At 49.6% G+C, this 122987-nt stretch overlaps 7 protein-coding genes across 27 annotated transcripts; 5 read left to right on the top strand and 2 right to left on the bottom strand.

Moving 5' to 3' along the window:
• Positions 1-4340: 4340 nt before the first annotated feature.
• LIN7B (lin-7 homolog B, crumbs cell polarity complex component) lies at positions 4341-8939 on the top strand. The gene is made up of 6 exons (XM_032614853.1): positions 4341-5528; positions 5944-6062; positions 6339-6410; positions 7074-7283; positions 8322-8485; positions 8830-8939. Exons 1-6 carry the CDS (start codon positions 5492-5494, stop codon positions 8849-8851), a joined length of 624 nt encoding a protein of 207 aa, XP_032470744.1. The 5' UTR covers positions 4341-5491; the 3' UTR covers positions 8852-8939.
• A 1105-nt stretch (positions 8940-10044) lies between these two features.
• PPFIA3 (PTPRF interacting protein alpha 3) lies at positions 10045-31397 on the top strand. 7 transcript variants are annotated; one of them, XM_032614739.1, is made up of 29 exons: positions 10045-10189; positions 15059-15313; positions 15571-15672; positions 16046-16210; positions 16571-16645; positions 17118-17192; positions 17508-17729; positions 18752-18898; positions 18988-19122; positions 19529-19612; positions 19735-19866; positions 20314-20376; positions 20534-20613; positions 20904-21048; positions 21603-21790; positions 22815-23037; positions 23846-24024; positions 24146-24273; positions 24972-25065; positions 25403-25484; positions 26177-26377; positions 27016-27078; positions 28354-28529; positions 28948-29045; positions 29267-29442; positions 29530-29598; positions 29823-29994; positions 30401-30472; positions 30557-30690. In XM_032614739.1, exons 2-28 carry the CDS (start codon positions 15074-15076, stop codon positions 30457-30459), a joined length of 3573 nt encoding a protein of 1190 aa, XP_032470630.1. In that variant the 5' UTR covers positions 10045-10189; positions 15059-15073; the 3' UTR covers positions 30460-30472; positions 30557-30690. The 7 variants fall into 7 exon arrangements, with proteins under 7 accessions (XP_032470630.1, XP_032470633.1, XP_032470629.1 ...); XM_032614742.1 differs by adding an exon at positions 27256-27282 and having other exon boundaries at positions 23861-24024; positions 30401-30607; XM_032614738.1 differs by having other exon boundaries at positions 30401-30607.
• A 91-nt stretch (positions 31398-31488) lies between these two features.
• HRC (histidine rich calcium binding protein) lies at positions 31489-35035 on the bottom strand. Of its 2 annotated transcripts, XM_032613626.1 has the most exons (6): positions 33384-35035; positions 33235-33305; positions 32627-32695; positions 32314-32368; positions 31803-31839; positions 31489-31618 (listed from the first exon to the last, which is right to left on the bottom strand). In XM_032613626.1, the coding sequence occupies exons 1-6, from the start codon at positions 34858-34860 to the stop codon at positions 31582-31584; spliced, it is 1746 nt and encodes a 581-aa protein (XP_032469517.1). In that variant the 5' UTR covers positions 34861-35035; the 3' UTR covers positions 31489-31581. The 2 variants fall into 2 exon arrangements, with proteins under 2 accessions (XP_032469517.1, XP_032469516.1); XM_032613625.1 differs by lacking the exon at positions 32314-32368.
• A 1123-nt stretch (positions 35036-36158) lies between these two features.
• TRPM4 (transient receptor potential cation channel subfamily M member 4) lies at positions 36159-71373 on the top strand. 7 transcript variants are annotated; one of them, XM_032612165.1, is made up of 25 exons: positions 36159-36265; positions 36595-36662; positions 40835-41009; positions 41364-41544; positions 41736-41899; positions 42147-42330; positions 46836-46897; positions 47048-47233; positions 47574-47673; positions 50389-50501; positions 50872-51204; positions 51366-51500; positions 54415-54544; positions 54723-54868; positions 55949-56061; positions 56422-56499; positions 59941-60366; positions 65186-65318; positions 65478-65652; positions 65866-66043; positions 69664-69857; positions 70142-70274; positions 70485-70557; positions 70650-70755; positions 70995-71373. In XM_032612165.1, exons 1-25 carry the CDS (start codon positions 36263-36265, stop codon positions 70997-70999), a joined length of 3594 nt encoding a protein of 1197 aa, XP_032468056.1. In that variant the 5' UTR covers positions 36159-36262; the 3' UTR covers positions 71000-71373. The 7 variants fall into 7 exon arrangements, with proteins under 7 accessions (XP_032468056.1, XP_032468055.1, XP_032468057.1 ...); XM_032612164.1 differs by having other exon boundaries at positions 36160-36286; XM_032612167.1 differs by lacking the exons at positions 40835-41009; positions 41364-41544 and having other exon boundaries at positions 36203-36286.
• Positions 71374-91989: 20616 nt separating this feature from the next.
• On the top strand, positions 91990-97739 carry CD37 (CD37 molecule). Of its 4 annotated transcripts, none has more exons than XM_032612176.1 (9): positions 91990-92070; positions 92754-92895; positions 93002-93074; positions 94000-94124; positions 94247-94321; positions 94870-94974; positions 95633-95869; positions 96216-96299; positions 97357-97739. In XM_032612176.1, exons 2-9 carry the CDS (start codon positions 92827-92829, stop codon positions 97432-97434), a joined length of 846 nt encoding a protein of 281 aa, XP_032468067.1. In that variant the 5' UTR covers positions 91990-92070; positions 92754-92826; the 3' UTR covers positions 97435-97739. The 4 variants fall into 4 exon arrangements, with proteins under 4 accessions (XP_032468067.1, XP_032468064.1, XP_032468065.1 ...); XM_032612173.1 differs by lacking the exon at positions 91990-92070 and having other exon boundaries at positions 92699-92895; positions 97357-97424; positions 97526-97739; XM_032612174.1 differs by lacking the exons at positions 91990-92070; positions 97357-97739 and adding an exon at positions 96586-97348 and having other exon boundaries at positions 92699-92895.
• On the bottom strand, positions 97727-112196 carry TEAD2 (TEA domain transcription factor 2). The gene is given in 14 exon segments (XM_032612171.1): positions 97727-98536; positions 99078-99230; positions 99884-100045; positions 101700-101873; positions 104231-104379; positions 105435-105499; positions 107647-107693; positions 107695-107706; positions 107801-107908; positions 108127-108138; positions 109238-109300; positions 109761-109825; positions 110220-110457; positions 112127-112196. Coding segments are annotated over 13 exon segments (1356 nt in total). The 5' UTR covers positions 110452-110457; positions 112127-112196; the 3' UTR covers positions 97727-98422.
• A 60-nt stretch (positions 112197-112256) lies between these two features.
• DKKL1 (dickkopf like acrosomal protein 1) lies at positions 112257-117613 on the top strand. Of its 5 annotated transcripts, none has more exons than XM_032613555.1 (5): positions 112257-112329; positions 114003-114177; positions 114598-114744; positions 114866-114958; positions 117212-117613. In XM_032613555.1, exons 2-5 carry the CDS (start codon positions 114022-114024, stop codon positions 117521-117523), a joined length of 708 nt encoding a protein of 235 aa, XP_032469446.1. In that variant the 5' UTR covers positions 112257-112329; positions 114003-114021; the 3' UTR covers positions 117524-117613. The 5 variants fall into 5 exon arrangements, with proteins under 5 accessions (XP_032469446.1, XP_032469448.1, XP_032469445.1 ...); XM_032613554.1 differs by lacking the exon at positions 112257-112329 and adding an exon at positions 113557-113713; XM_032613553.1 differs by lacking the exon at positions 112257-112329 and adding an exon at positions 113557-113713 and having other exon boundaries at positions 114003-114210.
• The last annotated feature ends 5374 nt before the right edge of the window (positions 117614-122987 follow it).

Here is a 122987-nt window from a genome sequence, read left to right as displayed (position 1 = left end):
TGGAATGGGAGAAAATATCTGCAAATGATGTGACTGACAAGGGATTAATTTCCAAAATATACAAACAGCTCATACAGCTCAATATAAAAAATACAAACCCAGTCAAAAATGGGCAGAAGATCAAAATAGACATTTCTCCAAAGAAGACAGAGATGGCCAACAGACCCGTAAAGATGCTCAACATCACATTGCTAATTTAGAGAAATGCAAGTCAACCACAACGAGAGATCACCTCACACCAGTCAGAATGGCCATCACCAGAACTCTACAAATAAATGCTGGAGAGGGTGTGGAGCAAGGGGAAGCCTCCCACACTGTTGGTGGGAATGTAAATTGGTGAAGCCACTATGGAGAACTGTATGGAGGTTCCTTAAAAAACAAAATAGAGTCACCACATGATCCAGCAATCCCTGGGCATATATCTGGAGAAAACTCTAACTTGAAAAGACACATGTACCCCAATGTTCATAGGACTATTTACATAGCTGAGGGAATTCCTTGGCGGTCCAGTGGGTTTGATCCCTGGTTGGGGAGATCCTGCTTGCTGCATGTCAGGGAGCTAAGATCACACAAGCCTTGGGGCCAAAAAAAACAATAAAGACTTCAAAAATAGTCCATGTCAAAAAAAAAAAAGTCTATATATTCCATGGAATATTATTACTCAGCCATAAAAAAGGAAAGAAATAATGCCGTTTGCAGCAACACGGATGGACCTAGAGATTATCATACTAAGTGAAGTAAATCAGAAAGAGGAAGATAGATAGCATTATGATAACGCTTATATGTGGGATTTTAAAAAATGATACAAATGAACTTATGTACAAAACAAATAGACTCACAGACATAGAGAACTTTTCAATGGGGAAAGGGGGAGGGATAAATTAGGAATTCGGGATTAACAGATACTAGTATACAGAAAATAAACAACAAGGACCTACTGCATAACTCAGGGAACTATATTCAGTATCTTGTAATAACCTGTAAAGGAAGGACTTCCCCGGTGGCGCAGTGGTTAAGAAGCCACCTGCCAATGCAGGGGACACGGGTTCGAGCCCTGGTCTGGGAAGATCCCACATGCCGCGGAGCAACTAAAGGCTGTGCGCCACAACTGCTGAGCCTGTGCTCTAGAGCCCGCGAGCCACAACTACTGAGCCGGCGTGCCACAACTACCGAAGCCCACATGCCTAGAGCCCACATGCCTAGAGCCCGTGCTCCGCAGCAAGAGAGGCCACCGCAACGAGAAGCCCACGCACCGAAGCATAGCCCCTGCTCGCCACAACTAGAGAAAGCCCGGGCGCAGCAACAAAGACCCAACACAGCCAAATTAAGAAAAAAACCTATAATGGAAAATAATCTGAAAACGAATACATATATATGTACAACTGAATCACTTTGCTGCACATCTGAAACATTGTAATCAACTATACTTCAATTTAAAGAAAATATGCAAGAAGATTGGGTAGAGCAGAAAGTCCTCGCAGGGTCAGGACAGAAAACCGCATACGGTTCATGATGGCAGGTTCACCGTCTGCGTTTTTACTCCATGCTTCGTAATGATAGTAGAGGAGTAACAGAACGAGAGATTCCATGAGCAGCGGAGATGTCAACACATTTCTGGACTAAAGATGAAACAGGACGATGGTGAGAACACTTCAGTCTGCTGACCACTTGAGAAGGAAGCCATCCATCAGCCTTGCAGAACCCTACAGATGCTCAAGATTACAACTCCAGGTATAACAAGGGTAGAAGACTCAAGTAGGATTTGTACACAGAAAAATCGCCCTCTGTTTAAGCAGTCAGGATGCCTAGGAGCCGGGCATTTGCTGCCTAAGCAAATATAAGACTTACTTTTTTGTCTTTTATAAGTTTCTCAGCCTCAAGGCAAACTTGGTCTGATAAACCAGAGGCAGTCTGTCATGTAATCTGACTGACATACATCAGGATTCTAGCACGCTTTTTTTTTAAATATTTATTTATTTATTTTTGGCTGCGTTGGGTCTTCGTTGCTGTGAGCGGGCTTTCTCAAGTTGCCGAGAGCGGGGGCCACTCTTTCCTGCGGTGCGCGGGCTTCTCATTGTGTTGGCTTCTCTTGCTGCGGAGCACAGGCTCTAGCCACGCAGGCTTCAGCAACCATGGCTCGCGGGCTCTAGAGCGCAGGCTCAGTAGTTGTGGCCCACGGGCCCAGTTGCTCTGCGACATGTGGGATCCTCCTGGACTAGGGCTCGAACCCGTGTCCCCCACACTGGCGGCGGATTCTTAACCAACTGCGCCGCCAGGGAAGTCCTCTAGCATGCTTTTTAACTGCCTCAGTTTTTTTTGTTTGTTTTTGGTTTTGTTTTTTGCGGTACGCGGGCCTCTCACTGTTGTGGCCTCTCCTGTTGTGGAGCAGAGGCTCCGGACGCACAGGCTCAGCGGCCATGGCTCACGGGCCCAGCCGCTCCGCGGCATGTGGGATCTTCCCTGACTGGAGCATGAACCCGTGTCCCCTGCATCGGCAGGCGGACTCTCAACCACTGCGCCACCAGGGAAGCCCCATGCCTCAGTTTTTATAAGCATATAAGCAAAGATCCCAGACATTTGAAAAAATTCTGCCAAAAGGACCACAAGATAAATAGAGAAACTGGTCCGGGAGGAAACAATTTAGAGAATAAAAGAACTTAATACTTCTAGTGTATTTTCATGGATATCCCAGATGTTGAAACTAGACTTCTGGGCTTGGCTATGAAGAACAACCCATTTTGGACTAGCCTGGCACAGGCCAGTTATATAAAGACTGGACAAAACACATACAAGTAACTTGTGAAAGGCTTTGGGGAACAACCAATGTAGGTCACACCTGAGGGGAAAGGAAAGCATACAGAGGTGAACTTCATATTTACTCCTGCTTTTCCTTTCAGCACATGTGCCAGTTTAGTGTGGCAGAATAGACTCAGAAAGTGGTAGAAAACTCTCAGTGGTGGAATAAACTCAGAAAGTGGCAGTCTTTGACTTGGCAGAGTTCACGGAGGTTGGACCAGACACTTGAGACTTGAGGGTGAAATTCCCAGGTGGGCATTGAGCCCCAGAATGCACATGCAATCTTCCCTCCAGGCATCTGCCAACTCCTAAGGTGCTCGTTGTGGCGAGACCCCCAATGGTCTCATCGGAAAGCAATAACGGAGGCTAAGTTACTGAGGAGAGAGCTGAGCAGCCACGCAGTCCTGGGGGAGACAGGTTGAGGTTCAAAGCCTCCATGGTTTTTAGTACTGATGCGTATTAGCATCTATTCAAAGAGAAAAGCAGTAGACAATAGAAACAGATCCAGGGCTTCCCTGGTGGTGCAGTGGTTAAGAATCTGCCTGCCAATGCAGGGGACATGGGTTCAAGCCCTGGTCCGGGAAGATCCCACATGCCGCAGAGCAACTAAGCCCGTGCGCCACAACTACTGAGCCTGCGCTCTAGAGCCTGCGAGCCCCCAACTACTGATCCCGTGTGCCACAACTACTGAAGCCCGTGCGCCTAGAACCTGAGCTCTGGCAACAAGAGAAGCCACCGCAGTGAGAAGCCCGGGCACCACAACGAAGAGCAGCCCCTGCTCGCCGCAACTAGAGAAAGCCCACGCGCAGCAATGAAGACCCAATGCAGCCAAAAATAAATTAATAAATTAAAAAAAAAAAAGAAACAGACCCAGACTTGATTCCAGTGTTGGAATTATCAGAGACTGAAATAACTATGTTCCCAAAGGAAAAGATGGAGAATTTGAAGAGATCTTTAGGGGACTTCCCTGGTGGTCCACTGGGTAAGACCCCACACTCCCAGTGCAGGGGGCCCAGGTTCGATCCCTGGTCAGGGAACTAAAACCCGCGTGCCGCTACTAAGAGTCCGCATGCCACAACTAAGAAGCCAACAAAGATCCCACGTGCTGCAACTAAGACCTGGCAAAGCCAAAATCAATCAATATTTTCAAAAAAAATTTAAAAAGAGGTCTTTAAATTAAAAATTTTAAAGTTTAACAGGAATTGGTAAAAAATAATCGAATGGAAATTTTAGAACTGGAAAACAGCAACTGAAATTAACTAGTAGTTGCATTTGGTAGTTGATTAGATACTAGAAGTGCTAAGGGAAAAAAAGAGGAACTTTCCTTTTTTTTTTTTTTTTGCGGTACGCGGGCCTCTCACTATTGTGGCCTCTCCTGTTGCGGAGCACAGGCTCCCGACGCGCAGGCTCAGCGGCCATGGCTCACGGGCCTAGCCACTGCGCGGCACGCGGGATCTTCCCGGACCGGGGCACGAACCCGTGTCCCCTGCATCGGCAGGTGGACTCTCAAACACTGCGCCACCAGGGAAGCCCTTCTTCCTGAATTTTAAATGTACGAGTTTTGAGGACTCAATTCTAGGTTCTCTTCATTCTATATTCTCTTGCCTCCAGCTTTCTTGTCCATGCTTATGGCTTTATTTACCACCTTCGCCCAAATTCTCAAAACTGCTTGCAGGCCTTGGATACTGCACGGGCTCCTCAAAGTCAGAATATCCACTATCCCTCCGCCAGCATAGACCATCATAGCAAAAGGCCTCACAAGCACCTTAATATCCCCTTCTCCTCCACCTCCCAGTCCTCATATACAGTTAAGACACGTCCAAACATTTCTAAATCTGTCCACTTATTGTCCATGCCTCTGCGCTGGTCTAAGCCATCTTGGGGTTACTGGGATAGCCTCCTGATCTGCCCCATGCTTCCGCTCTTCCTCGCATCCAATCCAGTCTCCACACAGTGTCCACAGTAATCTTAAAATACACATTTGAAAAAAAAAATACACATTTGAATATCACATTTTACTCTTAGGAGTTACCATGAAGTCCAAGATCCTCAGCGTGAGTATGCCAACACACAAGGCTGTGCATCAGCTGTATCCTGCCAACTTTTCACCTTCATTATAAACCACTCCAATCCTTACGCTGTTATCCAGCCACGTGGGCTCTTTCTGTCCGGAAAGTGACCCACGCCCCACCTCTTGATGATCTTACCTCCAAGGGCTCTATGTCAGTGTCCTTCGTAGATCATCACCTCCCCACTCTCAATTCTGATCACAGCCATAGTTGCTTGTCTACCCTGCCCCCCCGCCCACCCATAGACTAAGCTCCGGGAGGGCAGTGGGCTTATCTGCCCTGCTCACCATCGTGTCCATGATCTTGGGCCCAGATGTTTAACATAGTTTGTCCAATGAATGTGGGAAAAAGGGACAGACAGGAGACAGGTGTGGCCAGCAGGACAGATGAGATGTCAGGCGGTGCAGACAGACAGCGGCTGCAGTAGGAGAGGTCACAAACCCAGCCAACAGACCGATGGGGTCTGAGGGCAGGGCAGCGAGACGCGAGCGGTTGCAGATGGGACGGTGCGCTCGCTGGGCCTCTCGCCTCCGCAGGGGGCGCTCGTCTCCGGGGCGTGGCCTCGCGCAGCCCCGCCCTCCTCGCCGGCGACCGCCAGGCGGGTGCCTCGCAGCGGCGGCGCCGACATGGCTGCTCTGGTGGAGCCACTGGGGCTGGAGCGGGGTAAGCGCGCCAGGGGCCCCTGCCCATCCCGCCCCGGCCTGCGTCCCGGAGCCCGGTCCCCTGCCCCTCCCCCGGCAAGGCCCGGGCGGGTGGGCGGGCCCGGCGGGTGGGCGGGGCGGGGCGCCGAGAGTTGGGCAGTCGGTGGGTGTGGGAGGGTCCGTGGGCGAGCGGGCCAGAGAGGGGGCGCCCGCTGCACACCCCTGCCTGGGTGTGTATGGGGATCCTGAGGACGCAGGGCGCCCGACTGGCCGCAGTCTCTGCCACGGGCGACTCTGCGGGTGTCCGACTGGGACTCTGCTGTCCTTCCCGGGGTCTGCGCTCGCCCTTACTTGGTCTCTGGCCGCATCTCTCCGTCCTTCTCTGCGTCTTCACGTCTCTGACACTTGTGTCTGTGCGCCCCGCCCCCGCTCCGCAGACGTGTCCCGGGCGGTGGAGCTCCTCGAGCGGCTCCAGCGCAGCGGGGAGCTGCCCCCGCAGAAGTTGCAGGCCCTCCAGCGAGTCCTGCAGAGCCGCTTCTGCTCTGCCATCCGGGAGGTGAGAGCAACGCGGCGCCGAGCCCAATCGGGCGGCCGTGATCCTCTTCCTGGTCGCCCCGAGCCCGGGGACTACGCCTCCCAGCAGCTACCGGGGCGGCCCTCCTTGGGTTGCCCGCGCTTCAACTCAGGGGTTCTTTGGGAGCTGTAGTTTCCGCGGCCTCCAGGTTGCGGGGGCGGGGCGGATCCTTGGGTGGGAGGGTCTGGGGGGCCTGGACTACTGAGTTGAAGGGAGGAGGGGTCTGGCGGCTCCTTGATGCTGCTGCGTCCTCACCAGGTGTATGAGCAACTCTATGACACGCTGGACATCACCGGCAGTGCTGAGATCCGGGCCCACGCCACAGCCAAGGTAGGCGCCCCCCAGCCCATTGCTCATGGTATCCACTGAGTCGCATGGTCTAGCTCAATATCTATCTAATGTCAGTCATTCATTCCTGTTTCCTCCTTCATGATTTTTGCCATATCTATGTACCACCCTTGCTATGATTTATTTATAATGTATTTTAAATAATCTCACATTTTTAGTTTGTGTCATATAAAGACATCTTTAGCAAAAAACAAAAAAAAAAAGACATTTTCAGCAACTACAAATGGAAACTAGTACCGAATGCCTGACTAGAAGATAACCAATGAAAACAGTGAACTAGCTTTAGTAAACACTGTAATCTTGTTAAACTACAGTTAGATGCTATTTCTTGCTGCTTGCTGGAGGCTCTCAGCTCTGTCCAGGCCTTGTTTCCCTCTGTTAAAAAGCGGTATTGACAAGTGTTGAGTATTCAAGATGCATGCACACCAAATGGAGACTTTCTCTTTGACAGTCTGAAGTGTCCAAAGTGACTAAAAGGGATGTACTGTCACTACGGAGTGATCTTGTGTTGAGTTCTGTGGCAGATGCCCCGTGCTTGAGGGAAGCTCTCTGGCCTAAATCCCTCTCCCTGACGCAGATCCTCCACCCTAGTCCGCATACGCATCGTGGAGGGGCCCTCACCTCCTGAGGCTTTCTCTCTCCCAGGCCACGGTGGCCGCCTTCACAGCCAGTGAGGGCCACGCACATCCCAGGGTAGTGGAACTACCCAAGACGGATGAGGGCCTGGGCTTCAACATCATGGGGGGCAAGGAGCAGAATTCGCCCATCTACATCTCCCGTGTCATCCCTGGAGGTGTGGCTGACCGCCACGGAGGCCTCAAGCGTGGGGATCAGCTGCTGTCAGTGAATGGTGTGGTGAGTGGGGATCTGAGGCAGGGCTGGCTGGGGTCACAGCTTGCCCAAGGTAGCACAGTCGCTGTTTTTCACATTCACTTAACACGCACTGAACACTGCCTCTGTGTCCGGCCCTGTGCTGGGCTTTGCTGCAGACCCTGAGAGTAATTGGCCACTGCTCCTACATTTGAGGAGTCCCTCTCTGGTGAGGGAGATAGACCCTGACTGAAACAGTCCTAAACCAAGGAGATAATGAGGAAGCACAAAGCACTGTGAGAGCCCAGACGTGGCAGCAGACCAGTGTAGATGAGGGGAGTTTTTGCAGATGAAGGAATATTTGAGTTGGGTTTTGAAGGATGAGTAGGAGCTGGTGGAGAAGGGTGTTACTGGCAGAGGGTGTTGTGGGTAGGGTCTGTGACTCTGCACTCCTACGAGGTGAAGAGAAAGGGCTCGGTTCTGATGAAGGACTGGGGCGTGCCGGTGATTAAAATCACTGTGCTTAGAGTAGATGGAGGCACGACTAGGTAGGTGGTTGGGGCCAATCATGCAGGGACTGAGTGCCAGCCTGAGAAGCTGGGACTTTGTCTCAAGCCTCCTGGGGACCCATGGGAGGGCTGTGAGTAGGGGAAGGATAGGCTCAACCTGGAGGCATAGAAAGACCCCTTTGGGACTCTATAGGGGATAGACTGAGGGAAGAGACTGGAGGCCAGAAGGCCAAGGAGGAGGCTAGGGTGAGGTCCAGTGGGGAGAGGATAAGGTCTGAGCTGGGGCCTGGTGGTGGGGAAAAAGAAGAGGGAGTCAGGGCAGGAGGGATGGGGCTGGGGATCATCGGGCTGCCGGGAGGGAGGGAATAAAGACGAGTCTGGAGGTCTAGCTCGGTGACTGAGGGCATATGGGGCTTGTCCCTGACATGGGGAACTTGGAAGGTTTGGGGGGAGGACTCTGAGCCAAGAGTGACTCTCTCATGAGTACTCTCTTCGCATCTTGGGGTTGGTACCAGGGTGGGGGCGGGGTGAGGGTGGTGGGCCCCAGGACCAGCTGTCTGCACCGCCCCTGCAGAGCGTTGAGGGTGAGCAGCATGAGAAGGCAGTGGAGTTGCTGAAGGCTGCCCAGGGCTCGGTGAAGCTGGTGGTGCGCTATACACCTCGAGTGCTGGAGGAGATGGAGGCCCGCTTTGAGAAGATGCGCTCTGCCCGGCGGCGCCAGCAACATCAGAGCTACTCGTGAGCCCTTTGCCACCACACCCCTGGGGCCCCCACTGCCTCGGGTATCCCCAGACTCCCAAACCAGGCCAATGATTTCTGAGGCCCTGATTGCCACCTCCAGCCCTGGCTCCTTTCCCTGGGATTCTGACCCTTGACCCAGGCTCTCACTCCAAGCCATTCTGACTAAATACCTTAGGGACTGTTAGCTCACTCCCATCCCAAGATCGGGAACCTACTCCCTCTGGAACCCTCAGCCCACTTCCCTGGGCTCTTGGCTCTGGAACCCCAGTCCTGGATCTCTCCCATGCCTCCCCCGGTCCCCTCCCCTGAGCTTGGCTCCCCTCTCTTCACCCTCCTTTTAGGTCCTTGGAGTCTCGAGGCTGAAACCACAGATCTGGACCCTAACCCTCACCCCCTCCCCTGTACAGTATTTATTGTCACCAGCTCCTTATTTAAAGATCTTTGACCCTCATTGAGTGTCTGTGTCTGTTCTGCATCCGGGGGTTAGAATGTCTGGAGATGTGAGAGAAGGAGAGAAGCAGAGGTCACTACCAGACCCTTTTCAGAGTCTGAGAGCGGAGCTTTGAGACTTTTCCCCAGGTCCGAAGGCAGAGGCTGGCCGGCTTCCTAGCGGCAAGTCTAGGTTGGAGGCTGGGACCCGGTCTGGGTCTGAGCGCTGGGTCAGAACTGAAGACAACTCCCCCTACCTTTCAGAGATTCTGAGGGCGGAGGCCAAGCCCCCTTCCTCCGTATCTGGTCTGACAGAGGAGGCCTGAAACGCGCAAAAGTCAGTGGGCGGCCTCTGTGTGGGCGGGGCGGAGCGAACCATTAGCCTAGCCCGCCGGGGGAGCCCTCCCGGCCGCGTAATCGTCTGAGTGGGAGGCGGGGGTGGAGGTGCCACGTGCAGTTCCCGAGGCGGGCGCAAGGGGTACAGAATAAGGTGCGCTAGCCGACCCGGCATCCACCCCACCTTCCAACCCGAGCGCGTGTCTCCGGGGACTGCCCCCGCCTTAAAATCCATTCTTTACTCCCACTCTCCTGTCCCGTGCGGCGCGAGGGCCGGCGCGCGCCACCGCCGGAATCCCGGGTCGCGACTCGCGTTCCACGCCGCGCGCCACTCGCTCCAGGTGACATCATCCCCCTGCCGGGCTCCGCCTCCCGCCCCAGCCGCCGCACGCCGCTTGCCTATTGGCAGTCTCACCTTGAGCCCCGCCTCCCGCTCTCCGCCCGTGAGACCCCTCCCAGGCAGTTCGGAGGTGGGGTTTAGCCGCCGGCCGGCGCAGACACCGCCTCCCATTGGCCACGCGGCCCCGTCTGTCAGTCTCCTGTTAAAGGGGCCACGACCGCCCCGGAGCTGGTTTGCTGGGCGGGGGGGGGGGCGGGAGGAGGGAGGAGGAATTTTTTGGCGGGGGAAGGTGGGATTTGGGGGGCGCTGGTGAGCACCCCTGGATCTGGCGGCTGCGGCCTCGCGGGGGGAGGCTGAACGGTGAAAGGGGCAGGGGGCTATTTTAGGGGGTAGAGGGCTGTGAGACCGTCAAGGGGAGGGGGGGTCCCCAGCGCCCAAGCCGGAGCAAGAGACGAGGAGCCCGCGCGAGCGGCGGAGACAGGGCTCCGGAGCCACAGATCCGGGCCCCGGCCGCCGCCAGGGGCCCCGCCCGGTCCCCCCACCCCACCCCACGTCCCTCCTGCAGCCCAGCTCCGCCCGCAGCCGCCGCGGACCAGGTAGGTAAGAGCCCAGCCCGGCCCGCCTGGCAGCGCCCATCCCGGGGACCCGTCGCCGAGCTTCCCCCGCCTCCCTGAGATCCTGGATTCCCTTCTTCATCCCCTGGGACCTCAGAGCCCAGATTTCACAGCCCGACCCCAGAGACTCAGGCGTGCCCCTCCCGGCTCTCAGAGTCCCCAACCGAACCCTGGAATCCCAGGCGTACTGCCGCCTTGCGCCTCCTCCGGGGCCCAGGAGCCTGGATTTCCCAGGTCAGCCCCAGGAAGCCCCTCTGGACCTAGATCCTCCTCCTCGGCCCAGTCCTGGGAGCTCCAGACACCGGCCGCAGCTGTGTCAGACTCCCCCAGCTAGGGCCGGCCGCCCCCCCCACCCCGTCGCGTCCGCATAGTCCCCCATTTGCGCACCCAGTCTGCCCATCTCCGGTCCGCCGGCTTGAACAGCCGGCCGAGTCCCTCAGTCCCGGCCGGCTCGGCGGCCGCCCTGGACACAGGCCCGCTCTGGAGCTGTCCATGGTCAACGTTCTCGGCAGCCTCGCGTCCCCCATCTCTTGCTGCTGCCGCCGGGGAGGCGGCGCCGGTGGCGCGGGGATCTCCCCCGTCGCGCCTTTGACCTGGGGATACCCAGGCCCTCCCCGACCTGGGCGCCCGGGCCTCAGGGTTCCACTGGCCAGGCTCTCAGCTCCACCCTCAACAACCCAGGTTTCGGAGACCCCAGCTTCTACTTGAGGAGTCAGGGCTTCTGAATGTTCCTGCCTGGTGCACCTTAGGGATCTTGGCATCTGGGGACCCAGATCCCACCGGGCTCTGGGAGCCCTGTCAGTCCTCACTTCCTCTGGCTAAAGGCCCCAGCTGGTAGCCCTCACCCCCTCAGGATCTAGGAATCCAGATTTCCAGCTTTTGCTCCCTTCAGAGACAGTTCAACAGCCCCTGTGCCCCTCAGACAAATATACCCATCCACCTGGCACCCCAGCATCTGCTCCCTTAGGGATTCAGGCGCCATGACTCTCTTCCTTTCAGGGACTCAGAATGCAATTCTTAATGCAATTCTCTGGCTTCTACCCACGCTGCCCCCTGGAGACCTAGATGCCTTGTCCCTGATCCTGCCTCCCCTCAGGGACCCAGGAGTTCAGACCCCACCTTCTATTCGGCCCACCAAAGCCATCTACCCCAGCCCTCCATCCAACAGGGACTCAGGCTCCAAACTTCCATCTCCTGGCTTTGGCCTCCACAGCGATTCAGGAGTCCAGTTCCCCAGCTCTGCCACCCACCACCCCAAGTATCTAGCCACTCAGCTGTTACTCTTTTGAACCCAAGTCCCTACAGCCTCACAATTGCCCATCAAATTGACATCTCTGGTGGCCTTGAAAAACCCCTGCTTCATCTCCGTATCATCTCAGGTTCTGGGCTCCCTGGGGTTTCCAACATTCTCCCCTGAGACCCAGCTTTTTGAGATGTTTCCAGCACTCCATCACGATTCTTTCATATCATGATGTCACATCCTTCGAGTACACTCTCAGACTGGTGAGCCAAACATACATCCCTTCCTCCAGATGTGTTCTATGGCCTAGGTTCATTCTGTGATCTAGAATTGTCTTCCACATTTCCATCTAAACATGCGCCCTGGCAATGCTTCGTGTTCTAGATTCTTCCTAAATCCTAGAACACTCCCAGTCAACATCTTCCTTTTTCACCCAAGGTACTGTTCTGAAGTCTAGGCTAGGTGCTAAATTCGAGGCATGACTTTCCCCAGGTAAATTCAAACATCTAGCTAATGCTCCCAAGCCAAATTCTGATCTCACCCTCCCCTTCGACAAGTTCCTTTTTTTTTTTTTCTTTGCTGCACCATGCTGCTTGCTGGATCCCCGACCTGGGATTGAACCCAGGCCCTCAGCAGTGAAAACGCAGAGTCCTAATCACTGGACCACCAGAGAATTACTGACATGTTCCAATTTTTAAGAAGCCAGTCCTTGCTTATTTTCTTCTAAAATTTCATTTTGGGTGTGTTCTAGGTTCTAGCTACATCCTTGGCATTGCTCTAGATTCCATTCTCTTCCCAGGGGCATTCTAAGGGCTAGAATATGTGTGTTCCGGGCTTCCCTGGTGACGCAGTGGTTGAGAGTCCGCCTGCCAATGCAGGGGACACGGGTTCGTGCCCCGGTCCGGGAGGATCCCACGTGCCGCGGAGCGGCTGGGACCGTGAGCCATGGCCATTGAGCCTGCGCGTCCAGAGCCTGTGCTCCACAACGGGAGAGACCACAACAGTGAGAGGCCCGCGTACCGCCAAAAAAAAAAAAAAAAAAAAAAAAATAGAATATGTGTGTTGCAGTTATGTGCTCTAGCCTTTCTCCAAACTGTGCTATCCATTCTAGAATGCACTTCCTATTTTTTTTAATTAAATTTAAAATTTTTATTTATTTATTTTGGCTGCACTGTGTGGCATGCAGGATCTTAGTTCCGTGACCAGGGATCGAACCCACATCCCCTGCAGTGGAAGTGCCAAGTCTTAACCACTGGACTGCCAGGGAAGTCCCTGCACTTCCCTATTTTAGATTCCATCCAATTCTACAGTCTTAAATCTCGAGGATTCCCACTGAAGTGTTGTACATTGCATCTTCCTTCCTCAGGTTCTATGTTCTCTGCTCATCCATTCCCATCTTCTCTGTCCATCTTTTCCCTGGTGTGACCTTGGCTTAGAACTTGTCCCCTGGTGGATTGGGGGCTTCCTCCATCTGCCACTTCACCATTCTAAACATGCTCTATGCTCTCTCCTCTTTTGGAGTCTTCAGCCTAGAAATGTCCTCATTTCTAGAACACACCACCCCCATCCCCACCCCCTTTGCCAGCTCAGTCCTTATGCCAGGAAATTCTCAATTGCCAAAATGCATCTTTCTGCATCTTCCCCCAGGCGATTCTAAGTTCCAGGCAAACTCCTTGCTATTTTCTAGGTTTTCCTTTGCCTCCAGGGCATGTTCTGAATTCTAGAGCATATATTCTGCCTTCTGAGTTCTAACATTATCTAGATGCATGAAAAAACCAAGCATGCGATCTCTGCTTTATTCTGTAAAGATAAAATATACCTTTATGCCTTCATCCCTGGTAGGTTCTGAGTTCTAGATTATGTCTCCTGACTTAGGTTTGTTATGTACTGCATTAGGTCTGTTCTTAGATATCATTACCCTCCCCTCTGTGTTTGGGGTTCTGGGGTGACCCAGACACTCTTTTAAGTTATTGGATTGCTCTTGGCTTGTTCAAAGTTCCAGACCTGGGCTCTAGAATATGCCCTTCTATTTGGCCCCATGTGTGGATCCTACCCCGAGCACATTGTAAATGTGGAAGTATATGGCCTTTCTGCACTCTGTACTGTGTCTTCTTGCACGTGGCCTTCTAGATTCTACACCCAGCCTAGCTGAATTTTGTTTCCTTCTCAGGGAATTGGAAGTTCTAGAACAGCCTCCCTAAAACATCCCTAATGGCATCTCATGAGTAGATTCTGGGTTTTAGATGCCATGTTGGGTTTTGGTCTAAGTCTGGCCTGCCCTCTTATAAACATTTTCTTGAATCTGACCTCTGAGTGTTGGGATTCAGATGTCTAGATTCCCAGATGCACCTCTTCAAAGACCCAAGGTTACAGGCACCCAGCTGCCTCCTCTCCCAGGTCCCGGGTCCCTCAGTCCCCTCCTGTCCTCCCAGGAGTCCAAGGCCCCAGTCCCAGGCTTAAGACATAGTGCGAATATTGGGTGGAGCTGGAAACTATCCACTCTGAGAACCGGTTATGCCTCTGCCTGAAGGGAGAGAAAGAAAGGAGAGAAGGAGTCAAAGTCCCTCCTGCTTTCGGCTCAGCTAGATGGACCCGTCCGACCTGATGTGTGTGGAAGGAGTGGCTCAGGAGACCTCCCTTCATCTCCACCCGCGGCTCAGGCACCTGGACCCCTGGGTCCTGGGGGCCTTGACTTCTGAGTTCTGAGGGGGCAGAAGTCTGAAGGCTGAGATTCCTGGGTCTAGGGTTGTTGGTTGAAAGCCCAGACTCTTGTGTCCTGGGAGGAAGTGGATGTGGTCTCTGATTCCTGGGACTGGGGAGGAGAAGGCTGGAGGCTCAGACTCCTCAGTCTGGGGGAAGGGAGGGATAGGGGACCTAGATTCCTGTGACCTGAGAGAAGAGGTAGCTGGATCTTAGACTCCTGTGTAGTGGGAGATGGCTAGCATTGTCCCCACCATTTTTGTTTTTCCCGACTGGAGTGGGTCTTTAGATTCTCCTGGAGCTAGATATCTAGATATCTGGGAAGTTGAAGGAGGCAGGAGTTGGGCTGAATAGCAGGTGAGGACCATCCCTGTGACATTATACAGGTGACTACGTACCAGTGACCTAATTCTGTGACCCCAGTTTTGTGGCCTTCTGAAGACATGGTCTCCTTCGCCTGGGCCTGAGTTTTCTAGCTCATGCAGTAGGTTGAAGGGGATTCTCAGCAGGGCCAGAATAGACAGTGATGGGCTGGGCCTGAGTCGCTTGAAGGGGCGGGGCTTGGACTGGAGGGGAGGGACCTGCAAACTTTCCACATTCACTCAGGCAATGGGGCACCCGGCTTCGGTCTCTCTGACTAGGCTGAGCCTAGATTTGCTGCCAGTGTCTGATGGAGTCTGACCTGTTTCTCCAAATGCTCTCACCCAGGTAGCCAGGCCTGGTTTCCTGGGAGCAATGGGTTTCCGTTTATCTTGTGCCATGATTGGAATGGATGAGCCTCAGTTTCTTCTGTGCAGTGCTTGGGTTGTCCTGCCTCAGTTTTCACTATGTAGTATCCCAGTGACCGTGCCTCAGTTTCGCTGCCTGTGCTTTAACGAAGCCCCTCTCGGTTCCCTGCCCCCTCCCTGTAGGCCAGCACCGCCGCCATGATGTGCGAGGTGATGCCCACCATCAGCGAGGATGGCCGGCGGGGTTCGGCGCTGGGCCCGGACGAGGCGGGCGGCGAACTGGAGCGCCTCATGGTCACGATGCTCACGGAGCGCGAGCGCCTGCTCGAGACGCTGCGCGAGGCGCAGGACGGACTGGCTACGGCGCAGTTGCGGCTGCGCGAGCTGGGCCACGAAAAGGACTCGCTGCAGCGCCAGCTCAGCATCGCGCTGCCCCAGGTCGGGGCGGGGCCGGGGCGGGGCCTGAGGGAGGCGGGGCCTGGACTCGCGGAGGCACAGGGAGGGCGGTCCGGAAGGGGCGGAACTTGGCACTTGGAAGGGGGAGTGGCTTGCCGGTGATGGGCGGGGCCTGAACCGCTTGAAGGGGCGGGACTTGGCAGAGATGGGTGGGGCCTCCAAACCTCCCAATCCTAAGGAATGAGGGAGATGGGGAAAGGGATTGATCTGATTGTCCGATCCTGCCCACACCTGGATAGGAGTTTGCGGCTCTGACGAAGGAGTTGAACTTGTGTCGGGAGCAGCTACTGGAACGGGAGGAAGAAATTGCGGAGCTGAAGGCAGAGCGGAACAATACTCGGGTGAGGGGTCTTGGGGCGGGACCTAAGTGTGGTGGGCGGGGCCTTGGGTGTTGCAGCCTGACCCATTTTTTCCCCTCTATTTCGCCTTCCTTTCTTCTCCCTGCTCCTACAATTTGGTGGGTCTCCTCTGGTCCCCTCCTTCCTTCATGTCCCCTCCCCTATCTCCATAATTGTTCTCGTTTCCTGTACCACTCCTTCCTTGACCTGCCCCCCACCTCTGTTATCCCTCTCTTTTCCTGACCTGTCTCTCTCCATACCACTTTGCTTGGCTCCACCTCTTCCATGCGTCCGCCCCACCTGTCTGAATCCTCTTCCTTCACTCTGCCTCTCTTCCCTTCACACTTTTCCTTGGTCCTGTGCCCTATCTCTGTAGCTTCTCCTAGAACACCTGGAGTGCCTGGTGTCCAGGCACGAGAGGTCACTGCGTATGACTGTGGTAAAGCGCCAGGCCCAGTCACCGGGAGGGGTCTCTTCTGAGGTGGAGGTACTCAAGGCTCTAAAATCCCTCTTCGAGCACCACAAGGCCCTGGATGAGAAGGTATGAGAATTGGAAGAGCCTGGTTGTAGAACAGAAACTCGTGGTTGGCTGGGGCTGTGTTGAACGGCAGAAATTCTGGCCGTGATTGGTTGGGGATGGCCCAAGTGGGAAGAATGTTGACTGTAATTGACTGAGACAGGCTATGCAGACTGGGACCTGAGTGGCTGATAATAGAAAAATGTAATAGGATGGGGGATACCAGCGGGTGAGGCTGCCTTGGTAGCTAGTTGGGGATGCACACATACTATAAATAGAGGAATGCTAATGTCACCCTATCAGGTCCATCCCAAAGGTGTTCTGCATCAACTGTCCTCCATCAGGTCTGATCTCCATCTCACACTGTCTTGCCCCCTTCCCCAGGTCCGGGAGCGGCTGCGAATGGCGCTGGAGCGGGTGGCAGTGCTAGAGGAAGAGTTGGAGCTGAGCAATCAGGAGGTGGGGGCGTGACCAAGAAGGAAGAGGGACTAATGAACTACCAATGGGGTGGAACTGATTGGGTGGGTCCTAGAATCTGTTGGGAGCAGGACTAGGGCAGAAGACCAATGGGGTAGGACTATAGAGAAAACCAGTGAGGTTCCTAAGGAGGAACTCATTGGGCAGGACTAAGCGGAGTACTGCCCTGTGACAGTGAGACTAAGGTGAGAACCAGGGCTGGGGCTAAGGGAAAGAACTGACAATGGTGGAAATGGCTGGGTGGGGAAAGTCAGGACACCTCCACAAGGAGGCTAAGGTTAAGAATAACGGTGGACTTCTTCTCTGGTGGGGGGCTAAGGAGACATATAATGACGGCACAGGGTCTAAGGGTAGACTGTGGGATAAGGGTGGCCCAGCAGGACCAGTGCCAGTGGGAAGTAGAAACAGGGTTTCTAGGACCTCCTTTGCCCTGATTTCCCTTTCCCATTGCCAGACTCTGAGCCTTCGAGAACAGCTGTCTAGGCGCCGGTCGGGGCTAGAGGAGACCGGCAAGGATGGGGATGGGCAGGTAAGAGGTGGAAGTCTTTCCTTCCGCTTGCTCTTCATTGGTCCTCCTCACTGTGATCCCACTCAGCCCCCTGACTTTGTGATGGTCCTTTTAATGTTTGGTATGATTCTCACTGACCCTAGGACATCTGAACGCCTCAGACTCTTACTGACTTTTGACCTCTGATTCAAGTCAGCTAGCTAACTTTTGTGACCTCCATGGCCCTTACTGATCTTTGATCCCCCCTCACCCCCATCAGTTTTCTCCTTGCATTCTCGATCTCTGTGTTCCCCACTCTGAGTTCTGTCCCTTCCTCCCTCACTGTCCCCATTCCAGACTCTTGCCAATGGCCTGGGTCCTGGCGGGGATTCGAACCGGCGCACGGCAGAGCTGGAGGAGGCCCTGGAGCGGCAGCGGGCGGAGGTGTGCCAGCTGCGGGAGCGCCTGGCGGTGTTGTGCCGCCAGATGAGCCAGCTGGAGGAGGAGCTGGGCACGGCCCACCGCGAGCTGGGTAAGGCCGAGGAAGCTAACGCCAAGCTCCAGCGCGACCTCAAGGAGGTGAGGCCGGAGCCCCTGGTGGGCTGCCCTCTGTCCCTTCCCTCCCCGCAACCCTTCCTGTCCCCCTTTGCCCATAGTCACAGAACTCACGAATCTGGATTCAGTCCACAAGCTATGTGGACTCTTCTCCTCTCTGAGTCTCAATTTCCTCACCTAATGGTATTTATGATCCTTGTCAGAGAGTTGGCACATGGCACATACTTGGTAGTCACCCAGTATCTGGTTGTAGTTATTATTGTTATCATTGGGAAATTCTCTTGCACCTCTTAACTGAACTCCTTTGTCTGCATTTCACCCCATTCTGGCTGAGGTTCCTTGACCTTAACTCCCACGCTGCGGGGACTGCTGTGAAATGTAGGGCATGGATTCTTGAAAGCATTGAATGAGAAAGAAGAGACAGCACTTTAGTTTTCATCATCCACTGGGGCTTTCACCTCGGATTTCAATTGTGGATGGCCCCAGGGCTTATTGGGAAGCGTGGTCCCACCACACCGGCTCCCAGGCAGGAGTCCTTCCCCCGTGAGACCCTGGAGCACCTTCTCTGGTTTTCTAAGCATGCGCTACCCTGGGGGCCCTTGGGAGATGCTGCCTCCCAGGTGGAAGGGACCTTTGTTTCCTATGAGACCCTAGGGCACTTGCTCTGTGATTCTAAACCTGAGTTGTGCCAGAAGTTGCTGAAAAATCTAAGGCCTGGATTTTTGAGGCTAGTGGGCTAAGAAAAGTGGAGACATTCCATCTCATGGATCTTAGGTCAACCATATGAGGAGGGTCTAAGCCAGTACTGACCCAGAAGTTTATGGGAGGGGCTGTACCGCCATTTTAACTATCAGGTGGCAGGGGATCTAATGTTGGCTATGCCTGGGAGCTCTCGGCAGGTGTGGTTCCACCATTCTGACACCCGGAGGGCAGGGGACTTCATTTCCCAGGATACCTTGGGGTGCCTGAACTGGGGTTCTAAGCCTAGGCTGCCCCCACGGCCTTCTGGGAGCTGTAGTCCACGCAGCCTTCTGTCACCTCTGCAGGCGCTGGCGCAGCGGGAGGATATGGAAGAGCGGATCACAACGCTAGAGAAGCGCTACCTGAGTGCCCAGCGAGAGGCCACGTCTCTGCACGACGCCAACGACAAGTTGGAAAACGAGCTGGCCAGCAAGGAGTCGCTGTACCGGCAGGTGGGAGCACGGCCGAGGAGGGGCGGTGGGGGCGAGGCCGTGGCTAGTTTCACCTAGCTCCTCCCTTCCCCCCTGTCTGTGTCCCCCAGAGTGAAGAGAAGAGCCGTCAGCTGGCCGAGTGGCTGGACGACGCTAAGCAGAAGCTGCAGCAGACGCTGCAGAAGGCGGAAACCTTGCCGGAGATAGAGGCACAGCTGGCCCAGCGAGTGGCGGCGCTCAACAAGGTGAAGGGAGGCCTGGGGCGGCGCCTTGAGTCTCTGGGGCAAAGGGGCGGGGCTTGGAGGAGGCAGGGCCTGAGTCTGGAGGGATAGGAGACCCACAGCCCGAATTCTGCTGGAAAGGGTAGGGCCTGGCGTCCAGGGAAGGGACGTGACTTGGGATGGTTGAAGGGCCTGGAGGTTTGGTGGGGGCTGGTGCTCTCTAGTTTGGACTGAACAGATGGGGAGAACATGAGAAGGGGACCGGGCTGGAGACTAGAGGAGAGGGCAGGGCTTGAATCACAACGGCAGGGTCTGGAGTCCTGTGGGGGAGGAGCCTGGGGCCTGGAAGCCAGCCTTGGAGGAGGTGGGGCCTGGAGGCTGACTGCATCCTAGTGGGACAAAGTCAGATGCCATGGGTTCCATCCTCTAGGCTGAGGAACGTCATGGGAATTTTGAGGAGCGGCTTCGGCAGCTGGAGGCCCAGTTGGAGGAGAAGAACCAGGAGCTGCAGCGGGTGAGGAGGCTTTGAGGCTTGGGGGATACGCCTGGGTGAGGGGGCTGTGCCGGGGGTCGGGAGCTCGGAGCAGGGACAACGCTCAGGGCTTGAGCGCCTCTGCTCTGTTCTCCTCTGGGCAGGCCCGGCAGCGGGAGAAGATGAACGATGACCACAATAAGCGGCTGTCCGAGACAGTGGACAAGCTGCTGAGTGAGTCCAACGAACGGCTGCAGCTGCACCTCAAGGAGCGCATGGGGGCGCTGGAAGAGAAGGTGGGCCCCAACCTAGGATTCCAATAAGCTGGAATCTTGGGGCCCCAGACCTTTCCCCAAACAGTTATCTGAGATCTCCCCAAATGTGGGCATCCTGAATTTGAAATTGATAGACTGCTCGATTGCTGGGACCACCACACTTTCACCTAGTTTAAACACCCTAGAGCTGAATTCTGGGGCACCCACAGCCTGAATTCTTGGCTTTTGCCCAAGCCTCTAACCCTATGGACCCTCACACTCTGAATCCGTGGAAATTTCACAGGACGCTGCATTTTGGGCTCCCAGGGACTCCCTGCCTTAGCAGCATCTTCGGCTCCACAACCCTCTCCCCATGCAGCTCACCATTCAAGCCCACCTCATTCCCCCTGGGGTCCCCTCAGGCCTGTCTCTGTTCACTGGAGGCTGCTTCCTGATTCCGCCCCCTCACTGCACCCCTGCCCCCCACAGAACTCACTAAGCGAGGAGATCGCCAACATGAAGAAGCTGCAGGATGAGCTGCTGCTCAACAAGGTAGGGAGGGGGCCGGGGGTGTGGGCCTTGGGTGAGGGCCAGAGAAATGGAGCAGGCATTGCTGGGGTTGGAATCAGCCTGGCTGGGAGGGGCTGATACTCAGTGGTGGGGGGAGGGGGCAGATTCTGACCTGACATCTCCAACCTCCTCCCCCCAGGAGCAGCTCTTGGCGGAGATGGAGCGGATGCAGATGGAGATTGACCAGCTGCGGGGGAGGCCACCATCCTCCTACTCCAGGTGACAGTCATCTTCCTGTCCCACCTCTGCCCATGGAGCCCCCTTGACCAAGCACATCCCTTCTGATACGAAGTCTCCCCCACCCCACTCCCTGTCCTCCTGAGATTTCCACTGGTCCCTTTTATTTTTGACCCCTGACTTCATGACCTCTGACTGCAGACCCTTTTTCCTGACCTTTGACTTCAGATCCCTCTCCCAATCCTATGACCCCAAGCCCTTCCCCATGACCACTAACCTCTGTTTCCTTTTCCTGACCCCTTGGTCTCTGACTGCCCTCTCTATGCCCACAGATCTCTCCCTGGCAGTGCTCTGGAGCTCCGTTACTCCCAGGCACCTACATTACCTTCTGGCGCCCACCTGGATCCCTATGGGGCTGGCAGTGGCCGGGCAAGCAAGAGGGGTCGCTGGTCAGGGGTCAAAGATGAGCCCTCTAAGGTCAGCAGCCACTTCTGGGGCCTGGACTGAGCAGGGCTCGGGAGGGCAGCAGTAGGAGGTGGAGCCCAACATGCAGGGCTCTGGGCGGGGACTGAGTTGAGAAGCAAGGTCTCCTGGACCCACACTGTCTCCTCTTCTTCTTCCGTCATCCCCACTTGCCCCGATGGCTCTTCACGTGGATGTCCTGCTGCCTGGTGAGAACTTTAGAGGAACGATGGGGTGGGAAGAGGGGTGGGTTTGGGGGGATGGTATGCAGGGTGTAGAATCCTAGAATGGATGGGGCCAAGTGAAGAAAGGAAGTGGGCTGGGTCAAAGGAAACAGTGGAATCAGGGGAGAGGGCAGAGTCATGGGTGGTCAAGAAGAAGGACCCACCAAGAGAGAAAGCTGGACTGGGAAAAGTGTGGGGGGCTGGGTCACATGGTGAGGGCAGTCAGTGTCAGGGGACATGGGCAGGGTTATAGAGGGTGGGCAAGGTCAGGATAGGTGAGGAAAGACCCAGCACCTACCTCGGCCCTTGTCCACCTGGCATCTCTCTGTCTCCACACAGAGATAGGAGTGGGAGCGGTCTACCCCTGCGGGGTCCATGCCACCTCCATTCCCTGGGGAGCTGGATGGCTCAGATGAGGAGGAGGCGGAGGGGATGTTTGGAGCTGAGTTGCTGTCTCCCAGTGGGCAGGCTGATGTACAGACACTGGCCATCATGCTTCAGGAGCAGCTGGAGGCCATCAACAAAGAGATCAAGTGAGCACTGGCCCAGTTCTTCCCCACCCTGCCTAAGCTTAGCCCAAGGCCCCTCTGGCTCTGGAGACTGATTTGCACACCTAAGCCCAACTCCTTTCCTAAACATCAAGGAATTCTGCCAGTCCAACACACTATCCAGGAATCCCTGAGGAGATACCAGGAAGTCTCCTACGTGCTATATATACATTACACACGCCCCGGCCGGTACTCACAATTTCCCAATATACCCAAGACTGCATCCCCAGATGCCAAAATTCACAATCCAACCCGTCAAGAATCCTCCATTACATCATGGCTTTCATGGCTTCACGCAACAATTACGCAGTGACTCCCAGTACCCTGCGAATCTCAACACAACACAAGGTCCCCCAGTCCAAAACACCTTGAGAACCTCAACTCTAGATAACAAGAATTTCTACCTAATATAACAACAATCCTCAATTTATTAAGAATCCCCCATCACATAAAGTATACCCTGATTCCTCAGAAATTGCCCTATTTAACAATTCTCTAATAAAACTAAAACACTTTCCATGGGCCCCAGCAAATGTATCAACATGACCATCATCTTCCACTCAAACTTTTTGTGACTTGAGACAGTGACTCTCACCAAATGTCTGGATGACCTTCCCAGATCCTAGGTTGACCTCAGAGTCCCTGATCTCACTCTGCTCTTATCATGAGCTTGCTTTTGCTGTCCTCCTTAGAACTTGACCTCTTGCCCATAGTAATCCACTTATGCTTTTCCATAACCACTTGTTTATTACCAGCGTAGTCCTGATGCAGATCCTGATCATCCTGTCATCCCTAATCTCTCCATGACCTACTGAGCCTATCATGATATCTTGACTCCCCTTGAACCTGTGAGGCCGTCAGGGATCCACCAAGACCCTCTAACTTCATTATCCCTTCCTCAGAATTATTTTTGCTCCGCCAAGCCTTCCTGGCCCATTGGGATCCCCCAACTCCCTCTCCTATTGTCTGCCTGAGTCCTCTCACCCCATCTCCCCCTTTTCCTCCTCAGGTTAATCCAAGAGGAGAAGGAGACAACAGAACAGAGGGCAGAAGAGCTGGAGAGCCGGGTGTCTGGCTCGGGCCTGGACTCACTGGGCCGCTACCGCAGTAGCTGCTCACTGCCCCCCTCCCTCACCACCTCTACCCTTGCCAGCCCCTCCCCTCCCAGCTCTGGCCACTCAACACCCCGTCTGGCACCCCCTAGCCCTGCCCGTGAGGGCACCGACAAAGCTGTGAGTATTCTTAAGTCTCCTCAGCTTGGTGGTGGTGGTGGGAGGTCATAAACAGGGCTCCCTAACAAAAAGCAACAATGACCAACACACCAGTGATTTTCAAAAGCAACCTTAGCTTTCCCTAAAAGTTCCAACTCAAAGGGCAAATGGGAGGCTGAGCCACTGGGTTCCTGAACCCTAACTTGTACTTCAGTCAGATGTGATCTACTTTTACCTGTTTTACACATTAAGTTTCTGCATAGGATTTTTATTTTTATTTTTTTACTTTTATTTTTTTTGGCCATGCCATGCAGCTTGAGGGATTTTAGTTCCCCCACCAGGGATCGAACCCTGGGCCCTGTCAGTGAGAGCACCAAGTCCTAACTACTGGATGGCCAGGGAATTCCCACTGCATAGGATTTTTAGAAAAATGTCTCTGTGACCAAATATACATTTGAGAACTACCATTAGATCCTCAGAATTGACCTTTTTTTTTTTTTTTTTAGAATTGACCTTTGAGGGAGGCACAATATCTATGTGCCCTATTTTATTGCCTTAAACTCAGATTTCCTGCTTTCAGAACCTGTAACTCATTAGCTTTCCTTGAGGCTGAGCAGATCCCACTCCTGACACCAGAAGCTAAGACAGTATAAATATGGGCTTATCAAGCTCCAGGGGGACTGCAGTTATTGCCTTTATATTTCTGCAACTCACCCGCACTTAATCTAGGCTATCTTTAGAAGTGGTTCCACAAATCAGGGGTATCCCAGACACCTCGTAGACATCCCAGCTAATGAGCCCCCAACATGACCCCTCTGATTCAATATAGCACCTCTGTCTCCAGAATCATGCCCCCAAGGAGGAAGCTGGGGCTCCACGAATGGAGGGACCAGCAATCCCAGGAGACACCCCACCTCCCACTCCTCGTTCTGCCCGCCTTGAGAGAATGACCCAGGCCTTGGCACTGCAGGCGGGATCCCTGGAAGATGGAGGGCCCTCACGGGGAAGGTCAGTAAGAATAAGGGATGGGACAGGGCGGGACTTGCTTGGGAGGAGGCGGTGGGAGTGGACAAAGACTTGGGATGAGAGGAGGCATCCCAGATGGGATCTATCTGTCCTGCTCACCCAGTGAGGGCACCCCAGATTCCCTGCACAAAGCTCCCAAGAAGAAGAGCATCAAGTCATCCATAGGCCGTCTCTTTGGCAAGAAGGAGAAGGGGCGAATGGGACCACCAGGTCGGGACAGCTCTTCTCTGGGTGAGTCCCCTGATTCCCTCTCTCCCTTCCTTTCTTCCTTCCTTCTTCTTCTTTACATATTCATTTGACATACAATCCTGTCTTCATTCATTTGGTAATTCATTTAGAACGCTGGAACCTTGGCAGAGGTAGAGGGGAGAAGGGACAAGGAAAGGGCACTCTGAGGCCTACCTGAGTGACTGGTGGGCAAATGAATTTGTTATGTTATTTACCTATTTTTTAAATAGAGAAAGAGGGAGGAGCATCCTAAAAGCAGGGCATCTGATGGGCTGGAGCCTGCTTGTCTGGTTTGTGAAATCCAAGTTAGTTAAATTTTCAGGAATTTTATGAGCTGCTTTGACATCACATTGGTAGCTTGAAATTGGTGGGATTATTTACACCATGGAAATTGGCATATGCTACAAATCAGGAAATACCTTCTCCTTCCCCAGGGAGCCAGTTGTTAAATATTTACCAGCACACCACTGCCAGCTTACCAAGGCCAGCCCAGTGAATCCAGCCCTATTTTGGGGATTTCTCCAATTCCTTGCCTAGGAGGTGACATTGGTCCCTGTCTGGTTTTATCACTCCCTCTGTGTGGCCGCATTTACTAATCCCTCTGGGCCTCTGCTTTCCTGGCATCCTTCTCAACCCCCCAGCATCAAAGATTCTGCCTCCCCTTTGAGACTCTCCAAATTTTGGCCCCTCCCTGCCTCCAGCTGGAACACCCTCAGACGAGACATTGGCCACTGACCCTCTGGGGCTAGCCAAGCTGACAGGCCCAGGAGACAAGGACCGAAGGAACAAGAGGAAGTGAGTGTGGGTGTGTGCTGTGGAGGCGGGGAGGGTTGGTCATAAGTGAGGAGAAAATTCTGGGAGGGGGTGTCCAAGATCCTGAACTTGCTTGCCTGGGAACTTGGGAACCCCTAGAGTTTTTCTTTTCTTTTTTTTCCCCTTTTCTCTTGATTAGTGTGGATCTGTTGTGGGGAGGGAAGGTGGATTACAAAGATTCACATGTCTTTTTTTTAGCCTTCTGCCATGTTTTTTACATTCATAAAAATTGCTTTGGTGGGGGGATGCGGTTGGTGAAGGGGGCCATGCAAGAGGGCTAGGTGTCTCTGTCCCTGCGATCTCCTGCCCTTCTCCCCAGGCATGAACTTCTGGAAGAGGCCTGCCGTCAGGGCCTGCCTTTTGCTGCCTGGGATGGGCCCACTGTGGTCTCCTGGCTAGAGGTACTGGGGCCCAGAAACGTCCTGACTCTTTATCCCCAACTGGTCTGAGAACCCCACCCTTAGGGCTGGCTGGGTCCACCTAGTACCATCCTCCTAACTCAGAGGTGGCGGTGGAGAGGAGTTGGTGGGGAGGAGGCCCTGGGAGGGGTCAGGCTTCTTGTAGATCTTCCTGTTACTCTTTTTCCTTCTCCCCTCACCCCTGTCCTTCTGGCCATGCCCACCTTGGTCCTGTTGTCTCTATCTCTTTGTGTCTTCCTATGTCTCTCTCTCTCTGTGTGTCTCTATTTCCCTGCCTCTCTCCCCATCTCTGTGTTTTTGTCATTCCCCGTATTTCTCCCCATGTCTATGTCTTTTGCTCCTTTCTTTCCCCATCTCTGCCTCTCATCTCTGTGTGTCTCTCCTCGTCTCTGTCTCTCCCCATCTCTCTCTTTCCCCTCTGACTCTGGTATTACCCTTCTATGGCTCTCCTCCATTGTTTTCCTGTGTCTCCCTCTGACCCTCACATCTCTTTGCCTTGCCCTCCTCACTGCTTTCTCATGTCTGTTTCTCGCCCATTTGCCTTTCCCCATCTCTCTGTCTCCCTGTCTCCCTTTCTTTCTGTTCCTCTCCCATTTCTCCCGTTTCTCCTCCCGTATGTCTCTGTCTCTCTGTCTCATTTTTTCCCCATTTCTCCCTTCCTCCCTCTGGTCCAGCTGTGGGTAGGCATGCCTGCGTGGTATGTGGCCGCCTGCCGGGCCAATGTCAAGAGTGGTGCCATCATGGCCAACTTGTCAGACACGGAGATCCAGCGCGAGATCGGCATCAGCAACCCACTGCACCGGCTCAAGCTGCGCCTCGCTATCCAGGAGATGGTCTCACTCACCTCACCCTCTGCTCCTGCCTCCTCCCGCACTGTGAGTGTCCAGGGGCCAATCCCAGCCCTTGCTGTCTCAGGGCCCCGCCTACTGTCCTCAGAGTAGCCAATCCTGGGCCCGCTCACTCCCGCTCTGTCTGATACACCCTGCTCCCCACAGTTTCTCACCTGGATTATCTCTTGAGAGTGGGGCTCCCTTCAGGTCCCTCTGCCTCCCCTCAGGCTGTTTTACACACTGCAGCCAGAGGGATCCCATCCCGGAGAAAAAGCCAAATTCATATGGTTCTCTACAGGGCCATTGATGAGGGGCCCCTACCCACCCCTCCCTTTTCTACTCTGCTTCTTGGCCCTTGCTGCTCCCTTTCCTAGGAGCACCCCTCCCTCTTTTTCCCCCAAGGCTGGCTCCTGCTCATCCTTGAAGTCTCAGCTCAAATGTCACCACCACCAAGAGGCCTCCCTAACTCAACAGCTAAACTAGTACCGGCCCCATCACCCCAACACATGAACACCTATTTTTTTTCCCATAGCACATACTGACTTCTAAAATTTTATCATTTTGTTCCATACAGAAAATTATGTGTTCCCATGCCTAATTCGGCTCCTCCAGGAGCACGACCCCCTTCCCCTCCCCTGTTCAGAAGCCCTCTCTCAACCTCTGTAACACCCCTCGCCCCTCAGTCCACAGGAAACGTGTGGATGACACATGAAGAGATGGAGTCCCTTACCGCGACGACCAAGCCTGTGAGTGCCCCCTGCCGGTGGCCTTGGGTGGCACTAAATTTCCTTCGGGAGGAGCGGCGGAGTTGGGGGGGGGGCAGATGAATCTGTAGCTGTCTGTCCGTCTGTTCGTCCCTCCCGCCCTCCTCCGCCTGCCCCTTAACCCACCCCTTCTCTCCCCTCTTCCCACTAACTGGTCAGGAGACCAAGGAGATCAGCTGGGAGCAGGTAGGGGGGGCGGGGCGGGCCGTGGGCGCATGAACAGGCTGTGCACGCTGCATGGACGCCCCTCCTTCTCCGAGCCCCGCCCCTCCCCTCACCGGAGCATTCCATCCTCACCGCGGGAGGGGGGCGCTGCGCGGAGCTCTGCTCTTGTCTGTGGCTTCGTGGGGGTCGGCGTAGAAGCCCGGCTATTCCACTGTTAGTGGTGCACGGATCATTCCATTATGCTGGGTTGCGGGGGCTCCAGGGGCAGTTTCATTGCTCTAACTAGAGGGAGGTGCTAAGCAGCTCTTTTACCTAGAAATGAGGGAAGTGGGATTGTTCCACTGTACTGGAGTGAAAAGGGAAAGCATTTGGGGCGGGGGGCGGCAGGTCAGGGTGAGAAGTTGGGGAGAAGGAGCTACATTTTGTTCTCAAGAGGGGAGCGGGATGACCTCACCTGAGACAGAGGAGCTATGTTGGGTCTTTGTTTCCCAGCAAAGGGGAAGGTATGGATTATTTCCTTATGCTAAGAGGAGTGAAGGATTTGGGGTTGATCCAGAATATTGTCCTGGGTCAGATATAGCTAGACTAGTATTTTGGGGACAGTGCAAGAGTGGTGGATCGATCCATTATCATTTGTTGGGGAGAGAGCTACATTGGAAAATCCGTTGTGCTGACTTGGGGGAGTAGTGATGTTGGACTGATCCATTGTTCTGAGTTGGGACAACTTTAGACTAGAGCTTCTTAAACTTTAATGTACAGTTCAGATAACCTGAGAATCTTGTGAGAATGCAAATTTTGATTCAGTAGCCTAGGGTCTGAGATTCTGCAATTCCAGCAAGTTCACAAGTGATGATAATGCTGTGGGTCCAAGGACCACACTTTGAGTAGACGAGGGTCTATGCTGTCATAATGAAGGAAAGGGAGACAATTTTGGATTGTCCATTGTCCTGAGCAGATTGGCCATTGTCCTGCTATAGGATGGAGAAAGAACAACCTCGGATCTGGGGGAGGGGGGTTGGACTGTACCCTTGCATACATACATGGGATGGGGTCAGAGGGCCTGACTCCTCCCCCACCTGCCCATGGCCCCAGATCCTGGCATATGGCGACATGAACCATGAATGGGTGGGGAACGACTGGCTGCCCAGCCTGGGGCTGCCCCAGTACCGCAGCTACTTCATGGAGTCGCTGGTGGATGCCCGAATGTTAGATCATCTTAACAAGAAGGAGCTCCGGGGCCAACTCAAGATGGTGGACAGCTTCCACAGGTGGGCGTCGCCTGGCCCGTGGGGGCAGTCCAAGGGGGTAAGCCCCACTTCTAGAGAGTCTTTGGCAAATAGGACCAGTGATGGGGAATTCCTTGGACTATCTTTGGTCCTCTAGCCCTGATTGTCAGGCAATCAAGACTCCTGTGCCCCTTCCACCCATAAGAAGGCCCACTAGGAAAAGCCCAAGTCCTGAGACAGCTTAGCTAGTTGACCCCATACCCCTTAAAGGTGGGCTAATAGGAACTGCTTTTTGAAAATATGGCAACTCCTGGGAAGGTCAGCAGTCAGTAGAACAGATCCAATGGAGCAATTCCCCAACCTCTGCCAGAAGACCACAGACAACGGGGAGAGCCCAATAGGAGTAGCAGTCATTGGGGTATGAGGGCTCATCTGTAACTCCACTATCTCTGCTACTCAGGGTGAGTCTGCATTACGGGATCATGTGCCTGAAACGACTCAACTATGACCGGAAGGACTTGGAGCGGAGGCGGGAAGAGAGTCAGACCCAGATCCGAGGTGAGTAGAAAAGGGTAAACGTCCAGCTGGGAGCCAGGTTGGAGGAGTTTGGAGCAGTGCTGGAGGAGGCATAAATAGGGGAGGGAAGGGAGGCCAGGGAAGAGGGGGTGGAGCCAGCATTGGGGCGTGGCCAGGAAGAGGAAGTGGGGATGGAGATATGGGGTAAATTGGAAGGGCCTGGCCGCGGGAGGGGAGCAGCTGAGGGTCCCTTCTGTCCCCAGACGTGATGGTGTGGTCCAATGAGCGGGTCATGGGTTGGGTGTCCGGGCTGGGCCTGAAGGAATTCGCCACGAACCTCACGGAGAGCGGGGTGCACGGGGCGCTGCTCGCCCTGGACGAGACCTTCGACTACTCTGACCTGGCCTTGCTCTTGCAGATCCCCACACAGAATGCACAGGTGAGCTGCCGCTAGGCCCTGGGCATACTGGGCATCCCCACCTCACAGATTGCACGCTGAAACCCCTCTCCCACCTCTCCTCCCCAGGCCCGGCAGCTCTTGGAGAAGGAATTCAGCAACCTCATCTCCTTGGGCACAGACAGGCGGCTGGATGAGGTGGGCGCAGCAGCAGCATAGGAGACTCCACTCCCAGCTGCACCTCTAGTCTGGGAGCTGAAGGGGTGGGGCTTGACTTTGCCAGCGAGTCGTGGTTGGAGGAGGTGCCAGAAAAGGGGCGGGGTTAAAGGAGGGAAGGACCCGGAGAGGGGTGGGGTCAAATGAAGGGGCGGAGTCGGAACGCGGCCCTAGTCCCTCACCGGCTGCCGGGCCCCTATACCTAGGACAGTGCCAAGTCCTTCAGCCGCTCCCCATCCTGGCGGAAGATGTTCCGAGAGAAGGACCTCCGAGGCGTAACGCCTGACTCAGCTGAAATGTTGCCCCCCAACTTTCGTTCGGCCGCAGCAGGGGCCCTGGGCTCGCCGGGGCTCCCTCTCCGCAAGCTGCAGCCGGAAGGTGGGCGGATCCCAAACGCGACAGCCTCTCCTCCCCTCCCTTTCCTCGTGGGTAGGAACCTCCCTCTTCAGGTTCTGAAATGGCCTGGTCCTTTCTCCCCCAACCTTGACAAATGGACCGCTCCTATAAGCCAACCTCCTCAACCCCACCACACCCCCTTTCCAGGGTGGGAAATGAACTCGTCCAGTGTCACCTGGGATACTTTGAAGGCATGCAAGGCTATGGGAAAGGGGGAGAAACCGGCTTGGATCTAGGCGGTCGTTGTCATCTCGGAAGGGGAAATCCAAGGGAGGACGCTTGGGGTTGAGGATCGGAGAAATACTGAGGGGGGAAGTGGGCGTGTGTCTGTGTGTGTGTGTGTGCGTGCGCGCTTTCCAGGCTGAACCGCTGCTCATTCTCCCTCCAGGCCAGACTTCTGGGAGTTCCCGGGCAGACGGCGTTTCTGTCCGGACCTATTCCTGCTAGTGTACGCCTCCAGGTGAGGACTGTACTGGGCGCTCTTGGGGTTCTGGGCGGCACAATGGATCTTCACAGCTGCACGCACTGCCTGGCGTCAATGCAGGTGACCTTACTCGGACGGAAGAACCTTTCAGAGGCTGGGCTGTTTCCCCTCCTGTCCAGAGTATGGTCTCGCCGGAGAGAGCTTGCTGGGGAGCTCACGCCACGGACTGGACCATCTGTACAGACAAGCGGGGAATGCCGGTCCCTGCCTCGCAAATGGACTGGGCCTGGACCAAACCACATGCACTGGACTGAGAGGGGGGAAGAAGAAAGCAGGAAGAAATCCCGCCCCAAACTTCCGCCTCTCTTTCCAATACTTTGTAATTTATTGATCAGTTTCCGATGGGAGATGGGTGCCCTTTCCCCGCGGGAAGGGGGCGGGGCTTCCCTCCCGGGCCGCATGCGGGGAGAGGCTGCCCCCTCCCCTTTCTTCCCAGTCGCGGGGCCCAAGTCGTCCTTCTTCGTCCGAAAGGAGGGGAGGGAGGACTCGCTGCTAAAAGCCTCGCCCTTTGTGCCACTCAGCCCTGCCCCGCGGCGTCCGGTCGCCGGTGCCTGGGGTCAGCCGCGGGCGGGGCTCCCTCTCTCTCCCCAGTGTCTCGTGTCCCCGAGGCCCCTCCGCCCCCCGTGCTGTGGCCGTGTCCGTGCCCCGGGGGGGGTAGGGGGTGCAGAACTGCGCTCCCCGTTCCGCTCCAGCTCCGGGGTTTGCATGGGAGAATCCTCTTTCCACGATGCCCCTGGGCGACGTGGCGTGGGGAGAGGAAAGACGGTGGGGAAGCCCTCGCCCCCGACTCTTGGTCGGCCTCCCTGCCCCAGGCGTCACTCAGTGATCACGGGTAAAGAGAACTGTTTCAAAAAGCTCCCGTGTTGACTGATTTATTTATCAGGACCTAGCAACCAACCACTTCGAGGAGTCCAGGCCCCTTCTCCCTCAGACCCAACCCGCATTCCCCGGTGCCCAGAGGATCCAGACCCCAGGCCTGACAATGAGGTTTCGGGGAGCACGTTTATTCAGAGAAATAAATATGGCCCGTGGAAAGGGGTTGGAGGGCCAGGGAGATGTATCTGCGCCGCAGCCGTGTGTCTGGGTTAGGGTTTCGGAGTTTCCAGCATGTCTGCCAGGGCTCTGGAGAGAAGGACGCAGAGGTTGGACAGCCGAAGTGTCTAAAGCTCACACCAGGGCGCTTAGAGATCGTCAACCTGCTCATTTCACCAAGGGGGGACTAGAGGCTCAGGGCTGTCCAATAATTCATAGCGGGACAGCACCTTTCTAAACGGGGCCCTTAAACATCCTCCCTCCACACACTTACTGGTACAGGGACGAGGAGAAATAGTCGACGTAGCTTCCTGTGGGAGAGAAGAGGCTTGAGGGGTACACCACGGGTGAAATTGGGGGCCACTTTTCAATCAGTGCAGGACCAGGACTAGCTCCGCCCCCTTTTCTGGATTCCTTCCCCCAAACTAATTCCTTCTACAGCGACTCCTCCCTTCCTCCTGGCTCTAAGTGTTCTAAGTGTTCCCATTCTCCAATAGCCCCACGCCCCGCCGCGTCCTTCGAATTCCACTTGCTTTGGCCCCAACCTCTTGGTTCTAGGCTAACCCCCTCAATCCGAACCTCTTAGGTTTTGGCACCTACCGCCAACCTCCCCTCTGCCCGGCCCCGCCCCTCCGTGCTCCTCCCGCTCTTCACAGAGTCCCAGCCTTGGCCACGCCTCCGCACATAGCCACGCCCACAACCTTCCAGCCTGCTCCTCAGGTTGGCTCCACCCACCAGGCCCCCGCCCCTTCATCAGGTTTCTTCTGGGCCCCACCCATGCTCACCCGGAGTGCAGACAGTTTCGCAGAGCAGCGGGCAGAGGTAGCAGAACTGGCAGTGCTGGGGGCGGGGGTGGGGAGAGAGAATGAGCGGTACGAGGTGGTCAGGGGCGGTGTTAGGATGGGGCGTGGGCCGTACTTGGGCAGGAGGCTAGCTAGGCGGAGGTTAAGGTCAGAGGCAGGATCGGGTTTGGAGTCAAGGCTGCATCAGGGGTAAGGGGTTAGGTCAGTTTGAGGGCAGATTTGGGGCTGGGGGTGCTCAGATGGTCCCGGGCTGTCGGGAAACCTGGTGGATCCTTGAGTCTGGGAGAAGTCTCACCTGGCACTGGTCGCAGTGCTCTCCCATGTTCTCCTCGTCACAGTGACAGTTCTCACATTCAGTGCATCGCTGGGGACCAGAGGAACCTGGTTAGGCAGGGAGGGACGTTTGGGAGCCACCCGCCAGTCCTCCACCCTGCCCACTGGACATATCCCCAACTTCTCAGCCTCATTACTTCTGACACTGAGCTCAGTATCTTCCTCCAACCTGCTTAACCTGCTTCCCACCCCCTCATTTCCCTATTGCAAGGCGCCCCGACGTCCCCTTGTCACTGTGGGCTGGACCTTTGGGTACTCTCTTCACCCCCTCTCTTCCTATTCTCCCCATAGCCTGTCAGTCTCCAGTCCTGTCCCACTTCCCTCGGTTCTGCCTTGAACCCTCCTCCCTGTCCCCACATCTGCAAGTGCAGCTCAAGCCTCACCCTCTCTTTCCTGGACCACTATCCCAGGCTCCTCCCCAGCCTCCTGGCCTCCAGTCTGTCCCCGACTTGGCCCCAGAAGTGTCTTTGTTTACTCGGGCCCGTTGCTCAGGGCCCTCCCAAGGCACACCAGAGCCCAGGAACAAACTCTAGGAACAGCTTGGTGGGTGGAGCTGGGTTGCGGACATACCTTGCAGAAGGAGCAGTAGCCACACAGGGACCCTGGCTGGTAGTTCCCATACTCCTGGGCATCCTGCTGATCTGTGGGGACAAGAAGGCAGCAGTGACCCAGGTTGACTCCGCTCCTCCCCACCCCCATCATCCAGTCAGATCACTTACCCATGTCCTCACCACTCTCCTCTTCACTGGAGGCACCTCCAGACACCTCCCTCCTGGCCAGTGGGTTGGGGATGATGGTGAAGGGGAGCTCATCCTCTTCCAGCCCCTCCTCCTCATCTTCTTCCTCCTGGTGGTCTTGGCTCAGTGGGACCCAAACCTCAGCCCTCTCTTCCCTCCTCTCCTCCTTCTCTTCTTCCTCCTCCTCTTCCTCCTCTTCTTCCTCCTCCTCCTGGCTCAGGCTGAGGCCATGACCTTCCTCCTTGTCTTCCTCGTCCTCCTGGTCCAGGCTGCCATGGTGGGTACCTTTTCCTCCCTCCTCTGAACCTTCATCATAATCTTCATGGGAGCTGTGATCCTCTTCCTTCTCTTCCTCTTCCTCCTCAGAATCACTCTCCCTTAAATGGCTTCTATCCTTTACCCCCATGTGTTCTGGGGACTGGTGGCTAGTCTCCTCTTTGATGGACCCTCTGTGGCCAGTTCCTTTATCTCTGTGGCTTTGCTGCCTGTGGCTGGGAGCCTGGTGGCCAAGCTTGGCAGAGGTGTCCTCATCTTCCTCCTTGGGGACTCCGCGGTGGTGATGGCCACGGACTGCTCTTTCATGTTCCTCTGGGAAGTCCTCCTCCTTAGTGCTCTTGTGGCCTTGGGGCTGGTGGCTTGCAACGTGGTGGCTGAACTTGACTGTGATCTCCTCCTCGTCGTCTCCAAGGCCATGGTGGGTATGTCTGGGAACCTGGTGCCAGTGTTCAGTGGACACATCCTCATCCTCATCTTCCTTGTCTCTGTGGCCTTGATGTCTGTGGCTGGGGCCGTGATGGTGGTGTTCATCTGAGACATCTTCATCCTCTTCCTTCCCGTGGTCTTGGTGTCTGTGGACCTGGTGTCCATACTCAGTGGAGACATCCTCCTCTTCCTCTTCTTCATCCTCCTCTTCTCCATGGCCTCGGTGTACATGCCTGACGATATGATGGTGATGCTCACTGGACACAACTTCGTCTTCGTCCTCATCTTGACGGCCATGGCTCCTGTGGCTGGGGAAGCGGTGCCCATACTCAGCTGCATCACCCTCCTCTTCACTCCCATGGCTTCTGTGCCCACGGGCCTGCTGAGCATGCTCTGTATGTTCCTCCTCATCCGAGGTGTTCTCGTCTCCCACCTTGTGGCCTTGGTACCTATGGTCTTGGGATTCTCTGGAGACATCTTCATCCTCTTCTCTGTGGTCTCCCTGGCCCCAGAAATGATGCCCACTCTCCGTGGAAACATCCTTGTTCTCATCTCCGTGGCCTCTATGGCTGTGCGTGGGGTGGCCAAACTTGCCCGATGCGTCCTCTGAGGGTCCCGAAGCTCCTGCATTGTCGTTCCAGTTGCTGGGCCCCAGCCCAGCCCCTCTCAGCTGCTGGGTCACGGCAGTGGGGAGAAGCAGGCTGGCCACTGCAGCCCAGAGGAGAAAAGTGTGCAGCCATGGCCCACGGTTGCCCATGGGGACAGACAGGCAGCAGAGCTTCTCCCAGGGCTGGCTCCCACTGTGGCTATGGCTACGTGGATGAATGTTGGGCTCCTTCTGTTTCTTTCTCCCTGTGTTGTTCCTTTGCTGTGTCTCTCTCGGCCTCTGTCCCCTGGCCCTCACAGCAAGGCCCTCTGAGGCAGTCTCCAGAGCCCCTTACCCTCCTCTCCGGCCCTCCCTCCCACTTCCCAGCCAATAGGGTCTCTCCCCTCCCCTCTCTGTGGCTAAATTTACTCTCAGCCCCGAGTTATTCTGGGTCAGTCCCCACCTGCCCCTCCCCTCCTGCTCCTCCCCCTCCCAGCTGGGGAGGGGGTGGATGAAGGGGTCTCTCCTTGGCCAGGAGAGGGGAGCCAAGGGATTTCTTTGGGTTGCCAACAAGTTCATGTTTGGCAGCTGCAAAGACAATGGCTAGATTTTTAGTAGGCCAATTTGGGGGGAGCCTGGGCCATGGGGGAGGGTAGCAGGAGGGATGTATCTGAGGGGAGAAATCCCTGCCAAGGAAGGACTGGGGGTTAGATTATGGGGAGTTTCTGGCCAGAATGGGCTACTTTGCTGAGAAGGTGGATGCCAATATGGAAGCCCTGGAATGGCGTGAAAGGAATTTTGCTCCAGCACACGTATCCATGACCTCCTGTCCCTGGAACTCAGATCTGGGGGCAGGGGATGGCGCCAGGCCAGGGCTATAAATACAGCGAGGGGGGGCAAGGGGCTCAGGTTACCCAGGAGGCCGCAGCTGTCCCTGTCAGAGAGTGGGCAGGAGACATGTGGCCCTGCCTGTCCGCATAGCAGTACCTCCCACTCCTCATCCTGTCACTGTCCCGCTCGCTCTTTGGGTTCCCATCCTTCTTTACGGGTCTCCCTCTCTCTGTCATTGTTTCTTCACCAGCTCTCTCTCAGGGTCCCTGTTGCCCCCCTCCTGAGGATTCTGTCCCCTTCTCCCTCTCACTCTGAGTGTCTGTCACCCATCTAAATCTTTCTCTCTCCCTCTTTGGGTCAATGTAGCGCCCCCCAATCTCTGTTCCCCCTTTCTGATTCTCTGCCCCCGCCTAAGTCTTAGTGTTTCCCGCCCCCCATCCCCCGACCTGGGTCAGTGTGCCCTCTCTCTCATCGCTGGCATTTCCTCTTTGCGTCTCTGTCCCCCTCTCCCTGGGTTCCTGTCCCCCTCTCCCTGGGTCCCTGCCCGCCTCTCTCTGGATCCTGTCCGACCCTGTGCCCCGCCTCCCGCTCTACGCTTCTCCGAGATTCCCCGCCCCCCAGACCTGGCCCCGCCCAAGGCTGGGCTGGGAAGTGGCGGATCCGGTTTGTTCAGGGCGCATCTAGAACCCGGTTTGGTGGATCGAATGCCGGGAGTCGGATAGGTTTCTGTGGCTGCGGCAGCATGGTGGGTGCAGAGAAGGAGCAGGTACAGCAGCCGGACCCAGGCCTGAGGGAACAGGGAGCTAGGGCCTGGCCTCCTGGTTTCCAGAGAGGAGGGTGCTTGAGACCCAGATTCTTGGGTCAGACAAAGGAAGGAGTTGCTGGGGGCCCGGACTCCAGGGTCCTTGGGGACGGATTGGTGAGGGGGTTGGGGGGTTCGAGTCTCCTGAGTCCGGGAGAGGAGGGCACTGGGGTCCCGGACTCCTGGATCTCCGGCTAGGGCGCGGGTGGGTCACTCCGTGACCCATAGGACCTAACTGGATCCACCCCACCACTCCTTGTTCCTGTCTCCAGAGCTGGATCCCCAAGATCTTCAAGAAGAAGACGTGCACGACTTTCATCGTTGACCCCACAGATGCGGGGTGAGGAGTTCGCCCCGGGGACAGACCCCAGAGTGTCCCGGGTCCGCTGACCCCGCCCACCGCAGACCTCGCCTTTCGGTTCCTTCCCTTCCCCAGTCAGAGCCGATACTCCCAAGGGCGTTCCCTGGTGGCTCTCTACCTCGGGGAGGGCTTGGGTCAGTCTGCAAACACTTCCAATTTCCTATCCTCCCCCTCAGGTTCGGTGTTCAAGACCCAGGGCTGGGTTCTGGTTTTTTCCTTCCCCGTGTCCCTTCTGTGTGTCTCTGCCTCCTGGTGTCACTTTCTCTTTCTTTCTTGGCTGTCTCTGTTTCATCCATTCACTTGTTCGTTCATTCCTCCAAGAAACTCTCACTCAGCACTTCCAAGGGGGCATTATTTTCAAGAGCACAGGCCCTGCCAGGGTTCAGATTTCAGCTGGGACACGTGCTGTGTGGCTTCGGGCAAATCATTTCACTTCTCTGGGCCTCATCTATCATCTGGGCATAAAAACAGGCTCTAGGGCTTCCCTGGTGGCGCAGTGGTTGAGAGTCCGCCTGCCGATGCAGGGGACACGGGTTCGTGCCCCTGTCCGGGAAGATCCCACATGCCGCGGAGCGGCTGGGCCCGTGAGCCATGGCCGCTGAGCCTGCGCATCCGGAGCCTGTGCTCCGCAACGGGAGAGGCCACAACAGGGAGAGGCCCGCGTACTGCAAAAAAAAAAACAAAACAAAAAAAAAAACAAAAAAACAGGCTCCATTTCCTGCGGATATTGTGAGAATTAAACAAGTTACTGCTTGTGATATTTCTGAAACAGTGCCCAGCACGTAGTAATCACTGGAAAATATGTCCATAGGAACCACCGGAAGGTAGCAATTACTAGCATGTGTAGGGCCTGCGCTTGTGCTGGGTGGCTGAGGGGTGGGCAGTGGCCACCATTAGGAGCTCCTGGCCTTCAGGGATGGTCTCTCAAGTGGGTTCTAGCTTTCTAGTGTCCTCAAGGCAATCTTTGGGGTATGGGAAATGTCAACGTTCCTAATTTAGTGTGTGTTTTATTATGACTATATTAGTGCAGGATGGCTTGAATTATGTATAAATAAACATATATATTATTTGGGGGTGAGTGCTCAAAAACTTTTACTGATGGAAAGGGCGGTCAAGGAAGTTTAGGAACCTCTGGTCTGGTGGGAGGAAGATGATTATAAGGCAAGGAGATGGGAGCTGCAAAGGACAAGCCACTGGGCCCATTGGGAGCCAAGAGGAGGCATCTGGTTAAGTCCGGGGAGGGGACACAGGGTGTCACCAATGGCTTCTGTAGGAGGAGGGACTAATGAGGTGACATTGGAAGGTGATAAAGTTGGAGTTTGACAGTTGAAGGTGGGTTGGATTCCAGGAGTGGGAACAAGAAGTATAAATTGCCCCCTTTTGACTATGTGGCTTGCAAAAGGGGCAGAGTTCAAGGTGCAGAGAGCATCTGAAAGAGGATATCAAGCAGGAGGGCAGGGCCAGTAGTCACACAGCCTCAAATGTCACCCCGAGGGGTTGGGACCGAGTCTTGGTGTTCCGGGGAGCCATGGGAGGGGCAGAGTCAGCTCTGGGTGTGGAAAGATGCCCTGAGGGCCACATGAGGATGAATAGGAGTTCAGGAAGCTGGGGAAGAGGCTGGGCAGGGGACAGGTGGGAGGAGAACAGGCCTGCGGCAGGCCAGGGCTGAGGGGACACAGAGAGGTGGGGACAGGGCAAAGATTCAGGGGCAGGAGCTTGGGGACCGATGGATTTGTAGAGTGAGAGGGGAGAGGGGAGGATGGGCCCAGACATCTGGTCTGGGGCCTGGGAAACAGTGAGCTTGTCCCCGAGATGGGAACCCAGGTGCATGAGTAGATTTGGGAAATGTTGCCCAGCTCAGAGTGGCATTTCGTGTGTGGGAGGGGCCTGGGGGAGCCAGGGGCATTGCAAACTTGGCTCAGGGACCCAGGAAAGGTCTGTGACTTCCATCCAAGATTTGAGAAGTCCTAGCTGTAGGTGGTAATGGAAACTGAAGTGGAAGTAGGATGGGGGGAAGAAAGTGTAAAATCAGAGGAGGTTGCAAACTGGCAATTCTATGGCCGATGTTTTCTTTTTTTTCTTCCACGGAAGAAAGGATTGCTAAAAACTTGTCTCTGAATGCTTCGAGACAGACATGCTGCCTCACGTCAGCACAGCCGCCGGCACATCCGCTTCTAATTTTCCTCCTGATGCTTCTTTCTCTTACGTAATTACCTGCCTGGCCCTTGGGGGCATTGAGTTTGAGACCCACGTAGGGAAGGCATGTGGTCCTGGCTCTGGGGAACACCTACACTCGAGGGAGGCACAGAGGAAGAGAAAGCCACAGATGAGGCAGAGACAGAGCAGCCAGGGGAACGGGTGTGCTCTGCCAAGGAAAAGGTTTTCTGGAATCAGCCTTTTAGATATGACCAGTGCTACTTTGTGGAGTCAGATGAGACCTGAATAGGAGCCATTGTATTCGGGGATGTGCAGGTAATTGCTGATTTTATCGGGAACAATTTCGTTTTCAGTGGCCACACAGAGAAAGGGGGGTAGGAGATGAGACGGACAGAGAGGGAGTCTGCCAGTGCTGTCTACCAGAAGTTTCTGCAATGGTGAAAATGTTCTATATCCACAGCCAGTATGGCGGCCACTGGCCACATGTGGCTCCTGATCACTTGAAATGTGGCCAGAGCAACTGAGGAACTGAATTTTTAGTGGTATCTAATTTTAATTTATTTGACTATAAGGAGCACGGTGTGGCTAGAGGCTACTGTACTGGACAGTTCAGGTTCTGGAACATTCCATGAAGAAATTTTGCCAGGAAGGGCTCGTGGGAAGTAGATGGACAGGAATGAGGGGGGTCCAGGGACGGGGTTGAGATAGGTGAAAGGATCAAGTGGGTAAACTGAGGCATGCCAGGACCCTGGAGGTAGACTCAGGAAGAGGGAGGGGTGTATCCTATAGTTCTCACTGTGCCAGGAGCTGGTATATTCTGTTTGGATTTGTTGGCCATTCTTTTAGTGACTTTACAACTCTTGTCAAATCCATGGACCACCTGTGCTATCCTTTCCATAAAATTAGTCCTTAAATCATGGCTCACTCTGTTTACATAAATGCAGGTCTCCCCCGATATTTGAATCCCTTCTGGAATCAGGGACCAAAGAGATTTAGATACATTTTCAAATAAATCCCTCATCTCCCAACCTGTGTGGCTTGCTGTTTTTAAACTCAGGTGCCAATCCCATTAGGTAACAAGGGATACTTGCGTATTTATTTAGGGGGAAAGAAGTTTCATATGTGATCACCATAAATGCAAAATCTGTTCCATTTGCCACAAAGAGAAAGAAACAAGCCATAAAAGACAATCACAATGAAAACCAGGTAAAAAGTATTTACCGTCTAAGTGGATGCTGTTGCCAGCCCAGTTTTCTGAGTCTGAGGCCAGCTTTTCTCTGTTAAAAAGAAAAAGTAAAGAGTTAGGCATTAAAAACATTCTAGCACCCAGCTGATCCTCTCTCCTTGACAGTAATCAGGAGAGCTCAAAAAGGAATGACTTTCTCACTGTGTTGTTCAAGGTCATTTAAAGCTCAGTGTGGAGTTCACAGAGACCGGATCTGGTATGCGGCCCCTGTTTTAGGAAATGTTGTGTTATTTCATTGGTCCCTCACAGTTCTATGACGTAGACTGGGCTATCATTGTCTTTCCATTTGAGGTGGAAATTTAGGCTCAGAGAGATGAAACTACTTGCTCAAAGTCACACAGCTGCCTTGGCCTCTAGTGCATGCGTGCTCTGTGATCACTCTTGATTTTCCTTTTCATGTGAATATCTTCTGTTTGAACTGGGGGCAGCAAGGACATCCCCAATGGCCCCCTGCACTTTTCCACTTCAGGCCCTGAAGGCAACAGTGAGTGTGGGGTCTGGTATGCAGACCTCCCTGCTCAGGTGCTCTTGAGCCACTGTGGCTTCCTGCTGGTGGGTGAGGTGACTGGTTGTTCTGCTCCAGTCTCTCCCTCAGGCTGGTCAGAACCACGGAGGGCCAGTGCCAGGGTCAGTATGGACTGTGAGCTCCTCTGGAGGGAGATGCAGAAATATGGACATTTCTACTGGATGCTTGGGGTCGGTGCGGACGCCTCTGGGCTTCATCCTCCTCCTTCCCCTCCCCCCTCAGGGGGACCTTGTGCCAGTGTGGGCAACCCCGGTGTGCCCACCCATCAGTGGCTGTGGAGGATGCATTCGGGGCAGCCGTGGTGACCGTATGGGACAGTGACTTGCACACCACGGAGAAGCCCACAGATGCCTTCGGAGACCTGGACTTCCTGGGTGCCGGCCGCAAGGCCAGCAATGTGAGACTTGCATGTCTGGGCAGGGCCAGGGTTGACCAGTGGGGCTGCATGCCTCAGGGGCTCCCGGAGCCAGGGTCTGGGGGTATCCCAACTGAACGCTGTGTCTCCCCATTTACCAATCCCTATCTTCACCTCTCCTGGATCCCCGTCCCCTCCACCCCTGTCTGTCTTTTCTAAGCCTGTCCCCCTCTCTCTGGGTCTCTGTCCTCCTCTCTCTGGGTCTCCATCCCTCCCCTCTGGGTCTCTGTCCCCGTCCCCCCTCCCCCCATCTCTGTGCTCCTCTCTCTGCGTCTCTGTCCCTTTCTCTCTCTCTCTGTCCCCCTCCCCGTGTCCCTTCCTCTTGTGTGTCCACAGTTCCTCCGGCTGTCTGACCGCACGGATCCAGCTACAGTTTATAATCTGGTCACAAACATATGGGGCTTCCAGGCCCCGAACCTGGTGGTGTCAGTGCTGGGGGGGTCGGGGGGCCCCACCCTCCAGACTTGGCTGCAGGACCTGCTGCGACGCGGGCTGGTGCGGGCTGCCCAGAACACAGGTGACTGAGGGTGGGCATCTCCCTCCTGGGCCGGGGCCGGCTGCCCCCCCCATCTCCCTCACTTCCTTGGAATTCTGTCTTTCCCCACTCCCGTCTTTGTGTGTGGGGTTTTGTCTCACTCTCTAGTCTCTGTCTGTCTCTGCACGCCTGTGTGTCTCTGGACCTCACCACCAGTCTGTGTCGCTGCGTAGGGGCCTGGATTGTCACCGGAGGGCTGCACAAGGGCATTGGACGGCATGTGGGTGTGGCAGTGCGGGACCACCAGACAGCCAGGACTGGGGGCAACAAGGTGGTGGCCATGGGCGTGGCCCCCTGGGGTGTGGTTCGGAATAGAGACACCCTCATCAACCCCAAGGTGGGACCCAGGGTCTTGGACAAGGAGGGGGTTGGGGGCCAGGAGTCTGGGGTCTGAGGGGGGCGGGGCTGGGGGCCTGGACTCCTGGGTATGAGGGAGGCGGGGCTGGGGACCTGTAGTTCCGGGTCTGAGAGAGAACGGGACCTTGCGGCCGGCACCCAGGAAGTCCAGGTCTCCGAAGGCATCTGAGAGAACAGGATCTTGGCCCTGATGGAAAGACTCCCTGGTCTGGCCACTTGTCCCCCAGGGCTCGTTTCCTGCGAGGTACCGGTGGCGCGGTGATCCCGAGGATGGGGTCCAGTTTGCTCTCGACTACAACTATTCGGCCTTCCTTCTGGTGGACGACGGCACCCACGGCCGCCTGGGCGGCGAGAACCGCTTCCGCTTGGGCTTCGAGTCCTACCTTGCCCAACAGAAGACGGGCGTGGGAGGTGAGTGGCTCCTTCCACTGGGGATTCACAGCCCAAGGCTCAGGATCCCAGTGGTCAGATCTGGTAGGAATTTGGGGGTTGCGGCCAGGGGGAGTTTCCTATGGTCAAGTGCCTCCTCCCATCATTTGCTGTGTTTGAAAAAAATCATCTTGAAATCTACAATACCGAAAGGTGGACAGCTTGATGAATTTTTTTTTTTTTTTTTTGCGGTACACGGGCCCCTCACTGCTGTGGCCTCTCCCGTTGCGGAGCACAGGCTCCGGACGCGCAGGCTCAGTGGCCAGCATGGCTCACGGGCCCAGCCGCTCCGCGGCATGTGGGATCTTCCCGGACCGGGGCACGAACCCGTGTCCCCTGCATCGGCAGGCGGACTCTCAACCACTGCGCCACCAGGGAAGCCCAGCTTGATGAATTTTTAACAAATTGAATCCACTTATGCAGCCAACACCCAGATCAAGAAACAGTAATACCAGCCCCCAGAAGCTTTCTGCCCACACCCAAGAACCACCCTATCCTGCTTGTCACAGCAAAGAGTAGTTCTAACCGTGTTTCATATGAATACAATCACACTAAACCCATGTTTTAAATTCTGCCTTCTCATATTCGACATTATTTCTGTGAGATTCATCCATATCATTTCATGAACTGTAGTTTGTAAATAACCCATGGATCAAAGAAGGAAAAAAAAAGAAGCTAGAAAATATTTTGAACTGAATGATGATAATGTTATGACATACCAACACTTTGGGGATGCAGCTGTTGCAGTACTTAGAGGGAAATCTGTAGACTTAAATGCTTACCTAAAATGAAAAGAAAAGAAAGATTGAAAATCAATGATTTAAGTCTCCAATTAAAAAAAATCCTAGAAACAGAAGAGCAAATCAAATCTAGAGAAAGTAGAAGCAAGGATATAATAAAGACAGGGCAGAAATCACTAAAACAGAAAGAAATGTCCAATGTAGAAAGTCAACTAAACAGAAACCTGCTTCTTTATAAACATTTCCTGTATTTTAAAAAGTGTCCATTTAATTCTTTTTTTTTTTAAGTATTTATTTATTTTTGGCTGCACTGGGTCTTCGTTGCGGTGCGCGGGCTTTCTCTAGCTGGGGCGAGCGGGGGCTACTCTTCGTTGCGGTGCGCAGGCTTCTCATCATCGTGGCCTCTCTTGTTGCGGAGCACGGGCTCTAGGCGCATGGGCTTAAGTAGTTGCGGCACGAGGGCTCAAGAGTTGTGGCTTGTGGGCTCTCAAGTGCAGGCTCAGTAGTGTGGTGCACGGGCTTAGTTGCTCCACGGCATGTGGGATCTTCCCGGACCAGGGATTGAACCCGTTTCCCCTGCATTGGCAGGCAGATTCTTAACCACTGCACCACCAGGGAACTCCCCCATTTAATTCTTAAACTTTACTTAGCTTTTCGGCAACTTTAATCTCATTTTTTAAATTATCTTTTTGGGGTGTAAACTGACTTTTTTGGGGTGTATAATTCTGTGAGTTTAGGCATATGTAGAGATTCACGTCCACAGTCAGGACATAGACCAGTTCTGTTACCATGAAGGCATTCCTTTTGCACCCAGCCCCTGGCAGCCACTGATCTGTTTTCCATCACTCTAATCTTCTCTTTTCCAGAAGCTAAATAAATGGAATAATGTAATAGATGACCTTTTGATACTGGCTTCTTTCACTCAACATAATATTTTATGGCAGCTTTAATATGTGTTTATTGGAACTAATCAAACCATGCGAAGTTATATAAGGAAATTCATAGCATTGCCTGAATTGTAGTTTGTAAATAACCCACTGGTCAAAGAAGAAAAAAAAAAAGACGTTAGAAAATTCCCTTCCCAGCTCCAATCCCTTCTATTGGGGTAATCTGTGTTATATGGTTTGGAGTTAATCCTTTTATATCTTTGTCTATGCTTATAAAATCCTATGCTATGCTCAGAGGTGTTCCTTTCTCTCTTTTATACTATACATATACATATCACTTTCTTATAACCATCCCTTTTAGGTACAAACTTCTCTATCTTGTATCTCCTTTTAATAGTTGTATGATATTCCTTGGTAATGGTTGTACCATCTGTTATTTAAATTTTTCTCAATTGGTGGATACTTAAAGTGCTATCAGTGTTTGGCACTACAAACAATGCTGAATAAATATCTTTGTATGAACATCCATAATTACATCCAGGTGTTTTAAATTCTATACAGTAGATCCCGCAAGTGAGATTGCTCTGTGTGTATACTAATAGATAGTACTAGATCACTTTCTTAAAGTGTGTAGCAGTTTTCACTCTCATCGAGAATGTGTGAGAGTTTCCTTTTCTGTCCAGTCTTAACCAGCTCTGGATACTCTTGGTTTAAATTTTTTTTTTTTGGCAAATTTGATGGGTAAAAAGTGACATGCCAGTTTTCATTTGATTTTTTAATTTATCTAACCACTATTAAAAGATATATTTTGTTGGCCAATCAGATTTCCTCAATTATGAATTGTCTATTCATATTCTTTGCACATTTTTGAATTGGGTTATTTCTTTCTTGTCTTTTTGTAAGAATTCTTTGTATCCTGTCCTTAGTAACTCTTTGACTGTTAGATGTAAAATTTTTAGAAGATACTTTAATTATGGTGTCTACTTCCATAAAAATTCTATCATTTTTATGTGGTTAGATATATTTGTTGTTCCTTTTATAGCCCCTTGGTTTCCCTTGGTTTTTTAGGAAGGTCCATTTCACTCCAATGCTATACAAATATTCTAAGTCTTCTTTTTTAATATCTTATATTTTTATGTTTAAACTTTTAATCCATCTGGAAATGATATTTAGGTGTTTTGAGATAGGGAGTCTACATTTTTTTCTTCCAAATGGGAAACCACATTTTCTGCATGTCCATTTAATAAAGAAACCATCTTTTTCCAGCTAAATTGAAATGCCACTTAAGTTGTATATTCAGTTCCTTTATATGTTGAAGTATTTCTGAACCTTTTTCTCTTCTACCTCTCTATTTATTCCTGTGCCAAAAATATATTTTGTTTGGGACTTCCCTGGTGGTCCAGTGGTTAAGACTCTGCATGTCCAATGCAGGGGGTGCAGGTTCAATCCCTGGTCAGGGAACTAAGATCAGACATGCTGTGCAGCATGGCCAAAAAAAAAAAAAAAATTTTTATGTATATATATATATATATATATATATATATATATATATATATATATTTGTTCCTGTTGTTGTTGTTTACAGCAGTTTAAAGACGTTTGAATATATATTAGGGAAAGTTTCTCCCTACTGTCATTTCTCAAAAATTTCTTAACTCCTCTGATATTAATTCTTTCATGTGAATTTAAAAATTATTTTGTTCCATTAAGAAAAAAACAGGAAAACACTGCCAACCTCCTCCTACCTCCCTCTTTCTCCAAACTGCATTGAATTTATGTGTTACACTGTGACAGGTTAACATGGCATTTGTTTTTCCATTTATTCAGGCCTTGTTCTTATATAATGTTTATCAATTTCCTTATAAAAGTATTATACCTCTCTGTATGAATTAATTCCCAGGTATTTTATCATTTTTGTGAAAACACGGATAAGATACATATTATAATAGTTGTAGAAAAGTTTTTTATTTTTGAGTATTTTTTTGTATTAATCCTCTTAACCAAATTCTCTTATTAATATTTAGTTATTTATTTATTTTTTTTTTTGCGGTAAGCGGGCCTCTCACTGTTGTGGCCTCTCCCGTTGAGGAGCACAGGCTCCGGACGCGCAGGCTCAGCGGCCATGGCTCACGGGCCCAGCCGCTCCGCAGCATGTGGGATCCTCCCAGACCGGGGCACGAACCCGTGTCCCCTGCATTGGCAGGCGGACTCTCAACCACTGCGCCACCAGGGAAGCCCTATTTAGTTATTCTGAGTGGAGTCTCTCCAGTTTTCTAAGAATATAAATCATCTTTCCTTCAAATAGATACCTTTGTCTCTTCCAGCTTAAAAAATATATGTACAAGTTTTCATTCCAATTATTTCATTTTCTTGCATTGTTACATTAGCTCAAAACTCCCAGATAAGTGTGAATGGTAGTAATGTTGTTTCAGTTCTTATTTTATTGGGAATAGAGTTCGTAAAAAACTTACATGGGTTTGCTATTGGGCTTTGATAAATATCTTTATTGTATTTGGATAGTCCTTTCTATTCCTTATTTCCTTTATTTTGTATTTGCACTTTCACCCTCTCCTGGCTCCTGGATGGTTAATCAGTTATAGGAGTGACTCATGCCTCATTCGGGAACCCAGGAGTCCAGGCTCCCAGCCCTCTCCTCCCTTGAGAAATTGAACATTACTGTCTTCAAGATCTGGCCCCTCCCAACATCCTCAAAGGCATGACAGTTCTCATGAGCCTCCGGACAGAGGATTAGGCAAAAGCCAGCGTTTGCCCTGGGGACTCCTGGGAAACGTGGTTCTCTCCCATCGCTGACAGAGGCTGATGGGAGGTGACCAAGCCCTGTGCTCTCTTCTCTCCTCAGGGACTGGAATTGACATCCCTGTCCTCCTTCTCTTGATTGATGGTGATGAAAAGATGTTGAAGGTAATAAGGGCCCAGGTGCCTGGGTCTAAGGGGTGGCAGTAGCCAGGGGCTGTACTCCTGGGTCCTAGGGGAGGAGGGGGCTGGGAATCTAGACTCCAGGAGGTGTGAATACTTTCCTTCCCTAACCTGGCTCCCCCTTTTGTCCTGTAGCGGATAGAGAAGGCCACCCAGGCTCAGCTCCCCTGCCTCCTGGTGGCCGGGTCTGGGGGAGCTGCAGACTGCCTGGCAGAGATCTACACTCTGGCTCCAGGGAGTGGAGGAGGCAGGCGATGTGAAGCCCAAGATCTGATTAAACGTTTCTTCCCCAAAGGGGACCCTGAGGTCCTACAGGCCCAGGTATGACATTGGGGGTCCAACTCTGGAACCTGAGATGGGAGGGAGCTGGGAACCTGGGCTCCTGGGCCTTGAGAGGTGAGGATGCTGAGGATTTGGAGACCTGGATCCAAGGGAAGGGGAATGGGGGCCCAGCCTCATGGATATGAGGGAGGAAAGGCTGGGAGCCTGGACTCCTGGGTCTAAGGGAGGAGAGGCCTGGGGGCCTGGATCCCCCCTAGGTTCTGGGAGTAGAGGGTGCTAGGCACCTAGACTACTGGGTCCTGCAGGGGAATGTTCTCCTATATCTCTATGGACAGGGCCAGGGAGTTGGGTGTGGTTTGCAAAACTTGGTATTCTGCAGGTGGAGAGGATCATGAGTCGGAAGGAGCTGCTGACAGTCTATTCAACTGATGATGGCCCTGAGGAATTTGAGACCATAGTTTTGAAGGCCCTTGTCAAGGGTAAGGCTTGGAGTCCCAAAACTTCCCCCATTGTCAGCTCAACTTTGGACACCTCTCTTGGCCTCGGCACTTTATCCATCCTCTCTAATCTAAATTGTGCCCGTTGTTTTTTGTTTTTTTTTTTTTTTGCGGTACCCGGGCCCCTCACTGCTGTGGCCTCTCCCGTTGCGGAGCACAGGCTCCGGACGCGCAGGCTCAGCAGCCATGGCTCACAGGCCCAGCCGCTCTGCGGCATGTGGGATCTTCCCGGACTGGGGCACGAACCCGCGTCCCCTGCATCGGCAGGCGGACTCTCATGCACTGCGCCACCAGGGAAGCCCTGTGCCCGTTTTTATCTTTTTCCTTTTATCATTGCCTTTTGGGGCTTTGCATGGTGCTATTTGGACAATTTTCCCAAGATACTTTCATTATGTTCCAACGTTGCTTTCCTTCTGTTGTATCCATCCACCCATCCTTTCATCCTTTATCCATCCAGCCAGCCATATGTACATTGATCTTTCCATCTACCCATTATTCCATTCATCCTTCATTCTGCCATCCATCCAAGCATCCATCCATCTTGCCATCCATCCATCCTTCTACCAGTTTATTCACACATCTAGTAACAATTCCATCCACTCATCATTCTTCCATCCATCCATTCTTCCATCTATCTACCCACTCACCCTTTCTACTTTTCCTATATGCCTCCAATATGTTTTAAGCCCTGAGGGGTGGTGGAATCAGAGAAAAACCAGAGTGCTGTCTCCCAGCAAGGAACTCCTGATATTTCACTAGAGGAATGAATGATGAAAACCAAGGTAGGGAGCATAATGGCTGCTTGGTAGAGGCTGAGGATGGAGCTCATTATTCATTCAACAAAGATTAGGCTCAGAGATAAAAGCAGATCCTACCAGGGTTGTTTGGACATAACCTTAAGTAAAATTCAAGACAAAAGCATGGGAGAGGAACTGCTGTCAGAAAGGGGAGAAAAATGGGGAGGTGGTATTTAAACTGGGCGGCCTTGAAGAGCCAGTAGAATTGGGAGTTAGTAAGATGCGGAGGTGGGATAAATAAGTGGTAAGGGGGATCCCCAGGGCTCTGTGGGGATGTGGGTGGGGAGGGTCATTTTTGGTGTCAGAAGAGTTTTACAGGGAAAACACCCACTTAGATAAAAACTCCCAAGAGGCATCGTGTCAATTTGTAATGCGTGCTGAGTTCCAGGTCCCCACCCCAATTGCATCTACCATGTTCTGTGGTGTGGTAGTTATTTTTGACATTGGAATCAGATAAAACTAAAATTTGAGTATCAGCTTGGCCCCCCACTCTGCTGTGTGACTTTGAGAAAGAGACTTTCCCTCTCTGAGCCTTAGTTTCTCTCTCTGAAAAATTGAGATAATACCTGGCAGGAGTGTTGTGAGCCTCAGAGGCAGCTGATGGGCAGTGCCTGGTCCCCAGGGGGAGCCTAATAAACGGGAACTCTTCTTAATATGATTCCATTTCTTGTGGGGACACATCCTTTAATAGAGGATGACAGTCAGTGGGCAAATAGGATTTACTTTACAGAAGTTAACTCATCAGCCTCCTGGTAGGAAACACAGCAGCTCTCTAAGATGTGGTTTGAGGGGGTGGTGTTTTAAGTCTGTTGCCTGCAGAAGTACAAGTGATCACACTCTGCTGGGGAAACTGGAGATGGCTGGACAGTCTCAGTGCTGGCAGGGTTGAAGGGATGGGGTTTCAGCAGGTGAGGAAGGAAGAGGGAAGGGGATGAATGCTTCATAAGAGTCTAGGAACAGCCAGGCACCGTGCTGAGCAGCTGGCACACATTATTGCCCCTGATCCTCTAACCCTTCCTGTAAGGACCGTCTGCCCAGTTTGCAGATGAAGAAACTGAGGCTTAGAGAGGGGGAAAGTGACTTGCCCAAGGTCACACGAGGTTGACTGCACACTTTTGGATCCATTAAATTATCCGATCAAATTTTTAAAGGCCACTTGTTCTTCCTTGTTCTATTTAATGACCTCCAAGGTCTTCCGAAGTCCGGCTAACGTTTACATTTTTTCTGCTACTTTTCGCCTCACAAATACTCCCAGGTTGCAGGAAACCAGAGTGACTCACATTTGCCATCATAGCCTGTGCTTTCCTGCACCGAGGCTTTTTCAAGCTGCTCCTGCTGCCCTGATGATTCTTTTCTCATCTTAGATGCACACTTCCAAATCCTACTAGTCTTTCAAAAACCCTACCTCAATGTGCATCCCCTAGGAGGCTCCCTTGGGTCTCTCCATACCTCTGACTGTAGCCTCCCCTGGGTCCTAATCACATTCTATGCCCTCCTCCAAGAGCACCGATCACTCTAAAGGCAGTTATGTGGTTCTGGGACATATTTCCCAGGAGTGAGCTCCTTCAGGGCAGGGACTGTATCCAATCTCTCTCCATCCCTCTTACTGCCTGGTCTGTAGCCTACCTCAGTAAATGTTAAATGAATAAATGATTCCCTTTCCTTGTCTTGGGGCCTCTCAACCACTGGTCTGAAGAGTTTTACATTCACCTCTGCCCCTGGGTTGAATGACCTTATGCTTGTAATAGCCTAACTTCTTAAGACCCCAGACTCTGCCCAACAACACTGCCTTTATACGGAGTTTAAATGTCAGGCATCTCAAGTAGAAGTGATACAGACACTCATCAGATCTTCCCAACCTCCCCTGACTTCTTGCCCCCTCTCCTTCTCACCCTTTCAGCCTGTGGGACCTCTGAAGCCTCAGCTTACCTGGATGAGTTGCGTTTGGCTGTGGCTTGGAACCGTGTGGACATTGCCCAGAGTGAACTCTTCCGGGGGGATATCCAATGGCGGGTGAGGGGTTGGGGCCTGGCGACTGGGGATCCTGACAAAAGGGATGCATTTCCCCCACTCCCTGACTCCTCTGACATCTGGCTCTATCTTCCTTTATGGCATGTCCAGCCTTCTCTTAATTGTCCATCCATCTCTGGTTGTCCATCTGTCCCCATCTTGTTCCCTCTCTCCCCATCCATCCATCCATCTACTTGCCCAGCCATCCATCCTCTCATCCATCCCTCCGCCCATCCATCAATCTGACCATCCATCCATCCATCCGTCACTCATAGCTCTGTACCCCCATCTCTTGTCCTTCATCTCTGACCTCACCTGGCCTTCTGCCTGTCTCTGTGCTCAACTCTTCCCCCATTCATTCCACCCCCACCAGTCTTTCCACCTGGAAGCCTCCCTCATGGACGCCCTTCTGAACGACCGGCCGGAGTTCGTGCGCTTGCTCATCTCCCATGGCCTTAGCCTGGGCCACTTCCTGACCCCTACGCGCCTGGCCCAGCTCTACAACGCAGCGCCCCCCAACTCACTTATCCACAGCCTTTTGGACCAGGTGTCCCACAGCACAGGCAACAAAGGCCCAGTCTCTGAACCCTCGGCGGAGCCACAACCCCCTAAGGTGGGGCAGGTGCTGCGGATGCTGCTGGGGAAGACGTGCGCGCCGACGTTCCCCGCCGGGGGCACCCACCTGAGCGATGGCAGCATGGAAAATGTAAGGAACGGGGTGGATGGGGGAAGCACAAAAGGGTCTGGGGGCGGGGCTATGCCAGGATGGGGCGTGGTCAGAGCACGGGGTGTGGGGCTGATGGTTGGGGCGGAGTCAGGAAAGGTCTGGGGCGGAGACAACGCTCACCACGCCTTCCTCGCCTCCAGTCGTTTCCGCTGTGGGACAAGGCCACCTCAGAATTTCTGCTGGAAGCTGTACCGGAGCAGGCACCCTGGAGTGACCTGCTCCTCTGGGCACTGCTGCTCAACAGGGCTCAGATGGCCGTGTACTTCTGGGAGATGGTGAGTGCTGTCTTGATCTCTGATTCTACTTGCTCCTACGTTCCTGTCCTTTATTTCTACCGAACTCCAATGCTTGAGCAGTAAGATTCCCTGACCTAGGATATCACTCGTCCCCCACCCCACTCCATTCTTGATATATGACCCCGAGTGCTGTTTCTTCCTCCCCACCCCCACCCCGCATATCATGCATTTCTTGTAACTTGCTTTCTCCATTAACAATATATATTGGGCATTTACCCTTGCTCGTATATATGCATCAATCTCATCCTTTCAAAGTGGTTGCTTGTATGAGGAAGTTAGACATTATCTGTAGCTGACGGGGATTCATTTCATCATAACTGTGCTTGCAGTTTAGATGCATTGTTGTAGTTGCAATGCAGAAGGGGACAAGACTAGAGGCAAGGATGCCAGGTAGGAAGGTAACGCTTCAGGCAGCCAGGATTGGGGCCTGGATTAAAGCTGGTGAGACATAGGTGTTGGGACACATTTGAGAAGTTTAAAAAGAAGTCATGGTATTCGAATAGGATCAAAGATAGACCCTATCTTTATGTCAAAGAAATATCTTGACAGGAGTTCTTCAGCCCTGGGTTATTTTCAGCCATCCGGTCATTGGTTAAAAATAAATAGATTTTTTTAAAAATTGAGATAAGTGTTCATCAGTGTTGTAGCATGTACTAGAACATCCTTCCTTTTTAAGGTTGAATTATATTCCATTGTATGGATATACTACATTTTCTTTATCCATTCATCTGTTGATGGACATGTGGATTGTTTTGACCTTTTGGCTATTGTGAATAATACTGCTGTGATTAGTGTACAAATATCTGTTTGAGTCCCTGCTTTCAATTGTTTTGAGGACATATCTAAGAGTGGAATTGCTGGACCATATGGTAATTCTAAGTTTAATTTTTTGAGGAACTGCCATACCATTTTCCACAGTGGTGGTACCATTTAAATTTCCACCAGCAATGCACAAGTGTTCCAATTTCTCCACATCTTTACCAACACTTGTTATTTTCTTTTCTCTTTTCTCTTCCTTCCTCTCTCTCTCTGTCTCTTTCTTTCTTTTTTATAATTGACATCCTAATGGGTGTGATCTCACCGTGTTTTTTTTTTAATATATATTTATTTATTTATTTACTTGGCTGCGCTGGGTCTTAGTTGCGGCACATGGGATCTTGTTTGCGGCATGCAGGCTCTTGGTTGTGGCATTCAGGATCTAGTTCCCTAACCAGGGATTGAACCCAGGCCCCCTGCATTGGGAGCTTGGAGTCTTAACCACTGGACCACCAGGGAAGTCCCTCTCACTTGGTTTCTTTTTTTTTTAAGTTTTATTTTTATTTATTTATTTTATTTGTTTATTATTTTTGGCTGCATTGGGTCTTCGTTGCTGTGCATGGGCTTTCTCTAGTTGTGGCGAGCGGGGGCTACTTTTCGTTGCAGTGCACGGGCTTCTCATTGCAGTAGCTTCTCTTATTGCAGAGCACAGGCTCTAGGGGTGCGGGCTTCCGTAGTTGTGGCACGCGGGCTCAGTAGTTGTGACTCATGGGCTCTAGAGCACAGGCTCAGTAGTTGTGGCACACGGGCTTAGTTGCTTCACGGCATGTGGGATCTTCCTGGACCAGGGCTCGAACCCACGTCCCTTCCATTAGAAGGCGGATTCTTAACCACTGCGCCACCAGGGAAGTCCCTGGTTCCTTTTTATAATTTCTATATCTTTATTTCTATTCTCTATCTGCTGACACATCATTCTCCTGGCTTCCTTTAGCTCTTTGTTCATAATTTCCTTTAGCTTTTTGAGCATATTTAAGACAGTTGATTTAAAGTCTTTCTCTAGTAAGTAAATCCAGTGGCTAAGTTCCTAATTTCTTTTGTCCTGTGAATGGGTCATACTTTTTTGTTTCTTTGCATGCCTCATAATTTTTGTTGTTGTTGTTGAAAACAGGACATTTTGAATATTATAATATGGCAGCTTTGGAAATCAGCTTGACTCCTTCCTTCAGGGGTTGTTGTTGCTGCTTGTTGTGAGTGGTTGTTGTTTGTTCAGTGACTTTCCTAAGCTATTTTTGTAAAGTCTGTATTCTTTGTCATGTATGGCCACTGAAATCCCATTCTGTTAGCTTAGTGGTCAGCTAGTGACTTGACAGAGATTCCCTTAAATGCACAGGGGTGGGGGAATAAAGCCCTTCCACTTTGCAGGTTGGCTCTTTGTGGAGCTGACCTTTAACACTTAGGCAGGCTGTTTACAATCTGGCTTTGGCCTTCACTGCCTGCTTTTGCTGAGCCTAAAGGTGAGCCAGAGGTGAAAGCTTAGGGCTTTCCATAGTCTTTTCAGAGCATGCATCCAGTCTTGGTCATGTTTGTAGCCTTCTAGATTTCCTGGTACATGTAGGAGCTTTTTATTTTTTTGTTTTATTTTTACTTCTTTATTTTTTTTTTATTTTTTTTTTATTATTTTTTTTTTTGTGGTACACGGGCCTCTCACTGTTGTGGCCTCTCCCGTTGCGGAGCACAGGCTCCGGATGTGCAGACTCAGTGGCCATGGCTCACGGGCCCAGCTGCTCCGCGGCATGTGGGATCTTCCCGGACCGGGGCACGAACCCGTGTCCCCTGCATCGGCAGGCAGACTGTCAACCGCTGCGCTACCAGGGAAGCCCTTACTTCTTTATTTATTTGGCTGTGCTGCGTGGCATGCGGGATGTTAGCTCCCCCACCAGGGATCTAACCCATGCTTCCTGCAGTGGAAGCTCAGAGTCCTAACCACTGGACCACCAGGGAATTCCCCATAGGAGCTTTGAAAACCCCTTACTCCCCCAAGCATCTCCTTCCCCAGCTGCTTCCCTCTTCTCTCCCAAGCTGTTCAGAGTATCTATTGCTTGCCTCAGCTACCTGAGGCCTGTCTCTGTCTCTCCAGGGTTCCAGTTCTGTGGCCTCAGCTCTTGGGGCCTGTTTGTTGCTGCGAGTGCTGGGGCGCCTGGAGGCTGAGACTGAGGAGGCAGCACGGAGGAAGGACCTGGCAGCCAAGTTTGAGGGGCTGGGTGTTGGTGCGTGGGGCATGGGTGCCTGGCGGGGCAGAGACAGGGAGCTGCCATGAAGGGGGTTGTAAAACTACCCATTCCTCCTCTCGTCACTCTGCCTCTTCCCCTTCAATCCCCTCATCTCTTCCCTCATACCATCTTCCTACTACTTTTCCTCCCTCTCACATAAATCTCCTGCACCCAGACCTCTTTGGAAAATGCTACCGCAGCAGCGAGGAACGGGCTGCTCACCTGCTCCTTTGGCGCTGCCCACTCTGGGGGGATGCCACCTGCCTCCACCTTGCCATGCAGGCTGATGCCCGTGCCTTCTTTGCCCAGGATGGGGTACAGGTGAGCATCTGATACACCAACATCCCAAACAGTTCTCAGCTGGACTGTGGGAAGTCTGGAGGATAAGCCCCTGCCACGGTGGGCAATCTGGGGTCTTGACCAGCCTCTCCACCTGGAGACAACCCCTCTCCAGAAAGTCCCAGCCTTCTCCTGGAAGGGTTGCTCTTCCCAAAAGAAGCCTCACACCCTGCCACAGGAAAGCCAACCCTCCTAAAAAGTTCTATTCCAGGGAATCCCCCTGGCAGTCCAGTGCTTAGGACATGGGGCTTTCACTTCCGTGGCCCAGGTTCAATCCCTGGTTTGGGAACTAAAAAAAGTTATATTCCAGATAGAGGAATAGCCGGGACTTTAGTAAGAAGTCTCACCTCTCACACAAGAAGTCCTTCCCATTTCCGTAAGAGGCGTCCACTGCCAGGCTTCAACAATTAAAATGGCGTCACTGGACAATTACTTAGTGTTTTGGACATAGACAAACTCTGGTTTAGGAAATCCTACCCTTCCTTTGGGAAGACCTGTGTGCCCCCATAGTCACTCCCATCCTGCTAATCCTGACATTCTGAAAACACTCTCGGTCTCCTTAATCTAAATCTGACAGGGGCAAAGAGAGTCCCATCCTCAGTACAAGAAGTTTTGCCTACCCAGCAGGAAGTCCCATTTCACTTCTTGGAATGATTTGTTGGCACTTCAAATACTTTCCCAGAGTCCTTTGCTTTGAATGGTGGTTAAACTCATGGATTGCAGCTTTTGCCTCTTCTGTAACCTCCCTGTGCTCCGTCTGTGAAAAAGAAGAAAATATTAGTACTGTCTTCCTGGGGATGTGGAGGGTTAAGTGAGCTAATCTACGTAAAGCGCTTAGCCCGGTATCTGGTATATCATGTTTACAAATGTTGGCTGTTTAACTCTACTACAATCTGGGACAGCTGTTCCTTGCCTTTGACTCCTTTCCCCCCACCCCCAGTAGTTATGGCCCTCACAGTGAGCATTTGCCCTGTGCTCTGGAGTGTGGCTGATCCTTGTCTGGGGTCTTTGGGAGAGGGCTGTGGGGAGATTCAGGTTCCTAATCCTCCCCACATCCCACAGTCTCTGCTGACACAGAAGTGGTGGGGGGAGATGGACAGCACCACACCCATCTGGGCCCTGGTTCTCGCCTTCTTTTGCCCCCCACTCATCTACACCAACCTCATCACCTTCAGGTCAGTCCCCTGGGGTTAGATTGGCAGGAGGAGGGGGGGAGGGGAGAGCAGTCTCTACTTCCTGCTGAATTCTGGCTGCCTTTCTACTTGGTCTGTCCAGTGCTTCCCCCACCCTTGTTCATTCTCTTTCCCTCCCCCAGACTGGGAGCATGCTGTGGGAAGCAAGCTTTTGGGGTGGGTCTCTGCAGTATCTCTAGTGGCAATTCCTCTGTCCTCTGGCCATGGCTCTGGGGGGAAGGTCACTTTGGGATGATACCTCTCATTCCCTGCAATGTCTCTGGGTGACTGAGTTTGGCTTGGAGAATTCCTCTCCCACCTGCCCTCCCCTTATTTCTCACTCTGTGTGTCCCTCCATGCCAGGAAGCCAGATGAGGAGCCCATGCAGAAGGACCTGGCATTTGACATGGACAGGGGCATCAGTGGGGAAGGGCCTGGCGAGTGAGTGAAGCACCAGCACTGTGCGGGGGTAGGGGGCACCCTAGGCAGCTCCAGGAGCACCAGGTAATGGGAGCAAGACCAGAGGGGAGAAGTGGGGCTTCGGGAGATGGTGGTTTCATGAAGCCGCTGAAAATACAGGAAGTTTCCCAAATGCCAGGCTCAAGGCTTGGTTCAACTTTGGTTCTGCCACCAAGGAGTTCCTCACTGAAAATCAGTTTGCTTCATGATACGTGTATTTCTGTCTTGATAAAGCAAGTGGAATCGGGTGGATTTGGTTCATTTAGGGATCTTTTGCCTAATTTTTTTTTTCTGACTCCAGGGCCTTTGCTCTTAATCTCTGTGCTGTGGTACCCATGAAGGTGTTTGCAAAATCAGTCCTAAGCAAATGAAATTGAATATTTATCGATCTTCTGTTAATTCTGCAGAGCAGAGGTGCTAGGGGGCTTGGCTCTGAGTCAAGCAGAGCGGGGTTCAAATCCCGACTTGGCCTTTGTAAGTGGCTTCACCCCTGAGCCTCAGCTTTCTTTGCTATAAAGAGAAGGTTGTACGTGTGTTAGTCAGGTTAGGTTGAGTAATGCTGCAATGACAAAGTATTCCAAACTCTCAGTGGGCTGGCAACAGTGAGGATTTAATTGTCATTCACGCTCCATTTTTGGGTTGTCTGTGGCTCTGCTCCACGTGGTCTCCACTTTGGGATAAGCAAACACCTCCTAGCTGAGATGTTGCTGGTCTCATGGTAGAGGGAAAAGAGACATGGCAAACCAGGTTCTGGACCTTAAAGCCTCCACTTGGAAGTGACACGTGTCACTTTTGCCCACATTTCATTGGCAAAAACTAGTCATATGATAATTTCTTAGCTCTTAATTCTCCCACTGGGAGGGAACCAAAATATTTGGTCCACAGTAATACAATATACCACAATGCCTGATGGAACAGTTGGGAGGATTCATGGAGATAATGTGTATTAAATGTGCATATTGTAGTGCCTGGCACAAAGTAAGTGCTCAGTTAATGGGGACTAGCATTACTACTGCTATTATTGATACACTTGTTTTGTTGAATGGTGTGTGTGTGTATGTGTGTGTGTGTAGGTGTCGGTGTAAGGGTCTAAATCTACGGTAATAGAGAAACAGAGGAAGAGGCCCCATCTTTGCACCCTCCATCTCTACTTTAATCATCTGAATGGGAACAGGGAGGAACCTCAGCCCCAATATTCCAGAAGAAAAAGTTTCTGGTAACTGTTAGAAACATAATCAGACTGCCAGAAGTCTATAAAACCTACCACCTGCTGTGAAACAAGTCAAATTTAAATGTATTATGTATATACAAAATTTTTTGAGACCATGCACAAAGAATACAAAATATTTGTCAAGGTAGAAGAGAATACTAAGAAAAAAATTTGGACCACTGAAAAAAATTAGACAGAGGCTCCCAGTGTCAGGAGCCATAGTGGTATCCTTGTCTGGTGAGTTCCCAACATTTGTACCATATGATGAGGACAATAGCTGAGGTTACAGAACACTCACAGTGGGCAGCCAGTGCGCTAAATTGTTTTGAAAATCAGTTCATTTAATTCTCTCAACAACCCTATGCCATAGGGTCCATTATTATCCCCATTTTACAGATGACATAACTGAGGCATTAAGTCACCCACCTCAGATCATGTGATTGGTCAGTCGTGGAGCTGGGATTTGAACCCAGATCTTCTTGTTCCTGAATCTGTGCTTTTAGTCACTGTAGAAAGCCACCTCCCTGGAGAGCTTTGTAAAAGGACAGATTCCTGGATGCTTCTCCCCCAGCGAAGCATCCAGGAATCTGTGTGTCTCCTGCCTGGAGGTGATTCAAGATGGCAGACTTTGGGGAGCATTCTGACCCACCACATATTTTTGTTACCAGGTCTGTTTTCTCTTATTATTGGGGAACTAGTTCTCCTCTCTGCATCTCACTTTCTTTAGCTTTTACTGTTCTTTCTGCTTATTTTCTTTAGAACAGCCTGAAAAAAACAAAAAAAGAACAGCCCTATCGAGATATAGTTCACATACCATTCAGTTCACCCATGTAAGGTGTACAATTTTCAGTATATTCACAGAGTTGTAAAATCATCACAAAATTTGAAAACATTTTCATCACTGCAGCAAGAAATCTTGTACCCATTAACAGTCTCACTCCCCACTCCTCCCTTCTCCCAGTCCCAGGCAACCACTAATTTACTTTCTGTCCCTACGGATTTCCCTGTTCTGGACATTCCATATAAATGGAGTCATACACCAGGTGGTCTTTTATGACTGGCCTCGTTAACTTTAACATCATATTTTCAAGATTGATCCACTTTGTAGCATGTATCAATGCTTCATTCCTTTTTATGGTTTTTTTTTTTTTTTTTTTTGCGGTACGCGGGCCTCTCACTGTTGTGGCCTCTCCCGTTGCGGAGCACAGGCTCCGGACGCGCAGGCCCAGCGGCCATGGCTCACGGGCCTAGCCGCTCCGCGGCATGTGGGATCTTCCCAGATCGGGGCACTAACCCGTGTCCCCTGCATCGGCAGGCAGACTCTCAACCACTGTGCCACCAGGGAAGCCCCTTTGTTGTTGAATAATATTCCATTGTTTGAATCTACCACATTTTATTTATCTGTTCATCAGCTGATGGACATTTGGGTTGTTTCCACTTTGGGGTTTTCTTTCCACTTGGTTTGTAAAGAGAGGATGCCTTTCCAAGCCAGTTTATTTTTCCTTTTAGCTTTCTGAATTTATTATTATTTGTATTATTCATTTTTCTGTTTCTGATTTGAGGTCAAAATTAAGAGTTAGGATGAAACTGGGACAGAGGATCAAAACTCAGGTGAGAAGGGTCAGAGATATGAGTGGACCTAGAAGCTTAGAATTCAGATATGGCTGTACAGTCAGAGATCAGATATAGGGAAGGAAGAGTTATCTGAGAAAACTGTGCTGGATAATCTGATATCAGAATTTATGGGTTAGAAGTTAATATTCAGGGATGGGGTTGTCAAACCTGGTGAACCAAGGCCATGAAAGTGAGGGGGTGAGAGGTCATATTTGAGGGCCAGAGATCAGATAGATGGTCCAAGGTCAGACAGAGAGTCAGAGGTTGTGAAGGTGAAAGAAAAGGGACCTGGAGACAAAAGCCAGACAAGAGTCAGAGGTCAGCCCAGAGGCCAGAGGTCAGAAAGGTGGAAAAAGTCAGAGGTGCAGGCTCAGCTGTATTGATGGTAGATTTCAGAGGTCAGAAATTAGATACAGGGGTCAAAAGTCAAGGTGATGGTGGACATCAGACTTAGTTTCAGGTCAGGCAGGGTCAGAAGTCGTGAAGGTGGGGAAAGTCTGGAAAGGAGGATGAGGAGGATATGGAAGTTTAGAGGTCCTGATAATGGTGACAGTCAGGTGCAGAAGTCAGATTGAGCCCTTCTCCCTTCTCTCCCCCAGGCCCACAGACCCTAATGAGCAGATGCCCTTGGGGGTGTTGAGGCCGCCCAGCCGCAGGAGCTTCTGTGGGGGGTGCCGCCTGCGTCGCTGGCCCCAGTTCTGGGGAGCGCCGGTGACTTCCTTCATGGGCAACGTGGTCAGCTACCTCCTCTTCCTGCTGCTCTTCACCCACGTGCTGCTCATCGACTTCCAGCCCGAGACGCCCAGCGCTCTGGAGCTACTGCTCTACTTCTGGGCCTTCACCCTGCTCTGTGAAGAGTTACGCCAGGGGCTGGGTGACAGCTTGGGCAGCCTGGCCATGGGGGCCCCCAGGACAGACTCCCACCAGGCCCCACTGCACCGCCGTCTGCACCTCTACCTCTCGGACACCTGGAACCAGTGCGACATGGTGGCCCTGACCTGCTTCCTCATGGGCGTGGGCTGCCGGTGAGTGCCCTGTGACCCTACACTCCCGGCCCATGGCGGCCTCTGACCCTTCCTTCCTGGGGGTGGGGGTGTGGGAGTGGGGATGGGGGTGAGGGGTGGGGTTGGGGGTCTCAACTGTTGGCTTCCCTGTGGCAGGCAGAGGCTAAATCCAACTCCACTTATTCTTTTCTTTTTTTCATTGAAGTATAGTTGATGTACAATATTATATAAGTTGCAGGTATACATATAGTGATTCACAATTTTAAAATAACTCTGCTTATTCTTTTTTTAAAATAATTAATTAATTTGGCTGCATTGGGTCTTCGTTGCAGCGCGCGGGCTTCTCATTGCGGCGGCCTCTCTTGTTGCGGAGCACAGGCTCTAGGCGCGCAGATTTCAGTAGTTGTGGCTCGTAGACTCTGGAGCTCAGGCTTAGTAGTCGAGGCGCACTGGCTTACTTGCTCTGCGGCACGTGGGATCTTCCAGGACCAGGGCTTGAATCCGTGTCCCCTGCATTGGCAGGCGGATTCTTAACCACTCCACCACCAGGGAAGCCCCTGCTTATTCGTAAAAAAAAAAAAAAAAATCCCATCTTGATTGAAAGTACTGCCTAAAGATGTTCTGTAAGCCATTTGCTCATATGTGGATATCGGGCTTTAGGGCTGATAGGATAAAATGAGGACCCCACTGCTCTTCCTTCTAGATCTGGACTTTACAGGATGTTTCTCTAGTCCTCAACATGGTCCTGTAGCTGCACCCCTGTCCTGGACCCCAGAAATCAGGCCACACACTGAGTACCACCCTCACCTCCTCCCTCCTCTTCCTCTATAGCCCTGGGTCCCAGGCCCTGTCCTCCTGGCACCTGACTTTCTCTGTCTCATCCCCCTGTTTACTTCCACGCCTGCCTCTCCCACCTGGACCCTTGCCCCAGCCTCTCTTCCCTCCAGTCCATCCCCCACAGGGCCCGCAAGGGTGTTTCTACACCCAGAGCTGGCCTGTCTCTCCCTGCTTCTTGGAGCTCGCCAGCGCCCATGGACAGAGTCTCAGCCCCTGCCCTTCTCTGCCAGGGCTGCCTCCCTGATTTCTTTCTCTTTTCTTCATTTACACTCTGGCTTGTCTGAGAGCCACTTGCAGTTCCTTCTTCACAAGGCCAGTGGCTTTGACCGTGATCCTTGGTATTTTGAATCTGCGTAATTATAAAATTGCAGTCAGAATTTTACCAGTATTGACGGATTTTTACCAAGGAACTATTTTCTAGTTACTTTAAACTGCCTTGATTGATTTTACATTGCAGGGCAGTGAAAGTACCTTCAATTATTTTCTTTTTCAGTTTCTGAAATTATTTCAACTTGATTAATTATTGTTTGGGTTAAGTTTTACAACAAATATTTGGTTCAACATTTGTGTTTTTGTCCTATCAAATTTTGCCAAAATCTAGGGTCTGTGTTTGCGAATTTTACTTTGTGGCTTTTATTTCTTGCATGTCTGGTTTTCCTGGGTCAAATTTCATAATTTTAAATTTCATCAGGAAGGCCTCAATGCTTTGTCAACTTTTTACTCCATAAAAATCTTGACTGTTTCTGCTTATTTCTCAGTTAATTTACAAAAAACTTAACTGTGAGGAATTACCCTCAAATATTTTCTGTTGCCCAGACTGGGCTATATAATGTTAGTTCATTTCTTCCATAATTTCTAGATTGTATTGTGTGGTGCCAGAGAGAGGGCAAAGGGCAAATCAAAATGTCCTTGGGAATAAATTGTGTTGTCTTTGGGTCTTGGCACATGCTGTTTCCCCTTCCTGAAACACTTTTCCCTCCTCTCCTTGGCCAAGCCAACTCTTACACTTCCTCTCAGCCTCAGCTTTGCTGTCTCTGCCTCTGGAGGTCTTCCTTTCTCCTACCCAGACTCTGGGTCTCTTGTGTTCCTCTAACATCCTGAGAGTCCCCCCAATAGTGCTTTGACCATGACTTTTGCTGTCTCTCTCCTCACACAAGATTATAAACTCCTCAAGCCACATCTATCTTGTCTCCCAGCAACTTAAAACATCTTTGAATATAGTCTATGCCCAAAGAAATGCAGAAGTGCGTCCTTATTGAACAAGATTATATTCAAATGAAGAGCATAGAACAGAAACGGATTATCTTCCTCAGCCATTTCAAGCTTCCTCCTTTTCTCAGCAGTTACCTCCATCAACAGTTTGGTGCACATCCTGCCTGTTCTTTTTCTATGCATTTACCTACTTCTTTTATACACAGATGATACTATATTTTTTCATTCTTTTGCAACCTCTTCTTTTCCTCTGTAATATGTCCTGACATTCTTTCCATGTCAGTATTTGCAAATATTCCTTATTCTTTAAAAATGTTGCATCAGATTCCTGAAGAAGGGGTTTTAGTCTTTGCTGGCTAAAGCAGACAAGACAGACTTCTTCTTGCCAGATTTAATAAATGAATGAAATCCTTTCATGAGGCAGTGGAACAAAAATTCTGAACTTCAAGAGATAGAATTAGGCCCAAAATTTCTCTACAAAGCTTCTTTCATTTTCTACTTGAGATAACATGAAGTTTTAATCAGATATTAGCTGCTCTGGGTCCAGTACTCTGATGGTGAGTTGTTTTTTGTTTTTAAATAAAGTCCTACCTGTTAGGACACCACTGCTTTTGAACAGAGCAGACAAAGAACTTTGTGGTCACAACCTAGTGACTATTTACAGGGGATGAAGTGTCCTGACATCCCCTCTTATAATCTGGATGGTTGACAGCAATGACCCCCTACTCTTTTCTCAGTTGACACACTGAGAGGTATGCTTCCTCTATGCTGTGTTAAAAATGGCACAAAGTAATTCGACATGAATAATTTATTAAAACAGCAAGATAAGAAAGTTTTGTACAACACTGTGCTTCTGTTTATTCCTTGTATTTTGTATGAAGTATCTTCTGAGAGGAAAGGGCTAGGACCATGTGCTACCACCCTTTAGGAATACCAGTGATGTTTTAGACATTTTTGTCAAGCTCATCGTTTTTTAGGTGGAGGAAGAATTATTGGACAGGAAAAAAAAATTCCAAAAAATCTCATTTTACACAGGAGAAATTTCCTGTGTTCTCCAGAATTGAATGGATGAATCGTTTTATTTTGCCAATCCCTTCCGGATGGACATTTCAGTTGTTTCTAATTTTTTATTATTCCAAAGTAATAATACATATGAGATGTACACTTTGTGGGTCAAAGTGTATGTGTATTCTTGATGTGGAAGGCTTTCCTTGTAAAATAGCTTCTTCCGGTTACACACCCACCATCTGGGTAAGACACTGCCCCCTTGAGGACATGCTTGATGATACCTGATATTTTCAATCTTTAAAATTTTGTTGCTCTCAATTTTTAACCTTTACATGTTTTGACAATCTGATGGGAAAAATGACCTCTCCTTGTTTTGATTTATGCATCCCTGACTCCTAGTTGGATAAGTTGGGCATCTTTCATATCTAAATGGCACATGTACTCTGTCAACTGTCTTTTCATACCCTTCGCCCCAGTTTTTAATTTATTGTGTTCATCGATCTCTTGCATGTATATATTTTTTGGTAGGTGTTCTCCTTATACTCTGGATCCCAATCCTTGGTGGTTTTTTTTTTTTTTTTTTTTTTTTTTCCTTGGTGGTTTTGTTCTAAGTATCTTCTTACAGTCTGCAGCTTATCTTTTCACTTTTGTATGTTCTTTAAACATTCTTTTATTCTTTAACTTTTCATTTCGAAAAACCCCTAGACATAAAAAAATTTTGCAAAAACAGTACAGAGAATTCCCATACACCATTCATCCAGATCCCCCAAATGTTAACATCTTATATTATCAGAACCAGGAAATTTTATTTAAATTTCATCAGTTGTCCACTGATGTTCTTTTTCTGGATCAGGAGCCAATCCAGGATTCCATGTTGCCTTTAGTTGTCATGTCTCCTTAATTGTCTCTAATCTGGGACAGTTTTTCAGTCCATCTTTGGCTTTTATGATCTTAACACTTTTGAACAGTCCAGACCAGTTATTTTGTAGAATTTGCCTCTGTTTAAGTTTGTCTGGTATTCCCTCCTGATCAAATTTAGGCTATGTATTTTTGGCAGAAAATTTTGTCTTTCTCTGTCCATCATATTTATGTTATCTTTTAATACACATGAGTTTTATATTTTAAAGTAGTTAAATATTCAGTCTTTTCCTTTATTATGATTTTGTGCCTTGTATATAAGACTCTTTTTCTTATATAACATTTATGTCAAGCTTATGAAGAAAGTCTATATTTTCTTACTAAGATTTTGATGTTTTGCCTTTTACTCTAGGTTTTTAATCCCTTCAGAGTTAAAGTACATGATGCAAAATAGAGATATAATTTTTATTTTCCCCATAGGGATTGCTGATGTTATTCACCATTTGACTTTCCTCTGTGAATTGTGTGTTGTTATCCTTTATCCGATTTCCTGTTAGGTCGTTTGTCTTCTGCTTATTGGTTTGCTGGAACTCTCTATATTTTGCCTTGTATAGGTTGGACAAATATTCCTGCAGTTTTCACAACTTGTTTGTTACAGGGACCTCCCAGCTTTTTGCTAAGGCCGTTGTTCATGCAGCCATTATTTAATGGGTACCAGTGCCCTGCGTAGCCCAGCTTGGCACTGTCACGGGTGCCAAATTTTAAATCTGAGTAAACCCCGGGTGAATCGGGGTAGGGGGGTGGTCCCAGGTCTGGCCCTGGGGAGGCCACATCCTCACCTTCAGCCTGGTGTTGGGAAGACTCGGGGTTTTCCTTTACACCCAGTAACCCTTGAGTGACCCCTGCTGCGTCCGCCATACCCCAGGCTGACCGCAGGACTGTATGACCTGGGCCGTACTGTCCTCTGCCTCGACTTCATGATCTTCACGCTGAGGCTGCTGCACATCTTCACAGTCAACAAACATCTGGGGCCCAAGATCGTCATCGTGAACAAGATGGTGAGGGGTGGGGTAGGACTGGTGTGGGCGGGGCCAGAGGAGGAAAGGGGCGGAGTCTGGAACGCAATGTCAGGGAAGGAGGCGGGGCTTTGGATGCAGGGGCGGGGCCAGAGTAGGGAAGGGCAGGGCCCAGATTGGTCTCATCTTCCTCTTCTGCAGATGAAGGACGTGTTCTTCTTCCTCTTCTTCCTTGGCGTGTGGCTGGTTGCCTACGGGGTGACCATGGAGGGGCTCCTTAGGCCCCAGGACCGTAACCTCTCGAGTATCCTGCGCCGGGTCTTCTACCGGCCCTACCTGCAGATCTTTGGGCAGATCCCCCAGGAGGACATAGACGGTAAGGAGGGATGAGAGGGCCTGACACCCTCCCTCTGAGTCCCCTCGCTCTCTCCTCTATCTCTGGGTCTCTGATCCCTCCTCCTTCTCTTTGCGTCTCTGTTCTCCCCTCTTTCTGGGATTCTGTCTCTCTCTCTGCTCTCCCATGCCCGTCTGGATTTCTGTCTTCCTTAGGTCTCTGTCTCTCTGGCTCCATCTCTATCTCCCTTCACAGCGAGCCTCATGAAGCCTGACAACTGTTCATCGGAGAAGGGCTTATGGGCGCGCCCCTCAGGGGCCCAGGCAGGCTCCTGCGTCTCGATTTATGCCAACTGGCTGGTGGTGGTCCTCCTCATCATCTTCCTGCTCGTGGCCAACATCCTGCTGGTCAATTTGCTCATCGCGATGTTCAGGTGAGTCCCCACTGCTCTCTGATGATCTGACCTCATCTGGGTGACCTCACCCAGCATGACCCTTGACCCCAGCGTGATTCTTGATTCCAGCTTGACCCTTGACCCCAGTCTAAGCAATTCTAGTTTTAGTCTCTGAACTCTGATTTAAATCTAATACTGGCTTGTCCCCAAACCCAGTCAGAGTCTGCTCCTGACCTGGACTTTGGAATCTGATCTGCTCTCTGAGCCCAAGCTGAAGATTTAAAAAATTTTTTATTGTGGCAAAATATATATAACAAAATTTGCCATCGCGACCATTTTTTTTTTTCTGTACGCGGGCCTCTCACCGCTGTGGCCTCTCCCATTGCGGAGCACAGGCTCCGGACGCGCAGGCTCAGCGGCCATGGCTCACGGGCCCAGCCGCTCCGCGGCATGTGGGATCTTCCCGGACCGGGGCACGAACCCATGTCCCCTGCTTCGGCAGGCGGACTCTCAACCACTGCGCCACCGGGGAAGCCCCCATCGTCACCATTTTTAAGTGTACAATGCAGTGACATTAATTACATTTATAATGTTGTACAACCATCACCACTATCTATTTCCAAAACATTTTCATCACTCCAAACAGAAAGTGTGTACCCATTAAGCAAGGGTTAACTCCTCATTTTCCCCTCCCCTGCCCAGTTCCTGGTAACCTTTAATTTACTTTCTGTGTCTATGAATCTGCCTCTTGGAGGTGATTCATGTAAGTGACATCATACAATATTTGTCCTTTTGTGTCCGGCATAATGTTTTCATTGTGCAATCATGTTGTAGCACGTACCACCACTCCATCCCTTTTTATGGCTGAATAATACTGATGTATTGATATAAGACATTTTGTTGATCCATTCATCTGATGATGGAAACTTGGGTTGGTTCCATCTTTTGGCTATTGTGGATAATGCTGCAATGAACACTGCTGTTCACAATTGCTGTTTGAGTCTCCGTTTTTATTTCTTTTGGGTATATTTCTAGAATAGAATGCTGGGTCATATGGTAATTCTATGTTTAGCCTTTCCGCATCCTTACTAACAGTTGTTATTTTCCTTATTAAGAGGTTCTAGCCATCCTAGTGGGCATGAACTGGTTATTTAATTGTGGTTTTGATTTGTATTTTCCTAATGACTGGTGACATTGAGCATCTTTCCATGGGCTTATTGCCCATTTGCACATCTTTAAAGAAATGTCTGTTCAAATCCTTTGCCCATTTTTAAAAATAAATTTATTTATTTATTTATATTTTTGGCTGTGTTGGGTCTTCGTTGCTGCGTGGAGGCTTTCTCTAGTTGCAGTGAGCGGGGGCTACTCTTCGTTGCGGTGCGCGGGCTCCTCATTGCAGTGGCTTCTCGTTGCGGAGCACGGGCTCTAGGCGTGCGGGCTTCAGTAGTTGCAGCACACGGGCTCAGTAGTTGTGGCTCACGGACTCTAGAGCACAGGCTCAGTAGTTATGGCGCACAGGCTTAGTTGCTCCGCGGCATGTGGGATCTTCCTGGACCAGGGCTCGAACCCATGTCCCCTGCATTGGCAGGCGGATTCTTAACCACTGCGCCACCAGGGAAGCCTCCTTTGCCCGTTTTTTAAATTGAGTTGTTTGTATTTTAGTGATTGAGTTGTAGCAGTTCTTTATTCTGGATATTAAACTCCCATCACATATATAATTCGCAAATATTTTCTCCCATTGTGTTGGTTGTCTTTTCCTTTTCTTGATAATATCCTTTGATTCTTAAGTTTATTTATTTGTCTGTGCCACACAGCTTGCGGGATCTTAGCTCCCTGACCAGGGATCGAACTGTCATCCCCTGCATTGCAAGGTGGATTCTTAACCACTGGACCACCAGGGAAGTCCCTGGGATTTTCTATTTCTATATGTAGGCTATATCATCTGTCAATGGAGACAGTTTTACTTCTTCCTTTCCAATTTGGATGCCTTTTAGTTCTTTATCTTGCTTGCTGTGGCTAGACCTTCCAGTATAATGAATAGAAGTGGTCAAATTGGGCATTTAAAAAAAATATTTATTTTTTGGGCTGCGTTGGGTCTTAGTTGCGGTATGCGGGCTCTTTGTTGTGGCGCGCGGGTTTTTCTCTCTCTAGTTGTGGTGCGCAGGTTCCAGAGCATGTGGGCTCTGTAGTTTGCGGCACTAGGGATCTCTCGATGAGGTGCAGGAGCTCAGTAGTTGTGGTGTGTGGGCTTAGTTGCTCTGCGGCATGTGGGATCTTAGTTCCCCAACCAGGGATCAAACCCACGTCCCCTGCATTGGAAGGCAGATTCTTTACCACTGGGCAACCAGGGAAGTCCTGAAAGTGGGCATCCTTGTCTTGTTCTTGATCTTTGGGGAAAGTTTTCAGTCTTTTTTCATTGAGTATGATGTTAGCTGTGGATTTTTCATAAGTACCTTTTATCATGTTGAAGAAGTTTCCTTTTATTTCTACTTTTCTGAGTTTTTCTTTTGTTTTTTTGTTTGAACCATGAAAGGGTGTTGGATTTTGTCAAATGCCTTTTCTGTGTCTCCATGTCAATTGAGATGATCACGTGGTTTTTTTCCTTTGTTCTATTAAGGTGGTATATTACATTGATTGATTTTTGTATGTTGAACTACTCTTGCATTCCTTGCATATATCCCACTTATAATCTTTTCAATATGCTGTTGAATTAGGTTTCTAGTATTTTGTTGAGGATTTTTGCATGTATATTCATAAAGGATATTGGTCTGTAGTTTTCTTGTGATATCTTTATCTGACTTTGATATCATCATGGTAATGCTGGCCTCATAGAATGAATTGGGAAGTGTTCTCTCCTCTTCAATTTTTTGGAAGAATTTGAGAAGGACTGGTGATAAATCTTTTTTAAATATTTGGTAGAATTCACCAGTCAAACCATCTGGTCCTGGGCTTTTTTGTTGGGACATTTTAAATTAGTGATTCAATCTCTTTACTTGTTATAGGTCTTTTGAGATTGTCCTGTTTCTTCTTGAATCAGTTTAGGTAATTTGTGTGTTTCTAGTAATTTGTCCATTTCATCTAGGTTATCTAATTTGTTGGTGTACAATTATTAATAGCATTCTCTTATAATCCTTTTTATTTCTATACAGTTGATAGTAATGTCCCCATTTTCATTTCCTATTTTATTATTTGTGTCCAGGCTTTTTTTTTTTTTTTTTTTTGCGGTACGCGGGCCTCTCACTGTTGTGGCCTCTCCTGTTGCGGACTCCGGACGTGCAGGCTCAGCGGCCATGGCTCATGGGCCTAGCCGCTCCACGGCATGTGGGATCTTCCCAGACCAGGGCACGAACCCGTGTCCCCTGCATCGGCAGGTGGATTCTCAACCACTGCGCCACCAGGGAAGCCCCAGGCTGACTTTTGAACCTGACTCCAATCTCTACTTAATTCATGAAAGCTTTTCCAACTTGACCTATGACATCTGACCCTGGACACTCCTACCCAGCTATTAATTGCGTCCTGTAATAACCTCCAACTTTATTGATCTTGACATCTGCCTGCTGCCTTGGGCTTCAAACAGATATTGCGTGACAGCTAATCTTCATCCTCTCTTCCTGAAGGGACGTTGACCTCCAGTGACCCTTGATCTCTTGTCCCCACAGCTATACCTTCGGCAAAGTACAGGCCAACAGCGACCTCTACTGGAAGGCGCAGCGCTACAGCCTCATCCGGGAATTTCACTCTCGGCCTGCATTGGCCCCGCCTCTCATCGTCATCTCGCACGTGTGCTTACTCATCCGTCGATTGCGCAGGCTCCGGGCCAGCTTGCCACCTTCCGCAGCCGTCGAGCATTTTCGTGAGACGCAGGCTTGGCCCAAAAGAGAGAAACCTAGGGGGCGGAACCTGGAGAGAAAGAAGAGCCTGTATAGGCTGGAGGAGGACGCCCAGGAGCACTAGTGGGCAGGGCTTAGTCTGTCAGGGAGCTGGGCGTGGGATATTAGTGGGAGGCCTAGAACGGCGAGGGGGCGTGGTCTGGGAGATCACCAAAGCTCACGGTTTTGGGTGGGGAAGCTGGGTCTAGGAGCAGGCGTGGCCGAGGATGGGCGAGCCCTTTGACTCTCTCCTGACCCCACTGTCCAGGGGTCCACCTCTCGAAGGAAGCGGAGCGGAAGCTGTTGACGTGGGAGTCAGTGCAAAAGGAGAGTTTCCTGCTGGAGCGAGCTCGGGACAAGCGGGAGAGCGACTCTGAAAGTCTGAAGCGCACGTCGCAGAAGTGAGGGCGGGGCCTGGCTCTGGGCAGGGCTTTTGGCTTCGGGAACAGATCCCGTGATTTAGGTCCTGCAAAGACCCAGGCTAGAGGTGGAGCCTGCAGGGACAGGGTCCTGGAATGCTAGGGAGAAAAGCTGAACCACTGAGGGCGGGTCTTCGAAGGTGGGCGGGGCTGGTAGGCTGCTGGCACCGATCTGAAACCCTGGATCCCCAGGGTGGACACAGCATTGCAGCAGCTGAGACAGATCCGCGAGTACGAGCAGCGTCTGAAAGGACTGGAACAGGAGGTGAGAACCCCGGGCCAGGCTGGGAGAGTATGGCTGGGGTGAGGGGCAGTAGGTTTCCAGTCTGGTGCCCTGAGGTCCTCCCTGCTCCCCAGGTCAAGTACTGTAGCCGTGTCCTGGGCTGGGTAGCCGAGGCCCTGAGCCGCTCTGCATTACTTCCCCCAGGGGGGCCGCCGCCCCCAGCCTCACCTGGGCCTAAAGGTCAGTGTGTGTGGTGTACCTGTGTGTATCTCTGGCATCTGTCACTACCTACGTCTGTGTCCCTGCTTTCCGGGTCTCTCTTCCCCTATGTCGGAGTGTTTTTCTCTTTTACTGGCTTTCCTTAATCCCTGGTTCACTCTCAGTCTCCTTTGGGCTTTTTGTACATCTTTCTTCTTGCCAGTCTCTTATTTTTTTGTGTCTTCGTCTCTATGCCCACCACCTCTTCTCTCTTCCCCCAGACTGAGCCCTGCTGGTGGACTTCAAAGAGTAGCTGCCATAGGGAGTTTTGCTCCCAGAGTAAGGCCTAGCAGGTCCTTGACCCCTGCACCTGGCGACCTTGTCCTTGAGGTGAACCTCATGCCCATGGACTACCACCTCAGCTGCTGTCACGATCACTGCAAGGAGTGTCATCCATGCAAACCACAGCAGGCATGGATCCTCCCAGAACCAGCCCTACTCTGGGAGCATGAGCCGCTGGAGCCCAGGCATTCATTGCCTTTCAAGGCTGTACCACAGTCTGCTGGGCCGGAGAAGGCTGCAGGGTCATTGAGGCAAAGGACCAGAGCCCACTCACAGCTCCCCACACTGGGGAAATAAAGCCATTTGAGAGGAGTAGCATCCAGATGCTTGATTCTTGGAGAACTGGTGGGTGTATAGATCCTTTGGGGATGGGGGCTGAAGCTGGGGATGTGTTTGGGGTCCTTGGTTCGTTTGCTGCTTTATTTCAGGTATCCCCCAGCTGTTTCTTCCTCTCAGCCCCACTATTCCTGTGTGACTCAGGCCCAGCACCTCTTGTCTGCACTATTTTGATGACTCTCACTTCAGTGGGACAAGAACCCCAACCATCTGTACCCCCCCATTCCTGCCTACCAATGAAAGAAGAACTCAGATAAAAAGGAGAGTATTTCCTGGAGTGGGGGTGGGTGGGTGCTATGTACATCTGCTTTGGCAATAGGGGTACAGATGATGCAAATTTGAGTAGATAACTGCATATGTGTCTTTAAAAAGTCTAATTAGTGGAAAATTGCAGGCCATGCACGCACGGAATTGAGGCAAATATGCATCATTATACATGCCGTTTAACTAAACAACCCATAACAAACTAAACTGGTAATGACAAGGTTGAACTGACAGCAATTATTAGTAAAATAGCAAAAAAGCCACCAACAACCAACACATCCATAAATGCAAACCAAAACATCCTTTTTCCAAATTGGAGGAATTCCAACTGTCTGCCACTTTGGATGCAGAGTAGCTCTGAAATATTGCCAAGTGTTTTGTTGCAACCAGATTTCTCTGGAAGATGCTGAATCAATTCTCACTAACCCAAGTAGTAATAATAATAGTAATGACGACGGTGGCAACAACAACAGCTAACACGAGTGCTATGTGTCTGGCATTGTGTTTAAGTTCTTCACAGGTGCTAAATCAAGGAATTCTCATGACAACCATATATTAGGTAGGTACTAATGTCTCCATTTGCAGATAAGAAAACTGAGGCACAGATAAAAGTTAAGTGACTCACACAAGGTCTCACAGCTAGAAAGTGGCCGAGTTTGAATAGGAATCTGGGCCATCTGGATCCAGAGCCTTTGTAAAGCACTAATTTATATTTAGAAATGTTAAATGCTACGAAGCCCTAGGAATTCACTCAGTGGGCATGCTGCTTTATTAAGCTGTTGTCTCTCAGCTCCAAATCTGCCCTTCTGTATACTCAGCTCTGTGATGCTGGCGCTGGGATTCCGCAAGCCACATTTGTTTTGCCAGCTGGGTTCCTATTAGACTCTGCCTAGAGGGGGCGCTAGAGGGAGAACGGTGACTGGAGGAGGAAGAGGGGATTTGCTGCTTCCTGTTCCTGAGCGTAGCCCCCGAGCATTGCTTTCTCTGGTTGCAGCTTTCAGCTTCCCCCGCCCCAGCACTCCCACAAGTTCCGTTTCTGCCCTCAGTCACACCCGCTCCATCCAGGCAGCCCCCTTTTCTAGCCTGAGTTTCAGCTCCCAGGGGCCCGTCTCCCAGAGTTTAGGTTCTGATAACTGTTCTCTTCCATTTTTCTCTCCAGTCCTGGGGGTGATATTTGCTTCGTGCAGTTTACTATTTCTGTGCTAACTCTGCTTTTTTATATTTCTTTCCCAGTTTTCTGAGACCCGTTTAATATATCTGAGACCCCTGTATTAATTTATTTCTGTTGGAGAGATACAACCTCCACTTCATTTCCACACATAAATCAGTTTGGAAACCAAAAGACCTGTAATTGAAGAGGAGGCTAGGCGCTCTTGAGGAATTACAAAATACTGCTAAAATTTATATTTAAATCTTTCTTACTTGTATATTTTCCTGCAGTGAACCTATTTCACTTCTCTGTTGCACAGCCCTAGTACAGTGGGAATCCTGGCCCCTTAAAATGACAATTGGTGACCACAAATGTCTCCACTTGTCTTGGTGCTGTGTTTTTGGAAGCCACACAGAGTTTAACTGGGCCATTACAAAGGTGGAAGATATTTCCTTTTAGGAGTGAGGAGGATCTCTTGCAGGTCACCAGCAAGGCCAGTAAGTGACTGGGTGTCCATTAACCAAGAGTGAGCAGCATAGCCATGCTCTGCTACTCTAGGGTCCTCCGGAGGGGTTGCTGAGGGCATGGAACAGCTGTGGCATTCACTAGCCTGTGATCCAAAAGAACCCGTAAGATATCTGCTCCAGTCTCAGATGTGGGAAGGGAGTGACTGTCAGTAGAATACGTAAGCCACTAAAATCTTAAATAGGTCATTTGAAAGAGAGGTGTATTTTATACAAAAATGAAAACTCCAGATAAGAGGCTGCAGGTCGTCAGAGAAAAGGAGGCAGCAGGGTGGAGTGAGGACTCAAGAATGCATGTGCTTTGTGAAGGCTGAGGACCTGCTACATTAAAGGGACAAGTGGGGTTAGAGAAGACAGCTGTAAAGGCTGCTCAAAGCTGCCGCCAAAAACTGGAATGGATTTGGTAGCTCCTGTGAAGCCTACTTAGACAAGCCAAGGGGCTGATACGCAAACCTAGATTGAATTAGAGAAAATTGGATATCGGATATGTTTTTGTTTCTCTTGGGTAAATACCTAAGATTGGGGTGTCTGGGTTGTATAATAAGCGGGATCTTAGTTCCCCAACCAGGGATTGAACCCGGGCCCCAACAGTGAAATTGCCAAGTCCTAACCACTGGACTACCAGGGAATTCCCCTGTATAACTTTATCTGAGGCTGCTTAACTCTTTTCCTAAGTGGTTGCACATTTTACATTTCCATCAGCAATGTTATGAGAGAATTTCAGTTGCTCTGCATCCTCACTAGCACTTGCTATTATCAGTATTTTTAATTAGCCATGCTAAGAGGTTTGTAGTGGTGTCTCACTGTGTTTTTTTTTAATTTTTAAAAATCTTAAAAGATTTTATTTAGGGCTTCCCTGGTGGTGCAGTGGTTGAGAGTCCGCCTGCCGATGCAGGGGACACGGGTTCGTGCCCCAGTCCGGGAAGATCCCACATGCCGCGGAGCGGCTGCGCCCGTGAGCCATGGCCGCTGGGCCTGCGCGTCCGGAGCCTGTGCTCCACAACAGGAGAGGCCACAACAGTGAGAGGCCCGTGCACCGCAAAAAAAAAAAAAAAAAAAAAAGATAAGGAAAAATCCAAAAATGCTATCAGCAGCTTTGACCTAAATGATATTTATAGAAACTCATAACTGCAGAATACATGCACTTTACCAGTGCTAAGCCATAAAACAAGTATCAATAAATTTACAAGGATTGAAATCAGAGTATGTTCTCTGACTACAACGTTAGTAAATTTAAAATCAGTAACAACATATTTAAGGAAACTCCAAATACTTGGAAATTAAAGAATATATTACTAAACAATCCGTAGGTCAAAGAATAAAGAACTACCAAACACTTTAAACTGAAGGATAATAAAACTATAAAATATCAAAATTTGTGGAATGCAGCAAAAGTAATGCTTAGAGAGAATTTTATAGCTTTACATGCGAAATTAGAAAAGAGGTTTAAAATCAATGTCTTACAAGAAGGTTTCAAGAAAAGAAGTAAATCTAAAATGGAAAAAAAGTAAAATATAAAATCAAAAATCAATGAAATAGAAAACAGACACTAGATGAAAGTAAGAAATCCAAAACTGGTTGTTTGAAATGATCAACAATATAATAGGACAGAAAGAGATATGCGTGTCATCAATATCAGGAATGAAAGAGGATTATTACTACATATCCTATAGACATTAAAAGGATAATAAGAAAATATTATAAGAATTTTATGCCAACAGACTTAACAACTCAGATGAAATGGGGGAATTCCTTAAAAATACAACTTAACAAAATTGATATCAAATGACATGGGAAATCTGTATAGTCCTATGTCTGTTAAATACACTGAATTCCTTATCAAAACCCTTCCCACAAAGAAAATTCCACACCCAGATGGTTTCAAATAGTGAATTATATAGAATACTGAAAAAAAAAAAAAACCACCAAGAACAAGTACTTTGAAAATAGAAAAGAAGGAAACACTTTCCAATCCATTTTAAAAGGCTACCATTACCCTAATGCCGAAACCTGATAAACATATTAGTAAAAGAGACCATTTAAGACCAATATCTTCATGAACATAGATGAAGACAAAAATCCTCAACAAAAGTTACAAAGCAAACCCTGCAATATATGAGTAATAACTAATGATCACATGGAGTTTGTCCCAGAAATGCAAGGTCGATTTAACATATGAAAGTAGCAAGGTAGGAGACTTCCCTGGTGGTCCAGTGGTTAAGACTCTGTGCTCCCAGTGCAGGGGGGCACTGGTTCGATCCCTGGTTGGGGAACTAAGATCCCGCATGCTGCAACACGTGGCCAAAAGAAAAAAAAAAAAAGTAGCAGCAATGTAATTCAGAAATAAACCATATGGTCCTTTTTTTTTTTTTTTTTGGACCATGATGCACAGTATACGGGATCTTACTTCCCTGACAAGGGGTGGAACCTGCACCCCCTGCATTGGAAGCACAGAGTCTTAACCACTGGACCACCAGGGAAGTCCCAGCATATGGTTTTTTGATTCTTGAAATAGAGCACAAAGACATCCAACTAGGAAAGAAAAGTCCTTTCTGGAATAACTGAATATCCATATGGGGAAAAAAATGAAACTCGAATCCCATTTCACACCATATACAAACATTAATTTGATATGAATCATTGATCTAAATGTAAAATCTAAAACTATAAAGCATTTAAAGGAAAACAAAAGAGAATACCTTTGTGACTTAGTGGTAGGCAAAAATTTCAAACATAGAACATAAAATGCAATCATCTTTAAAAATTGATCATTTAGATTTCACCAAATTAAAAACCTCTGCTCATCAAAAGACTTAAGAAAATCAATAGGCAAGTCAGAGACTAGGAGAAAATGATCCTGAGATACACAGCTGACAAAGACTTGTATTTAGGGAATATAAAGAACTCCTACAGCTTAATTAAAAGATATACAACAGGGGTATGGGAATAATAGGTACAAACTATTATGTATACAATAAAAAAGCTACAAGGACATACTGTACAACACATGGAATATAGCCAATATTCTATAATAACTATAAATGGAGTATAACCTTTAAAATTTGTGAATCACTATGTTGTATACCTGTAACTTATGTAATACATCAACTATATCTCAATTTTAAAAAGATATACAATTAAAAATGGGTAAAGTATTTAAAAAGACACTTCACAAAGACATACAAATGGCCAATATATTAATACATCTGATAAAAGGTCCTCAACATCATTAGTCATCAGAGAAATGCACATTAAAATCACAGTAATAGGGGCTTCCCTGGTGGCACAGTGGTTGAGAATCTGCCTGCTAATGCAGGGGACACGGGTTTGCGCCCTGGTCTGGGAGGATCCCACATGCCGCGGAGCAACTAAGCCAGTGAGCCACAACTACTGAGCCTGCGTGTCTGGAGCCTGTGCTCCGCAACTGCACGATAGTGAGAGGCCCGCGCACCGCGATGAAGGGTGGCCCCCGCTTGCCACAACTAGAGAAAGCCCTCACACAGAAAAACGAAGACCCAACACAGCAAAAATAAATAAAAATTAATTAAAGCTCACACAATCTCATGATGTTAGTTAAAAAAAAAAATCACAGTAATATACTATTAAACCCCCAAAATTAAGTATAATTGGTACAAGACTAATGGTGTCCCCCCAGATACTTTGCAGAAATAAACCGAAATCTTTCCTGCAGTAAGACACCTTAATCTTAAGGCCTTAAATTATTCCTACAAATAACTTGTCAAGAACAGGGAGAATCATAGCACATAAGGGGAAAAGGGCACTAGTGAGAACTGACAGAAACAACAGATGGCAGAATAAAATGAGCAAAGACATCAAATAAAGGAATCATTAGACAAAGTCAATAAAATAACTGGTTTCTATTTTTTAAGAAATAAAGGAAAAGTTTGAAAATATCTGAAGGGAACAGGACTCTATGAAAAGTGATTTCACAGATTTAAAAAGAAATGAAGGACACAATAATTGAAATTAGAAGTTTACTGAATGAGTTTAACAGTGGATTCGATTCTGCTGAAGACAGTATTTGTGAACCGAAATACTTAGGTCAGAAAACCAACCAAGAACATAGCACAGAGAGATAACAACATGGAAAATACAAAAGGAGGTTAGTAAACACAGAAATCAAAGAAATTTTTGAAAGTCTGACAGATATTTAATTGTTCTTTTCAGAAGGTAAGAACAGAAAATGGTGCAGAAACAATGTCTGAAAAGATTAAGACAATTTTCCAGAACTGGTGAAATAACCAATCTCAGATTCAAAAAGCCCAACGAAGTCCACTGGAGACAAAAGGAACTCTGTATACAGACATTATTTTATATAAAACACTTCAAAATACTTATAAGAAGAATACAGACTATTGCAAAGGAGAGACATAAAGGTGACTTCTCAATATCAAAAATGGAAGCCACAAGACAATTGTAGGATATGATCAACATATTGAAAGAAAAAAAGCCTGCTCATCTAGTACCTTAAATCCTAATAAAATATTTTTAAATGAGGGTAAAATAAAAATAGTTTACAACAGACAAAAACATTTTGACAATCAGTCACCAACACATCTTCATTAATGGAAATTCTAAAACATCTTTCAAGCAGAAGGAAAGTAATCCCAGATGGGTGATTTGAGAACCAAGAGAAATAAAGGACAAACAATACATATGTAGTAAATATGCAAGAAAATCCGAATGAAAAAAATAACTATATGAAACAAAATAATAATGTCCTGGGAGGTTAAAAAGTAAAAATAAAAACCATCAAAATAATAAAATATAAGTTGAGAAGAAAGTGAATAGAATTCAAATATTTTAAGTTCTTTGTATCTTCTGGGAGAAGGGGAGACATACTGTAACTTCAATAAATTAAGTGTGCATTTTTTAAGTTCTAAGGTGATCACTAAATAAATAGTGTACAACTTTATAACTATAAGGAAGAGAACATTATAATGATTAAAAAAATACTGGTCTGTTTACCTACCAAAATTGATAAAATTACGAAGATTAACACCAAATGCTGGCAAAGATGTGGAGCACCTGAAACTTTCAGACACTGTTGCCAGGAGTGTAAATAGTACAACCATTCTGAAAAAGGTCTAGCAGTTTCTTATGAAAATGGGCTTTTTAAATCTTGGTTTCTTATTAAACTGCTAGACCCAGTAATTCCCCTCCTATGGATTTACCTAAGAAAAATAAAAAAATATGCCACAAAAAGACTTTTACAAGAACAGTCATAGCAGTTTTATTCATAATAGCCCAAACTTAATGAAATAGAAAACAAACAATAAAATCATCAACAAAGCCCAAAAGTTCTTTGAAAGAACTAATAAAGTTGACAATCTTCTAATAAGCTTGATCAAGAAAAAGGAGGACTTCCCTGGTGGCTCAGTAGTTAAGAATCCGCCTGCCAATGCAGGGGACATGGGTTTGAGCCCTGGTCCGGGAAAATCCCACATGCCACGGGGCAACTAAGCCCATGTGCCACAACTACTGAGCCTGCGCTCTAGACCCTGTGAGCCACAACTACTGAGCTCGCGCGCCTACACCCTGTGCTCTGCAACAAGAGAAGCCACCGCAATGAGAAGTCCATGCACCGCAACAAAGAGTAGCCCCCGCTCACCGCAACTAGAGAAAGCCCGCACGCAGAAAGGAAGACCCAACTCAGCCAAAAATTAATTAATTAATTTTTTTAAAATAAAAGAAAAAGGAGGAAAAGTACAAATAACCAGTATTAGGAATTAAAAAAAGGGGACATTACTATAGATGCTGCAGATATTAAATAAATAATAATAAAGAATATTAACATTACTGCACCAATAATTTCAAAAAATAGGTGAAATACTCAAATACCTTTTAAAAATTAACCAAAGAACTACCCAGGAAAAATAAAGAACCCAGGAAGTCCTATAATCATTAAATAACTTGAAACTGTAACTGAAAATCTTTCAAACACACATATGTGTTCATGCACACACTTACAGACATATATGCAAACCTTTCTAATACTAGATGTCATTAATGGCAAATTCTACCAACCTTTAAGAAATGCTCTTCTAGAAAACAGAAAGAGGAACACTCCCCAACTTATAAGACCAGCTCAACCTTGATACCAAAATTTATCTGAAAACTCAAAAGCCCAAAAATAGTTAAGATGCTCTTTAATAAAAACAAAGTGAGAAGACATGCTCTAACAAGTATTAAGCCTTATTATAAATTTGTAGTAAAGCAGTGTGAATTGAGACAGGGGCAAACAAACAGGCTAATGGAACAGAACAGAGAGCCTAAAATTAGACACATCGTTATATTAAGTCTGATACACGATAGATATGCCTTAGCAGACCTGTAAGTAGGGGGTGAACTTCTCAATAAATGGTGCTAGAACAACTGGGTATCCATACAGCAAAAAAAAGAAACTGACCCCTACCTCAAATAACTGCAAAAATTAATCTCAGAGGGACAAAAGAAGTAAATGTGAAAAACAATACTATAAAATGCTAGAAAATATAAAAGAATGATCGCTGTGTTATACTACCCCAGGGGACAAAATTACTGCTGATGTGAATGGTGCCCCTTGAAACACGACACCTTGGTATAGGAAGATTTCTCATAAAAGACACAATAAGCAATGACCATAAAGTTTCAATTTGATACATTTTACTACATTAAAGTTAAAAACTTCCTGTTTTGAAAAGACCCCAAAAGGAGAACAGAAAGAAAAACTGTAGAATGGGAGAAGATATCTGCAACCTACCTAACAACAAATGACTAATATCCAAAAGATATAAAGAACATCTACGAATTTGGAAGAAAAATACGGACAACCCAATAGGAAAATGGGCAAGAGGCTTGACAGGCACTTCATAAATATTTTATAATATTTAAATAATTATTAAATAATTCATTTAATTAAATTATCCCAATAACTATTACAAATATGTCATTAATAATCAGTGAAAGGCAATTAGAATTACAATGAAATACACCTGCACACCAACCAGATTGGGAAAAAATGGAAAAGTCTAATAATACCAGGTGTTGATGAGATGTACAGCAACCAGGAAGTCTCATCCTCAATTAACGTTACTGTATATTGTCATAACTACTTTGGAGGACAACCTAGTATTAGTAGTAAAATCAAATATACACATACCCTATGGCCCGACAACTCCCAATATATTCCCTAGAGAAACTCTTTCACTTGTGCAACAGAATACAGTAATAATAATAACTAACACATTGTGCTTGCTTTGTGTCAGGCATTGTTCTAAATGCTTTACATTTTTAAATTACATTACTCTTCACAATAACCTTAGGAGGTAGGTACTATTATTACCTCCATTTTACAAAAGTGAAAAAAATTTAAACAAAAAGTTACACAACTTTCTCACCGTTACACCTCCAATGAGTGGTAGTCAGGATTTAACACAGTCTGGTTTCAGAAGCAGCTCTTAACCAACTACATTCTTCTACTTCTCACAAGAATGTTCTCAGCAACATTATTCATAATTGTCATAAAGTTGAAAGACACAAACGCCCATCAACAGTAAAATGCATAAATCATAGACTATTCAAACAAAAGAATACTATGCATACGTGAAGAAAATAAAGGAACTACAGCTACACTCAACAATATAAATTTCAAAAGGTTGAGCAAAAGAAGCACAGAGTAAAATATTCTAGACAGAATGAGTCCATATTTCTAAGTTCAAAACAGAAGCAAAATTAAACTAGTAATTTAGGGATGCACATATACATGGAAAAAGTATAAAGAAAATCAAGGATATGATCACCACAAAAGTCAGACTTGAAGTTACCTCTAAAAGGGCAGAAGGGGTACTTGATTGTGAAATGATAATGAGAGAAGCTCTTTCAGAGTCATGGTAATATTCTTCTTGATCTGGGTGGCAGTTACACAGATGTAAGCTTTATAATTATTCATTTAAAACTCTGTTTGTACATTCTATGCCCTTTTGTGGATGCATATTTCATGATTTAGAACATTAAAAATAAAATATAAAGAAAAGAAGAAGAAATGGCCAGAGAATTAGGAGAAATGCCAGAAGGAAATGCTGTCACAAAAGCTAAGGATATGAAAAAGAAACAGAGAGCCTCAGATTATCAACACAAAAGCAAGTAAGAGAAACTCTAAAGCGTGTCCATAGTGAATTCTTTCCTTTGGGTTTCAGAATAAACAGAAAAACAGAAATCTTAATTCATGTTTGTTCAAAAGTTAACCAAGAAGAGGAAGCTGGTGGGATGAATTGGGAGATTGGTATACATATGGAGATACATATACACTAATATGTATAAAATAGATAACAAATAAGAACCTGCTGTATAAAAAATAATAATAAATTAAAAAAAGAAGAGTCGGCAGCTTACCTAAGATCACAAATCTTCACTATTACTAGATGGTTTGCCAGCTGCTGAAATGAGCCATAACTCAAAATTACAAGGAGTACTTCTGATTCCCATAGTGCATGTTAACACTGACCCTGACACTGAGTTCCACTAAACAAAGGAAAACTGTATCCATGAAAAATATATCCACCTTTCTTGAACACATTCAGAAAGTGTATTCTGGTAAATCGGTACATTTACCAGAATTTACAAGTTTTCTGGTAAACTGGTAAATTTGACTTACTGAGAGAACTAAGTTTCAGCAAACAGATTCTGCAAACCGGCCACTGTGACACCTAGAAAGCCCCTTGCTTCCCTGGCAAACCCTTCCTCGCCGCCTGGAGAGGCCCTGATGGTGGCCCAACGTGTGAGGTTCTACATCACCCTTCCCAGCAACTGCTCTCCTAGGCCCATGCCTTCCGGAGAGCGCTCGGGCCTCCCAGAAATGCCCGTTCCTCTCCCTTTACCTCCTCCCCTGGAACTATAAACCCCGAAGATGAAAGGAGGGAGCTGGTGTCCAGCTTCCTCAAGGAGTAGGCAATAACTTCGTTCTGAACAAGCGTGTGAGGAGGTTAGACCCGGTCTCTGCAGCCTGGGAGCCTGAACCAAAGGGCTTCCCCAATTGGGCAGGGACCGACGGCCGCTTCCCGTGAAGGTCGGGCCTTGGGATTGGCTCAAAGTCAGATCTGGTGAGCGAAGGGGCTGACGCCAATTTCCCAGGTCCTAGGGGAGAAAAAAGGAGGGCCCTCTGGGGCCGTTTGACCTCTCAGCTCCACAGAGCCCGGGGTCTGGGAGGCTCCGTCAGGTGGCCTGTTATCCCTTGGCGAAGTCCGGTGACCCCAGGGGGTGACGCCTAACCTCACACACCCCAGATTTATGAACGTTTCAGGGATCCTGCGGGAGCCAATTCACCCTCACCCTCGAGGCCTGGACCCTTCAGTCTGGTCAATCAACCGAAAATAAGGGTGTAGAAGGCTCAACTGAGGAGCCTAGCAACCACCCGGGCCCCTTCAAGCCTCAGGCCTTAACGCGCGACGCTCCTCGCTCTACCTCAGGCACCGACTTTCCCGCATTCCTCTGCGCATGCGCCGCCGCTCCCCTCCCTCACCTCTCCAGACAGGGAAAGATTCCGCGGCTCCGCCCCCTCCAACACCCACTTCGCTCCCTACACGCGCGCACACGTCCACACATGCGCATGCGTCCCTCCTTCCTTCCTTCCCTCTCGTGCAGTTTAGACCACGTACCCAACCTTCCCTTTCCATCCTCCGGCACTGCTCAGTCCAGGCTCTAAGCCGAGTCCCTCGTCTGGAGCATGGGCTTCACTTCCAGTCCCCCGAGTAATGTGGAGGTGAGGATGAGGTGGGAGGATTGGTCTTCCCATTCATTTCTTTTTGCCTTCAGATCTTTGACAGTAACACTTAAGTCTCCCCATACTACTAGCCAAACCTTAAGTATGTGTCCAATAAGACAGACGGCGCACTTGCCTTCAGAGAATTCCGAAATCTGCTGGGCTTGCAGACAAGAATAAAAAACCTAAAGATTTACTCGAAGTTCTTGGTCTCAGGACTGCTTTTATACTCTTAAAAATGAAGGACCCCAGTAATTTATGTGGGTTGTACTTATGTGGATTGTTTATGTGATTTATATCTATCAATATTAAAACAGAAATTTCTGAAATATGTATTATCATCAAAAACTCATTGTGTCAACCTAACATTTTTAATAACTAATTTCCACACCAAAAATAATTTAGTGAGAAGAGTATTTTACATTTTTGCAGATCTCTAACGCCTGGCTTACTAGAAGACAATTGGATTCTCACATCTGCTTCTGCACAGGGTTTGTCAAAATAGCTCATGTGCTGTAGCTTCTGGAAAACATCACTGTATACTCAAGAGAAAGTGAGAGTGCAAAGGCAAATAACATCTTAATAGTATTATGAAAATAATTTTCACCTCATGAACCCCTGAAAGCGTCTCAGGAACCACCAGCGGTCCCTAGGCCACATTTTGAGAACCACCAGTGGTCCCTAGGCTTAGATCATTATGACTGAGCAAAAAAGATGTAAAGGAAAATGTCTAGGTGCTGTAAGAATACATTACAATCTGGGGAAGTTATTCAATCCTTAACACAGAGACCTAATTTGGAGAGAGTGTTTCTGAGCCCAAGCTCATGCTGCTGATCACACATCAGGCCAATAAATCCTTGCTGGGGCAAGGAATAGCAACTTTATTTGGAAAGCCAGCATACCAAGAAGATGCTGGACTAGTGTCCAGAAGAACAATCTTACCGGAGTTAAAATTCAGGCTTCTTTTATACAGGCTTCTTTTATACCTATGTGACCTGTAGGTCTGGTCACAATGTTCCTATAAGCCTCCAACAAGACAACTTATTTTCTGTTTTCCAATTTTTTATCTTTATATGAATGGAAGAGCGTTATACATTTAAAGGTCAGAGCCTTGAGAATGGGCTATCGTGTATTTCAGGCTTTGGCAACATTCTTTTACAAAGAGGTAGAGCCCGCATAACTAAGCACAGGCAACAGAGCAGAAGGGTTAGAACTAAGGGAATAGATCCAATATGGAGTCAGGCTTCTTCTTCTCTGTTACAAGAGGAGTTCCCTGAGGAAGTAACACTGAAACTGAGACTTGAAGGTTGATTTACTAGGTGAAAAATGGAATCATCTCAGCCCCTGAGGCTATGCAAAGCCCTGGGGCAGGAAAATCTGTGAACTCAAGACACCAGGAAAAATGCCAGTCAGTAAATATTTTTTTTTTTTTTTTTTTGCGGTACGCGGGCCTCTCACTGTTGTAGTCCCTCCCGTTGCGGAGCACAGGCTCCGGACGCGCAGGCTCAGCGGCCATGGCTCACGGGCCCAGCCGCTCTGCGGCATGTGGGATCTTCCCGGATCGGGGCACGAACCCGTGTCCCCTGCATCGGCAGGCGGACTCTCAACCACTGCGCCACTAGGGAAGCCCCAGTCAGTAAATATTTATTGAATGATGTGCCCCACACTGCCCTAGACCCTAGGGATACTGTATGAAAAAGATTTTACATTCTAGTTGCAAAAGCAGGAAACATGTAAACAAATAAGAATTTCTGAGAATGGGAGTGCTGTTAAGAAAGCAAAACAGAGTATGATGAGGGGACAAGGTAGAGAGCTGTAGACAGTAATCAATTAAGACCTCTCTGAGGAAGTGACATTTGGCAGAGCCTTGAAGGAGATGAGGAAAGGAGCTAGGAACAGCATGAGGAAGAGCATACCAGGCAGAGAGAACAGCAATGACAAAAGTCTGGAGGCAGAAGTATACTTGACAGGTTCTTGAAACAGCAAGGAAGCCAGTATGGCTGGATCCCAGTGACTGAGGGAAGGGTGGTAGTAGGTGGAATGAGAGAAGTGGCAGGGGCCAGAGTATTGAATGGAGGCCCTTAGAGGTCATGAGGGGAAGTTGGGGTTTTTTCCTGAGTGAGATAAGAAGCTATTAGAGGGTTCTGAGTCAAGAAGTGACTCATGTTTTAACAGGAGGATCTCTTTGGCTTCTGGGCAGAGAATAGGATCTGTGGGCTAAGGGTAGCTTCCGGTGGCTCAAAGCATTCCTTGGCTTGTATCTGCATAACTCCAATCTCCACCTCTGTCTTCTCCTTCTCCTCTAGGAGTGTCTTTCCTCTGGGTGTCTCTTCTAAGAATATTTGTTGTTAGATTTAGGGCCCACTCAGATAATCCAGGATAATCTCATTTTGAAATCCTTAACTACATCTTCAAAGACCCTTTTTCCAAATAGGGTAAAAAAAAAATAGGGTCACATTCACAGGCTCCAGCAGTTCGGACAAGGACATATATTTGGGGGGACTACTACAGTAGGTCTGGGATGAGGACTTAGAATATGTTAACAAATTCCCAGCCAACACTGATGCTGCCTGTGTGGGGACCACAACCAGTGATGCAGAGAAGTCAAGTAAGATGCGGACCAAGAATTGACCACATGGGTATCACTGGTGACTTTGACAAAAGTGGTTTTGGTGAACGAGTCAGAATGAAAGCCTTATTGGAGTAGATTCAAGGAAGACTTGGAAGAGAGGATTATAAGCTAATATTTTGGATATGTTGGGTTAAATAAAATATATTATTAAAACTAATTTCATCCTTTTTTGAATGTTTGTACTGGTGTGATCTGTAATAATCAAAAAACTGGAAACAACTGAGATGTCCATCAATAGTTGAATGCATAAATAAATTGTGGGATATTCAGACAATAAAATACTTGAAAATGGTGAGGATGTAAGAAATATTGCTACTTATTCCATTGATGAATCTCATAAATATAATGTTGAACAAAATTAAGTTAAACACAAAAGAATAAATACTGTATGATTCCATTTATATCATGAAAAACAGGCCAAACCAAAATATAGCATAAGTCAAGAGGAATGGGATAGTGATTTGCAAGGGAGAAAATGGTTTCCGGGTCGATGATGATGTTGATCTTTGTTACATGGGTATTAACATTGTGATAATTCATTGAGCTGTATATTGTGTTTTGTGAACATTATTATATGTGTCATCCTTCACCATAAGAAAGCGGTAAAAAAATAACATTATGCACTCAAAACTACTAAAAGAAAATTTGAAAGCACTGGAGTTTATCACAGATCTGAATTTTGATGCTGGCTAAAATGCAGTGACAGGTATTTTACCTGTAGCCATCAGGATTATTAAAGCTAGTTGCTTTAACACACAACCCTATTTACTAATACTAGTACTAACAAACAAACTTTATATACTAATAAAATATTATATAGCTTAATGCAATAAATTCTTACATAAAGTCCAAAAGGCTCTCTTCCAAGGAGAAACCAGGGACCTAAGCTCTTTTATCTCTCGGCTCTCCCATCCTTAAGTCCTCCAATAAATTCTCAGCTTACAGACAGCCAATGAATGAATGAAGAGAGACAAGGTAAAAATTGTACAGGACATTTTATGGCTGGGTCCACAAATGCTCTACATCACTCTGCACCCACTCCACTGGCCCAAGACCAGTCACATAGCCTCAACTTCACTGCAAGGAGGCTTGGGAAATGTAGTCTTCCTGTGTGCCTAAGAAAGAGGAAACCAAATCGGTGAGCATCTAGCAAACCTCTGCCACCTTCCTTTGGATCTCCAGGTACTCACATACTCATCTCTGAGGAAGGGAACAGTGGGTAGAAAAGTGGAAGATTGGTGTATTAGTTTCCTGTGACTTCAAGAACAAATTATCACAAACTTGGTAGGTTAAAACAACAGAATTTTACTCTCACACTATTCTGGAGGCCAAAAGTCCAAAGTCAAGGTGTTGACAAGGCTGCATTCCCTCTGGAGGCTCTAGGGGAGAATCAGATAATTGCCTCTTCCAACTTATGATAGCTCCAGGGCTTGTGGCTACATAACTCCAATCTCTGCCTCTCTCTTCACCTGGCATTCTCCTCTTCTCTCCGTGTCTTCCTATGTGTCTCTTATAGGACACTTGTCATTAGATTTAGGGCCTGAATAATCAAGGTTGATCTCATTTTGATATCTTTAACTTAACTACATCTGCAAAAAAAAGCTTTTCCAAATAGGATCACATTCCAGGCCATGGATATATCTTTTGTTAGGGGAGGGGGTCACCATTCAACACATGACAATCATTTCAGAGGCAATTATAATTATTTGTGTGGAAAATAATAAGAGCCTGGATTAGGATGGTAACCATGGAGTTCAACACAAGTGGATGGATTCGAAATGTATTTTAGTAGTGGAGCATAAAGGACTTCATGGTGGTTTAGAAGTGGGTGCTCAGGGGAAGGGGTGGTGAGTCAGTGTCCTAACTGAGATTTGAACATAGGGCTGTGTAACCCAGGTATGAGCTTCAAAAAGTCTCTTTTGGAGCCACGTAAGGAATTGACTGGAGGGGAGAGAATAAGGCCAGGGAAGGGCCTGATGTCTGGGTCCAGATGGGAGAACAAAAGTCCTGAGTCAGCCTGAGCCACGAGGACAGAGAGGAGGGGACAGAGTAGAGAATCAGGGGGAAGAAGGGATTGGCTTAGGGACTGATAGCCCATATGAGAAAGAGGGATAGAGGAAATGAGGACATCACCCAGGGGTTGGTCCACCAAGGAATAAAGAATCTGTGAACTTGAAGACAGATATTTTGACATTATCCAGTCAGAGGAGAAAAAAAAAGAATGGAAAAGAGAGAATTCAGTTTGTTTACATTTTGTTGAGGATTGTTGCATCTATGTTCTAAACTTACACCTCAAGGAACTAGAAAAAGAAAAAATAAGCCCACAGGTAGCAGAAGGAAGGAAATAATGATTAGACCAGAAATAAATGAAATAGAGACTAGAAAGAAACAAAATAGATGAATGAAACTAAGAGTGGGTTTTTTGACAAGATGAGCAAAAATTGAAAAACCTTTAGCTAGACTAAGAAAAAAGATAAACGGCTCAATTAATAAAATTATAAATGAAAGAGGAGACATAACAAATGATACTACAGAAATACAAAGGATCATAAGAGACTACTATGAGCAATTATACACCAACAAATTAGATAATTTAGAAAAAATGAATAAATTACTAGAAACTTACCAAGACTGAACCATAAAGTAAATCTGAACAGAACAATAATAAGCAAGGAGATTGGGTCAATAATCAAAAATCTCCCAACAAATAAAAGCCCAGTACCAGATAACTTTATGTGTGAATTCTACCAAACATTTAAAGAAGAATCAATACCAATCATTCTCAGACACCTCCCAAAAGTTGAGGAGGAAGGAACACTTCCAAACTCATTTCATGAGACCATCATTACCCTGATATCAAAGCCAGACAAGGACACTGCAAGAAAAGAAAATCATAGGCTAATATCCTTGATGAACGTAGATGCAAAAATCCTCAATAAAATACTAGCAAATTGAATTCAACAGCACATCACAAGGATCACACACCATGATTTAGTGTGATGTATCCCTGGGATGCAAGCATGGTTCAACACATGGCTGTCAACACATGTGATATGCCACATTAACAGAATGAAGGATAAAAAGCATATGATCACTTCATTAGATGCAGAAAAGCACTTGACAAAATTCAACATCCTTTCATGATAAAAATTCTCAACAAATTAGGTATAGAAGGAATGTAACTCAACATAATGAAGGTGAAAAGTTAAAAGCCTTTCCTCTAAGATCAGGAATAATACAAAAATGCCTACTCTTACCATTTCTATTCAACATAGTACTGGAAGTCCTTAGGCACAATAATTAGGCAAGAAAAAGAAATAAAACTTATCCAAATCAAGAGGAAGAAAATTATCTGTTTTCAGACAACGTGATCTTATGTAGAAAACCCTAAAGACACATCAAAAACCTGACTAACAAATGAATTCAGTAAAGCTGCAGGATACAAAATCAACATACAAAAGTCAGCTGCAGACTTCCCTGGTGGCACAGTGGTTAAGAATCCGCCTGCCAATGCAGGGGACATGGGTTTGATCCCTGGTCCAGGAAGATCCCACATGCCACAGAGCAACTAAGCCTGTGCACCACAACTACTGAGCTTGCACGCCACAACTACTGAAGCCTGCACTCTCTAGGGCCTGTGCTCCACAACAAAAGAAGCCACCACAGTGAGAAGCACGCGCACTGCAACGAAAAGTAGCCCACATTCACCACAACTAGAGAAAGCCTGCAAGCAGCAACGAAGACCAAATGCAGCCAAAAAAAAAGTCAGCTGCATATCTATACTCTTAACAACAAACTATCTAAAAAAAACTTAAGAAAGCAATTCCATTTATAATGTATCAAAAATAAAACACTTAGGAATAAATTTAACCAAGGAGGCAAAAGACCTGTACACTGAAAACTATAAGACATTGAGAAAAGAAATTGAGGAATACACAAATAAATAGAAAGATATCCCATGTTCTTGGATTGAAAGAATTAATATTGTGAAAATGCCCATAGTACCCGAAGCAGTCTACAGAGTCAATGTAATCCCTATCAAAATTCCAATTTTCACAGAAATAGGAAAAAACTGTCCTAAAATTTGTATGGAACTATGAAAGACCCTGAATAGCCAAAGCACTCCTCAGAAAGAAGAACAAGGTTGGCGACATCATACTTCCTAATTTCAAACTATATTACAAAGTTATAGTGATCAAAGCAATATGGTACTGGTATAAAAACAGGCACATAACCAGTGAAACATAATAGAGAGTCCAGAAATACACCCATGCATATACAGTCAACTAATTTTTGAGAAGAGTGCCAAGAACACACAGTGGGAAAAGGACAGTTTCTTCAATAAATGGGAAAACTGTATAAGCACATGCAAAAGAATGAAACTGAACCACTATTGTACACCATTCACAAAAATTAACTTGAAAAGGATGAAAGACTTAAATGTAAAACCTGTAACTGTAAAACTCCTAGAAGAAAAACATAGGGAAACAGCTCCTTGAGTTTTACCACATTGGTCTTGGCAATAGTTTATTGGATAAGACACCAAAAGCACAGGAAACAAAAGCTAAAATAAACAAGTGAGATTACATGAAACAAAAGAGCTTCTACATAGCAGAGGAAACAATCAATATATTGAAAGGGCAACGTTTTCAATGAAGAATGTGAGAAAATATTTGCAAACCATATACCTGATAAAGGGTTAATATTCAAATTACATAAAGAACTCATATAACTCAACAGCAAAAAAGCAAATAACTCAATTTGAAAATGGGCAAAGGACCTGAATAGACATTTTTTTCCAAAGAAGACATACATGTGGCCAACAGAGGTATGAAAAGGTGTTCAGCATCACTAATCATGACGGAAATGCAAATCAAAACCATGAGATTCCACCTCATAACTGTTAGGATGGCTATTATCAAAAAGACAAGAGATAACAAGTGTTGGTGAGGATGTGAAGAAAAAGGAACCATTGTGCACTCTTGTGGGAATGTATAAATTGGTGCAGCCACTATGCAAAACAGTATGGAGGTTCCTCAAAAAATTAAAAATAGAAGCACCGTATGCTCCAGCAATGCTGCTCCTGGGTATATATCCAAAGGAAATGAAGTCAGTATCTTGAAGAAACATCTTTTCACTCATGTTCATTGCAGCATTATTCACAATAGCCAAGATATGGAAGCAAATGTCCTTCAACAGATGAATAGATCAAGAAAATGTGATACATCCCTAACCCTAACTTTAATATATATATATCACAATGGAATATTATTCAGCCATAAAAAAGAAAATCCTGCCATTTGGGACAACATGGATGAACCTGCAGTGGGGGGAGGGGGAGGTGGCATTCTGCTAGGTGAAAGAAGCCAGAGAAAGAAAAATACTGGTACCATTTATATGTAAAATCTTTTTTTTAAAAAAAATTTAAAGGCCAATTTCATAGAAACAGAAACAGATTGTAGAATGGTGGTTGCCAGGGGCTGGGGAGTGGGGAAAATGGGGAGACACAGGTCTAAGAGTATAAACATTCGGTTATAAGAGGAATAAATTCTGATCAGAAGATCTAACGTACAGCATGACAATTATAGTTAATAATACAGTTTTGTGTGCTGGAAAGTTGCTGAGAGTAGATCTTAAGTGTTCTCACCATACACACACTAAGTTTACTATGTGAAGTGATGAATATGTTAATTAGCTTGAGCCTGGCAATCATTCCACTACATACATATATGTATATATGTATGTACATATATACATATAAAATCATCATTCTGTACACTTTAAATATGTACAATTATACTTGTCAGTTATTCCTCAGTAAAGTTGGAGGAAAAAAGAAAGCCCCGAGTCAAAAATCAGAATACTATTAATATGAATTGATTTTTGATGACATTAATAACAAATAATTACATTTGGAGACTTAAAAAAAAAAAGTGGATGAGATCGCTCAGAAGAAAGAGAGGGTACTGGGTCTCTAAGAAGGTCTGGTTTTCCAGGGCCTGGGTGGATGTCAAGATGGTAGGAGCATCCATGATGTTAAAAATCCATGAGGCGTTTAGGACTTGACAAAATTGAGGAGCCTGCAGGGCATCAGGGGAGACCTCAAAGGCTGCTGGCTGCGGGGCTCGGGCCTAGAGACAATCAGGTACTGCACACCCGGATCTAATGGCCAAGGTCCTGGGCTCAATCCTGACTCCTGTGGGGCCTGCCCCTCTAGGGGCCTCACTGCAGAAGCAGGAAGTACTGCCCGAGGCTCAGCTTCCGCTCTGAGTATTCTGGTACCGCCAAGTCACCCCCTCGCACTGGGGACCTTCCCACTTGGGACCTGCAGCACTTTCGCTTCCCCCAGGTGCACAGCCCCTGGCCCAGCACGTGGGAGGACCTTGGTCTACACTTGTTGCCAAGAACAGGATGCAGACTCCGAGAGAGGGGCAATGTCGGGAAGGTGGGGGAAGGGGGTAGATAAACAGAGAAAGGAGGGCAGGCACATAGATAAGCGGCCAGAAACCAGACAGGGAAAGGATAGAGACCTGGGGTGGAAGGGGACAGAGACCCAGAGGTAAAGAGAGGATAAAGATCCAGAGAGAAAAGAACAGAGACCGAGAGAGAGGAAGACAAGAAACTGGGAGGGCCGGGAAGCGGGGACAGAGATGAATGCAGAGATAGCAGAGCTTTGCAGGCAGTGAGGTCAGAGTGTCTGTGAGGTCGGCTGCTGTCCAGGGCCGGCCTGGGGTCCTGGTGCCCAGAGTAGGTGGGTGGAAGTAGATCAGGATTCCCTGTGCGTCCCCCAGCCTGAGCCATGGAGACCTGGGAAAAACTGCCTGGTGTGTCCTTGGTGCCCACCAATTCCAAGGCCCCTCAGGTACTGGTGTGTGCATCCCAGTGGGGCAGGTGAGGGAGATGGGGACAGAGACACAGAAGAAAGTCACCTCGCATGTAAAGGGAGGGGGTGGGGCTCTGCCCCTGGAACTTCCTCTTTCTCTGAGTTCTTCCTTTCTCTTCTCTCTCGGCCTCTCCCTATCTCTCTCTCAGGCCTGCGTCCCCCTACTGCCACCACCCCTTCTGTCCTGTCCCTCCCACTGTTCTCTCACACCTCTAGGAGAAGATGTCAGCCCAGGACAGCTGCCTCAGCCTCATCAAGTACCTCCTCTTCGTTTTCAACCTCTTCTTCTTCGTGAGTTGCCTCCCGGCTCCCCAGCCCAGGCCCCAGCCCCTGCCGCAGCTGCCCAATCTCAAACCCCCCTTTGCCCACCGGCCATGCTCTCCCCTCCTCTCCCCAGGTCCTAGGCAGCCTTATTTTCTGCTTCGGCATCTGGATACTCATCGACAAGACCAGCTTCGTGTCCTTTGTGGGTAAGGGAGCTGGGGCAGTCCGGGTGGGCCTTCCTGGAGCAGGCATGAACTGGGCTCCCTTCCAAGGACCTCCTGTGGTCTCCCTCAACCCAGGGAGGCCCATGGTGCCCAACTCCCTGTTCTGATCGCAGGCTTTGCTCCACCACTTGCTACTGCCATAACTCTCCGAGCCTCAGCTTCTTCCTCTGGCAAATGAGTTGTGCATACCAGTAATAATAATGGCCATTTCTCAGACACTTCCTAGGTGTCAGATCTTGGGCAGAGGCTCATCAGATTCTCCCATAAATCTTCCCTCTCTTGAGGCTCAGAGAGGGGAAGACACTTACTGGATGTCACACAGCAAGGAAGTAAAAGAACAGATCAACACTAATAATAATTGTAGGAAAATAACAATGGGGTAATAGTCAAAATCCTAATGGCTCATATGTAATGTGTTTGCCCTGTGTAGAGGACCAGTTGAACACATGCCTCCCATGTGTTGCTCAAAACAACTCTAGGAAATAGATAACATTATTCCCTAGGTCTCAGGGAGGTTTAGATGGCTGATCCAATGTCACAGAACAAGTGATGGGGCTGAAACTATTGGGGGTGGGTAGGAGCTGATGGAGGAAAGAGAGACTGAGAACAAGAGGGAAAGACAGAGACCGGGAAGAAAGAGGGACAGAGATCTAGAAAGAAGGGAACAGAGATCCAAAGAGAGAGAGGGACAGAGACCCACAGAGAGAGGTGGAGAGAATCCCAGAAGAAAAGGGATAGAGAGATTCAGGGTGGGACAGGGACAGAGACCCAGAGAAAAGGATGCCAGGAGCCCAGGAAGAGGTCCCCCAGGTTACTGTCCCCCGCTTGGGTGGTGTGTGGGTATGGAATGGGGCTGCCTGGAGCTGTGCACATGGAGCCAAACGTCACTGCCTCTCACCTCCCCCAGGCTTGTCCTTCATGCCCTTGCAGATCTGGTCCAAGGCCCTGGCCATCTCTGGAATCCTCACCATGGGCCTTGCCCTCCTGGGCTGTGTGGGGGCCCTGAAGGAGTTCCGCTGCCTCCTGGGCCTGGTGAGTGCCCCTTCCCCCTCCATCCCTAGGCTCATTCACATCTTGCCCTCAAATAGAGCCCTGGCAGCTCCTTCATCCTGCGGAGGGATTCAGCCTGACCTCTCCACTCTGCCCCTCCCCAGTATTTTGGGACACTGCTGCTCCTGTTTGCCACACAGATCACCCTGGGAATCCTCATCTCCACTCAGAAGGTCCAGGTGAGTTCCCCTTCTCCCCCCGCCAACCCCAGCTAGTGGGTGGTAGAAAGAGACGGAAACAAAGGCAGACAGGGGCTGACATAGACAAAGAGAAATAACAGAGATAGAGAAGACAGAAAGAAACAGAGATACGGAAAGACAGAGACAGATGCAGAGACTAGCAGAGAGACACAGAGAAGGAGCTAGAGACAGGGAGGGCCAGAGAGACTCACCGACACGGACAGAGGAAGAGAGACACAAATCCAAAAGGAAGCAGGAAAACAAACAAACAAACCTCAGAGAAACAGAAGGCTCCGAGAAAGAGACAGAAACCGAATGAGATCATGGGAGATAGTGGAGAAACAGAAAGACAGACGATAGAAACAGGCAGAGAGAGGGAGATTTTGAGGGATAGAGACATAGCTAGCCATTTAGCGAAAAACCGAGGCCGACCTGAAGATGCTCAGGGACTACCTGAGGCTAAGACAACCACGGAGTGGCTGGAGTGGGTTGGGGCAGATGGCGGTGGGGAGGCAGGTGGTGGTTCATCCTCACTCTCGGCCTATCAGCTGGAGCGGAAAGTGGAGAACGTCGTGCTGAAGACGATCCAAACCTACCGCGCCCACCCGGAGGAGACGGCTGCGGAGGAGAGCTGGGACTACGTGCAGTTTCAGGTGTGTGAGGCCCCCACCCACCAGGATCCCTCCCTCTAGCTCTGGGACTCTGACGTGGCTCCGCCCACTGCCTGGAAGAGACTTGGCCCCGACGCGACCTGAGCCCCCAGCTCTAGGACCCTAAAGTAACCCTACTCACCTACTCCACCTCCAGCCGCGGCGACGTGGCCCAGTGCCCCAGCTCCCAGCTCCTGCAGTGGCTCCGCCCCCCGCCTCGACAAGACTCCACCCTCAGCCCCAAGGCCCTAGCGTGACCCCACTCCCTGCCCAATAGTGACTCTGGTTCCCAAGGGACCCGGCCCAAGTGAGACTCCGTTCCCTGGTCACTCACATGACCCCGCCCTCCCATCCATTTGTCCCCTCCCTGAGGCTGAATTGTACTGCCTATCCACTCTTCAGTCCACAGCACGATTCTGCAGTTCCTCCCCCGAGCCCCATGACCCCTACCCCCGTGACTTGTCTCTCCCAACCTCATGTTCGCCTAATGTCTCCTGGCCCAGCCATGACCCCAGCCCAGCTCACAGTCCCCCACCCTGCACCCACCACTTAGCCCTCTACTCCCCAGTATGACCTCATACCCATCACCCAGTCCCCTGATCCCCCAAAGCATCTTGCATCCCTCCAGCCCCTGTTCCTCTGACTCTTGTCCCTCTCCTAGCTGCGCTGCTGCGGCTGGAACTCTCCTCAGGACTGGTTCCGTATCCCCAGCCTGAGGAGCAACGAATCGAGAGGGCATCGCGTGCCCTGCTCCTGCTATAACTCATCGGCGACCAACGACTCCGCAATCTTCGATAAGATCCCTTTCCCTCAGTTCAGCGGGCTCGGACAACTGGCGCGGCCCCGACACAATGCAGACATTTGCTTGGTCCCCGCGAACAGCTACATCTACCGTGAGGTGGGGAGGATTTGGAGCGCAGGACGTAGGAGGGGCCTGACAGGGTGGAGCTACGAGAAAGGGAGGTACTACAAGAGGGGCAGAGCTCCTACAAGGGGCGGGGTCTTTTGAAGGGCGGGGCCTAAAGAAAAGGCCTAGGCGAAAGGGCAGGATCTGGAACGCTGATGCCTGGGGAGGGGAAGGCTTGGACCGGCCGAAGCGGAGAGACTAGAGAACCCTGGTAACTAGGGAAGGGGAGCGGTACCTGAAAGAAGGGTTAGGGCTGGGCGGAGGAGAACAGTGGGCCCAGGCTTGAGGGCGAATCCCCAAAAGAACCCTACCTGTAACCTCTCCCCTATATCCCCAGGGCTGCGCACGGAGCCTTCAGAAGTGGTTGCACAACAACCTCATCTCCATAGTGGGCATTTGTCTCGGCGTGGGTCTACTTGAGGTAATCTGGTCCCGCCCCCACTCGCGATTGGTCTAGATGGTCCCGCCCCAAATTGCGCGTCCAACCATTCTCTCAGGGAAAGGCTCAACCCTGGTACAGCGTCAGCCAATCCAGGCCCTCCTGAGGCTCCACCTGGGACGAGAGAGGAGACCTAGCCTCTGTGAGCCCTGATTGGTTGCGCGGAGGGAGCAGGCGTTCCCGCCCTTCCTCGCGAGGCTTCCATTGGTCCTCCTTGGCATATCAGCCTCCTGCTATTGGCCGCAATATCCCTCCCCTTTCCCCTCAGGTGAGTGTGGCGGGGCTGAGCCTGCTACTACCACGCAGCATGCTCCCCCGGGAACGCCAGCCGCAGGTTCGAACTGCGGGCCCGGCCCGAGCACCGATGGCAGCGGCAGGCGCTATGGTGTGCTGAGCAGCAGCGGGCGTAGCAGCAGTCTGTGGGTTGGCTGGGGCATGGCGGTGCCTGCCCTAACTGGGGGGACAAGGCCCCGCAGGGTAAGCTGCCCATGGCTCTGGGGCCCTGGCCCCTTTGGGATCAAGACGAGGAACAACCTGAGACCGGGAGTGTAGGCGCGGAGATGGAGGCCGAGATGGAATTAGAGGCCGAGACGGAGGGCGAGATAGATAAGCCTCCGGAATAAAGAACTTTGGGCTTTCTCCGGATCACGCGGCTTCTCAGACTCTAGACCTATGCTAGACGCAGCTGGATTCCCTTTACCCCACCCTATTCCTTCCTGCTTCAACTCCGCTCCCACCCCTCCCCGGCCCGCCCTTTGGTGTCCTACCCAATGACCTCTAGCCCTTTTACCCTTAATTCCGCCATATTCTCCAAACTCCCGTCCCTGACTGAGTCTTTCACGACCAGGCCCAGTTCTCCCTCTAGTCCCGCCCATCTCCTACCTACTCCCTTCTCCACACCTCCCATGACGCAGCCCCGCCCAACTCGAGGGCCCTTATTTTCTTCCCCTGGCCCCACCCCCTAGGTTTTTTCCCTGGGGACCCCCAACTCTCCCCGGCACCCCCTCGACCTCTCTGACCGCGTCTCCTTTCTCTATAGCTCAGCTTCATGACGCTCTCCATATTCCTGTGCAGAAACCTGGACCACGTCTACGATCGGCTCGCTCGGTACCGATAGGCCCCGACCTTCCCGAAGCCCTGCCCCGCCCCCCTCAAGTGCCCTGGGCATTTAGTTCCCTGTCGCCTGTAAATATTTGTTTAATCCCCAGCTGGTCCCAGCCATTGAGCCCTCATTCCCCTCGGGGACCCAGATGTCTGCCTGACCCGCTGTTGTCACCTCTCCCGTGGGACCTGGGGTTTCCGGCCACCAGCTTCCTGCCCCAAAGACACCTCATTTCTTTGCCTCTTCTGTCGGCCTACCACCTCCCACTAGATTATTTTTAGCCCAAACGCCAAATAAATCCCCTGCGTTTTGGTAAAATAGCTTTATCCTCTGTCAAAACACAAACCAACACACTTTGGGGGGAGGGGAGGAGAAGGAGGCAACACAGCCTAGCCCCACGGCCCATTTAGAAGAGGACATGAGATTTAAAAGCCTCACCCCACTGCTTGCCCAGCTGAGAAAAAGTCACGACCCTAACACCCACTTATAAATATCTCTTGTTATATTAAAAAAAAAAAATATTTCCAGGGCCCACCTGGCTCTACTCCTGCACAGAAAGGGTTAACCTTCAAAATTCAATATCAGGGTCCTGGGATGGGGCTGGTAAGGAGAGGCAGATTGGGAAGAAGGGGGTTGCTGAAAAACAGAGAGGGACAAGCCAATGTGTAACTGGGGCCCTCCAAGACCTCCAAAACAGAGAAGGGGGAGGATGCCTGTCGGAGACAGAAACCAGTGCTGTCCCACCGGTTGTCTCACTCCTGTCCCCAGTGTCAAATGCTCTGGAGTGATCTGTCCTTTCAGACACCCCTGTGAGGTCCCAATATCAGGATCCATCCTTTCCCCTCAGTCCCAGCCCATTCAACTCACCATTGAGCTTTTAAGGTCCTAAGAGGGAGCAGCCCACCCACCCCCACCCCCCCGCCAAGTAAGAAACGTGAGGAAAGCTGGAGGTCCTTCCTGGGAGGAGGGTATTCCGGGGGTGAGCCACTTCTGGGGTCCCCCTTCAGTCCCTGACCAGGCGGTAAATGTGGTGCTGGGCCCCCCGCTCACTGGTGGAGACCTCGAAGACATAGGCGGTGCAGAGCAGCAGTTCCTGGGTGTCTCTGTTTGTCACCACCTGCCAAGGAGGCCAGGAGAAGGGGTTTATGCTTAGAAGGGAGGGCAGGGAACACTGTGCCCTGCCCGAGGAATCATGGGATACCCAAGAAAGGGATCCCCACCATGTCATGTTCCCCCAGGTAGATGGGATGCCAACATGCCAGGTTCTAGGTCTCAGCGTCAGTAGGGAGGGGCCTCACATCAGATGCTATATCACATTACAGGGTCAAGGGGGTCCCCACCACATCATACTTCCCAAAGTTAAAGGAGATTCTACCATATCATGTTCCCTGGGCTAAGGTTAGGTTCCCTGTGAAGGCGGTCCCCTAGGCTGAAGATCCACTGTGGGGTGTCCTCCAGGTCAATTTCCCTTTTATGAGAATGCTGTGGAATCCCCACCATAACAGTTCCCTGGGTAAACGGGTCCCCTAAGCTAAGGGTCAAGTGTGAGGTCCCCACTGTGTCAGTTTCCCAGGTAAAGGGTCCCTAGGCTGAGGGTCTGTTGCAGGCACTCCCCTCCGTATCAGGGTCCCTGCTGAGGCCCAGCACCAGCGCATCACCTGGAGGATGGTGAAGTTCTCCAGGACACTGTTCATCATATAGCGCTCGGGCAGCTGGCGCAGCTTGTGCAGAAAATTCACCAGGTACTCGCACATGGGTGAGCGCAGTAGGCGGTACACGAACCTCCCGTCCTCCAGCTGGGCACGCTCCGTCTGAACCAGGGGACAGGGAGTGGAGGGGACAGTGACTCAGAGACACAGGGGTCGCCCCAGGAATTGAGCCCCACTCAGATGCCACACCCACTCCCCACTGCCATCTTCCCTCCATTGCCCCATCCACAGTGACCAAAGATGGGACCCTGAACCCTTGGGTACCCAGCTCAGGCTCACTGAGCCTGGAACTAGGGACCCCTCCAGCCCCTCAAAGCTGTGCTCTGAACCCTCAAAACCCTCCAGGCCCTCAGATACCCTCAAACCCTCCAAAGACCCTCCATGAGATCTCCAAAGTCTATTTGACCTCTGTACTTGAGAACCCCCTCAAGGCCTCCGCAACCCCTAAGTATGACCCTTGAACCTCCTTGCCCTACGGACTCCTCCAAATCCACAAGAACCTTTTGAATCTTAGTGACTGTAAATCTCTGTACCACACAGTATCTTTAAACCCTCAAAGTGACCTCTACACATCACTTTGGAACTCCGGATTAGCTCTAAGCCCGTGCATTAAAAGAGGTTAGGACACCCCCCACCCACCATGCAGACCCCCAAAGGCCTGAGCTGTCGTGGCTCCCAGTCCATTTAGTCTGCACCCCCAAAGTGGCAGGTGGCTGGGCACTCACCCGCCCAGAGCTCCACCCCTCCAGCCTCACCTCCACCTTCTCCACCACCTGCTTGCCAAAGGAGCAGACCTTGGAGGAACAGGTGAGGGTCATGTGCTCCAGGCTCTCGTACTGGCTGCTCACTCCATAGAAGCCACCACTGCTACCGCCGGCCCCCACCTCCTCGCCACTCGGGCCCCAATTCAGGTCCGCCTGGGGATGGGGAGGCACAGGTAAGTTGGAGGGGGTGTCCCTTATAAACAGTGGGGACTCTTCTAAAGTGGGAACTGTGCTTCATGGCCTGGTGTCACCCATTGCCCTGCAGTTGCCCATCTCTCTTCCTCAACATTTAAAGTCCCCACCTCTCCATGGGCCAGTTTCTGGAGAAGACCCACCGTTCCTTCCATCAGTGTTAAACATGTCTGGGTCCCCCATGGTCCTGACCCTCTCTCCTCAGTAACTTCCTCACCAAGGAGGCCCTGGAATTCAACTTTTTCTCCTGAAACCCCCAACTCAGGTGTTCAGCCCCTTCCAAGGGCCTGGTTACTAAGGAGGCAGCTATTCCCTAGCAACCAGAGGCTCTCCCTCAGGGCCCTTCCTGACCCTGGTTGCTAAGACAAGTGGCTATTCCCTAGCAACGGGGCATGGTGAGGTCTGGGGAACCCTGACTCCTCTCTAGAAAACTCTCCCAGGCCCTTTCAGCCAATTCTCAGGTGTCAGATCCCTTCATGACCCCAGTGGCCAATTGGAAGACAGTCCATTAGGCCAAGTGGAGCCTAATGAAGCCTAAGACCCCATTACACCTTTGGTCTGAGCCCCTTGGTCACCTTCCCAGGAGGCATATCTCTTCCTTTTCCTAACTGTAGTTGCTAACTTGGTCAGGTCATTCTCCAGGGTGGTTTAGTGCTCTCCTCAGAGGCCTGACTCCATCCATCACCCTGGCAACAGGGCCTTGTGAAGCTAAAGAAAACAGAAGGCCTTCCCGGCCACTCCCCTGCAGCCCTTCATATACTGGGCTTCTGAAGGGTTGCTTTCCAGACCTGGGACCTTGTGAGGCGTGTCTTAAGCCCTAACAATGCCTAAAACTTCAGCAGCACATCCTCAGAGCCGTCTCAGGCCTCCACATCACATACCAGAATGCTTTATAACCATGGAAGCTACGGGCTTTCTTTCTCGGACACTACGTATATCCCTCCACAGCCCTGGTTACCACAAGAGTTAGCACCACCTAAACATTCAAATATTGATTGAACCCCTATATATAACATCAGTCATTGTACTGGACACCACACCAAATAAGCCTAAGAAACCCTCTTATTCACAATTACATACCTGGCTCAGGGCTTATATACATTAAGTGCTCAATAAATGATTGCTAAATAAATACAGGACTTTACAAAGCCACTCCCCAGCTCCTTCAGTCCCTTCCTCAAGGCCAGACATTCTTAGCAACAGGGTCTGGTGAAACCCAGTAAAGCCTCGTCCCCTCTTTAGAGACCAAACACTCCAGGATTCATTTGCTAAGGGGAAGGAGCCATTCCTTAGCAACAAGGTTTGGTGTGGTCAGGTGGGACATAGGGAAGTCTGAAATGTCACAAGCAAATCCCCAGGGCTGTATAAGTTGCGTGACTGGGTGTGGCAAAGTCTAGTGGGACCTGGGGAGGCTGGAGGTCTCCACACCTGCACTGGTCCCATCCAGAACTCCTTGGTGTTCCTTGCTGCTGAGGGGGCTGACACTCTGAGCCATGAGGACTGGTAAGGCCCAGGCTGACCTGGTTAAGTCCCGAGACTCTCCGTTAGAGCCAGTGGATTTAGCTAGGAGGCCACGTGACTTGTGAGCACTTTTGTTTTTGGTGGTGGAACTCACCCAGAACTTGACCAGGAAGAAGGCGTGGGGGGGCCCACGATCATACAGCTCCCGCAGACCACCCTTTTTCTCAGGGAATTTGTCATAGATCTGCCGGACATCCACACTCTCGAGGGGGGGCGCTCCGGGGCTGGGGCAGTGCTGGCTGATATGTACAAACAGGTGCCTCTGGTACTGAGGAGGGACAGCCACGGGTGAGGAGTGGGAGATGGGCTGGACCCCCAGCCCTCGCTGCCCAAGCCCATCCCACACCCCGTCACCATCGCCACAGCTCCTGCTCGCTGTTCCACTGGGCCCAGCTCTCAGGCACTGTCCCCACTCCCTGCTGCCCCTTTACTCCCACAGTATCTCAGTCCCCAAGCCCTGTCCTTACTTTCCAATTCCCTGCCCTGTCCCCTGCTCTCCATCCCCACAGCCCTGTCCTCTCCCACCCTCACCCCAGCCTTCTCCCTGGCCTCCCAGCCTCCAATCTCCTCTTCAGTTCTTCACTCACTGGCTAAAGAGCTAACCCTGGCCCTCCCCTGCTCATAATCCTCCCTTGGCTCTCCAGTACCCCTAGGACAAAGCCCACACCCCCTCAACCTGACCCTGTATTGAATAGGTATTCATGGATGGATGGATGGATGGGTGGAAATCCACAGAGCCCACATCAGGACTTCCTATCTGTTCTTATTCTTATCACTTCTGTCCATACCTTGAAAATATTCCCCTTCTTCTCTTCCAATACAAATCCTCCTTCTGTCTTTCCAAGCCCAAGTCCGTCCAAATCTGCCTCTTCCTGAAAGCCTCCCTTGATCGCAATCAGATGGAATCTCTATACCCTACCTTTTCCGTGGTTCCCCACTACCCTCTAAACAAAGTCTGGGTCCCTCACTCAGCTTGGCAATGTCAGTTCCTCCAGAACCAGCACCTACCCACCTATCTGCAGCCTCACCAGCTCCCACCATATTCAATTATTTGTTTCCCTGAAAACTTCATGCTGTTTCTCTGTGTCTGAAACATCCAGTTCCGCACATGGCAAATTCATCTCAGGGAAGTCTTCACTCACTCCCCAGGTACAATTACTCCTCTGTACACCCACAGAAATGTGAGCTTCCCCTATCCCAGCACATACTTGCTATTCAACAGACATCTGTCGAGAGACCTACTGTGTGCAGGCACTATTCTGGGTCCCAGGGCTACCTTACCTCATGGAGCTACCGGCAGAGACAGAAATTTTAAAAAATCATTCCATGGATATAATATAACCTTCAGAGAGTGACATATGCTATGAAAAAATAAAGCATAGCAATGCTGGCAAGACTGTCATTTTCCATAAAGTGACTTGGGAAAGCCAATCTGAGAAGACAAGCGATGGCCTGAATGAATGGAGGGAGAGAATGGGGATATCTGGGGAAAGGACATCCAGATGCAACGGCCCTGAACCAAGTGTGGGCCTGGCATGTTTGAGAAAGGGCATGGAGGTCAGTGTGGCAGAGCAGAGTAAACAAGGGTGAGAGGGCAGGAGGTAAGATCAGAACAGGAATGAGGGTCAGATCAACCAGAGCTTTGTAGGCAACTGAAAGGACTTTAGCTTTTGTTCCAAGTGAGATGGGAGGGTTTTAACCTCATCTGACTTGGGTTTTACCAGGACCACGATATACAGAAACTGGCGTTTAGGTCACTATGGCAGAGACTCTGTGTTCAGAAATCCCAGTTCCTTTTCACACAGCTAAACTACATTTCCCAGGCTCCTTTGCAGTTAGGTGTGATCACATGACTAAGTTCTGGCCAATGGGATGTAAGCAGACCTAATAGTGGCCACTTCCAAGCCAGATTCATAAAACCTGCATAAGTCTTGACTCTCTGCCTTCCACCATCTGCCAGCCAGATGCAGAGCATCCAGCAGCATCTTCTGAAGCCCTAGAAAATGGCAGAGCCGCAAAATGGAAGAAGCCGGGATTCCCCAAATCACTGTGTGGAAGGCTCCTACCAACCAGCCACACTGAAATGTTAATGAGTGAGAAACTTCTATGTTGTTCAGTCCCTGAGGGTTGGGAGTTATTTCTTCTAACAGTCAGTCCACTCTGACTAATATGGCATCTGTCTCCATCCTAGGCCAGGAGAGCTGGCACCTAGAAACAGATTTTCTTCTCCAGGCTCCCAGTATCCACCCCAAAACCTGGCACACAGTAGGCACTCAAAAATGTTTACTGAATGAATGAACAATGTCCTGGATGATGTCCTCTGGCCTTTCCAATCCATGACCCCATGACCTTCCACTTCCTTTATTCTAGTAGGTTCTCAAAGTGTGGTCCCTGCACCAGCAGCATCAACATCACCTGTGAGCTTGTTAGAAATGCAAATTCTCAGATCCTACACCAGAACTGAATCAGAAATTCCAAGGGTGGGCCTAGCAATCTGTGTTTTAACAAGCCCTCCATGTTATTCTGACACATGCTAAAATTTGAGAACCCCTGCTTTATGCTTTCCCTTCCTATAACCCCCTTCATTCCAAAACTCCCCAGTGACTATCCCAAAATTTCACTCACAGAGTCAGCTGCATCCGGAGGTTCCACAAAGGCTGAGAACTCTACCAGCTGCAACCGAGCAGTGCCCAGAGCCCGAGCCTGCCAGGCTGGGGGTGATGGGGCAGGTGGGGGCAAAGCAGGAGGTGAGAGGGCTTGGGGGGGCTCGTACCCTAGAGAGAGAAGAACAAACAATAATAATTGCTAACATTTGTTGAATATATCAAGCACTGTTCTCTCTTGCCTGCCTCCACTTAGAAGCTGAAAAAGCTAAATACTCACTTTCCCAGCCTCCCTTGCAGCTAGAGGTGGCCATGTGACACAGTCCTGGCCAATGAGACGTTAGGGGAAATCTGCTGGGGGGCTTCTGGGAAGGAGTTTCTTCCTGAATGAAAAAGACAGAACTTTGGGAGGAGAAAGCTTTTGGCTCTGGCCAAGTCCTGCTTGGAATGTGTTGCCTGGAGTCACAACAGCCATCTTGGGATAATAAAACAGAGGCCAAGAGACTTGTAGAGATGCCAGTTCTGGTATTGCTGAGCTGCTGAACCAGCACAGGAGCAGCCCACCTCCAGATTTTTTGTTATGTGGAATCATTAAAGCCTTTACTGTTTAAGGCACTGTTAATTTGGATATTCTGTAACTTGCAGCCAAAAACATTCCCAATTGATGAATCTGTGGAACCTGAGAGCTCTCTTTCACCAATGTGAGTACTTAGGACCACATCAGCATGGACTTCTGGAAGCCATCTTTGCTACCAGGTAAGCAGAGCCTGCCTGGGAATGAAGCCACCACAGAGGAAAGCAGACCCAGGCAAGTCCTGATGCTACCATTTTGAGCCCCTGGATCCAGCCATGCCTGAAGCCATAACTCCTGAATAACAGTTACCTGAACCAATAAATTCCCCCCGCCCCTTTTTTTTTTTTGGTCATCTAGCTTGATTTGGGTTTCTGTCATGTGCAGCTAAAGAATCTTGATTAATATATCAATATCCCTGATGTCCTTTAGGTCAGCAAGTGACAGACCATAAACCCAGTAGATCTGGCTACAGAGGCCAGGCTCTTAACCACTATAAAGTCTGTGACTCATCTTTCCATACCCTCACAGGCCCTGCCTGAGAGCTGGATCTCAGTAAGAATGTATCCCCTGATCAATGGAAGGTTGAAGGAAAGGCAGTCAGGGCTGAGAAGAGAGAGGGGAAAACAAGAGAGGGTGCGGAACAGGCTCTTACCTGGGAGGTCAGTAGATGGAGGAGTCAGTGACAAGGAGAACGGTGTCTGCGAGAATGGCTTCACACTGAGGGAGAAAGGAAACTGGGGGTCAGTAAGAAGGAAAGATGCTAATCGTACCATCTAACATTTACTGAGGGGCCATGACAAGCCAGACCCTGTGCAAGTACATTATGGGCACCATTTCATTGAAGCCTCAACTATACTTCAATAAAATAAATGTTTAAAAAATAAAATAAAATAAAGCAGGGCTGTCCAATAGAATTTTCTGCGATGATGGAAATGTTCTGTATCTGTGCCATCCAATACAGTAGCCACTGGCCACATGTGGCTACTGAGCACATGACCTGTGACTACTGAGTATGAATGTGGCTAGGATATTTGAGGAACTGAATTCTTTTTTTTTTGGCCACGCTGAGTAGCTTGCGGGATCTTCCTAACCAGGGGTTGAACCTGGTCCACAGCAGTGAAAGTGCCGAGTCCTAACCACTCTACCGCCAGGGAATTCCCAAGGAAGTGAATTCTTATTTAATTTTAATTAACTTAAATTTCAATAACCACATGTGGCTAGTGACTGCAGTATTCGACAACAAGGCTCTAGAAGCCAATAACCTATGGGTAGCCCAGGAGATAGTGGTGAGGAGACTGAGATGTCAGAGGGCAGGCAGAGGCCAAGTGTCAAAGATCAAGATCAGGAAAGACACAAACTCCATGGACATTTAGACCTGAACCCGCAGAAACCATAACCTAGTACTTGCCATCCCAGTTCTGAAATCTAAACCCCAATACCCTACCCTCTTACCCATTAGGGCCACTGCTCAAATGCCACCTCCTCAGAGAGGCCTCTCGTGACCCCTGTCTAAAAAGAGGATATATACCCTGCTTTATTTCCCACATTTATTCTTTTCTTATTAATGCTTATTTATTTATCTATATGTTTATTGTCTGCCTCCCTCCCCTCTTCAAGTATATAAGCTCCACGAAAGCAGGAATTCTAATTTGTTCAATGCTGGGTCCCCAATACAAAAAGAGTACCAGGCACTTAGTAGGTGCTCAATAAACATCTGACTGACCAGCCAATGGCTTAATACTTCTCTCGGTTTCTGGAACTCCCCAAACTTTCACACCTCAGGGCCTTGGCACATGCTGTTTTCTCTACCTAAAATATTCCCAACCCCGTTATATACCTTGCTAAGTCCTACTTGGCCTTCAGTGTTACCTCCTCAGAAAACCCCCAGAACTCTCTTCCGTCACCCAAGAACTTGTTTTGATTCTCCACACTACGGCACACACTTCAATTTTGTGTTTATTTAGGTGATGATTTAATTAACATTCGTTGCCCCCATTTGACTATCAGCCCCATAAAAGGTAGGACCCCGATGCCCAGTGCGATGCTTGCTGAACCACCCCTCCTTCCAGCCCAACCCTCTCCCCTGCAAACCTGTAGTTCCTTCAGCCCCCAGGGACTTGTTCTGACCCTTTCCTGTGTCCCCATCCAGCAGCACCTCCCCAGCAAACTTTTTTCTCTCCCAGCCTGGATCCACTGCCACCTCCATGGGCTGAAAACTCCATTTCCCATGAGCTTCTGGGGCCCTTTCTATCTTCTAGGCTTAAAACATATCCTGTCACCCTCAAGGCTCTCTCAGAGCTGAAAAGGGGCCCATTTTCTTCCTTCCGACTCTGAGAGAAGATAAAGAGCCCTGCTCTACCCTCAGGCCCAAGAACCACCTTTATGGGATGAGAACAAGCCTTTCCCATGAGCCTCTGGGGCCCAGACAATCTCACTGGGAGGTCATTATCCCCATGGGCATCCTACAGGCCCCTCACATTCATCACATCAATCCCACGCTGAGCTTATTTCCTCCTCAAACCCACTCCTTCCCCAGGTTGCACATTTCTGGATTGTCCCACCAACCCCAGTCACCAGCCAGACCCCAAGCACTCTCCTTGCCTCGTCCCTCCTTCTCAGTCCATCAGGCCCCAGCACCATCCCTCCTTCTCCTCTCTTCCCCCATCCCCTCCTCACTATCCCAGCTCAGACCTAGTCTTCTTCTCCGGATCACTGCCCCAGCCTCCTCCATGGGATTCAAATTCAGATAGCCTGACTCCAGAATCTATGCTCACAAAAGAGTTGGGAGCTGGAAGATGGGGTGAGAAAGGGCTGGAGGTGGGGGGAGGGGGAGCAGGTGCTGAGCCAGAATAGGAAGTACTTACTCTGGAACATTCCAGGGGGGCCCAGAACCCCCCGACCAAAACTGGAAAAAGCTCTGGGGTCTGAAGAGACAAGAAGGGGGCTCAATCAATTTCCTGTTGAAACTGCAACCCCACCGCTCCAGCCCTGAACCCCACAATCCCCAACCCAGGCCACCTGAGGACCGGCGGGACCAAGTTTGGCCTGCAGGGAAGGTGCTGAGATGAGCTGGGCTGAGGACATGGTGGCCATTGTCTGGAAAGCCTTGTCCTTGGAAACCTGGTCCTGGAGGAAATGTTGGAGGTCCATGTTAGTGGGAAGTCCCAGTCGACACAGGAAGGGTGGGACAATGACATGGCAGGGCAAGCCCGCAGAGATGCAGAGCCAAGGCAAAGGGTTGGGTGAGGGTCCAAATCCCTCTCACTACAGCCCCCGGCCCCTCCTGGCCTCCTCAGGAATGTCTGGGAAAGGGAGAGGGTGGGAGGATGCGTAAGGGGACTTACCACGTTCAGGGCCTGCCATGGGGGTGGGTGAGGGTGCCAAAGGAAGAAAGAAAACACGACTTAGGAAATGAGGCGCTGGACTGCCCCACTCTACCTTCCTGCCCTCCCAACCCCTATAGTCCAGCCACCCTGAGCTGAGCGATGGAAGGAAGGGGGAGCAAGGGATGATTATAGAACAGAAAGTAGAGAAAGCCAGGCCTAGAGGAGGAAAGGGGTTCCCAGGCCCAGAATAAAAGACAGCAATGAGGGTTTCTAGGTTCAGAAAGAGCCGGAAGTGGAGGTTTCCGAATACACAGGCAACAGGAAATGAGACTTTTAAACCCAGAGAGAAGAGACGGTGAAGGTTTCCCAGCCCAGAAAGGAGGGGGACAGTGAGATCCACAAAGACCAAAGACTGGGAGTGAAGGTTTTTCAGACTTAAAGAAAAAGGATGGGGAGGCTTCTGGGCACAAAAATAACAGGAAGTAGTGGTCCCCAAGTCCTAAGGAAGAGGCAGAAAAGACCCCATACTCAGAGGAGTAGAAAATGAAGGTCTCAGGCCAAGACGGAACAGGAAATCCAGAGGATGCAAAAAAGAAAAGGGATATGAACATCTCCAAAAGGAAATGAAGATTTCTGGGCACAGAAAATGCAGGCAGGCAACATGGAAAGATGAACCAGAAGGAGACAAAGAGGAGATCCTCACAGCATAAGAGGGAGAAGGCAGTGAGGGGAGGGGAGGAGAGGAGAGGGAGGATGAAGACAGCAGTAGTCAAAGGACAGGCCCAACGACCCATCCTTGCCTGTCCTAAGCTAAATCTCGGTCCCCCTCTCTCTATGACAACTCTTCCTACCCAGGGTCTCTATTCACCCCCCTGCTGGGCCACTAACCCCCACCTTGGGTCTCTGCTCCCCTCATCTGTCTACCTCTGTGTGACTCTGTCCCCATCTCCGGGTCTCTGTCCCCCACCCTGGGTCTCTCCCTCTTTCTCTGGACCTCTGTTGCCCTCTCTCTCTGGGTCTCTGTCCCCCTCTCTCTGGGTCCCTATCCTCCTCTCTCTGGGTCCCTATCCCCCCTCTCAAGGTCTCTGCCTCCCTCTCAGGGTGTCTGCCATGGTCCTTTGACCTCTACCTTGAGCTTGGACTGGATTTCCCTCGATTTCCTTCGGGCCAAAACCTGGATATGACTAGAGACCTGAAGGGAGTGACAAAGAAGCAGATTCAGGCCACAGCCACTCCACCCCTTGCGTCCCGTACCCCTTCCCTCCCTCCAGGTGTCCCACAGAGCTGCTGAAACACGAAAGATGACAAATACATAGAAAGTGCCAGCTATCTTGGAGTGTAAGAACACAGATGTGTCCATAAAGGCTATTCTTTTCTCACTAACACTACTGATCATCCCAAGACCCAGCAAATCCGGGTCTTATTTCTCTTCCCCATCCTTTTCTCTTCTGGTCTGTCTTACCCTCTAGTTCTCATGCAACTGCTAATAGAACTACACCAAAATAGGCACAGTTAGAGTGTACTAACAAAGGGGCCGAAAGGAAAGGCAAAAACACATGAACAAGCCTCTCCTCTAATGTGAATCTGCTGGTAGGCTGACCCTGACAAGACAAGCCCACTCCAAACAGAAGCCCACAAGGCAGTCCTGAGACCTGTTTGCGAGTTCGAGTCTTCCCTGTTCTCAGCTTGATGTAGCGGGCAATCAGTTCATTCCGACCTGAAAAGTCAAAGATGGAACAGAGTTAGACCTTCAGCAGAACTTCCCAACAGAGAGGACACCAGGGGAGGAGAGAGAAGCAACATTTCCCAGAGGTCCACAGCAAGCCGGGGGCTATAAGGGAGAGGAATTATGACTGCAGGCTTTGGAGCCAGGCTGCCTGGATTCAAATCCCAGTTCCTCCACATACTGGTTCTTTGTGGCCTCAGGCAAATCATTTAGCCTTGCTGGGCCTTGGTTTCCTCATTTGTGCAAATGGTGATGCTAACTCCTACCTGAGTCATTCTGAGGATACAATGTGCTTTTATGTGAACTGTGCTTAGAGCTCCATCAGTGTTGCTTAATATTTTTATTAACCAGTGGGGGCTAAGGCAAAAGAGCGGGCTGGACTCACCATACATCTTGCCTTCATCGGACAGGATGATTTTCCGCCGGCCACAGGGTGGGTAGATGGCCAGGGCCTCCTGGAAGCTCTGCTCGATGTCTGGACTCCAGACACCCTCTGCGTCTGGGCCCCCGTCTCCCCCCGCCCCCTCACTGCCGCCAGTGCCCTCCTCGCTTCCTTCCTCACTTCCTGTCCAGCCGCTGCCATCGTCCAGGGGGGCCCCAGCCCGGGGTTCCCCCATCTGGGCCTGGAGGAACACAGAGTTCAGCAACATTCCCTTGACCCACCCAGAGGGACCTCAGAGCAGGGTGGGATATAAGTCCAGACTGCTGGGTCTGAGAGAGGAGTTTGGGGGCACCCAGACCCTTGGATCTGAGGGAGAAGAGGTTTGGGGATCTGGACCCCTGGGTCTGAGAAAGGAGGGGGCTGGAGGCCGAACTCCTGGATCTGAGGGAAGCAGGAGACTGGGGGCCTGGACTCCTGGGTCCTGGAGGAGAAAGGGGATGGATTTCTGGGGAAGCTTAGGGTGAGAGCGTTTTCCTGTGTTCTCAGGGGAGCCTGGATTGTGATGAAGTCTTGAAGACCCCAGAGTAATGACTAGGGTCCAGGAGGGCTGAAAATTTGGGTGTGGATTACTGGTTTAAAGAAGACAGGAGTCAGAGCCTAGTTGCAGGGAAGGGGGACGTGGGTGAGATCTTCTCAGTCCCACCCCGAGAACAGGTGCCAGGATGTGAGCAGCAGCTGCTAGAAAAGAAGGAGGGGCACAGGCCCTAGTAAGGCTGAGGGGAGATCCAGAGAGAGGGGGACAGAGACTTAGAGAGAGAGGACAGAGTCCCAGAGACAGGGAACAGAGACCCAGTGTCGGGGGACAGAGACCCAGAGGGCAGGGGACAGAGACTCAGGGCACAAACTCAAGCCAAGGCCAGGAAAGACCTACAGAACCACAGACTGGGGGACAGGGGCGCCCTGCCATCAGGAGAGTCAGAACAAAGGGCCCAGGCGTCCCCTCCCCCAGTTTCCCACAACCCCCATCAGGGGAGGGGCTGGCCAGCGAGAGCGCCTCCTCTCTGGCCCCCGGCCCCGCCCCTTCCCTCCCCTTCCTCCCCCCCCGCTCCCCCCCGCCCCGCGGCATGGGCTCGGATCCAACTCAAGTTCCCAGTGACTTTCCGGAGGCCGGGAACAGGGGAAAACTTTTTCCAATACAGTCAGATCCCGCCTCCCTGGCGGCTCCACGTCTTCCACAGCTTTCCCAGGACCCCAGAGTCCAGGCCCCCAACCCCATCCTTCCTCGGACCCCGGAGCTCCGGCCCAGACAGACAAAGACCCCTGGCCGAGCCCAGTGGCGCTGAGGCATTCAGGACCCCCGTAGGCCAAAATCCCAGCCCAGCTCTCCCCCATGTGGCCAGACAAAGGGACAGAGGAGCTGAGTCAGAAAGGTCCCCACTAATTTCCTGCCCCAGGCCCCAAACCTCCAAAGAGACAAGACCGAAGATCCAGAAAGCACCGTAGCCCCCCCTTCTGCCACCCAGGAGGCCTCCTTTCTCCATGAGGAGGACCAGGCGCCCACAAATGACACACACAAACCAATTCGATCAGAAACAAGCATGGGGCCCTTTCTCACTTGAAACCGATACCTCCACAGACATTCCCCCCACAGTCCCCCATCCTCACCGACTCCCAGGCGCACACTCCCAAACGCAGACCCATCAACAGACACCCCAACTCTGGCGAAAGTTCCAACTCCACACTTAGACTCAGTCACGAGCGCAAACTCGGGCCCCCCCCGGCAAAAAGAGGGCTGCAAACAATTCAGAGACGGTCCCACAAACACCTCAATTCATAACGCATAACTGCCCACCCGAACTCACACACCCCAAAGCAGGATCCCCGACTCCCGCCGGCGCCTTCCTACCTACCTCCCGGCCTGGGGCTGGGGAGCCGCGGGCGGGCGGGGCGCTGCGAGGGAGAAAGTTGCCGGGAGCTTTGTTTGGGAAAAGTGGGAGGGACCGGAGGGGGGGCGGGTCCGGGCGCCGGACAGCGGGAAGGGGGATCCGACGGTGACAGTCTGGGAGAGGATTTTTGCTTTGGGAAAAGACAGGTGAAGTCTAGCTGAGGCCTGGTGAGAATTTCGGGATTCTGATGCTTGGACCCCTGAGAGAGGAGGAGAATTGGGGGTCTGGACACCGGGGTCTGAGGGAGGATTGATGGGGACCAGGAAACCTGTCTGTATCTGAGAGAGGAGGAAACTGGGGGCCAAGATTCCTGAGTCTGGAGGAGGAATGGTCTGGGGGCCTGGACTCCTGGCTACCCTCTAGTGTAGTTTGTGTGTTGGAGATGTGGAAGTGATTGATAGGACCACAAAAGAATCCTGTTCAGCGTCAAGTATATTTTTGAGACTAGAGGTATGGGGATGGGTTTTTGATTGAATTCCACTGATTTCTTTTGATTGATTGGTTTCCTTGTGACCTCATCAGAGTTAAGGGTCGTGGGCAAGACGACTAGGAGTTTATTGGAGGTTCACCAAGGTGGAGACTCCCGCATCCACACGCACTAGTGGGCTAGAGGTGGCAGCTCTCCCAGGACCCAGGGAGAGCCTCGGTGGCTGAGGAAAAAGATGAGGGTCCCGTAATTATACCCCTTAAAGATGAAGGGTCCCTTAAAGATGAGGAGTTGAGTGTTCAAACTCAAGAGACAAGAGGGGCTGGGGTCCAGACTCTGGGGTCCTGAGGAAAAAGGGAGCCCGGATCCCGGGTTCCTTGTAAGGTGGTACAGGACTGGATTTAGGGTTTCTTGAGAGGGCGGAGCTTTTTAGTGGAACCGAAGAGGGCTCGGGGTTCAGCGTCCCTACATTGCACTCTATTGAGCGTATTAATCGTTTCAAAACCTGGAGAAGACGAAAAAGGACACGGAGAAACTCTCAGAGATAGTTACAAAACTAAGCAGTGGGATAATCAGAAGGACTGCTCGGACGCAGGTATTTCATGAGCAGAGAGAGCCTAGGAATGGAACTGAGGGCGCTAGGGGCAAGATCTGGGGCACAGAGGCGTGGCCTAGGTGCGGGGGCGTGGCTCTAAGACAGGGGCGGGGCCACCTGCGATTGCAGAGTGACTCCGGCACGATGGCCAGGATCAGAGAACAGGGGCAACACTGGGTCTCCAGTGCCGAGGTCAACCGACAGGAGCGTGGTCTGACTATGGGGGTGTGAACTTGAAATCAACGCCCGGCTCTGGCTCAAGGGGCGTGGCCCTTCCCTTAAGGGCGTGACTGTCCAATAGAGGGCTGGGCTCATGGGTGAGGTCAGCAAATGGGGGCGTGGTCAGACAATAGAGGCGAGTCTAGGCCTCGAGGAGCTCATTCAGCGCTCCAGGTATCCGGCCTGGGCTCGAGATCAGAACTGTTTGGATTTAACAGTCCGTGGACGGCCAGAGCCTGAGAGTCCGGTGACCAGGCTGTGGTCTAGTATAAAGGCGGGTCCCAGAAGAAGGGGCAGGGCGTGGGAGAAGGTGAGGAGGAGCGAGGTCTGAATACGAATGTGGGCGAAGAAGAGGAACGAGATCTGTAGTGTGAGGCAGGGCCCAGAAGAGACGGGCCTGAGGGGAGGGGAGGGGCCTGACACAATGGAGGAGGTTGGAGCAGAAGATAAGGGGCGGGGGGGCGGGGAATGGGCGGGGTGTGCGGAGTTCCTGGGCCAGGGATAGGAAGGAGTTGTTGTCTAGCGTGGGGGTGTGGGCACTTAGGGGACGGAGCCTTTATGGGGGGGCGGGGGGGCTCTGACCCCTGACCTTGCCATAGCCTCCCGGCCCGCCCCGCAATGTGGCACCCGCTAGTCCTGTTGTTGCTGCTCCCCTCTGCCTCGGTGCCCCCCTCCACTGCAGCCGCGATCCGCGATGGTGACGCCCAGGAGAGCTCCTCGGGTTTTCTAGGTCTCCAGAGTCTACTCCAAGCCTTCACCCGGCTTCTCCTGGAAGTAAGCGCTGCCGTGTGTTGGGGAAAAGAAGAGGTACAGAGAAGAGGGACAGGGGCAGATGGTGACTGAGGGATGGAAGGGGTTCAGGGAGACGGTGGGAGACGGGTCGCGGCCAGATAGAAAGATAGAAAGAGGAGTCAAGGGACAGAGAGAGCGTGCAACAGGGAGACCGAGAGATAAGAAGAGAGGGAGGGAGACAGGCAGAGAGACACACAGACAGGCGGAGAGAGGGATGGGGACAAAGAGACAGAAGACAGATGGAGGCAGGAATAGGAAAGTAATGGGACAGATGGGAAAAGGAGGTGACCTGGTTAGGCCCTAAGGGTCAGAGGATGGAGAGAGAAGGGGATCCTGCCAAGGATCCTGCCAAGATGTCCTGGGGAGTCCGGAGGTCCAGCAGCTCATCAATTCTTCCCCCAGCCCCAGGATGACCTGCTGCGGGGCATGGACAGCTTCTTCTCTGCTCCTATGGACTTCCGGGGCCTCCCTAGGAACTACCACCAAGAAGAGAACCAGAAGCACAGGCTGGGAAACAAAACTCTCTCCAGCCACCTCCAGATTGACAAGGTGCCTATGCCAGGAAGTCCCTCCTGGAGTCTCCCTAAGATCCCTCATGCTGCAGTATCTGTCAGGGAGGAGGGCATAGGAGGAAAGAAGTTTTTTCTTACTCTTCTTTGGGTCCTCACAGGTGACCAACAACAAGACAGGAGGGGTGCTGATCTCTGAGAAGGTGGTGGCATCCATCGAGCCAGGAGAGGGGAGCTTGCAGGGTGACTGGAAGGTTAGGACACGCCCCCAGCAAAGTGTCCAAGCCCAAACACTTTCTGTAGTTTAGGAGGAAAAGATGAATTGACTCTCCCACTCCCTCTGTGCTGGACACCCTCTCTCTGGGCCTCAGTTTTATCATCTGTCAAAAGGGACTAACCAGCTCTCAGAAATGAGGTTTACAACCTCAGAGTACATCCTTGCTTGCTTCAAACCCCAGAGGGTTTTGTAAGCCAGACAGTGCTTTTCATTCCAAGTGTTTGGTAAGATTCACCCTCGTAAACCTCAAAGTGTGTTTTGATCTCAAAGTGCTCTGCAAACCTCCAAGGATTTTTTAATCTATCCCAAAGTGCTTGGTAAACCTCTCCCTTGTAAACATCAAAATGTGATTTTTAATAATTCCTAAGTACTTTATGAACCCCAAATGCTCTGTGTATCTCACCTTCGTAAACCTCTAAGAGTGATTCTAATCACAAAGTGCTTATTTTTTGATCCTAAAATGTTGTAAGAACACTCAAGTGCTTGGCAAACCCACATGGTTCTCCCACACACACTCCCAGTTTTTTTTTTTTTTGCGGTACGCGGGCCTCTCACTGCCGTGGCCTCTCCCGTTGCGGAGCACAGGCTCCGGATGCGCAGGCCCAGCGGCCATGGCTCACGGGCCCAGCCGCTCCGCGGCATGTGGGATCTTCCCGGACCGGGGCACGAACCCGCGTCCCCCGCATCGGCAGGCGGACTCCCAACCACTGCGCCACCAGGGAAGCCCCAGTTTTTTATTTTAAAGATTTCAAATCTACAGAAAAGTTGCAAAAACAATAGTACCATAAACCTGTATCCACTTTTCCACAGAGCAGGGTTTCTCAACATCAGCACCATTGGCATTTGGGGCTGGATAATTTTTTGTTGTAGGGGGCTGTCCCGTGCCCTATACGATGTTTAGCAGCATCCCTGCCTCTACCCACTAGACGGAAGTAGCACCCACACCCACTCCAGTTGTGACAACCAAAAATGTCTCCAGACTTGGGTTGAAAACCACTGGCCTAGTTTCACCACTTGTTAACATTTTACCATACTGACTTTCTTTTTACTTTTTTATTTTTGAACCATATGACAGTAAATTATTGACATCATGACACTTCACCCCTAAATCCTTCAGCAGATATCTCCTAAGAATAACGCATTCGCTTGTGTGTTACCGTAGTCCCATTTTTACACCCAAGAAATCAGACTATTATCTCTGTATTAGTTTGCTAGGGCTGCCGTAATAAAGTCCCACAGATTGGGTGGCTTAAACAACAGACGTGTATTGTCTCACGGTTCTGGAGGCTAGATGTCCAAGATCAAGGTGTCAGCAGGGTTGGTTCCTTCAGAGGGCTGTTGGGGAAAATCTGTTCCATTCCTCTTCCCTAGCTTCTGGTGGTTTGCTGACAATTCTTTAGCATTCCTTGGCAGGTTGAAGCATCAGCCCCATCTCTGCCTTCATCTTTGCATGGGGTTCTCCCTGTGCATTTCTATGTCCAGATTTCCCCTTTGCATAAGAACACCAGTCAGATTAGAGCCCACTCTAATGACCTCATCTTAACTAATGAAAACTACATAGTGACCCTATTTCCAAACGAGATTACATTCTGAGCTACTAGGGTCCTAATGGACCTCAACATATGAATTGGAGAGTGGGGGAGACACAATTCAACCTGTAACCATCTCCTATGGGGCTTCCCAAACCTCAACATACTGAAATGTAGACTCTTGATTCAGTAGGTCTGGATGGGGTAGGGCCCGCTCATTTGCATGTCTAACAAGCCCCCAAGTGATGCTGACGCTGCTGGTCCACAACCCTCACTTTGAGTAGCAAGGACCGAACAGACATTGAAATGTCCCTGCTGGACCAAAAGCTGTCCACAAGAGCTGATGTGATTGATGTTTGATCCAGGATTCAGTCAAGGATCACGTGTTGCAACTGTAGTCATGATTCTTTAATCCCAAAGTGCTTTGTACATTTCAAACTGCTTTCTAAACCTCGGGGAATGCTTAATCCTAAAGTGCTTCTGAAACCTCCAAAATGTGTTTTCAAACCCAGAGTATTCTATAAACCTCAGAGTATTTTTAATTCTAAAGCGCTTATAAACCCGAGTGTTTTGTAAACTGCAGGGTGAGCTTTTAATTCCCAAAGCCCCCCATAGGTGGCAAAGTGAGTTGAGTATGCCAGGGGAGCATCTTGAGGCTGTCACTTGGAGTTTGAGAGGGTCTCCTTGTCCCTCTTCACCAGGTACCCAAGATAGAGGAGAAGGAGGCCCTGGTGCCTGTCCCAAAGGCCGTGGACAGCTTCCACCCGGAACCCCACCCCCGAATGGCCTTCTGGATCATGAAGCTGCCACGGCGGAGGTCCCACCAGGATGCCCAGGAGAGCGACCACTGGCTCAGTGAGAAGCAACACCGCCTGCAGGCCATCCGGGATGGGCTCCGAGAGGGGACCCGCGAGGACGTCCTCGAACAGGGGACCCAGAGCTCCTCTCATGCCAGGCTGCCTGCCCGCAAGACCCACTTCCTGTATATCCTCAGGCCCTCCCAGCAGTTATAGTGGGGGGACCAGGGAACACCTGCATGTACCCCCCCACCAGACCCCACCCCAGGCACCATATGGAAATTAAACTTTTTCTTACATCCAGCAGCACTGTCTCCTTTGGATATCTGTCCTCAGGCCTCAGCCAGCCAAGCCATGGCAAGTCCCCCCAGCCTTAACCTTCAGCATGACGTCTGGCTGAGATGTTAGTTCCTGCCAATGTCTCTGTGTTGTTTTCTCATTCAGACGCCATCTGTCTTCTGACTGAGCAACTCTGTGACCTCCAGCCCCATCAGTATCCTCAGTCCCCATCCCTGTCACCTCCAGCTCTGTCTGCCCTCCAGCTCCCAGCTCTTTCACTCGAGTCCTGTCTGTCCATTCTGCCCTTGCATTAGTTTCCTGTTACTGCCGCAAAAAATGACCGCTAATGTAGCAACTTAAAACAACACAAATGTATCCTCTCACTGGTCTATAGGTCAGAAATCCAGGATGGCTGGGCTGGTCCTCTGTGCAGGTATCACAAGGGCAACATCAAGGTGTTAGCCAGCGGGGTTCTTACCTGGAGGCTCTGGGACAGCTCTGCTTGGAAGATCATTCAGGTTGTTGGCACAATCAAGTCCCTTGGGGTTGAACCGAGGTCCCTGCTTCCTTGCTGGCTGTCACCTGGGCCACCCACACTTAGTTCCTAGGGGTCTCCCTCCGGTTTTGCATGTGGATCCCATACTTCAAATCGCACACGTGGAATCTCTCTGTATTTCCCTTCTGCCCCATCTCCCTTATGTGTTCCTCTTCCTCTTCCAGCAGGAGAGAGTTCTCTGCCTTGAAGGGCTCATGGGATTGGATTGAGCCCACCTGGACAACATATTAAACAGGTTCCATGAATTAGACAGGGGCCATCTTTGGGAGGCCATTATTCTGTCCAGACCCTGTCACCTCCAGCCCCCAAGTCTGTGTTTCCAGCCCCATCTCTGTTACATCCACCTGTCTCCATTCTCTCATCTTTGTCTTTTCATTCCCATTCATTCTCAATTTACATGCTGACTCCATCTCGAATTGCTCTGTGTCTCTCTCCCTTTGTCCCTCTGTCTGTCCCTCCATGAGCGTCACCTCAGACTCTAACCCTGCAAGCCAGGCCTGCTGCCTCAGCCAAACCTGGAAGCTCAGAGACCCTGTCTTGGGTGCCCTGCCACTGTGCCCCCATCTCCCATCCTCAGAGCACCCCCCTATTCCCTCCAAGACCCCTCTCTCAAGACCCACCTTTGACGGAGTTCCCTGGCGGTCCAGTGGTTAGGACTCCACACTTCCACTGCAGGGGGCACAGGTTCGATCCCTCACTGGGGAACTAGGATCCCGTACGCCATGCTGTGGGGGCAAAAAAAAAAATTGAGAAGGCACATGAGGGTCTTCATGGTGCTGCGTCTTGTAGGGGTGCAGACACAACATGCAATTTCTCCCTCGAAGCCCGGGTTCAGGGTTGGATCACCCCACAGAGAGACTCAGCACATTCAGGAAACTAGCAATGTGTGGGCATAAATAAAAGAGAACTTCCTTTTGAAAAAAAATAGGTTTTGATTATTCCAAAAAAGCATCAATATGTCCTCATGGAGAATATCAGAACTTGACTGGCCTTTCCATACCTTCTCTCCCCACCCCCCCAGTCCCATTCACTTTCCCACCATTGACACTATTTCTTGTGTTTTTGGTAAGTGTATTAGTCGGCTAGGACCGCCATAAGAAAAACCACAGACTGGGTGACTTAAACAACAGAATTTTATTTTCTCACAGTTCTGGAGGTAGAAGTCTGAGATCAAGGTGTCGGCCAGTTAGGTGTCTTCTGAGGCCTCTCTCCCCGACTTACAGATGGCCATCTTTTCTTTGTGTCTTCACGTGGTCTTTTCTCATGCACGCACATGTCTGCGTCCAAATTTCCTCCTCTTGTAAGGACATCAGTCATACTGGATTAGGGCCCATCTTAGAGACCTCCTCTTAATTTAATAATCTCTTTGAAGATCTGTCTCCAAATATGATTGTATTCTGAAGTATCAGTGGGTAGGGCTTCAACATATGAATTTTGGGGAGGACACACATCAGCTTCTAACAGTACATATTCTTGCTAAATATGATCATTCCTTTTTATGCATGTATTTGTAATTTCCATAGGTGGTATTACACACGTCATTCTTATGGGGCTTTTTTTTTTTAGCACCTTCTTTAAGACTCCTCCATATCGCATTGGTACATCCAATATCCATCCAATCCACTGAATGAATTCCATGGTCAGTCTTCACCACATGTAACCTTTCCACACTCTCAGTGATGCACAACTGAGTTGCTTCTGACTTCTCACCATGACAAATAATGCTACAGTAGACATTAGTATATATGTCCCCCTGTGGTCCAGAAGGAGGGCAGGAGGGATCTGGGGAGCTATAACCAGAAAAGAATTGCTGGGTTGTAGGGGATGCATCTACCTATTTTGATTAGGTAAAACGTTCTGACAAGTCTACTCCCTCTAGCAGTCCATGGGGATTCCATAACCTTAACCACACCTGGCATCTGGGGAAATCGATGTTTCCCTGTCTGTAGATCAATAGAAGTATGCATCCATAGGTGATCCAGATACTGGCATTATCAGACACAGACCTTAAGGTAACTATGATTAATATGCTCCAAAAAATAGATGAAAAGATGGAGAATTTCATCAGAGAACCGGAACCTAAAAAGTGGGGGGGAGGAGATGGAATCCAGTGTAAATTTTAGAACTTATAAATAAATTAAAAATTCAGCAGATGGGTTTTACAGCAGATTAGACACAGTGGGAAAGAAGTCAGTAGAAATAGCCAGACTGAATCAGTGAAAAAGGATGGAAAATATACAAAAGACATATGAGACATACTGGTCATGGTGAAAAAGCCTTTCAAACATATACTGAAGTCCTAGAAGTAGAGAGAAAAGAGAAAGAGTACTAAGCAACATTTGAAGAGACACTAGCCAAGAATTTTACAAAGTTGATGAGACATCAACTCACAGATTCAAGCTTTAGGAACCCCAAGCAGAATAAACACCAAGAAACCACACTTAGGCATATCACATTAAAACCTATGAAAACCTAAAACAACAACAAATCTTGAAAGCAGCCAAAGGAAAAGGACACTTTACTTCAAAGAGGAAATAAGACAGACAGCTGACTTGTAAATAGGAAAAAAAAATGGAAGTCAGAAAACAATTCAATGACACAGTCAAAAGGCTGAAAGAAAGCCATCGTCAATCTAGAATATCATACCCAGTGAAAACATCCTTCAAAAGTAATGGCAAGGGCTTCCCTGGTGGCGCAGTGGTTGAGAATCTGCCTGCTGATGCAGGGGACACGGGTTCGAGCCCTGGTCTGGGAAGATCCCACATGCCGCGGAGCAACTAGGCCCGTGAGCCACAACTACTGAGCCTGCGCATCTGGAGCCTGTGCTCCTCAACAAGAGAGGCCGCGACAGTGAGAGGCCCGTGCACCGCGATGAAGAGTGGCCCCCACTCGCCGCAATTGGAGAAAGCCCTCGCACAGAAACGAAGACCCAACACAGCCAAAAATAAATAAATAAATTTAAATTAAAAAAAAAAAAAAAAAAAAAAGTAATGGCAAAGGGACTTCCCCGGTGGTCCAGTGGTAAAGAATCCACCTTCCAATGCAGGCAACACGGGTTCAATCCCTGGTTGGGGAACTAGGTTCCCACACGCTCCAGGGCAGCTAAGCCCACGCATCACAACTACTGAGCTCGCACGCCTCAATGAGAGAGCCCACACGCCACAACTAGGACTCAATGCAGCCAAAAAAAAAAAAAAAAAAGTAATGGGAAAATAAAGACATTTTTTTCAGACAAACTGAAACGAAACATTTATCAGCAGCAGTCCTGCACAGAAAGAAATGTTAGAGTTTGTCAGGTAGGAGGAAATGCCTCCAGATGAAAGTTCGGTAATGAGGGGGGATATAAAGAACCCTGAGGTAAGTATGTGCCAAATCTAAATGAATACTGACTGCTTAGCACAATAACAATAATATCTTGTGGAATTTAAAATATATGCAGAATTAAAATGAACAACAGGGAATTCCTGTGGTTAGGACTCGGTGCTCTCACTGCCAAGGGCCCAGGTTCAATCCCCTGTCAGGGAACTAAGATCCCACAAGCTGCTCGGTGCAGCCAAAATAAATAAATTAATTAAATAAATAAAAGGCAAGACAACAGGCAGGAGGAGCTAAATGGAATTAAAGTGTCGTTAGGTCCTCACGTAGTCCAAGAAATGATAAAAGTACTAATTTAAAGTAGAACTCTAATAAGCCAAGGATGCCTATGGTAGTCTCTAGGAAAACCACCAAAAAAAGAATAAAAGAACATAGCCATAAACATAACAGAAGAAGAAGAATAAAACATAACAGAAGAGAAACAAAAAACTTGACTAATATAAAAGAAAGCCAGAAAAGAAGAGAATACACAGAACAGATTAGATGGGGGAAATATATAACAAATAGCAAAATGGTAGATCTAAAGAAAAATATCAGTATTACATTAAAACTAAATGGAACTTTATCAGAATTGTTCCGTTAAGACTCGTGCATTTTAACACATGTAAAGTTTACCTGAAAATAAGAAACGTTAAAAAAAATAAATAACAATATAAAGTGGGATGAGGGTACAGGTATAAATAAGAGAATGGCAGAATGCTGACCATTGTTAAAGCTGGGTGTTGGATACATGGGGCTTTGTTCTGCTCACTTTGTATATATTTGAGGTTTTTTCAAAATGAAGGGTTTTTTTTTAAGTAACTGGAACTAAATACTCCCAATAAAGGCAAAGATTTCCTGATCTACAACTATGCAACCGTATAGCTGAATTTCACAACAATTGAGCAAAAGAACCAGATCACAAAAGAGTACATACTATATGGTTCCACTTATACGGAGTATGAAAACAAGCAAAAGTAATCTATGCTGTTAGCAACAAGGGTAGGAGGTACCCTTGGGGAGACTGCTGGTGCTGTGTCTGGGTGGACAAGGGTCTAGAGTTATTAACTTTTGTCCTTCCTGGTAGAGAGGGGAGAGGGAACACCTTTACAAATTTATATCCATGGGGATTCCCTGGTGGTCCAGTGGTTAGGACTCCGACTTTCCACTGCAGGGGACATGGGTTCCATCCCTTGTCAGGGAACAAAGATCCCGCAAGCCACATGGTGCAGTCAAAAGACAAACAAACAAACAAAACAAATTTATATCCAGCTTTTAGGCAAATAGGGAAGGGCAAAGAGCTTTTCTTGTATCTGCTTCTTCTCAATTGTGTTCAGTTCAAAATGATCCTTATGCCATAGTTGGATATTTTGGGGTGGCATATTCTGCTACCCTTCACTGTATATAAGATTAATATACCCTAATCAATTATATTCCTAAACATTAGGAACACAAAGATTTTTAATGCAATTTTTAAAAATATGATTTGCA

This window comes from Phocoena sinus, chromosome 19, assembly GCF_008692025.1.
Source record: "Phocoena sinus isolate mPhoSin1 chromosome 19, mPhoSin1.pri, whole genome shotgun sequence".
Classification (NCBI taxonomy): Eukaryota; Metazoa; Chordata; class Mammalia; order Artiodactyla; family Phocoenidae; genus Phocoena; species Phocoena sinus.
The sequence above is the reverse complement of the archived record's forward strand: the minus strand, read 5'-3'. Positions and strand labels throughout refer to the sequence as shown.

Coding starts and splice junctions, on each gene's coding strand:
- LIN7B (XM_032614853.1), top strand. CDS start 5,492: ATGGCTGCTCTGGTGGAGCCACTGGGGCTGGAGCGGG. Junction 5,529..5,943: donor GCCACTGGGGCTGGAGCGGG/GTAAGCGCGCCA, acceptor CCCGCTCCGCAG/ACGTGTCCCGGGCGGTGGAG. Junction 8,486..8,829: donor CAGCAACATCAGAGCTACTC/GTGAGCCCTTTG, acceptor CCCTCCTTTTAG/GTCCTTGGAGTCTCGAGGCT.
- PPFIA3 (XM_032614735.1), top strand. CDS start 15,074: ATGATGTGCGAGGTGATGCCCACCATCAGCGAGGATGGCCGGCGGGGT. Junction 20,377..20,533: donor ATGAGCTGCTGCTCAACAAG/GTAGGGAGGGGG, acceptor TCCTCCCCCCAG/GAGCAGCTCTTGGCGGAGAT. Junction 28,530..28,947: donor ATGGTGGACAGCTTCCACAG/GTGGGCGTCGCC, acceptor TCTGCTACTCAG/GGTGAGTCTGCATTACGGGA.
- HRC (XM_032613625.1), bottom strand. CDS start 34,860: ATGGGCAACCGTGGGCCATGGCTGCACACTTTTCTCCTCTGGGCTGCA. Junction 31,840..32,626: donor AGCACTGCGACCAGTGCCAG/GTGAGACTTCTC, acceptor TCTCTCCCACAG/GAAGCTACGTCGACTATTTC. Junction 31,619..31,802: donor TTCTCCTCGTCCCTGTACCA/GTAAGTGTGTGG, acceptor CCTTCTCTCCAG/AGCCCTGGCAGACATGCTGG.
- TRPM4 (XM_032612164.1), top strand. CDS start 36,263: ATGGTGGGTGCAGAGAAGGAGCAG. Junction 42,331..46,835: donor ACAGAAGACGGGCGTGGGAG/GTGAGTGGCTCC, acceptor TTCTCTCCTCAG/GGACTGGAATTGACATCCCT. Junction 65,319..65,477: donor TCGTCATCGTGAACAAGATG/GTGAGGGGTGGG, acceptor CCTCTTCTGCAG/ATGAAGGACGTGTTCTTCTT.
- CD37 (XM_032612173.1), top strand. CDS start 92,827: ATGTCAGCCCAGGACAGCTGCCTCAGCCTCATCAAGTACCTCCTCTTC. Junction 92,896..93,001: donor TTTTCAACCTCTTCTTCTTC/GTGAGTTGCCTC, acceptor TCCTCTCCCCAG/GTCCTAGGCAGCCTTATTTT. Junction 93,075..93,999: donor CAGCTTCGTGTCCTTTGTGG/GTAAGGGAGCTG, acceptor CACCTCCCCCAG/GCTTGTCCTTCATGCCCTTG.
- DKKL1 (XM_032613553.1), top strand. CDS start 114,022: ATGTGGCACCCGCTAGTCCTGTTGTTGCTGCTCCCCTCTGCCTCGGTG. Junction 114,211..114,597: donor TGTGTTGGGGAAAAGAAGAG/GTACAGAGAAGA, acceptor TTCTTCCCCCAG/CCCCAGGATGACCTGCTGCG. Junction 114,959..117,211: donor GCTTGCAGGGTGACTGGAAG/GTTAGGACACGC, acceptor CCTCTTCACCAG/GTACCCAAGATAGAGGAGAA.